Consider the following 113,746-nt stretch of genomic DNA (forward strand, 5'->3'; position numbering starts at 1 on the left):
ATAGAAGCTAACTATATCTTGCACATATAAGATATTGATATTTATATTTTATGTATTTTTGTTGAAAAATTAATTATTTAAATATTACTTCATATTTATTGACTTTGTTCAAATCGACCTCACGATTATGAATTTCTGGATCCCTCATTTATGATCTACTTAGAGAACCAACAAAATGAAGTTTTGTTTTGTTTTGTTTTGTTTTGGTTTTATGTCAAAATAGTTATGTACATCGGTTTACACTTATACATTTGATTTTAAACACGAAATGAAAATTATAATACTCCCCCATCCCAACTAAATTGAGGATTAAACAAAACATCTAGTTATTCTTATTTTATTCCATCACGTAGGTGAAAATTGGAATTAATTAATTTCTAAAACACAAAAAATTGAAGCCTCTACTAGGACTGTATATGATATAGGAGGAAGAAACAAACATATGAAACTTGCATGGAAACATTAAACTCAACTTCAACAGGCATACAATAATATAAAATCAATATTGGGAAGTGGAGGGTCACCAGTAGGCATGAATGTTATACCCAGTCTTCCAGCTATTGAAAGAAATGACTTGCCTAACTGCGAAGAAGGAGACCAGCAAAGCCATGATCATCGACACCCTCTGCCACTTGGCATCCCTCACTCGAACAACCACGTGGCACACGAACGCCAGCAGCAGCCCCACCACCGTGTACAGGAAACCCACGATGAAGCCCTCAGCCCCCAGCTGCGCCCCCGCCCCCCGGTAGAAGAACTTCATCGTCTCCCCACCATCCTTCCTCATGTCCACGGTGAACATCGGCGCCTTCCGGATTATATTGAACATCGTCCCTGATACGCTGCAAAAGTAGACGAAGACCGCCCCCGCCATCCACGTGCTCTTCTCGTGCACCACGCTTTCCCCCGAGGCCAACTTCTTCACCGCATATGGAGACAGGATTACCGCTGTGGCCATCGCTAGTGTCATCTGTGTTTTAGATATCAGAGGGGGGTGGTGGATCGGCCCCACCGAGATGGCGGTTTCGGATAGGATTACCTCGGGTAAAGAATCCAGCAAGGTTGATAAATAGGCGGGGTTGAGTTTGATTGAATCGGAATTGAGATCGGTGGCGGAGGCGGGGATGATGCGGATGTGGGGGATGGCGATGACGTCGAAGAGGGCGAATGTGGCGTGTGATTCGTCCAATTCGACGTGGAAGAATAAGAGTTGAGATCGGGATTTGTTGTTGTTGGTGAGGAAGGAGGAGGAGACGAGGGAGAATTCGGATTTGAGAGAGGGGAGGGCGAGCTCCGATCTCGAATGGAGCTTCTTCGAGTCGAAGAAGACGAGGAAGTGGAAGGGGCGGGGAGTGGGGAGGGAGTGGATGCGGCGGAGGATGGTGTCGTTCATGGATATGACGCCATTCGAGGAGGATGACTGGAGCGCGGAGAGCGCGGCGGTGAATGGATTAGAGGACTGAACGCGCGCTGTGGCTGTGGAGAGATGTACGAGGCATACGAGGAGAAACACGACGTCGTTTGTTGGGGCAGCCATCCGTTTAGTTGTACACTGCTGAATTGCTGTGATTTACTTCTCGACACGAAATTAACATAATTACCACCTTCATCTTTTCTCCCGTGTTTGTTACCTAAGGAATTGCCATATTTTACGTTCAATATCTTGACGTTTTATATTTACTTTAGGATGTTAATGCTTTAGATTGAAATAGAATTCGTAAACTGAAAACAGGATTTCATACTAGTATATAGTTGCAATTGAAATTTAATTGGTGTTTTCAATTACTATGATAGGATTATTTATGTAAATTTAAAGGGTGACTATGACTCATTATCATATGATTATATACTAAATTATGAGAATCGAACAAACAAAATTAGACATGTTGAACACCGCAACTCGAATATGGAAAGACACGAGTCTTATCAGAGCATCTCGTTTGGTTGGTGTGGCCCAATCCAAGTAAGTGAGTAATGGGTGAATGGGCTTTGATAATGAGCCACGAAACATCACAATGCTTGCGAGACTAATTGGGATGGGATGGGATGGAATGGTTTGGGCTCTCCAACTGGAACTCCAGTTTTCACTTGTATTTTAAAATAATTTTAGCCCATTTGGGATTTCGTTATGTTTGTTTACTTTAAATAGAGTACGAAGAAGCCAGACGGGGGAATGAAATTACTCGAATCCCAAAATCTAAACCGCAACACTCAAGTCTGCTGGTGGACTACAGCCGCAATTCTAAATACGAATATACTGTATTGTTTGTTTCGCCTAATAAATAACTGAAAATGTCAATTTATGATTCGGAGCTTAGTTCAAATGAATTACGTAAAGATATACTAATAACTAAATTATCATTACTAGATGGAGTAATATTTTACATATATACTTTATGTGAGTTTATATTTTATTATTAAAACTTGTGTGGTTGTATCGTTCAATAGTAGGACTACTGATTTTGGTGGAAGGAGGGACTACAAAATAAAATGGGTTGTGTGTAGGCATGCAGAAACCGACCCGGCCCGGCGGTTAACCGGCGGTTCGGAACCGCCGGTTCATGAACCGGAACCGGGCCCGGAACCGGCGGGTTGAACCGGCAGAAGGGTCGCAGGGTCGGAAGGGCCGGTTCAGGTTCGGCAATATATTGAACCTGAACCGGCGGTTCAAAACCGGCGGTTCGGCGGTTCGAACCGCCGGTTCAAAGGGTCGAACGGCATAGGGTTCGTAGGGGTTCGTAGGGGTTCAAAGTAGGGATTGGTATGAACCGGCGGTTCGCCGGTTTTGGGCGAAAACCGCCGGTTTTGGACGAAAACCGCCGGTTTGAACCGGCGGTTCCGACAGGTTTCCGCCGGTTCCGGAAGCTTTTCAGGCGTAGGGGCTAGGTGAGGTCAGAAACCGGCGGTTTGTGTCGGAAAACCGTGGACCAACCCGCCGGTTTTGTGGTTGAACCGTCGGTTCAGGCGGTAAACCGGCGGTTCGGCCGAAAATTTGAAAATTTGAAATTTGAATTTTTTTTTTTATTTCTTCCAATTTTACTCCTATAAATACCCCACTTCTCCTTCATATTTCCTTACCCCATTCTTGTATTAACAAGGATTTCATTCTCAATCTCCATTTCTCTATTCTCTCCTCATTCTCTCTAATTGCGCAAGTTTAATTCTACACTTTCTGCTCACTACTATATTTGTTGTGCTCATAATTTACCACTTCTTTTATACTTTATACATATTTCATTCCAAGTCAATATTACTTTTCATTTATCAATATATTCAATATGTCTTCTTCTCGTGGTGGATCGGGACGTGGTGATCGGGGCAAGGGAATAGCCCAAGATCAAAGCACTACGCGTCCCTCAAAATCTCGACGACCTAGTCGTCGAGATGTTATGGAAGAGGTTTCCCGATTGGCAGCCGAACGCATGCAAGTAAGTAATGAAAAATTTGTTTTTCAATTCACATGCACAAAATTTCATTATTTTTTTTTTTTTGCGTTCATACTTTTAACTTCTACGTACATAATATTTGTAGATGGAATAAGATCATAGGACCGCCATGCTATTTGCTGAAATGCAACAAGGTGGGGGTAGGGGAGGTCGTTCCCAACAAGATGAGGAGTTCGACGTTACTATATCGTCGGACTCGGACAACAACGAGGATAGATCGCATTCTCGTATTCCTTCTAGCACCGGCGGAAATGAGGAGATGCCTCCCCCTGCACCCACTAACACGGCAAAAGCTTTGAAATCGGACATTTTTATCAAACACTACAAGAAGGTGGAGGTGGTGATTCCAAGTTCTCACGATCCGAACTCTCAAGAAGAGACTTCGGACTTTCATGTTTACTGCAACTATTGCGATAAAGTGTACAAATGGTCCGCCGGTGGTGGATATGGCACCCTCCGTCGCCATTTAGTGGCAAAGCATCCGGTAGAATGCGGCACTGCCTCTACCCAAAGCCAACTAAACTTCCAACCCGCCGGCTCGGGTTCGTCAGGTGCGCCTCTATTTAAATATGATCTTGGTCCCCTTCAAGCAATCCAATCGGATACCAGTGACGAATTTGGAGTCGACCTCTCAGAAACCTTTCAAATAAACCTCCCGGACCGGTCAGTTGTGCAACAAAACCTCGAGTATAACTTGCGCTCTCTCTACACTGAATATGAAACCAAGTATAACACCACTCACCAAGTCAGAAGACCACCTCCTCCACAACATAACTATGACTTTGCATTTCAAGCCGATTATGATGACCCCGACGCGCAATCCCAACTAGCCGACCTATACAACTACAGCACCGGCGGAAGGTCCTCAGGTATGGTCAGTGAATTAGATTTATATTTTGAATCACTATTTTCCTTTGGTGATGAAGGTCCTACTCCTCCCGCCCAAATCGACGTCCTCGATTGGTGGGGAACCCACGACAAAGATTTTCCCATCCTTGCTTCAATGGCCAAGGAGATTTTTTCTGTTCCGGCTTCCACCGTCGCAGTCGAGTCTGCTTTTAGTGTTGGCTCGCGCGTTTTGGATGAATCACGAAGTAAGCTCTCGGCGAAAAATATGGAAGCCGTGATGTTACTTGATGATTGGGCCAAAGCTGACGTCCGAGAACAAGAAAATGATTGGAATGATCGTCAAGAGGGATCACAAGATGAATTCACCGGGGATGAAGATTAGGCCAACCGTCAACCGCCGCCGGCCAAGCCAAATAGGTAAGTAAGGTAAGAGAACTACGTGGACTTTGATTCCCTAATGGAAATGAGCAATTGGGATACGTAGGCACCTCAACTTAAATTTTTTAATTTAAGTTGAACTCAAGTCCTTTTTCTTTTATTTCTTTTTTTTCCCATTAATTCCTACTTTAAAAATATGCAAATACAATTACATAATTGTATTTGTATATACTCTAGTCGATGAAGTATATTTCTCTATACAGCTAAATGAGGGAAACTTTTGACAATTCTACTATAATTGTTGATTGTTAGACGAAACTCAACATTTAAAGTTGAATTGCTAAAGGTGTCCTTAATTTAGTTATGTAGAAAGATCTTCTTCGCCGGTTAAGAGTATATATATAATACACTTATACGTTTAAGAACTTCAACGTCATTTCTTGTCATTTGTAATTAGTTCTTCAATAGTAGTCTCATTTGTATTTAAATTTTATTTAAGACTTCAAGACCGCCATATGTTTTCAATTTGTAATTGTTGTAACTTGTCACGTGTAATTTGTAAACATGCAATTTCAATAAAATTGCAACTTTAGCCGTATTTTTTTCAATTTTATTTACTCACATTGCATACAAAAACAAACTTGAAAAGTGTAAATTAATTTGATTAAAATTGAAAAGTTGAAAAATGCAAAAAAAAAATAAATAAATAAAAATTCGTCGAACCGCCGAACCGGCCCGGAACCGGCGGTTCAAGCCGAAAACCGGCGGTTTTGAACCGCCGCGTAACCCGCCGGTTTTTTGAACCTGAACCGGAACCGCCGGGAGCTAGGCGGGCCGGTTCAGGTTCGGCATTTTCTCGACCCTTGAACCGCCGGTTCGGGCCCGGAACCGGCGTTTTACGACCCTTGTGCATGCCTAGGTTGTGTGTATTGCAATGGACGTGTGACGTGTCAATATTTTGTCTACTCATACCACACTTGTCAAGCATTCTTGTACTCAAAGAACACTTGTCAACCTAGCATAGATATTTTCATGCAGTTGGCTTAAGTGCATAGCCAAACCTAATTCAATAAATGACTGGATGATGACGATGTATCATTCGGTTTCTAGCAGAATGCATTTAGTACAAGACAACTCATATAAATCCAATTAACTCTTTATTCGAAAAAGTATAGACTTTTGTACTTCAACATCACAGACAGGTCATATAAATACAGTTCATTATTAGTAATACAAAATTTTCACTAGTCTATCAATATGCTGATTTCATCGCCCACTCTCGGAATAAAGCATCTTTCTCTAATTAATAAAAAAGAAAAACCTTTTTTTCTTTGGAATTTCATTGCACGAGCAAAAATGCAGGGGATAAACCAGATTTACATATTTCTTCTGGAAGAACAGAAATACAGTACATTTTCACTCCCATTAGAAATAAAATGTTTTCCTTTTCAATCCATCCCATTAAAAATAAAATATTTTTAAAAATAAAAACAATACTCTCTCTATTTTTTCTCTTCTTTTGCTTTACTCTCTCTTCGTTAACTCACAAAAGCAGCACTATATGCTTTAGTCTCTCTTCATTAACTTACAAAAAACACTATATAAAATTCCGTGCCAAAAAGCAAATGTTGCATATTTAATTGGACGGATAAAATAACTTTGCGGTAGATTGCTTTTGTTTCTTTCTTATGAATTTAATCTCTCAAGTTGTTAAATAATGTAACAGGAGTTTGATTCGTAAAATATAAAATAAAATAATCCAACAGCGGCGAAGAACTGAGGTTGAGTAAAATGAAAGTAGATAACTCGAGAAGAAAGATGATGAACATAGAAACCCAACTCAAAGAAGGCAATTACATTGGATTGCTGTGCCTCAGTTTATTTATGAAAAAACTAGCACAGAATCAAGCATCTACCACATCAGACTCGGCCGAGGCCAGGACCAATTCCGGCTGAGCAGCTACCGCTCCGTCCAAAGCATTGGGCAGCCCCAGCGCCCTCAACGCCAAGTGCGCCGCCTTCTGACCCGATATCATCATCGCACCGAAAGTCGGTCCCTGTATACACAAAACCCCCAAATCAGAACCAACTCAATTGAAATTGAAAAAGAATTAATCAATCCAGTTCGGGTTACTTACCATTCTCGGGGCTCCGTCGATCTCGGCGACTTCCATGCCGGTGATGATCATTCCAGGAACGACCTCCCTGGTGAGCCTGACAATAGCATCCTCCGCGGTGTTCATGTCGAGGGCCTTCATCCCGGGCACGCTGTCGATCATTCCGATGCTCCTCAAGCGCTTGACTCCGGTGGCGCCGAAGGGGCCGTCGTGGCCGCAGGAGCTGACCACGATTTTGGCCTCAATGACATTGGGGTCCATACACGACTGTGTGTCGTGATTCATGGAAACGAGAGCCCAGTTAGTGACGACGCCGGCGACCCTCTGGTTCTTGACGATGAGGTCTTCAGCGGCGACGGCGTTGAAGAGCTTGACGTTGGGGCGGGCTAGGAGCTTGCTCATGATGGTGGAGGTGAAGAGGGCTGCGTGCTTGATCACAACGTAGTCGTCCGTCTCGTCGTACTCGATTTCGAGCTCGTCGAGGAAGTGGTGGGCGGGCTTGCGGACGACCATGGCGGAGAAGAGCTGGCCGCCGAGCCATGCGCCGCCGCCGGGGCTCACGGACTGCTCGATGATGGCGATGTTGATGTTGGGGTTCTTGCTGAGCTCGTACGCGCAGGAGAGGCCGGCTGAGCCGGCGCCGACGATGACGACGTCGGTGTCGGCGTAGGTGATCATGTCGGTCATGTAGCGCCTGGTCATCTCCCGGGAGACGACGGATTCCTTGATAGGCTGGAATTTGAAGCTGTCCAGGTTGTAGGCGGCGGACATGGTCACTGACGCGGATTTCAGGGGCTGGGCGGCGGCGGCGCGTGTTGGCACGGCGGAGCCATGGAAGGAGGACTTGCTGTCGAATAATTGGGTTTTAGAGAGGGAGGAGGTGAGGGTGGTGGCCATGGCTGCCATTGATTATGAGTATCTGAGAAGATTTGATTTGATTTGAGAGAGTGAGAAGGAGTGATTGTTGTTTGAGTGTTGATGATTGATATGAGGGGAGTGTGTGAATATATATGGTGGAAATGAAGGCTGATGATAGAAAATATCGGAGGAGAAAAGATCTCGTGATGTGGGGTTAATTTTAAGTGATAATATTTGAACGATGCAGAATCATCAACTTTTTCTTAAAATATCACAAGTTTTTGAATTATTTTGTTCAAAATTATCTAACGGTACACCAAAATTGGGCAATGGATTTCTGGCTAGCCAGGCTGGTGAACAGTTCCAACCGTATATTCATTTATAAAAATTGGGAATGGATTCCCTGCTGTGCTCCCACCACAGCAGGGGCATGCTGTCTCTCACAACACATTTTTTTATAAATAAAATAAAATATTAAAATATTAATATTATTTTATTTTTTTAATTGGCTGTGAGAAACAGCATGCCCCTGCTGTGGTGGGAGCACAGCAGGGGATCCATTCCCATAAAAATTAGGCTCCAAAATACCAAGTCAGGACTGGAATGTTTACATATCTTATGTCACATTTTCTGTTTCGATTAATGTCAAAATATAAGCTGTAAAAACACGCCCTAAGTCATAATATCTATCATATTTGCATAGATCATATTTATTTGATGCTATTGTTATTCTCTTCAATCATTGAATGAAAATATAAATTTACGCTTCTTTCTGTTTTATTTTAGTTCTTTATTTAAAGCTTGAGTTGTCGACGGGATTCCGCCTCCCGGGACTTTTTGTGTATGTCTCTGGCATCGTGAATACCCTTATCAGTCAATCTGCCGAAACCTATTTTATTTCAGGTCAATCCATTTGATAAGAAATTTATAACTAACGTTTAGCTATTCGAATTTCAGTCTCAGCTGTCAGATCAATCGCCCAGCATGCTTTCAAAACAAATTAACTCTCATACTCCTATTTTTTACTTAATAAATAGAAATATATACACAAAAAGTTAATGATATAAATCACTTATAATCTGGAATTAAAAAATAACTAATCAAAGAATCAGCATTATACCCACAGAAGATAAAAGTAAAATGTTGTACCACATAAAATATATTTGGCCTTACATAAAAAGAGCCTCATAAAATATTAGTATTTCGTAATTATATAGCTCTCATGTCCGGCTATGCAAAAATCCTTTGATTACTCACTTGATGAGTAGATATAACACCCCTTCTTCCTAGCATCCAAGTTAGCATTTAACATCATCTATTGCCATATTGTTTATTGCATAGAATAGATAGATGAAGAATATGTGATAATCCACAGAATTCAAGATGTCCAAAATCTATATTAGTAGTAAGAAGGTTCAGTATTGGAAGAAGATAATGGACTTTACATTTGGGCCACACCAAAAATATTAGTAGTGATATTACAGGCAGACTAACACAAAATTGGTGAATCAGCTGAACCCTAAAAAGTAAAATGGAGAGGCATGGCCATGGGATACATAAAGGTGAAACCATAATCTTGCTGTATGAAGAAGACAGAGTGGTAGCATGTTCTGAGGCTGCAGATTTTGCATGGAGAGCGCAGTAACCTCTCTATACAATAGCAGAGTGGCAATATACAACATCCAGACACACACACACCAGAAGAAGAAGACGAAGAAGAAGAAATAAGTATCAGTTTATGATTAGACAAAGGCTGTTAGTTTAAGCAGACTAAGCAGCAGCAAACATAGGGAGTTCAGTCTCAGTGGTGGCTGCTGCTGCTTCTGCTGCAACTTCTCAAAAACCATGAATCTTGATTTGCTCTTTTTTCACAATGGTTGCCTGAGATAAACATGGACAAACATATATATATCTTCACACATTATGATAAAACTATAGGCCAATTGTTACTTTGAGAAACAAATTAGAAGATACCTGAACAAGGAACGTCGAGACATTCTTCCTCTGATCACCCTGGAGTTGTATAACCTGTAACCCCCCACACACAATGGATGAGGCATTACAGCACAAAAAGCATGAAGAAATGGAATACTCTCACCTGTCCTAGCTCAGGGTCCTGTACCACTGTACCATTGCAGCAAAATTCCTTCTTCAGATCTTTGAGAATTTTGTTATAGCTGAACTCCTTCTTCAAACCCTGGACAGTTGTCAGGCTTTTCCTACCATTCCGCTGCTGGACGCGAATATGCACATATTCTTTTGATCCTGCACCCGAGTTCTCGGCTTTTGCCTCAGCAAAAGGATCTGTATTTACCAGATAAGTGGACGAATCAGGACAGGGTAGAACGAATATGAATGCGTACAATTAATTTGACTTACCAAAGGAGCCAGGGATTTGGACTTCAAAATCAGACATGAAATTTAGTTGTCGGAGAGTTCACAGAGACCAACCAACACTGTAACAATAAAAGATTATAACATTGTTAATGAACAACTCGTTTAGATGAGTCATCAAGCTTATAGAATGTTCAAAATCCATGAATAATCAAGATTGCAAGTCTATAACCACACATTTTCAATAGCTTCAGAAACAATACTCATCTTGAATCAAAACTGCCTATTTCTAAAAGATAATCTTATTCAAGTTTTGCACATATATGTCATAAAGAAAAAGGAGATCATGCATGAGGATAACCGTTATGCTAACATGCACAAGCACCTATTTTACTTGATGCGACATTACCAATCAACAGAAAATGGAAATCCCCTGAATTGAGGTTGGTTCTTCCCAAAACAGCAACAATCCTCATGATTCACTCCAAGAAACAATCATAATATATGCAAACGAATAAACAAAGCATCATAAGAGGCGTTCTTGTTATATCCTAAAGTAGGAAAAGGCGTAAAGATAATACGCATTCATGCATGCTTCAATATAACCAGACGTGGTTGAAACAAGAAATAAAAAAAATCGCAAGAGGTCGATTCTGTAGGAAATATGGCATGCGAATCAACGATTTCAAAACACATACAGAGATGATAGGGGTGGCGACAGAATTACCTTTCAGATAGGGAAATGTTTTGGTATAGAAAATCGGAAGCAAAAAATATCGAGAGAGAGAGAGAGAGAGGGCGAGAGATATACAAGGGGAAATGGCAATCTTTCTCCTCTCTCTTTCTACATATATATGATTATAAGTATTGTCATATAATGATATTTAAAGAGAACGGAACGCACATCTGCCACTCAATCAACTTCGTCCTCAACAATTCTCTCTTTCTTTTTCGGTTTTGTTGGATTACAGTTTTTGTTATTTTATTTACATAAATAATAATAATATGAGCTTTGTGTTCCATATTATCAAATTCAGAGTCACAAACTAAACTAAGCAGTTAATGCCATTGTATCAAACACAAAATCTAGAGTATCATTTAATTCACAAACTAAAGAGGATTGTTTCAGACTCTAGAAATTATAAAAAAAAAACCAAGATACTTGTTTAAATACTTAATTTATTTTTTCAATGCAATATTTTTTTTATTTAAGTTAAATTGTTATTTGAAGTTTAGGTCTTTGGGACCAATATTTAGAAGAAGAAAAAAATTACTTTAGTGATCGGTTGTCCTTTCTTTTAGGAAAAGTTTATTAAGACACCTACTTTTAAAAATGTTAATATTATGGAACGTGAGTTTTTGAGGCAAGCATTTTTAGCAAAACATTTTATGGTGTTGTTTATCTAAATTGAAAATGTAACCATTTTTATGGGGCACGTAGCTTGTTCCTCCTGATATGCATTATTTAATACAACACTTATATATGCATTATTTAATACTCCATAAAAGATGTTATGCTCTGGATTGATTAATTATTTCCAAAGAAATGACATTGTGTAACAAATCAATACAGTTGATTCCTCACCAACTCACCGTCAAAAGGAAGAACAAGTAGCATAGGAATATAGGATCCAGTATTGATTAAAACTGATAGGGATACATCTAAGATATTACTCTCTTCATCCCACTTTAGGAGTCTCGTTTGAATTCATCAACACGAATTTTAAGAAATGTAAAGCAAAGTTGGTGGAAAAAAAATAGTAGAATGTAAATCCTACTTTTATATATTAGTTTTATAATAAAAGATGAGTAGAAAAGGTTAATGAAATGTGTCTATTACCATATGTGGAAAATTTCAACGGAAACTCCTAAAATGAGACACCAAAAAATGATCAACCAGATCTGATAAAGTGGGATGAAGGGAGCGCCATCTATATGGCTAAATATGGCAAGACAATATGACAAGTTATTAGTTTATGAATACATGTACTTAAACATTTTTTTAAAAAAAATTCCCTAATTTTTTTAATCTAAATACATAACTTTGAGATTTATGATTCTTCAGTAAAATATATAGTTTCTATTTTTTTTTATTAGCACTAAAATAAACCTAAATCACTTTTTTTTTAAATAGTAAAAATATAAGGGAATAAATAATCTATATCTATACATATATAAAAAGGGAGTTTTAGAGATATGAACAAGATTACCATTTTAGATTTAAAATAATAACTTCATTAAAACTGATTTTTAATAATCATAATCGGCAGTTTCATTTTATTGTTATTGCTATTAACACATTAACTTTTTATTCACTCTATACTATTAAATTGGGGTGCTATTAACACATTAACTTTATATTCACTCTATACTATTAAATTGGGATCAACTAAAGTGCCGAGGAAAAATAGTACTCCCTCCGTCCCACAAAGATTGTCCCATTTTTTCATTTCTGTCTATCCCACAAAATTTATCTCATTTCACTTTTTACCATTTTTTATAGTGGACTCAATATTCCACTAACTCATTCCTACTCACATTTTATTATAAAACTAATATATAAAAGTATGACTCACATTCCACTAACTTTTTCAACTCACTTTTCATTATATTTCTTAAAACACGTGCCCGGTCAAAGTGAGACAATCTTTGTGGGACGGAGAGAGTAGTAGTCGCTTGTTCCTCTTCTAACTTTTTACTAATATGGTTAATTGGTTTGGAATTCTTTGCAAATCTGGCATGAGAAGATTGATCGATCTCATTATAGAAATTAATATAGAAATAAGAAAGGTGAAGAGTTTTGAATCAAAGAGACTCTTGGTTGAAACAAAATAAAATATAATCTATAAATACTCTTCACAAAACAATTCTTCCAATCAAAATTCCTGAAAAACACATGCGGGTGAAAGTTGAAGGTGATGCAAGGTACACCAAAATTAGTGGTGAATGTTGAAGATGATGATCTCGATTTTGGGGTTGACGTCGTCGAAAACGGGCGTCTCTCTCCGTGGACAAGTTCTTCAACAGCGGCATGAGAGCTTACGAGGGAAAGGACAGTGTTGTGAGATCCGAGAGTGAGGACCGACGCCGACAGCACGCCGGCAACAATACATAAGAAAAGATGCAGATAGATTTTTTAACCTAAATGAATTTAAATTATTTGTTGCATTATCACACCTCAAACATACTCTAACATACATACTTACCAATACTCTTTTTTCATTGAAACGTAAATTTTATTAGTTATTAATATTGTTAGTGATGAATATTCTTAAAACAAATATATAATTTTTAATTTAAATTATTATAATATTAACAAAAACATGTATATATTTTTTTTACAAATTCATTAATCAGTATATTTGTGTGCATTTTTTGCTTTCTCTAAGTTATTTGATTTTATATTTTTTGTAATATATTTTTATTATACATATCTATAAATTTAGATTATGTGTGTTAATATTGTTTATCATTTTAAAATAATATCTCTGGGTTTAATAGAGTGTGAAGAAAATAAAATAGGCCGTGCATAGCACGGGTGTAATACTAGTATTCTATTAAATTTGAGTTTAGTTTAAATAGTTGGAGTAAAATTATTGTTTAACATGTCATCTATACTAAAATGGATTTGGATTTAGTATAAATGGGCTCTAAGAAAACAATTGACATCAGATGATCCCTCTTCCCCCACCAATCCAAATTATACGATGTGGGGCTTGTGGTGGAGTGGTTAAGCTCTTGTTAATTGGAGTGGAGGTCATGACTTCAAGTCCTCCCCCCACCAAATTATACTAATATAGTGATAACCTCTGAGCTACTCTTTTCTGTTGATTTCAATAACTGAGACTACAGTCGACAACAGACGCAAAGAAGATGGTGAAAATTGATTAAAGAATTTGAACATTATACACTAACCAGAGCCTAACAACGTCGACAGACTGTTCTAGCCAACAAAGAAGAGCATATCAGAGAGCTTGAGAGGTATACAGCTCTACCTGTCTGGGCCAAACTTGACCATACACATCCTTATCAGTATACCGGCGGTCCCAGGACCATGGTGTATCTGCAATAGAAAGGCGGTTTAGATATCGCTCTCTCAGTCGAAATGAAATAGCTCTGACTGGCTGTACTAACCTCCAGATGAGTATGGCCTTGGAGGAAGTTCGTAAGGAACAGGCAATCGAATGACTTCACCACATTCTTCATTCTCCTCTCCTTTCCAAACTAAGGAGACTAGTTTTGTTGGCTTCATTTCCAAACTTAGTGAAGATGCCAATTCATCCTGAAAGCCGAAAATGGAGCTTCTTCAGCTACCTAGTTTTAGCAGAGCATGTTACAATATAATAATAATAACCTTAATAAATTATACCTTTGGAAGACGTCCATCATCTGTACAAGAAAAGCTGTATTCATATTTCCTGGCGAAAGGTAAAAACAGCACTCCTAGCTACGATGGCAAACAGAATATCAAGGGTAATTTCGAGCAAGTGAAACAGATAGTAATTGTTCAAAACTGACAGATGCAGACTACAAATACAATTAGCAGCTTTAAGTAAGAGTCAGAATATTTGGGAACCTCATATTTTTACCATTTTAAATAACTTCAAAAATTGTAGTCATCCATAAGATAATTTGATTACCTCATATGAACGGATCATCAGTTGAGAATTGTTTTTTTGAAGAGCGCCCCAAGCAGCTTTGCTGAGGTTTGATGAAGTAAGCAGTAGCCATCTGTTCCAGAAAACAGAATTACATCTTCAATAGCCAAAAGCCAGTTATGCAAGGATAGAGAAAAAGCATGCACTAAGTAGAACAGAGTCTGGTGTGGACTCTTACGCAATGTTTTGCCCACTATAACGCATGAATGTCTTTATATGAGGCATAGCCCGACTGGAACAGTTCAGAATGTGAGTATTTGTACCAATACGATGCACAAACAGAAATTGAATAACAACATCCATCGACTAGCTTTGCACAGGGATACTGATATACAGTTACATATTGATTCATACCAGCGACCTGCGTGGCTTGACTTCCACCTTGCCCAATACTTCTGCAGGAACTGTTTTTCTACGTTCTTTAAAGGGCTTGGAATGGCATTTCCAGCTGCATAACCCTTGAGAATCATGAAATACATAGACACTGTCACTAGTAACATAAGTGAAAAAGCAATGAAGTTTTACTACCAAATGAACTATGAATCTTATTTACACCAGGGATAAGTTACACTACAAGAAAAATCGTTTATCAACTAGATCTAAGAGAATGGGTGGTAGTGCTGTAATTTCTACCAGTTACATGCCAAGGATCCTAGATTCCTAGAAATTCAAAAATAGCAGACCTGAACATTAGGTAAAAGAATTGAAGAACGTCACAACTCACTGATATATTATGCAATACCAAAAATTATTACACTATCTCAGATTGATCTTGAGATAGAGTACGGAAGGAAGACTCATTTTGTTTGATTTTATCCTGTATCTTCATTACCTTTACAAGGAACTTAGTTGCATTCAGGAACTCCCTATAATTAACCATCATTTTGAAATTGCATTGCATAAAGGTTTTACTCAGTTCATTCTTCAAAACTTCTAAACCTGGAAAGTGTATTGCATTGCTCACATTACCTCCAACGAACATCTGACATCTTCAACGGATGGCCATATTATTAAGGGTTTCCCCAGACCCAATGGTTTTTTGTCTTCTTTCATTCCTGCCGACATTGAAAATGCTAGCTCTGTCATCCATTTCTCATCCAACGAACCTAGTGAAGAAAACTACAACAAGCAGGCAATAACATAACAGCATAAAATGTTAGAAGTGGAGCAGATGCATGCACACTTTCTCCATTATTGAATAATAACGTACAAGTCAAATGTATTAGAAGTGTTGGCGATGAGATGGAAGATGATAATTGTTACCTGGTAGATAAGATTAGATTTCTCAAACTGATTCTCAAATGTACACTCCTGGAGAACAGTTCTTAGTTTCATATGTCCCCATTTACTTAAATGGGGGCCAGAGTGATACCCGGGGACAGATGCAATGAGTCTAACCTGGCAGATAAAATTGCTATTAGAATCTCATTGTCTTGCTGTACAGCTTCAAAATGAAAAACGTCAATGTTTGCATAATAGAGCTACAGTCTGGACAGTCCGGAAGATATCTATAATCATGCTTAAAGGAATAATAGTACACGAGTTTCTTATAAAGAAAATAGTAATAATAATAATAATACTCGAACGACTATCAGGTATTAATGATGAACTTTGGGTGATTTGTGTTCATCTTGTCTGTTCATTTAGTATAGACTGAAAATTAATCTCAGAAATTGTGGCCCAAAACAAAAACATAATGATTTCAATAAGTCATTATCAAAGAATATGAAGCACTCTGAAATATACTAGAAAAAAGTGAGCAGTCACCTAAAACAAACACATGCATCACTCTAGAGTCTAGAGATAATAGATATGCAACCAAGAGCATCAATACATCAAAGCAAAAGCATAGTGTGGCATTCCTTCTTATATACTTTCACTCAAACGTATCATATGCATACAAGAATGCAAATACTGAGCATCATGACTGCAAAAGGAAATAAAAGAGATCTAAGCACGAGGCTATCAAAAAGTTGTCAAATAGATTATATCATCAATCAAATAAGATAATCTTCAAAAGACCCAATACACAATCCTCACAACAATCCTCAGACACTGTTGTAACCTGAAATTATTGTAAAGTACAATTACCGCAGCGGAGCTATAATCAAATTTTCTGAAGAAAGAGGGGTTTATACTGAAGTTGCCGGCAGTCGGTAAATTAGCATTGAATTCGGGCCACTGCAGAAACACAAACAATAAAACTGAATTCGCATAGTTAATAGGGTACAAGTTATCGAAAACAAAATTAGGCATGTCCACAGAATCCAAAACTAGAATAGCATGTCGGTCCGAATATTTGAACTTGGTCAAAGGCAGTTAAAGATGATTTATTTCTCCATCATAGGATGGATTCATATGATAAAAGAAAAGGCAGTACTGTATCACTTCCAAATTGGCTTTACAAGTAAATAAAGAGATGGCTTTGTGTTATCTTAAGCACACAGATTCTTGTCCCACATAATTATTTTATCCAATCCCTCAACCAACATAATCCACAACTGTTGGTTAATTATTGTTGAATATATTTTGAAAAGCAACACCAACCTAACAACAGCAGCAACATTTAAAACTTGAAAAATACCTTAATCATGGGAGGCTTAAGCTAGGGGCTTAGAACATGGCAAGCAATAAAATATACAATAGTATAATTCTTTATAGTACAGCTTGTACAGGAACATAGATTACAAAATTAGTTTCCACTTTCCATCACACAAAGTAGTAATTTGAGATGAATGCTCAATGAACAGCTCAAAATGGAAATTCTGAAGGTTTTTGAAGCATTACTATCATCTTGGGAATAGGTGGAAGATCAGAGATTCAGAATCAAATTTTGCACAATCATTATCCAATACTTATTCCATAGCAGGAGCACTGAACACCAAATACAGATAGCAATACCTTTAATGCACTCAGATATTCAACTAGGTCATTTTCAAATCCACATCCCTTACTAGTACTGTTTTGATCTTTCCATGGAAAATCTTGCATCCATAATCCCTGAGTTTTGTTGTTCCAGTCAACATATATCAAGTTTGCAGTATGCACAATAACGCGTACTCCCCGAGGATAGACAAGAAGCATTGCTTTTGAATGGTGTGTTCCATATGAAATGGGCAAAGGAGGCTTGTGGAGAATCCAGTTAGGAAGCTTCTTTCTCTAAGAAGAATGAAAAAAGAAGTTGAATCAAATACAATAACACAACTCCATCAAAAGTTAATAAAATAGATAAGTCAACCTTCATATGTGCAAGCGTGCCATCACCTTCCCCATGGATGACAAGTACATGGTTAACTTTTTTAAGCATCGGACATTCTTCATAAATGTAAATGAGCTAATCAGCACACAATAACCGAAAGCTATAACACAATCTCAATAATGAAAAAGGGCATTGGCAAAAATCCTTAAATAAAATGCGACAACTATCCCATGATCAAACCTAGTGGGTTGTATCCACATCATTTTGCTAGAATAATCTACAACTGAAGTCGATGAACATGATAAATGGCATTAAATCCACCAATCATGAACTGTATTCACTTCAGTCAAAGTCATGTATAAAGGAATCAAGGAATGCAGGATAAACTAACAGACAGAGCAATAAAACCTACAATCTCAAGATACTATTATTAAGCTCATAAACTACATATGGATTTTCTTTTACTTGTTGCAGAATGTCTCTTACCACTAGGTATTACCTAGATAAAATAAATATAGAGATGAGACATTCGTAGAACTTGCATGGGGAAAATGAAGTATCAACAATCAGATAGCAAGGTCATTTCAATAAACACCCACCAGAGAGTAGCCAATCAATGTCAACCATATAATTTGACAAGACAGCCATAAGCACGTTCCCCTTCAAAAAAATGTGAGTATCATTAAGATGTGAAGGAAACAGAATGGTCCCATAAATCAAAGCTTCCTGGATCAATGGTTACCAAATGAACAAAACTATTGCAGGATCATATTCTAAGCTTCTAACAAGAGACATCTAGCCTACTGTGGTCTAAAGCTTGTCGAACTTCACCTGAATCAACATCATTGATGGAACAGCATTAGTGTTTGCCCATTCTGGCAATTGTTGCACTTGCATTAGCCTAAAAGTTAAGGGTAGCTTATTCTTAGAAATTTGAAAATTCCTAATTCCCTCAACCAAAGTGTTGGGCTCTTGATTAGGACGCTGCAGCACATCCTGCAGACCAAGACCAGGATAGTTGAAAATAACTGTTTCAAATGTAGGTAAGCAGACAATATAAACAAAGACAGTACATGTGAATTTTCAGCTAGTGCTTCTTCCTCAGGAACTCTGTGCACCCTTTCCTACTTTGAGCAACCTGTTTGCCCTTACTACTGTCTTCACCTAAAGGCCTTTTCCTCTCTAGTAGTAGTTGGCTTCCTTCCCTCCGTAGTATTATCAGCCGCTACATACTTAAAAAGGTAATGCCCAGGTATAAGCTCTATAACATCACCACTTCGAATTTTCCATTTTGCTCCAGTCAAAAGCTTATTTCTTTGACCTTTGGATTGTATGACAACCGGGTTCGATCCTTCCTACATTATTCAGTAATTAATACTATTCAGAAGAAAATAATTAACAGATCATGCATGTAGCGTGGAGCCTACATAAACCAACTATAAATACAGCAAAGAAACACTTGAAGAAAGGGGGAAATGAGAATGTGCAGAACGTTAAAGCTTCAAGTACCAGGCATCAATTTTTTTTGAATATATTTACAAATAGAGAGAGAGAGAGACGTACGACGAGAATATCAGCAGAGCCATCAGCAGAGATGGTAACCGCAATATGTCTCCGGCTGAGACGCTTATCGGCAACCGGACTGATGTCGCGGCCTATGTAAGTGGTGTCATGTGAAAGTACAATTTTTGAAATTGAACACTTCTCTTCCTTCGAATTGCCATTTAAAGGCACCAAGAAGCCGCCCTTGCCAAACGAAAGTAAAAAAATACTTATAAATTATCAACCGATAATCTCAAAATAAAGCTCGAGAATCGATTAAACACAATCGTGTACCAGTGGAGCAGCGGCCATTGTTGATTCTGTGCTTAAGGTTATTGATCAAGAGCGTGCAGAAGGAGGTTGTGGAATTGGGGAAGAGATTTATGTACTATCAGTAACGCAAAACTATAATTCGAGAAACCAATATTGAAATCATTATGTTTATTAATTAGGCTTTATTGTTTTCATTTTATTAATAATTTAATGAGTAGACTAAGTTTAAGTGTATCAATTATCAACACGATTGGCAATCTAATTATCAGACTGGATTATGATGGTAGTTAAAACAGCTTGGTTCTATAAGTCGGTTGTGTTAGTTCCTCACAAAATTGATCAACTTAGCTACGCCACGATTAAAAAAGCGAATTAAGCCATCAGACATACTACCAAGACAAATGAATAAAATTCTAATTATTGCCATCAGAGGCTTTCCAGTAGATTTTACAACAGTTCAGTAACTATAATAATCATTGCATCCATTCCTGCAATATGTTGTTCGTGTATAGATTAGTTTGTTGGGGCTGGAGGGGATCCTGCCCGGGCCCAGTGTTGTGTATAATAGTGATTAAGGTTGTTGCTACATTGACTATCAAAATTCTCTCGAAAGTAACATACTGTAGATTTGAACCAAGGCAACCAATGCTGCAATTGTATCTTAAGATTCTCCGAGTTATCTCTTATCTTCGACGCTTTGATTCTTTCCTCATCTCAGCGTGGTAGCTATCCAAGTTGGCTTTTACCCACAGACGTCTTTGGACAAGATCGTCCTTTGTTGATTCACCTGATACACCCCCAACTCGAGTTAGCAGAGTATTAGAATAATCGCATCAACTCATTGCTGGTTAAAGCTCGATACGAGTCAATATGTTATATTTGTTTGGTATGCAGAATGCCAAACAGAAACCATAACCATGTCTAGGTTACAAATATATCTCACAAATTTACATCAGATTCAAGATCAAATTTGCAGAAAGGTGGAGCAATATAAAGAACTCAACATAGGCAGATAAACAATATCGACAGACGGTGAAGCTTGTAGTTATAAGTAAAATCATAGCTATGTGCCAGGGAATAAAGCAAGAGGAAGATTATTGGCAGACAAAGTATCATTACCTATGTCTTTCCACGAGTCAAAAGGTACCCCAAGAGATCTTCTAGTAAGATAGGAGGCATCTTCCCAAGAATATGGTTTTGTTTCACTTGGTACCGCCACAACCAATGCCCATACCATAACAACAGCTGTATACAAAATGAATCATATATAATTAGTAGGAGTAATATTTTTCTAGTTGTGATGTAGGTCAAATCTAGTAGAGGACAAATATGATTAAAATAAAGCTAATGTTTCTCAATATAAGGTATATAAGGAAATGCAACAGTAAAAAATAACCTTTCCCATAGTGTAAGGCAGTAAAATGACACGAACAGCAAGAAGCTCCCAAAGAGAAGGCTTTTCAGCTCCTTTTATCTGCAGCTCAAGTTCCTTGCTCAGATCCTCCACCAATTGCCTACAAAGAAAATATATTCACTTCAACTTGGATGGATTCTGGAAAAGTTGTTTTGACAAGATATTTTCCACATTATTAGAAACAAAGGCTATAGATATAGCCACCAGAGGAAATATAGGATAAGCGTTCACTTATGATACAAAGAAAGAAATATCATAGATGATAGGACAGAGAGATCTACTGAAAGCACAACTATCAAAGAACCAACAGTCACAAGAAATATAAGGCAAGTCATACTTGTTCATCTGCTTGTTACCCTTCTTCTTGTGTGTTACTCCCCCAGTGCGTTCAAGTTCCATAGCTTTTAGCTTATTTTTATAAGCTGGAGTCTTCTTCACCATGTCAATGGCCTAAAACAAAATAATTAATCAGCAGAGAGACTGAAGCAATAATTTCAGCAGATAATGCTTTAAGCTTTAAGATAGGCACTACAAAGTGACAGCATTTCTTCCAGTAAACTTTATCCCACTGATTTCGTTTTGCATGACATATAGAAACTTCTGTTACCTGGTTATACCTTGTCCACTGGTTAAGATACTGAAATCCCGAGAGAATCAAAAGAAGACCCACAAGGACAGCACGAGTATCCTAGCAAAAAGAAATAGTTAACATCCAATATGCTCGACAGAAGAATTTAAAAAAATAAGTTCAAAATTCAAATACTAGGATCAATCTGTAACAACGGGACTAAACAAATAGAATACTTCATTAAGAGTAACTTACTGTCTTATGGCCGTAGTAAGCATGGTAGTACCTTGCTGTATTGTAGAATACCTAAACAAGGAGTAAAGTAGCATTATAAATACAAATTCAAATTAAAACAGTATTATGAATGTATAGAAGAGAAACAAGCCAGTTTCTGGCAGAGGATTGCATTAATGACAATAGTTTCATCATCAAGTATGTTGATTATCAATGCACTTTGAGCATTCAAGGAGTATCAAAGAGCAAGGGGAAGAGCAGTAATACCAAATATTGATGCTTCCAACCAAAATTTCTTTTCCCTGGTAATTTTACATGATGACATACATAGGGGCATTCTCTTTAGTTCATTAGCTGTAAATTTATCATAAGGAAAGGAGGGATAAGAAAATTTTATCACATTTTAGCAGTCACCATTTCTTTAATCTCATGCTCTATAATGTGGAAAACATAGGAAAATGGGGGGAAATATCAATATCAGATGATAATATAATCAGGAACTTTAGTGAAGTGAAAGAAAAGGGGTGGCATGAATGTTAATTCCATCTTTCGTTGGGGAAATTATCCACCCTATAGAACATGTGAAAATAGTGGAACTATGGCGAAAATATATGTTTCACCTTTTCCTATAAAAGAGAACGCACCCATAGAAGTCAAAGCTCTGACTATGAAATAGAATCTGGCATATTACTGACAGAAAAAAACCAAATGCGGGGTAGCAGGGGAGTGAGTCACATAAGGTATTGTGAATTACAAGGCAGAAAGAAGTGCATATTAAACCAAGATTTCCAAATCACTGACTGTGTGATCAGGTATTGTAAAAAACATCACTCAAATACGCAGAAAAAGTGAAAAGTTTAAGTTCAGAAATTGAGGATAACTGATACACTACTGTATTCCCGCATGCTGAGGTAATTAATCCATTTTCTGTTGATATATAAAACTCAATTTACATGTCATACAGTGAAATTTTTTACTCTTTTAGCTAATAGTAGATTCAACACATATGACGCTAGATAGTATGGTAATGGACCCACGAATTTTGAAGCTTCTTCTAAAGTTATATACATGCACTAAACAATAACATTGAACCATCAAACCTTTCATAGATTATTACACTAAAATGATGTAACATGTTCAACTCAAAGCACTGATAATGAGACAAGAGTTCACTTTGGACTCAAAACAATAGGTATTGTAAACTATGATCACCTAAAACCTTCTGCATTCATCCCAACCAACACAAGAACATGAAACCACTGTAGATTAGCATGATGAGAGAGCAGCATACAAACCTCTTCTGGATGTGCAATTGCATAGTCATACTGCTCCCTCGTGGCTTCATCTTTCAATATCTGGAAAACTAATGGAAGTGAGTGCAACTGCGAATTAATTTACTATCAACTCAAATAGTACAGCTGCAGGAAAGCATTGTAGGAACAACAATTTTACATCTTGAGAAACCTTATTCTCCCAAATTGATCGGTTAAAATAGCCTCTAATCAATCAATACTACAATCTCAGCCTCAAAACACAAGTATTTGCACGGCATACAAATAGCCAAGTAAGTATAAGATTAAATCATATCTAATCCAGACTTCAGAATTTGAATGTACCTCATAAGCATTTGCAATCTTCACAAAAAACTTCTTCGATTCGGGATCCGGATTTTTATCCGGGTGACTATACGACAATTAAAAAGAAAAAGATAAAGCAGGCAATAAGAATTAACAAATTAACGAGTGAAGCCAGAAAATAAATCATCACTAAAAAACTTACTGTTTTAGAGAGAGCTTGTAGTAAGCTTTCTTGATCTCGGAGGCATTGGCGCTTTGAGTGACCCTTCAATTACAATGTAAACGGGAATTTTATTTTATTTTATTTTTAAATCCATAAAATAAGCGAAAATGGAGAGAGAAGTGAATTGCGTACCCTAAAAGATCGTAGCAATCGTCTTCGTCGCAGTAGATCGAAAGAGAAGGATGAATGAGGAGGAGGAGCAGGAAGATGAATGTGAGAAGGCTCCAGCGGTTAGAAGCTAATGGCTCCATTAGCCGCCGTATTGACTTGGAGAAGGATCCGTGCCCAGAACTGGGAATTTGTTTCTCTGGGGCGCTACAAAGCGTAATAAGTACGATTATATCCTCCTTGGTAAATGGAGTAACTAAGAGCATCTCCAATGGCGGACGTCCGATCGGACGTCCGCGACGGGCGACCGGGACGTCCGCCATTGTAGCGTCGAAGGTCGGATACGGACGTCGGGTGTCCTCGGACGTGCGGGCGACGGGCGGGCGGACGTCCGCCATTGTGGAGTGGGTCGGACGTCCGGGTCGGACTTCCGGTAATTAATTTTTTTTTAAAAAAACTCTATATATACGGCTCGTTGAACTTCATTTCATTCGCACCACTTGTGTTAACAAGTTTCTCTCTTCTTTTACTACAAATTTCATTTCTACTTAATGGAGAACGATAGGAACTCCCCTGCCACGAGCGAGTCGCAGACTCCGGCGTTTCCCATCGACCTGGAGGGAAACGTTAGCGGAAATGCGACAACAGTTCCGACAATGTCGGGGATGGGTGGAATGGCTGAGATGATGTCCCCTTATATGTACAATTGGATGGGTGGGATGGGTGGGATGATGCCCAGGGCTGCGGGGATGGGGGGCATGACCCCAAATATGATGATGCCGGGGATGGGGATGGGGGGCATGACCCCAAATATGATGATGCCGGGGCCGGGGATGGGGATGGGGGGCATGACCCCAAATATGATGGGGATGGGTGGGATGATGCCAGGGATGATGGCGGGGATGATGCCGGGGGAGGGGGTGGCAGGGGCCCACAAGCGGACGATATCTATCGGCCAGTTATCGATATGCTGTCTACTGATACCCCCTTCACTTATGTTCCGGAGACTCAGTTCACCAGCTTGGAAACTTTCTCTTTAGAGGAGTTGGGGCTATCTCCAGTCAGGGAGACTCCAGACAGGGGGAAGGGACGTGGCAAGGGCAAGGGGAAAGCCCCGGGCTCTTCCTCGCGAACGGTGGCAGATGAGGAGGATGAGGATGAGACGGGAAAGAGGACGGTATGGAGCCCGTGGGAAAATGTCGCGCTTGCGAAGGCTTGGGTTTCAGTAGTCGAGGATCCCTATGTCGGTGCCAACCAACATATTGACAGACTGTGGTATCGCATCGCTGAAGCCTACCACACACACAAACCGGCTGGGGCGAAGCGTCGAGTTCCCGAACAGTGCCGGAAACAGTGGGAGCGGTTGAGGCCTAGGCTTAGTCGATTTGCGGGCCTCTACCAAAACAATCTCCGCCAGGCAAGCAGCGGTATGTCCGAGGAGGATGTCCGGAACCGTGCCTTTGCTCAGTACCCCGACAGAGCCTTGAAGTTCAAACAATTCGATCAGTGGGAGGCCTTTCTCGTGGTGAAGGATTCCCCAAAGTTTTGTGGGGGAGTCGAATCGGGCTGGGCGAAGCGGACGAAGATCAACGCTTCTGGTGAATACAGCAGCAGTGCTGGTTCGCACGAGCTCCCAGAAGCCGACGAAGTGTCCCCGCTACCTCAATCAGACTCTCGCCGCCGTCGTCGCCCGGTTGGGCAAAAGGCTGCGCAGCGGAGGGCTAGGGGAAGCAACAGCGGGTCGTTCGAGGTCCAATCGGAGGCCCCTGCTCCCCCAGAAGATATCGACCGACTCGCCCGCGCGCAGTTAACGACTAGCTTGGTCCGGACCATACATAGGTGGCATAGCACGACCGATCCGGTGTACAAGAGGATGTTGAAGGATGTCATCGATGGATGTCGGCGCGATTTGGGGATGCCACCCATTGGAGATGATGGCGCCGAGATTAGCGGCGGGGACGACGGGGCCGGCACGGGCCACGGGGGCGGCACGGGCGACGAGGACAGCGCGGAGTGAGTCGGGGATATTGGACTATGTATTTTTCTTTTTTTGAATGACTATGTATTTTGTTTTTTTTCTAACTATGTTTTTTTTATGTTTTATGACTATGTATTTTTGCCCGTATTTTGCTTTCCCGTATTCCGTGTCAAAATTATAATTCCATTTTTATGTAATTATATAATTGTGATTTTTTTATTGCGGGAAGTCCTAGTGGGAAGTCCTAGTGGGAAGGGCGGATTGTGCAGTGGATGTCCTAGTGACGTGGCGGGATGTGTTTTTGGGATATCCTAGTGGATGTCCGAGTGGGACATCCGCCCACTGGAGATGCTCTAAGCCTTCTCTCTTCAGCATCATTGCAGCAAAAAAGGCGATTCCGTCGCCTTGGCAGCCCCCACACTCCGACCCGACATTATGTGAGAGTGAGAGGGTTCAATCAAGGTCATTGCAGTAAGATCTGCCCCTCCATAGCCAACTGCGCTACGCCCCTGCGGGCCTCTCTTCAGCATCATGTATGCATGTGTTGTACCGTGTTACTCCATCCATCCATCAATACATTTGTATTAATTTTCATCGGACATGATTTTAAGAAATGTAATAAAAGGTGGATAAAAAATATTACTAGAAGGTAAATCTTACTTTAATATATTAATTTTATATTAAAATGTGAGTGAAATAAAAATTAGTGGAATGTGAGGTTCATTACCAAAAATAGTAATAGTAAAAAAAACAAAATGAGATATTTATTTATGGACGGACAAAAATGACAAAATAGGACAATTATTGGTGGACGGAGGAAGGAGTATTCTTATAATACTTCACAAAATATGATAATTTGGGAAGAATGTGAAAACACAACCAATTTTGTTTACAATGAAGCTTTCATATAATTTGGCAATTGCGTGCAACAATCCATCTCAAAGGAGAAAAAATTACCTAGCCTAGACATATCATTTCCATAATGAGTTGGTATGTCCAACAAATAATTATTTGAGAAGTGGAACTCTAAAAAAATTACTATATTCCAACTAATGGATGTAAATCTAAATTTAATTATTACTTTAAATTTTGGAATTTTCCAAATTATTTTGAACTTACGTCATATACATACTCCCAATCTAATGGGAGTAATATATTCGTATAATTATACATGTCTTAGCTAATTTATTTTATTATTTTAAAATTTTCGTAAATTCTTATTATTTTAAAAATTTATTAAAGAAACTAAATATAATTAATAATATATCAACAAAATTTAAATTAATAGCCAAACTTTTTATTTATATTAAATATATATGCTTGTGTATAAAATCACATGTAGTCTACAAAAATAATGAAGTGTGGCTATTAATTTAAATTTTGTTAACATATTACTGTATTAATTATCTTGAATTTCTTATATTTTTTTGCAGCAAACAAATTTAAGAAATTTTAAAATAAAACAATGGCAAAGGCATGTATAATCATACGAATATATTACTCCCATTAGAGTGGGAGTATGTATATGGCGTAAGTTTAAATAATTTGGAAAATTCCATAATTTAAAGTAATAATTGAATTTAGATTTACATCCATTATTTCCATGTATAGTTATGCATAGTTGGAATATAACTTTTTTAGAGTTCCACTTGTCAAATAATTATTTATTGGACATACCAACTCATTATGCCAAATTGTATGTCTAGAGAAGGGAATTTTTTCTCCTCTCAAAGTGCATTTTCTGAATTTTAAGATTTTTAAAATCAAGGCGCTTCTATTTACTAAATGCAACTTCATTGCTAACTCCAAGTATATACTGCTCCCCCGTCCCAATTAAGTTGAGTTGTATACTCGTATTTCTAGCTCTTTGGGATGTCCTAACTAAGTTGAGTCATTTCTTTTTTTAACAAAAAACATAACATCCGATCACTTTTACTTTATTCCTTCATCTACTTTACTCTCTCTTTGTCTTTCCTACTTTATTTATCTCTCATACTTTTCAACACAATTTCTTAATCTTTGTGCTCAAAAGATTTGTCTCAACTTAGTTGGGACAGAGGGAGTATCATCTAAGAAATTTGGGCATGCTACCTCAATGGATGAGGAATTATATTTTTTAACTATATAATTTATAAAATATTTTAATTTAAAATATATCTCTATTAAAAAAATTATGAAATTGGAAACTAATAAAATATATCTTAATTATTAAATTGAAAGTACATATAACTATAAGACCGTAGATTAGATTTGTAGTGTGTGGTTGTTTGCTACAAAAATTTAAATTTCTAAAAAATAACTGATTTTGATCTTAATTCGTATATTTAGAGACTTAATCCTAAAAATAGTTGTTGCCAATTACGTTGCATCCTATTCTTGAAATATAAATAGAATGTAAATTTTAGAACTGTACCTATTACTAGTCTTAGTGCCAATTATTTTATTGGCCCATTAAGATAAGTAGGGAGTACTGGATAGATACTTTTCATGTTGGGCCAATTATTTCAGATAATGTTGTGGATTACATTAAGAGAAGCTTCCCACTGATTACACAGCAGAGATTGGGCCACAAAGAAAAAGTACAAAGATGAGCATGGATTAGACTAGAGATGCCCAAGGTTTTCGGTTCCGGCGGTTAACTGCGGAACCGTAACCCTGGTTCCGGTTTCGAACCGGAACCGGCACTTTTTTCTTGAACGGGAACCGCCATATTTTGAACCACGGGCCGGTTCCGGTTCCAAATTTTACGAACCGAAACCGTGCCGGAACCGTGAAAAAACCGTTGGAAAACCATGAAATCTAGCCGGAACCACGAAAAACCACTGGAAACCGACTGTTCGGAACCGTGAAAAACTGTAAAAAATTGCCGGAAAACCGACGGTTCCGAACCGAAACCGTAACCGTCGGTTTTGGAACCGGAACCGGAACTGTGAAACACCCTCACGGTTCAGTTCCGGTTCGACAATTTCCGAAACCGGAACCGGCGGTTCCGGAACCGTGGGCATCTCTAGATTAGACAGTAGGGTTTGAGCCACAAAGAGAGTACTAGCATGAGCTATGGGTTGTTAGAAGTAAGATCTTGATCAAGCCATCGATGCATGAGAAGGAGATTAGCTTGATCAAGTCATCGATGCATGAGAAGAAGATTGGCTTGATCAACCAAGAAGGAGATGGCTTGATCAAGCCATCGATCAAGCGTGTTGATCACGCCATCGAATCATGGTCCTAATGGCCAAGTTGATCAAGTTGTGGACCAAGGTGTCAAGCCACTGGACCTCACTATACGTTGCATCGATGCGAATGTGACAAAGAAGATTAAAGCACGTGTTGTGCAAGGAGAGCCACGAGCTGAAGCCAAGGACAAGCCAAGCAAGACAGCTAAGATGGAGGACCACACTTGTACATGGAGAGACGTGTTGATACGTGGATTAAAGAAGAAGGAATCATTGCAGAGTTAGTTTTGATTAACATAGTTAGTTTTGATTAACGTTGTTAAAGTATAATTTGCCTTGTACTATGGAGATTAAGAAGAGATTCTATATCATTCCAATATGCAGTATATGTTATGTCCATTTACATTTTTCTTTGGTTTAGATTGAGAAGAGATTCTAGATCATTCCAATATGCAGTATATGTTATGTCCATTTACATTTTTCTTTGGTTTTGCTTAGTTCTTTACATGGGCTATATGCATTTACCAAAATAAATAATGGAAATGACATTGGCCTATTCACTAATAATTCTAAACCGGTAATATGAGTTCGAAAAACGAAAAATAAAACATTTTACGGCAGGATTATGTTTCTTTATTTCATCTCTCTAGCTGTGAATCTGTGATATGGCGTATTTCTATTTCTTATGTTCAAAAATTGATAGTCTATTATTCATGCAATAATTTAACTTTTAAATAAGAGTATTTGATTAAAAGTTTGAAGTTGTAATTCATTTAAAGAGTGACGGGAGCTGCAAGTTCTCGTCTTTAAAAAGAAGATTTGCAATAAGATATCTAGAAGCATCATTGGGAATTGGATTTCTTCAATACATCCCCAGCAAAATACGTACTATAAATTACTGATTAATGAAAATTTATCTGTAATAATATAGTAATACTGTAAAATGGAAATCTATTTGTTATGTGATGCTTATGAAATAAAAAATAACGGCGAAAAAATAAGAAATTGTCTCTTTAATTAATTAGGAAATCGATGGAATGTCTTCGCGCATAAAATTTTACATTTCCTCTATTTATCTCTACCGAAATAATGTTTGACGATTTTGACTATATAAAACAATTGCTTTTTTTTTTTCTTATTATTGATTTATTTCTCTTATAAAATATATGAACTGACTAAATTATTTTATTAAATAATTAAAAACCTACACATATAGACTATATTAAAAAAGAGAAAAAAATAAGAAAAATATTTTATTAAATAATTAAAAATGTAGTAAAAGACATGAGAGACTCCATCTTTTCCAATTATTATTATTTTTTATTTTTAACTATAAGGTATGATTGCTCAATTCAATAATTCATGAAAAAATAAATTAAACAATTGATCGGCGAAAAACATTCGATTCTCATGTTAATAAATTATATAATTAATGTTTTATATATTTTGTGAGGGAAATGATAAGAAAAAAAGAGAAAAATGCAAAATTATCTTATTTGAAAAAATTCGGGTACCTCGATCTAATATTTTGAAAAATGTCAACGAATTTAATCTAATATTTTGAAATTTCTTGAAATTGAGAAGTGGGTTGGTAGGGCATGAAATAATCAATAATGCTCCTCAAATTGGGAACGTGTAAGCCTAAAGTCTACATGTCGCCTACGATGTGAAATACTCTATCTCTCCCAACTCCCAACTAATTTCAATCGTTTCTTTTTTTTTTTATTTAAAAACAAAATATTTAATCACTCTTACTTAATTTATTCTATATATAACATACTTTACTCTCTCTTTATCTTTCATACTTTATTCATCTTTTTTATCTTTCAATATAATTTCTCAATCTCCGTGCTTATAAGTTTTGACTCAATTAGTTGAGACGTAGGGAGTTCTCACAACCATAATTTCAAAAAATAATTTCCTCCAATATAATTAAATTAGGAGTTGGTACGGGAAAAAAGAATTTGAATTCGTTATTTCATTTATGCCCTCATTATTTAGAATATTAGGGCAAAATATATATGAATCTGACACCTGGATGAGTTTACCTAGCCAATGATTCATCAGTTGATAGGTTAGTGGTGAACACATGTTATTTTCACTTGTGTATTACAATTGTGACAGTACGATAATCTGTCAATAATTCTAATGTAATTTTGATGTTATCTAGAATTTACGTTAGGTTAAGTTGAATGAGCTAGATATGATACGTCATGAGTTTGGCCAACATATGAATAATAGAATAACAATTATCAACCAACAAGGTGAGAGTGAGACAGGTACGAATACATTATAAAAAGATGGTAAAATATAATGATGATATTAAGAAAAAGTATTGAAATGGAAAAGGGTGGAGGGGGTCACAACTGACACGTGTAGTTGAAGCACATGAAGTCCCTCGAAGGTCTCGTGCTACACACCTCTTTGAAATTTTGGACGTGGTGCATTACCTCACGTGGGATTTGAGGTTTAAGCATGTGACGAAGACTATTTTCTTACATATGGTCACGTGTCCGTGTCCGTGCCGACATGGATTCAGATACTCCCTCCGTCCCGCACTACTTGCACTTATTTCCTTTCTGGGCGTCCCAAGTTATTTGCACTCTTTCCATTTTTAGTAACAATTTATACCTACAGCCGTAATTGTTGACTTTGTCTATCACTCATTCCTTAATCTCCGTGCCCAAAAGGAAATGTGCGAGTAGTGCGGGACGGAGGGAGTACTATATATGCCGGTTATTACCGTTGGGTCCGACTCTCTTTATGTCCCTTCTCCCAATTAAATGCTGGAATTACACTTTTCTCATTATCCAAATCAAAGAAACTTCAACTGCAGCTTGGATATTTTGCTTCACTCTGCAGTGAAACTCTATTAGCTATAGAGCTTGGGATTGATCAACTGTTGACATGACATATATCAATTAGGGTTATGCTAAAAGTCATTTGAATTAGCTTATATCATGGGAAAGAGGAAATAAATAAGTTTAAACTCTAATTTCTAGTTAAAGTAAAAAGTACTAGTTTGTCTCATAGGAGTGTCTTATGCAATTTACTATTACACCAATCATTATTCTATAGTTTTGTGATTAACTCTAGTTATTTAGTGGAAGAGTCTTGATATAAATGTGAAGAGTTTTAAAGGTTGGTAATAGTGTAATTGAAGAACTGTGTCTGTATTGATATTTTTTGTAGTAGGTTGTGGGTTTTCAAAATTTGGAGGTTTTTACGTTAAATTCTTGTGTTGGTGACTTATGTCATCTTTTTATTATTCCCTTTGTCCCACTATACGCATCTTGTATTTTGTTTGGACGTTCCATCTAAAATGAGCAATAATCTTTTTTGATAAAATATAACGTTCTCTTACTTTATTCTACACACTTACTATCTAAGCATCAGTTTCTTAAATCTCATGGAAAAAAATGCCTCGTATATGGTGGGACGGAGGAAGTATTGTTTTTAATTTTTCCAAGAATGAATGGACAATTGACTTTCCAGCATTAATGAATTAAGAAACACCTACACCCATTGGTTGATCGTAGGTGGTCACTCATTCTTAATTACACCAAATTTTCAGATATTTCTCTATGAAAATGACATCCTATCCTCTAAATATCGTCCGCATATTGACCGTAGATTCCAGTAGTTACGCCAGAAATATATCCTCCCAACAGTAGACCATCATTACTTTTCTTATTCAGCTTATAGATAGATATATTTAAGTCGTTGGTGATGGAAATAAATCCCCATGGCAAGTTGATAAGGGTGAGAGTACATGGAAAGTGGTTGTCAAAATTGACTTTTGTTGTTTTCATGTTTCTCATCATATACATATATTTGGCGCCCTAGAAAATGGAGAGCCAAATTCTAGTGCAAGAGCCCCTGACAAGCCTTCTCAAGGCTACTTGTTCAGCCACTGCGTTGGGGAACCATTATTCGAGCTTTTAACTAAACTGTTGGAACAAATAATATCTAAATCAAGGAATTTCAGGCGGATATGAGAATGAGCGAATCAGCTGATCCACCGTTCGAGATAGCCTACAAGCATCTGCTGGAGAACGTACCCGAAAATAACAGTTTATCGACTGTGGAGGAGTGCGAGCTCCCCTTAATCGATATGCAGCAATTAGGCCTGGGAGAGGCGGAGAGACAGGAATGCAAGAAGCTCATTGCTCGGGCTTCCCAGGAATGGGGTTTCTTCCAGGTCATCAACCACGGAGCTTCTCGCAACGTGCTGGAGAATATGAGAAGCGAGCAAGTGAAGCTGATGAGAAAGCCGTTCCAAGAGAAGAAAGCCTACAAAGATCTGTACTTATCGGATGGAACTTATCGATGGGGCGCGCCTTTGCCTACTTCTCTTAAGCAGCTCTCCTGGTCCGAGGCCTTCCATGTCCAGTTGAGCGATATACTGGACTCCCGCCGCTCCCACAACACCAACCGCCTCAGGTTTTTTCTTTCAACAAACGTGATCAATTGGATAAGGGCAAACCTAATTTTTCTTGGTATATAGGTCAAGCATGGAGGAATTTGTGTTTGCCATTTGTGAAGTGGCGAAAGAGTTGGCGGAGATACTGGCGGAGGAAATGGGACGTGAGACGGATCTTTTCCAAGAAGCGTGCCTCCCGGAGAGCTGCTACCTCCGGTTGAACAGATACCCGCCTTGCCCAAACCACAGTCACTTGATGGGCTTGATGCCACACACCGACACTTCCTTCCTCACTGTACTACACCAAGACAACGTCGGAGGGCTGCAGCTCGTCAAAGACGGAAAATGGATCGCCGTCAAACCCAATCCGGATGCCCTCATCATCAACATCGGCGATCTGTTTCAGGTACTACTATTTAAGCATACATAAAAAAGAGAATTTGGGAATGTTATTGATTTTAATGTGAAATTGGTAAAGTAGAAGAAAGAGAAAAAAAAGAAGAAGTGATTGAAGTATTGTTAGTGGAAAATGAGATCCATACTTGAATTGGAGGTAGACTAATTTTAAGGGACAAACAATGACATAACTGGACTATTTTTTGGGGATATAGAGAGTATATGAGTTATATTTACCTATGTTGGTGAATTTGATTAGGCATGGAGCAACAACTTGTACAAGAGCGTGGAGCATCGCGTAGTAGTAGCGAATCCGGTGAAGGAGAGGTTCTCCACGGCTTATTTCTTATGTCCGCCAACCGAGACCGTCATTGAGAGCGGCGGAGTTGGAGGAGCTGTTTACCGGAGTTTTAGCTTCGGAGAATACAAGAAGCAGATCGAGTTGGATGTTAAGAACGTTGGCCAGAAAATAGGGCTTCCGAGGTTCCTCTTACCCACTCATTAATTACAGATTATGTATATATATATATTAGTAATAAACATATATGCGGCTGATCATTAAATAGTTAATTAGATTAATGAAACAAAATATCGGGTATTTAAGGTTTGTTGAACCTAGATAAATGAGGGTTAGGCCCATTCGTTTTGGATGTAGTGACTGTGATATATCCATTTTAAACCAAGTACAGGTACTTATATATAATTAATGTTGCTCCTTATTAATCATTTTGTGCCCTAATTTAGGTCCCGAAACCGCCAATGTGGCCTCACTGTACTTTCTAACAATGGGCATAAAACATCATTTTCTTTTTCGGAAAAGGAACTAGTAACATTGAGGACCATTCATTTTTAGGACTAAGCTAGATTAACTGTGGCAGATTTAGCATTTGAATTTGGAGGTGTGAACATAACACACGAAGATAAAGACGAGTGGCTATGACTGCAGCCTTCCCTCTCTCTAGCTGTGTCTCACTTGGTATCTTGATTATCTTCCTACTTTATTACTCTTTATTTGCTAAGGTATTTTCTTTGTCATACAAAAGAATGGGTTAGGTAAATGCCCAAAAAAAAGAAGGAACTACAAATGAAAACAATCAAAGAAGAAGGGCTGGACTGGCAGAGGGATACATAAATTCCTAGAATTCATAAATACTAATGCATGATAATAGTAGTAAAAATAAAATAAAATTGAGTACAATTAATTTGTACCCACTCTTTAGTGTGTTAAATGGAAGCATAGAAGATAAAATAAAGTAAATTGAAAAGAGGATAAAGTACGAAAGAGTATCACTTTTTGTCAAAAATAAAAATGACTTAGTTATCTTGAACTTTAAATGAAAAATGAAACAATTAACAAAGAACAACTAGAGTACTACTATTCAGAAGCTTTGAAATTTTAGGATGTTTTATATAAGGTTTCTAATAATTTTTATCATTTGAATTAATCTTGTTCAATTCATGTCTCATTGAAATTATAAGATTTGAGAAATTATAGTAACAGCGAGACGAAATATATAAAACAAAGTAAGTACTTAATAAACAAATGAGGTGTTGACATTTAAATAAACAAAATTATTTTGATTGTAAAATTTAAAAGTTATAAAAATACCCAAAATAGATATCATTGTGGATTTTTACTATTAAAGATTAGTCCAAATTGAATGTAGCGTTAATGGTTATTGTTGTTTTAGTATACAACTAAACGAAGTACTACTACTAAATTTTAACACGACTTTTGTCTTATTGAGGCGATCTCCCCTTGTGAAGCAAAAAGAAACTGACACGTGGTTGTTTTCTTCAACCAATGAGAAATAGAGAGTATTGTTCAATGATATAAATATACTACAATAAATTTGATGGCCACAACTCAAAAAGAAGATGCAGTGTGTCAACATGTTTGAATTAATTGAATGTCCAATTTTCTATATGTAGGCCACCAACTTAAAAGGAGGGTGCAGTGTGTAAATGTGTAGATTCTAAGAACAGATGATGATAAAGCCAGGAAGAGGAAAAAATAATGCAAAATCATGATGTGAAAATTGATAGCCTCGTAGGTTTGTAAGTATTGTTTTATTAATGGATTGTTTGCAAATTGTCGAGCTTATTAATTTGAATGATATGTTTTTAATTAAATACCTACCAATTGGTTAATTTAATAAATTTATTCAGAATGTATACATATAACATATAAAAAGGGCTTTTTGACAAAGAACCAATGAGCAAAAATTTATTCTAGAGAGCCCTATCTGATCGAGTAAGACCATGCATCATGCATGGTCGTTTTGTAAAACAGCCAAAATTTATTCCAGAAAGTCCTACCTGATTAGATAGGTGGATTGGTTGGCGCCCGTTAGCCATGTGGTCGTTTTGTATACTGATGTAACAATTGAGAAAAAATTGGACCGTCTTAAATTTATAGTAGTATTATGATTTAAAAACTTCATGAAATTAACTGGAATTTGATAAAATTTTGCAATTGGAATGACTATTAAAATTGACTATTATTTCTTTTGCTTTATATTCTTTGATTCATTTATTTCTATATTAATATCAAGCTTTGACATAATACTACAACTATTATTATAAAACCAATATAAAAAGTGGGTCGCACATTCCACTAACTTTTTCAACCAACTCTTCTTTGCATTTCTTAAAACTCGTGCCCGGTCAAAGAGTGACAATTAATCGGGGACGGAGAGAGTAATTATTTTCAAAAAATGATATCATTATTATTTTATGAAAAATTCTTTCTCATAAGCAACATAAATTCTTAGTTGATTAATAATCGGACTCGAAATTGAAATATTAAGATGTATGCTGCAAACATGGAGCATATATCATCTAAGATTCTAAGTATTTCATCTAATTTAATTATATCTTTTCAACATCAAAAATTTAACTAGCACATACCTCATTATATTAACAAATACTTCTTCTATATTGCTCAACAATAATTATTTCATCTAATTCAATTATTTGCCTATATTCATATTCATTCAACATTTCCAAATTGATTTCATGAGCTTGAGCTTGAGTCTATCCTAATAATTGGGCTTCCATATTTTTGTGGAATATGAGCTTGAGTCTATCATAATAATTGGGCTGATATTTTGCAAGCAACCAAACCATTAATAGGCAAGCCCAATAAGTAAAAAACACATCAGTAATGGCCCATGCCAGTAACCTATTAGTCAGTCTTGTTATAAGACCTTGCAAGTTGCAAATGCATTTGGTAACTTAAAAATTGACCCAATCTAGGATTTTTAATTTCCATATATGACCTTAAAAAATGAGATTGTTTGTTAGTCAACCCCAGTTTTCCACTTATATTTTACCGCCCCATATGCCATCTCTGGCAATCCAACCCTCCTTAAGACCTTAACCCAAGAGAATGAGGGGGAAAGTGATTAATTGTTCTCCAAAATAATTGCTAGTTTGTTTATATTTCTCTATTTGTTACTAATATGATCGTTTGACGAATGGCCCTTAGAATGCTCACCTTTAATCCAATGTTTTGGTGAATTTGGAATCTTGTCAAGTAGTGAAGCAGGTCAGGTCAGGTCAGGTCTCTCTTGATTTTAGGAATCTGATACTCATACCAGCAACCTAATTTGTGCATCACTCTGTCTAGTGTTTTTTTAGTGAAAACCTTTTATGTTTTAAATTTTTTTCGTACAAACAAATAAATCAGAGGGGAGTTTGAAAGAACATTTGATATTTGTGAGCAAAAGTATAATGAACAGCTACTGTGATTATTTTGTACTACTTGCATAAAGTGTTGTGTCTAACACTCCCTCCACTGGTGGTGTTTCTCTATCGACATAAAATCGCACTAACGAAAGAGGTGGAGAGATGAGAAGAAAGGGGGAAAAGTTACAAAAAAAGGCAATTTTTTTTTGTGCCACTCCACTGCATTTGTTCCAAAATATGCTAAACTCACATAAAAAAAGGATATGTTTTTCTATGCATTCCTCCATCCCTGTCTTAGTGCTCTCTGTTGTTGCCCACACTTAATATATATTTGGTTGGTAACTCTCACAAAAAAGTGATGAAATCCTCTGATTTTGATCCTAGGTCGTCCCTTTCTGCCAAAAGTTTTAATTCTTTCTTTCTTCTTTTTGTTTTGCATCACAACCCACATATTACAGGGTTATACCACTTGCATGACATAATTCTGCAAACGGGGCTACATACTCATCACCTCTATCACTTCGAACACACTTAATTCGACAATTAAGTTGATTTTCGGCTTCATTTTTTAAGTCTTTAAACGCTTCAATTGTCACATCTTTACTTCTTAATAAGTAAAGGTAACAATACCTTGTGCAATCATCTATAAATGTGATGAAATACTTTTTACCACCTCTAGTTTGCATAAATTTTAAATCGCATACGTCTGTATGGATTAACTCTAGAGGTTTTGTGCTCCGTTCTACCGAGTGAAACGGTAGCTTGGTCATTTTTGCTTCAACACAGACTTCACATTTCTTTTGTGAGTTAAACTCGTGAACTTTTAGTAAATCAAAATTCACTAATCTTTTTATAGCATTTAGATTTACATGTCTCAGTCTATTATGCCATAAATCAGAGCTTTCAAGCAAATAAAAGGATGTGTCATCTTCCTTATTGCTTATTCTTTTTCCACGGTGAATGACCGTAACGTTCATCTCAAAAAGCCCATTCACTAGGTGACCTTCACCTATGAACTTTTCATACTTGGTCAATATAACCTTTTCACACTCAAATTCTAGTGAAAATCCATGATTTACTAGAAGTGAGCCTGACACCAAATTATTTCGGATGTCTGGGACATGCAGCACATCCTTAAGGGTAAGAACATTTCCTGATCCTAATTTTAGGAACACATTACCCACACCAACCACCTTAGAAGGGGCTTGGTTTCCCATACGTACTTTTCTACATCCTAACAGATTTGTAAGTAAAAAAATGCTTCTCTTGGAGCACACATGACATGTGGCACCAGTATCAACAAACCATTCATTTGGATTATTACCATGGTCCACGTCGGAGACCATTGCGATCACCTCGTGATCTTTGTTGTTTATAACAACACATTCAAATAATTTGCACAATATTGTTTCCATTAATAAGTACACAATTATATTGAACCATATGTGCATTGGTATATTCAATAACCTATGCATCTCAATTACTACTACCAAGTCTAAATTGGTCTTGCTTGTCAGATGACAAACGATAAACACCATTCTCAAGAGAATAGATCTCAAGGAATTAACCACTCCATAGCGCATCGACATGATTTTAGCAAGAGTACAATATCTCGTCTTGCGATTGTTGAAAATATTGTAGCCTTTTACACATGCAAACTCTTGCTATTACAAAAGAACCAAACTAGAAGGTAAATAAAACTAAGTAAGTACAATAAAAAGAACAAGATGTAAACTATAGTCTTCTTCAAGTCGAGTCGAGGTATCTGACACACTTAGATTTTACATGGTTTTAGAGGGTGGTTTGGTATGAATTTGATCATATTTCGTCTATTATTAGGCGTGTTTATATCTACTTCTCTATTATGTTGGTATGTTGACCATTTTGTTAAGAATGTGTAGAAAAAAGGTGCAAAATAGGTGGATGTGCAGCAGTCTTAGTTTGAGACAATTTTACTGGAGATTTTGAAGTCCAATCAACCCTCAATGCACATCATTCTCTTCGTCTTCGAAATAGCTTCGCGTGGGTATCTTAAACGCCTCAATCGGAGCCCCGTAGAAGAAGTTATGGCCGTTTTACGAACACTGCGCTGTCCAGAAAATCACCCGGCCGGGTGGAATTATTACCCTGTAAATTCACCCGGCCGGGTGTCGCAAATTGAGCAGAAACTGGTCGAAAATCATCACCCGGCCGGGTGAATTTTACCCTTTATAATTCCACCCGGCCGGGTACGTTATTTTGGCGTATTTTTATGCCAAAAACGCGATTTTTGATCGGGATTAAGAGGAGAAGAAGCCTAGGGTTCATTCTATTCCACACCTACCGCCCCTACACACACAAATACCCTCAAGAACACTTTGGAGAGAGAGATTTGAAGATTGAAGAGTCCACATCGAAAGATTGAAGCTTCACTCCATAGATCGATCTTACAGGAGTATTTAGTATCTTTATTTTATGTTTTTGATGGATTACTTTGTGTTGAACATGGCTTCCTTTATGAACATGAGTAGCTAAACTTTTCTTGTAGAATTCTTGGTGATGATGCACTAATTTCATAGTTTTTATCCGATTGATTTTGTTCTTGCCTTGCTCTTGTAGTTATTTGATTGTTCTTGAGTTTATTCCTTTCAATTGCTTGATCACCACTTGATTGTGTAGGATTAATTAGATTAATCGGGAGATGAAATAATTAATCCGGAAATAAGAATAATTCACACCTTAATACAATATAACTCGGGAGAGTCGAGGTTTTGAGTGAGGTCATTGACCTAATCGAGCTTTTGGGAGTTAGGAGTTTAGGATTAGAAGGGGACTTCGATCCTAGCACCTAATCTACAGGTTTTTCACCTCGGGAGGGGGTTTAATCTATAATTGTGGTCGGCTTAGTAACTCTAGAGACACCAAAAGGTAAGGCAAATCGATTGGATAAGAGCTTAGAATTGTGCATCGGATCCTTGAGTTCTGCAATTTTCTCCTTATTATCTTTTCTCACCGTGTCTCCGTGTTTTTAGTTATTATTTGCTTATTATATGCTTTTATTAGTTGTTAGAACAAACCAAACGCTTCTTGATTGTCTAGATAGTAGTTAATCTTTGTTCGTGGTAGTTAAGTTGATACGAAATTGTCTCTGTGGGATACGATACTCTTGCTTACTAATTGCTACACTAGCCTCGTACACTTGCGGGTATCACTTGTGTAAAAATAAGTTGAGTCAAGATTTTGGCGCCGTTGCCGGGGACAATTGTGTGTCATTATAGCTTAATATCGTGATAATAATTGAGATTACTAGTCTAGATTTTACTTGCTTTATTTTTACTTTTTATTTTGAGTGCTCTAATAGATGTGTTTCCTTGTTCAGGTTGTATGCACACGCGTTCTAAAGGTCCACCTTTAGAGCCTATCGATCCCGAGATCGAAGCAACCAACAGAAGGAGGAACGCACAGAGAAGGTTAAACCAAAGGAATTGGGTTTCTTCACCCGCTCATAGGCGACTACCTTCTCCTATTCAGAGAACTCCATCACCCACTCCATCTCCACCTCCATCACCTATCCAGTACGAGCCTCATTCCCCAATTCTAATGGATAACGGGAAGGAGAACAACAATGAGGATCCTGTCATTCGTGCACTCCGTCTGCAGTTGGCTGATATGCAGAGGCAATTGGATGAGCAGAACGTGAGGCCAGTGCCCGTACAGAATCAGTTTGCCTACAGACAGGTCACTAATCCCCCTGTCAACAATGCGGGGATAACGGCCAACAGTTTCGAATTGAGGCCGGGGTTGATAGACAGGGCAGAAGCAAATGCATTTGGTGGGACAGGCTCAGAAGATGCCAACAAGCACCTCACCAAGTTTATACAGATCAGCAATACAGTGAAGGCGAACGGGGTCACAGATGAGCAAGTTCGCCTCAGATTATTCCCATTCTCTTTGAAGGATGATGCAAAGGACTGGTATGACATCATGGGTCCTAACTCTGTGCCCACATGGGATGCAATGGTGGAGCTGTTCTTGGAGAAATACTATCCACCTAGCGAGGCACTCAAACGCCAAGCTGAGGTCATTCAATACAAGATGCACCCTCAGGAGAATATCATGGAGGCGTGGAAAAGGTTCAAGCAGCTGATGAGAAGATGCCCCAATCACGGGCTAACTCCGGGACAACAGATCTTAACCTTCTACATGGGAGGCACGCTGGAAGCAATGCGTGAACTAAACATGAGCGCCGGAGGATCTCTCTTGAAATTGGGGGAAGCAGAAGCACTTGAAGTGATTGAGAGGGTGGCTTCAAATGATGATGGATGGAGAAACGACAGATGCAGATCTTATAGGGTGGCATCCACCTCTGATAATGATAGGATGGATGCAATATCCAAGCAGCTGGAATTCATAACTGACAAGCTTGGGTATATGGGAACGAGTCAGGTTGGGACTGAGATGCAACAAGGAGTCGAAGATGTGAACTACGTTCATCAAGGTGGCAACAACAGAAATTTCAACAATTACCGCCCCAACCAAGGAGGAGGCAATTACAACCACTATGGGAACAAGGTGCATCCCAACTTGTCCTACGGGAACCCGAATAATGCCCTGCAACCACCACCCGGATTCCAGGTATCAGATGGCCAAATCAAAGAACCGAAGAATGATGAGTTAAAAGATGTGTTAATGGCTTTTATGAAACAAACGGGAGAGTGCATGAAAGACTCCAACAAAAGGCTAGTGCAGGTTGAAGCTAATGTGAATGACTTGAATATTCACATGAATAATAAGTAGGTCCCACATTCCACTAACTCACTTCACTCTGATTTTATTATAAAACCAATATTAAAAGTGGGTCGCACATTCCACTAACTTTTTCAACCAACTATTATTTACATTTCTTAAAACTCGTGCCCGGTCAAAGAGTGACAATTAATCGGGGACGGAGAGAGTAATTATTTTCAAAAAATGATATCATTATTATTTTATGAAAAATTCTTTCTCATAAGCAACATAAATTCTTAGTTGATTAATAATCGGACTCGAAATTGAAATATTAAGATGTATGCTGCAAACATGGAGCATATATCATCTAAGATTCTAAGTATTTCATCTAATTTAATTATATCTTTTCAACATCAAAAATTTAACTAGCACATACCTCATTATATTAACAAATACTTCTTCTATATTGCTCAACAATAATTATTTCATCTAATTCAATTATTTGCCTATATTCATATTCATTCAACATTTCCAAATTGATTTCATGAGCTTGAGCTTGAGTCTATCCTAATAATTGGGCTTCCATATTTTTGTGGAATATGAGCTTGAGTCTATCATAATAATTGGGCTGATATTTTGCAAGCAACCAAACCATTAATAGGCAAGCCCAATAAGTAAAAAACACATCAGTAATGGCCCATGCCAGTAACCTATTAGTCAGTCTTGTTATAAGACCTTGCAAGTTGCAAATGCATTTGGTAACTTAAAAATTGACCCAATCTAGGATTTTTAATTTCCATATATGACCTTAAAAAATGAGATTGTTTGTTAGTCAACCCCAGTTTTCCACTTATATTTTACCGCCCCATATGCCATCTCTGGCAATCCAACCCTCCTTAAGACCTTAACCCAAGAGAATGAGGGGGAAAGTGATTAATTGTTCTCCAAAATAATTGCTAGTTTGTTTATATTTCTCTATTTGTTACTAATATGATCGTTTGACGAATGGCCCTTAGAATGCTCACCTTTAATCCAATGTTTTGGTGAATTTGGAATCTTGTCAAGTAGTGAAGCAGGTCAGGTCAGGTCAGGTCTCTCTTGATTTTAGGAATCTGATACTCATACCAGCAACCTAATTTGTGCATCACTCTGTCTAGTGTTTTTTTAGTGAAAACCTTTTATGTTTTAAATTTTTTTCGTACAAACAAATAAATCAGAGGGGAGTTTGAAAGAACATTTGATATTTGTGAGCAAAAGTATAATGAACAGCTACTGTGATTATTTTGTACTACTTGCATAAAGTGTTGTGTCTAACACTCCCTCCACTGGTGGTGTTTCTCTATCGACATAAAATCGCACTAACGAAAGAGGTGGAGAGATGAGAAGAAAGGTGGAAAAGTTACAAAAAAAAAGGCAATTTTTTTTGTGCCACTCCACTGCATTTGTTCCAAAATATGCTAAACTCACATAAAAAAGGATATGTTTTTCTATGCATTCTTCCATCCCTGTCTTAGTGCTCTCTGTTGTTGCCCACACTTAATATATATTTGGTTGGTAACTCTCACAAAAAAGGTGATGAAATCCTCTGATTTTGATCCTAGGTCGTCCCTTTCTGCCAAAAGTTTTAATTCTTTCTTTCTTCTTTTTGTTTTGCATCACAACCCACATAGTACAGGGTTATTTAATTAAGAGGGTTGTCGTTGTTTGCATCGCCGTTGATCTTGCCCATTGATAAGGTGAAATAGATGAGTAGAATGGTTCCCATGCATGATCTGCAACACAATTTAGAGATCAATAAAAACTAAAAGATTAAGAGAAAAAAACGAACTTACATGGTTGCAAAGAAGAAAAGTATTCTTGTAGGATCAATGGTGGATGAACGGCGGAAGCCGAATCTCTTGGTAGGGCCTGCTTTAGTTTGAGCAGAGGCGGTGGTTATGCATCCGTTGGTGATGGAGATCTGATGATGGAGCTGGGGCGTAGCAAGGGAGTGGTCCTGGGGCCCAGCCACCACTAGCGCTTGCTTTTCAAGCGTGAAAGTAGCTGCAGTTTTAGAACCAACCAAGATTATAGAATATGTCTACTCCACAAGCATGACACCTACTAATATGCCCACACCCTCAAGGCATGCGACGCCCCATCATGTATGGATATGCATGCATGCTTAAACCAAGACTGCCGCTTCAGCCTATAACCAACCGCCTTCACCACCCAAATCAGGACTGCTTTATCCGTTCGTTTCGTTTCTAGAAAATCTATGAAAAATTAACTTATAAAAAAAACAGTCAAACTGGCTAAAAATCGTTGATTTTGAACTAGAAACGGAACCAAAATATGTTGACGGCCTACTTACCGTCCCACTTTCCTTGGAAGTGTAACACCGCTCGCCTCTAGCAAAAGTTTAAAAAAATGTGTCCGCCAAAATCTAACATGTTTTGCAATTTCAGACTGTTCGCAATGTAAAGATATATTTACCCTTTTTTTATTGTGCATTAAAACCCGTGCGGTTTCAAAAGTTTCAATTTTTAAAGGACGGAGGTAGTATTATCATTTACTCGTATATAATATCACTGGATTCACTTTTTCTTATGAGCTCAAATCAGTTGCGGAGATCACGGCGATGTAAAATATGTTCCATTTTGTTTACAGCTGGAGCAGAAGACTTCTAGTGATGTAACTCCTTTATCGTAGTAGTATAATATTAAATGGAGTGAATTTCTGCATTTCATATAGTATTAAAATAAGATATGAAGCACATAGATTTAATACTAGCCTTGCTGTAGGTGTAGCCGTGTAGGGAAGGACTGATTCTAGTACTTAAATAAAATTAATTAAGTACTAAAAGCTCATTGCTCAGAGACAAACCAGACCGCGATCGCGACAGCAACGATACAGCTATTTTCCCAGATTGTTAAAGGCCTAATTGATTCAGTAAGTTTATGACATATAAGTGGCCCATAATCTAGCACGATCACGGTTTAGTTAAGCATTAATTAATTTGTGATTAGTATCTATGTTATGCTGCCCCAAGTAATCACCCTTCTACCATGTGTATTGTATACACCGGTAGTTGACTCTAAATTGTGGCCTAATTTTGCTTGTGTTTGGCACTCCAAATATCTCATTCTCAACTAAAATATCTTGTTGGCGAAGTAAAGAAAGTAGACGGAAAAGGGAAAAAATATTAATGATTAAAATTAAGTACCTCTTGGTGAAGTTGCAATCATACTAGCATCTCTCTCGTTGCTACTCACTTTCCTTTCTGCGGGTTTCATCGATCCTTTCCTTGAAAGGTTTCTCTGCAACTTTTTGCACGATAATATTAGAAAAAATTAATTTGATTATTAAATTAAAAATTGCTTGTAAAATGTGGAAAATGAGAGTTTAGGGAAAAGGCAACAACTTGGGGCTGAAAGGGGCTACTTTCGGGTGAGAAAACACGACGATTCTGAGTATAATAAAGCAGGACTTTTTGGAATAAACATCTTATCCAAACTGAATTTTTTTGAGTTTAATTTGTTTTTTTTCCCTGAAAAATCGCGATGAGATGAGACAAAAATATAAAAAAAGGTTGGAACTTTGTTTTTTCAAGTGGCAGAAAGAACTTACAGTGATTCTTGAATGAGTAGAATTGGTAACTTTTTCTTTTTCTATGAGATGAGAAAACCTTTCCATATCGACCACGAAGCTATCAGATTTAGTGGTGGAGTGGTGCACGTGATCAACGACGGAGATTATCTGATTCTCTCCGAATTCTCCGGTGAGGCAGTTTGTAACAAGAAGATCAGAGTCCATATCCTGATACAAACAATTGAATAAAATTTGTCACACAAACAGAATGAAATGAAATTTGGCGGAACTAGCAAGTTGAATGAGACTGTAAATAATGAATATATAATTGTATTAGTATAAGAAAAACCGTTTACCAGCTTTGGAATTTCAGTCAATTTCTATGGCCACCGATTTGGAAAACTTAATCAAAGGACGTTGCGTACTAATCAGGAAATGATTTCCACATCAAAAAACAGAGACACCTCGTGAATGGTGAGAAACAAAAACAGTATTAATTGTTTACTGAAAATAAGAAAGAAACAGAGCAGTTTAACATGTTCACGCCTGAGCAGCTTTTGTTGATTCGTATTCAAGAATGTAACAGTGTTGGTTGTTTTGTTATTTGCTATAGTCGTATGTAATAATGCAGAGGTGATTGCAGAAGAAGAAGAGAAGAAATGGGGGTGATTAATTTAAGAAGGGAGAAAAGGTTAGGCTTTAAGAGTGAACAATTTAAGCTATTTTTCCGTTTTAAAGGCGCGGGCAGTTTAGTCATACACACGCGCGGACGGTGTAGATATCATGCTACCGGCTTGGAATTCTATTGTTAAGTTTGGCACTCATTTTTTAATTACTTTTCCCATATGCCAAACTAATCTTTAATTTTAGAGAATGAATCGTGTCGAGTAAATACGAAATTTTAGGAAAGTGATATTTTTGGAAGTATGGGCCATATATATATATATGTAGGGTTTTTATCCATGCAAAACTAGATTTAAATACATAAACACAGAATAATATCATACTTAGGGCACTTTTAGGTCATAGTTAATTAATTTTTAGGCCATGCTAACAAAGCATGACCTAAAATGATTTTAACATGACATTAAACCCAAATATTATAATATGACATAAAATTGCTTAATTATGACCTTCCGTGTTTTTGGTTAATTATTGACCATTAGATCATCTAATCCTAGGGCCAAGATTTGAACTGCATTTCTGGATCTAAATGCATTTTTATTTTGATAATCTCCCTATAGAGGTATATGACTTGTTTGATAAGAAAGATGATATATGAAAAATATCTAAAATAAGATTAAAAAAAATGCGGGCTTCATGTTAAAGTATGTGTAAGATAAAAAAATTCTGTTGTTGTTTGATATAATTTTTTTTTAATCTAGATTTGTGTATTAGATAACAGTTGCTCAACTTGATAAATTGGTGGGTTACATAAATACGGTTAAAGTTATAATTTTGGCAAGATTAAGGCGGACTCTTGTCTTATGTTGGGCTTTGAGTTAAACTTACATATGATATCAAGAAATGTCCATGATTATAATTCTCTATCTTGGTATTACTATCTTATTAAACATCGACACAAAAAATTTTGTATATTGCATTTAATTGATATGATATGGTTGTTTTTGGTGAAAGAATTAATACGGTATGGCTACGATTTTATAGAAATGGAAACGTAAGATAAATATATATGGAAATCATGTTTCTGCTCATTTTTCCTAGTTTCGAGTTTGGATAATGGAAAATATAATTTGATTTTATTAGGCTGAATATCGTTGGATATACTATATATATGCAAGTATTACAACTGTTTGTAAAATTAAATTGGATGGAGTAATTAAGTTAGAAGTATGATATTTTACCAAAATGTCTCCACGTTAAAAGCCTAAATATCAAGATTCACAAAATAAAAGCATACGTATTACGTATAAATGATGACGTGGATTTAATATAATGGAGCATTGCTCATTTGCTCCATTTATGTTTAATTTTCGTCATTATATTCAGTATTTGTAGTACCAACTACATTACATATTATCCATGTAAATTAAAGAAATGATATGCTATATCTCATTTCTTATTAACAATATATAGTTTAAGATATTTCTCATGAAACCTAGTGTTCATTAAACACTAACTAATTAGATCTAGAAAATGGTGTTGACCTGATATTTTGATTTAAACCTTATTTACGTCACTAAAAATATCCAATTTAATGAGAATGAGCAAGCACAATCTTGTGATCGACATTTTGCGAGTACACTGGTCGCAATTCATTTTTTGCAAGAGAAATTCTACCGAAACATCACACTTTACAGACAAGTTTTCTATTAATTAAATTAGATTAATATATTTTACCAAGGGTTTTCTTTTTCATATCATCTACATTTGAAATAAATTTTAATTGGCATGAATTTACATACGTTATAGTATTTGTCATAAACACCTCTAATACATAAATAGTCAATATCTATTTATGAAAAATTTTCTCATGCTCTTTTAATTTATCAGTTATGAGCTCCATCGTCCATCACACCATTTTAACTATTTTTTTTATTTTATCAATTAAGCATTATGTGCTATTTAGTTGAAAGAGTTATTTATGTCTAGACATATGCTTAAATACTACGACCAAAGATCGTTAACTTCAGGGTACAATCTATAAACTTTTTATTAGTCGTTAGAAATTTTTTTGAGATAATTTTATAAAACTTAATTTTGCGTATATATTTTTGTATTTAAGGATCTTCATCTAGAGCGGTTTCACATAAAAAAATCAATTGTTAAGTCTTTATTCCTCCCACCGGCTCTTAATAATAGACCAATATTAAAATAATATGGATTTTAATATATAATTGGTAAAGTAAAATAGAAATAAAAATAAAATTGAAGTATTGTTAGTAAAATATGACTTATCTAACGATAGAGAAAAAAAGTTATTATTCAGAATTGGTTTAATTTTAAAAGACCATTTAAAATAATAAATGTGGTCTATTTTTAAGAGGTTAGATTGAATATTAATTAACTTCTATTAGCATTTTATTAAGTTAGAAAGCATTAGTTAACATTTTTTTTTCATTTTAAAAAAGGAAAACATATAAGCCGCCCCACAATAAGGGGTAGAAATCGTAGAATTAAGTTTAACTAATGCACTGCTCCACCGAATCACCAAATTTCAACACGTCAGCGCGAATGGTGGAGAATCTAAGATAAGAAGCGTATGAAGAATAAATCAATTTTTGTTGAAAACAAACGTTATTGAAAATCCAAAACCCCTTTTATGCTCAAATTAGACGTCCAGACTTCAGAACATCTATAATTAGCCCATGATGAAAGTTAAAACATTGATTAGTAGAGTAATATACTTCGTTGGTCCCAAAAATGGTCACAGACTCACAGTTTATCATTTTATTCTCTTCATTAAATTTATTTTACTTTTATTTTTGGAATTCTCCATGCATTACACTATAGATTACTTTCATCGTTCACAAAAAATAATATCATTTTGCCATTTTAGGATGTCCACAAAAAATAATCTCATTTAAAAAACTAAAACTTTTTTCACACTTTATCCACTTTTCTCCTTCTCTTTCTTACATTTTCACATTTCCTCTCCTACTTTTTTTCCTTTTTAGCCATTTCTCTTACTTTACCAATATCTTATTAAAACTCGCGCAGTCCACAAGTGAGACTATTTTTGGTGGATGGAGGGAGTACGAGATCCACTATTGATTGTGCTACTTGAATTATTTTTTATTTTTCAATATTAATTTATTAATTTTACATTAAAAAAATTCTCAACATATTTATTTTAGTCTCTAAATATGAAAAGTCAATACAAATGTTTTTTTAATTAATTATTAATTTAAATAAATATTTAGACGACATCTAGATAATTTATCTTAAGCGCCGAACTTGCGTGCAGACGCCGGATGGCACGTCCATCATGATAAATCCTCATCATAAATTTTAATTAAAAAAATTAGGATCACAAATTCTTATGTCCTGCTAATAAATTATAATTAATATAATACAATACAAATCCAATAGCCTCTATTTATAACTAATTATAGTTGATCAATGATTTGCGACGTCCGCACCGCATTCACAAAAAAAGGTCTTTGATTAGCATTACTCAACACTGTGTTGTGTGTATCGTATACGATGTGGTGTCGAGTCTAAAATTTGTGGTTTAGACCGAAATAAACCTAATTAATGAATTGTGTGTTATTTGTAAATATATAGTAGTATATATCTATTTAGGCTAGGTGGATACATCATTTGCTGCTTTGTGTATGGTGGTCCATGGACGACTCGCTCTTTCCACAAATTAGATAGGTTCTTCTTTATTCTAGCCAACTAGTTGCTTTGCTTCTACGACTCTTTAATCTTATAACTGTTCCGTTTCACATGTTCAAAATAATTATTCACTATTTTCCTCAGATGTCATTTGAGTTTATGAAATTACAATGCTTTTCTCATTAATTAATTGATTTGCATGATTTCACAAATTCGCAATATACACGGGCCGGGCGTAATCTATGACCATACTCCATCATTGTCTCAAAATGATTCGAGCCCACGTGGAATTCTTTCCACTAAACTACAGCCACTTGATGCTTCTGAAAGAGCAAAGTAATGCATTAACCTAAATACTTAGCATGTATCTCCCCAGGTCACATGTTAGATGATACACCTCACCAGTTAACATTCAAGGGTGTGTTGGAATATAAATGAGTCGCATGAATTTGCCACTTGCTATTATACTTTTAAAAAATATTTCTGAATTTCAACAGGTAGGGACAATCAAGAAATATGATATTACTAGTAGTAAAATCATCAATTGCAACATTGAATTCATTTTCTCAAAGGAACACGATTTGTGCTTTTTATGAAATTTTGTAGTATATATTTCGGTTTCGTATTACACTCAGATTGAGTGGAAGTCGGGTTAACCGATCCAGGTGTTTACATGAATGAAGGTGACAAATGAATCATTGCTTCTATATAGTAAGGCGCAAACTTGGGTATTTTTGCAAATTAAAAAACGCACAACATTATAATAATTGATTCTACTCCTAAGGCACATATGTAAGTTTAATATAAATATTTATTTTTTAGGGTTAAAAATTCACAAATTGATTGATATTGTCGAATCACTATATTCATATGAATTAAATAGATATAATACGGTACTCCATATCAGTACAACTAAATTCTATGCACACTTTTAAGAGTTAATAAACTAAATGACTAATTAATTGTACATGTGATACATTGCTTTTTATAATCCAGCTAATATTTAATCCCTATAAATTAGGGCATCATGAGCAAAATTATACTATTACTAGTACTTCATAACAACATGGGATTCAGGATTTCAAAAAAAAACAAAGAAAATTGGCGACCAAAATCATTGAGGTGTACGTGTCACAATTGTAGTGGGTAAAAGAGAAGGCTATCATACATGTCGCGATATTGCACATTGATTGGCTGATAGCATATCCAGACTCAGATAAGGCGCTTCCTCATCACACGCTCACAATCACAGCTTACACTCTGTTCCTACATTTCCATTACATTGGCCTCGAATCTCGATTTTAACACACTTGAAAAAACAGTTTGACGAATGGCTCGAGCGATGGCTTCAATGGCTGGCTTACGCGAAGGCAGCCTTCAATCCAACCGCTTCAGCAGTGGCACCACCAGCAGGACCGCCGCCGTGAGAACCGGATTCAGCATCCGCGCTCAGCAAGCCGAAATCGAGACTAGCCGCCGCGCCATGTTGGGCCTTGTTGCGACTGGGATTGTCTCCGGCTCCTTCGTGCAAGCCGTGCTAGCCGAAGCCGCCAAGCCCATCAAGATCGGACCACCTCCACCTCCCTCCGGTGGCCTGCGTAAGTAGCTCACTTATTGTTTCATCGGTTATTTGTTTATAGAGAAAAGGAAACTATGATTTTATAAGTTTTACTTCTTCCTCATGCTGGCTTTTATAGGGGTTCAGATGCTCTATTAAATATTAGCCCAGCCTATTGATAGATTGGTAAATGTCCGAAGCCAAAAGATCTTGGATTCGAGTACACCGTCACATTGTCTTTAAATTTCTATTCGTTTACCTATAAAAGAATTATTAGCTCAGCCTAATGTACATTATTGAGAATTAATTATAGTACTATGAAGTTTAATCAATAATGTTTTTGGGTTTGTGTGCCTAGAAAAAACTGAGTGAATTAAGTGTTGTGGCAGCTGGAACTTTGAACTCGGACCAAGCAAGAGATTTTGATTTGCCATTGAAGAACAGGTTCTTCCTTCAGCCATTGCCACCAGTTGAGGCAGCAACAAGAGCTAAGGAATCTGCCAAGGAAATCGTTGGTGTGAAGTCGCTGATCGACAAGAAGGCTTGGCCATACGTGCAGAACGACCTTCGTTCTAAAGCAGAGTACCTGCGTTATGACCTCAACACCATCATTGCTGCCAAGTCCAAGGAAGAGAAGCAATCTCTCAAGGAGCTCACTGGCAAGCTCTTCCAGGATATCAGCAACGTTAGTTCTAATCCCACCTTGCTTATCTAATAGTATATTCTTTGCCTTTTAACCATTCACACCTGCTAATTAATGATCGTTATGTGTTGTTTATCAGCTGGACCATGCTGCAAAGATTAAGAGCTCCTCCGAGGCCGAGAAGTACTATGCCATCGCTGTATCATCGCTGAATGACGTTCTCGCAAAGCTTGGTTAAATTAAACCATGTTGTAAGCATATGCATGGTTTTAGTCAATGGGATGCTACTTGTATGAATTTTCCATCATTTTGTTTCTATTTCCATCAAATACTTGTCAATTTGAATATATATCTGGTTTCTGACATTCCGTTAATTAAATGTGTAGCTACTTCAACAAATAATTGCATCAAATGAACAATACCAGATATGTTTACTATATCAGAAACGTTTCCTGTGATGCGGAAACGATCCTTGATAATCTTCATCAGTTTGAAAATCTCATTAACAACCAAATTGAAACAGAGTTAGTATCTCCCACTCCAAAATGAATCAACTAAAAAAATTATTAGTTATAACTAATCGAACACAAACTAGCATCGTTTCCTCTGCATCCTTGAAAACTAATCATGATATATATAAAATAGATATGTAATTAGATCAACAAATGGTATTTTCCAGAAGGAAAAGAAAGAATCACAAATTGTATGTGAGCACTTTTAGAAACAAGCGAAAGATTGACAAGTCGAAAATTTAACTAGACTGTTGGTAAACATCAAGGCCGAGCAAGGAATGAGGAAGATGTGAAAATCAGGCAGGAAGTGGTTGCTGTTGCTGTTGCTGATCTGGTTTGTGTTGTTGATGCGGATTCCGTTCATCATGAAGAACAGCAGCTGCAGATACATAATAGGCAACCACAAACAGTCCATGAATAAAGCACAAGATCCCTCCAATCGACAGCTGCCGTTGATGGCTTATCCCACAGTTCTTTCTGGATCTCGAGTTTGATAACGTTCCCGATATGAGCAGGATGAATGCAATTCCCAACATAATCCTGTTTCACGAACGCAATTCACCATTAGTTTTCACAACAAGCGAGCTAAATAATCAGAGAATGAAATACCATGACATGACGAGGGAGGCAGCAGCGAGTTGCTTGTTAGAGGAAGCCCGGTCGAGTTCCTCTTTAGAGCTGATGAAGATGCATCCTGCCAGCAAATTGGCTACAATGTGTGCCAGGCACAGCAAGACCACTGCAGCCAATCCAAGTTTGAAAGCCTCATAGCTTGGATCTCGGCACTCGAATATCCACACCCTAAGGTTTTGTACCTATTTACATCAACTCTTATGTTATTACCAGCTGAAGATAAAAGTGGGAGTGGGAATGAAATGAAAGGCTAACCTTATTCTGAGCAACCTCGGCCTGTATGCCAAGAACTCCGGCTATGATGTCGAGAGCCATGATGAGGAGACACACCAGGAAATCCATGTTCCTCGCCATGGCTGTGTTGTTGAGAATGGAGAAGTAGGAACTGTTGGTTTAGTCTTTGAGTATATATGATCATGAAGCGGAATCAGAATAAAGTAGAAGAGGATTAGCTGGTTTAATTCTTGGAGTAGAAAAGGTTTCTTTTGTTTGCTTTTGTGGTGGAAATGGGATGGATTCGTTTCATGGCGAGCAAGAAAAGCGTTGCATCTCCAGACATGAGATGCAAACACCAAGCTCCTTTATATATTCGCTTGCATGACTCCAGCTTTGTTCACAAATCCAAGATGCTGCTGCATGCACTCCTCTATTCATCTTCAAGTTTGTAACACCAACATATATACTATATGAGTTGTATCAAAAATACAACTTTGATTTTTATAAATTTTATAAAATTAAAAATGTAATCAAATTAAATATACAAAACAAACAATGTTAAATGTATATAAAATAAGAGTGGTACTCGTATAAGAAAGTCAATTAGAATATGTAAGAATATAATCATATTTTATATACTAATGTCTTTAAAGTAAATATATTACTCCCTCCGTCCATAAAATATTGTCCAAGTTTAACTTGGCACGAGTTTTAAGAAATATAAAGAAAAATGTGTTGAAAATGTTAGTAGAATGATGGTCCCATATTTATATGTTAGTTTATAATAGAATGTGAGTGTAAAGAGTTAGTGGAAAGTGAAGACCATTTATCAAAAATAGAAAAAAAAAGAAGCAAAACGGACAACTTTTCACGGACAGATTAAAATAGCAAAATTGGACAATATTTCACGGACTGAGGGAGTATTAAACATTATGCTAAATCCTCTAATTTCTTCTTCTTTCCCGTGTGTAGGGCAGTATATTGCCATGCATGTGGTTCAGAAAAATGTCGTCATATACATAGGGGTCGAAATATGCTTTGTGCATTTGTATCAATATTTTTGTTGGTTTTATGTTTCTTGCTTATGTTTTGTGGCGATAATTCGATCGGAGGAAATTGAAATTAAAATTCCATCTATTATTTTTGTTTATGGAAGATTCTTTGTTATTGATATATTGTTATATACAGTACTTGTCACATGGACCTTTAATTTGACTTTGTAATTAGATAGTCAAACTTTTTTTAGCATTTAATTGAGAGTAATTAGATAATAAAACTATATTAACTTGATTTGATGTTTAATGCATTTCAATAAATCCACATACTTGGTTTGTTCAATTACTCCATCGAAACAAGAAAAAACGCAGGCCACTCCTGGCTTGTAGTTATTTATTTTGTATGCTAAACTATAAATAGAGTTAGAAAGTAGTATTATCACAGCATGACATAGTTACCTAACAAACACCAAGTGTGATAACTTCAGGCCTTAAACATATATTTTTATCCATATTTAACAATTCTATCAAACTACTAATGATCAATTGCATTTAAATTAAAAAGATAAAGGATATTTGTTTTTTTTCCTTTTATATTTGTGTTTTTTAAAATTTAAGAAAATTTCTTAACGTTCATAATTAACTTGATACTTACATGGTTTTTTTAAATACTGTAATAATTTAAGTAAAAATGGAGTCGTGATAGTGATACGATTGAACCATCTCAGGGTTAAGCGATAATTGAAATGTTATTGTGGATACTTTTGAATGCAGTATGAGATTATAAATTGAATAATCATTTGATAAAGTATAGAGATAAAAGTATTTCAAATTTTTTAATTTATTGGGGAAAGTGAATAGACTTTAAATTAAAATGAGGGGAGTGAAAAGGTTTTGGAGTTATACCTATTGAAATTATAAATATAATAAATTGCATGTACATATGGGATTATACATTGAAATTACAATTGATCAGTTTTTTAATTTCTTTTACGTGTCTATACGTATTTATTTGCGTGATAAGAATTTTGTAATATAAAATGTAGTATGTTGAGATGTTTTTAGTTTTGGTTGATTCTAATATTTCTTTAATTTCTTCTAATATTAAATTAATGTTGTAATGGTTAATTGGATTTTTATAGTATAGATGACATGAGTGGATCTATTTTATCGATAAAGAACTTTAATGATGTTCATTTAATTCTACAAGTAATGTAGTGTACAAAATTATTTTTCGAAACTTATGTATGATTCCTCTTTCATTCAATTCTTTATAGTTTGTGATTACTTATTTCATAGTATTTATTAGTATATGGAGTACTACGATATTTTAGTTTATAAATTTGCATATAATGATATTGTTTCTAATTACATTGCAACAAATCTAATTTATAAGGATGCAAATTTGGAGACGCAAATCGTTGCGTTGGAAATTTTTTAAAATTTCTAAAGTTACGCAAAGGAAAAATGTCTTTAAATTAAGGACGCATTATATTAATTGCATCTCAAATTACAAAAGTAAATAGTTCTGCATAAAATTGTGTCTCTAATTAACACTACAACAAACTTCTAGTTTAGGGACACAAATTCAGAAAAGCAAATTCTTGCGTTGCAAAATTTTAGAATATCATAAAAACTAGTAGGATGCAAAAAATTTGCGTAGTTAAATTAGGGACACTTTAATACATTTGTGTCTCTAATTACATCTAATCACTTTATAAATTCAATTGTGGTACACATAATTTGAGGAATTCCCATTCTTTCGGTCAAACCTTTTTCATTAGATTTAGAATATATTTCTTCAAATTGGAGGAGGTTCCCCCAATTTCTACCGCAATTTTCCTCAATTCCTACTGCGCTCTATGATCTCCTTCCACCACGCTCGATTGAGGTTCGATTTCTTAGCTTATTTGTATTCTGCGCTCATGAATTTGTAATTTTAGGTATGATGAAGTGTGGTATTTGAGTTTTATTTGGGGAAATCAAATCAGAGGTGAAACCGATGTTAATACCGTTTTCTGATAACTTGATGTACATTGTGTTTGATTGATATATTGTGTGGTTGTGCGGTTTCAACGATGGAATTTTGTTCCATTTGTTGTTGGATTCAATCTGAAATGAGCGACATTGTTTTACATTATTTCTGGAAATGCTTTTTATTTATTGGATGAAGGCAACTGATTTAGCGTCATAAATGAATTTAAGCTCGAAGGAGGAATATTATTGTGGATTTGTGGTTGGCGCTGAGGTCCACTTTAGTGAAATCATTTTATGTTCTATGATAAATTATCCCTTGTTGCTTATATTTGTTCATCAGAAACCAGAATTTTTAGTCCTCTATCATGAATTGTGTTTTTTAGTTAAATCATGTTATGTTTCAAGATGTGCTATGAGTTGTACGTGTTTAATAGAATATTCTCTATCACTTTGATTACGTTTATTTCAAGCTGTTTCATCTTTTAAAATTCTAGTTAAGTTGATAGTCAAAACAACATTATATTGAGGTATACATTTATTTGTTACACCATCAATTGATCATTGCTTGATACCATCCAGGTTATGATATAGTGGCGAGTTTTATGCTGAGCAAGCCAGCTTCTTTTCTCCAAGTCCAAGATTTTGTCTTGGAGAAATGCACAACGAGTCAGGTTTGGGATAACAGAACTTCACTTTCTCCCCTTCAACCCAACTGACAAGAAGTCGCACACACCTACTTACAGGTTATGCTAAAATGCACCAAGTCAGCAAAGGTGCAATAGAGCAGGTAATCAGTTTAACAAATAAATCCAACTATTTACTTACTATTACTAAGCCAAAAACATCCATGGCATGCAGATTCTTAGCCTCGCATATAACAGATCAGACATAGCAAACAGAGTGACACATCATTGATAAATTTGCTGAGAGAGGTCTCAGATCGCTTGCCTTTGATCGCCATGTGACTTATTTACTTTTCTAAGGATTAGTATAGATAAAAAAAAGGACTACATTATTTACTAACATAAATTCATACTTAGGACTCTTAATTTAATTTGTATGTATTTACAAACAGGACTTTGCTATGACAAGTTGGAAGCTGGTATATTGACATTTGTCATTTCTTCTGTTATACTTGGGCATCTGGTATAGATTACACTTGATCCTTAATATCTCTTCTAAGGTTTTATTTTCTATATGAAGTATCATATGAAGTTTCTCACACCATTTAACAATTTTGGTGTATGTTAATAATGAACGTTTACTTGGTGTACAGACTGGTTTGATGGATGAAATTGGGTGTGTGGATGGAACAAAACTCACTTAGCTGGTGTGTGGATGCCGTTCTTTGTGGTTTTAGCAGGAAGTAAATTCAATCAGCCTATCAAGGTAGCATCAATTTGTATGCTGCTGATGTTACTGTGGCACCACTTGTATTATAATATTACAGTTGCATAAGTAATTCCTGTATTTAAGCATTGTCCGAATGCATGAATATTTGCTTGTCTTGCAGGACGATATAGGAGATAAACCGGTCTTTATTTTCAATGATTAATGCAAACTTAAAATTTATTTCTTGCTTGATAAGTAAATTGAAGGAAATGAACAATAGAGATACTTGATATTTTCATCTCTTGAATACAAAAGTAAGAATTTTGATACAAAAATCTTGGATTCTTGAATGTTTTGTTATTAGAGTAATGCCCTTTTATGTTTTCTGGAATGTTAAGAGTTTTACTTAGGATGACTCAGGTGCTTAAATTGCTCTGCTTTTGGTACTGTAATTTATAACAAAGAGTTTGGTATTATTTAAGTTGTTGTGCTTGCCTGTGAGTTTTCCCACTGGTTGTTGGTTCAATTGTTTTATGGAAGATCAATGTTTTGCAGACAAGAATCAACGAGGCTGAGCAAGTGGTGCATCACAATTCACATGGACAAGTTCTTCGGCGGTGCTCCAGCCGTCTCTTTGAAAAGAACACTACTACACCGGGCGAGTCTCCATTAGGTCCCTCGACGGGTACTCTTCAATCGGGGACTGCCCCTATGACGATGCCCACGTTTGATGGTCCGGATGCTATTTCCTGGCTAGCAAGAGCTGAACAGTATTTTTTGATCAACAACACTCCGGCAGCAGATCAGGTAGGTATGGCGATGGTTGCGTTGGCTGGCCATGCCCTTCCTTGGTTCCAGTTGCTCCGGCGTCTTTAACGTGGGACAGTTTTTCCCAGGAACTGTTGAAACGTTTCGGGTGATAATATGGCTTTGGACGGTTACGAGGCTTTCGCGCAGTGTTGTCAAAATGGCGCTCGGGTCGCCCGGGTCGCCCGGGTCGAGACCGCCACCGCCCCAACATGGGTGGGTTGATCGAGGTACGGGGTCGCCCCGGGTCGCTGGGTCGAGAGGGTCGCTGGGTCGAGAGGGGTCGCCTGGGTCGAGTACAGGTAATTCCTAAAACCTTTATTCTCTAAATCTTTTCCTTTTTTAATGCTGATTTGTTTTTACTAAAATAAACATAAGTATAAAAGTAAAACTTACCTAAAAGTACGCTGATTTTCTCAAATCTTTCACACTTTTGTTCAATATTTACCCCAATTTCATATCCAACTGTTATTTTTAATTGGCTGCTTTCTGTCATTAAGTGACTATTTTATAAAATAATTAAACTCTAAACACTGTGAAGTTTTGCAATAGGAAATATAATCCTCATTCTGTTAAAAAAAAGCACACGTTTTTTCTCAATCTCTATCTATATATATGCATGAACCCAGCGTTGTTAGGGTCGAGGGTCGCACCGGGTCGATAAGGTGAAAAATTCGGGTCGCGGGTCGACGAGTCGACTGGGTCGAGAGACCCACTAATCTAGGCTAATTTTTTTGCCTTTTAATATTAAATCAAATAAATATATTACTCTAATGTTTATAAAATATCAAATAATATAAATGTGACGTAATCATGTGAATAGAGATAAAGTGGAAAATAGAAATTATCAAAATATCAAAACAATTCATAAGTCTTAAGAATAAGACAAAATAAATAATTGAACCATTGTCTGAAAATGTCCTAAAGAAAAGTTATATATCATCTTCACTTAGATGATAGTCATCTTCTCCTTCATCAATTCTGCTCCAACCAAGTTTATATCTTCATTCTCTTCATCTTCATCCACAAGAATACGAGTAGACTTGGAGCTTGAGGCATGATCTCGAGTATTTGTGTTGCCTCTAGTATTGTGAGATGGCTCCAACACACCAGAAGCTCTACCAACACTCTCTCCTCTGAGCGACTCATTTGGAAGACAAAAATCATCACCCCCCGCATCATCATCCTCATCCTCCCCCTCCATCCTACCCATTAACCATTCATTACTATCGTCAATGTCACTTAGGAGTATAGGATCAGTGACGTTTTGTATGTTGAATCTTCGCTCAAGATCTCTGTTGTACTTCACAAACACTAAGTTGTTCAATCGTTCTTGTGCCAAACGATTCCTCCTTTTTGCTATGAATCTGTAAATGAAGAGGTAAAAATAACATATATTAGCTTCTCACAAATATAAGCACAAATTTCAAGTCTTACATGTTGAAAAGTACTCCATTCCTCTCACAGCCAGTAGCACTACAAGTTAGGCTCAAGACTCGAATTGCAAAGTTTTGCAAATTTGGTGCCTTAGACCCATAATGTTTCCACCATTCAGCTGAAGAAAACATGATAGAGAAATATTTAGTATATCATTTATCAATCAAATAAATAGTTTAATGAAAAATATGATAATATTTACCTGGTGCCATTTGATTTTTATGTCGAATAGCTAAAGGATTTCCGAAACAGGAAACAACGTCCCGATACAAAGCCGTTTCCTTTTTCATGATCTGATCTTGCATATTTATGTCGGGAACCAGTTTTAGAATACACTCGTGCAAGCCTTCGATAACCTCTGAACAAGCCAAAATACATTTCACATCTTTATAAAAGACAGTCGGATTCAAGTAATGACCTGCAGCATGCAATGATTTGTGCAATTGATCATTCCATCTAGAGTCAATTATATCAAATGCTCTCTTATACTTTTCTTCGTTTCCTTTGAATGACTTGGAAATGGTCTCTTTACAACGATCCATAGCCTCATAAATATAACCCATCGCGGGCTTGCGCTCAGCATCAACCATTCTCAACACCTCAATAAGAGGAGAACCCAATTGAGTGCATGGACAATATGTCTCCAATAAGCATCATTCAACACAGTAGTAGTTGCCTGTTTTCCGGATGCCTCTTTGTACCACTGACTAGTAGTCCATTCATCACTGGTGAACATTTTTCTGAGATTCTGCCGCTGGTTATGGATGGACCTCAAAGTATTGAAGGAAGTAGCAAATCTAGTGACTGTCGGCCTAAGTAACTCTCTCTTATTCGTATATCTTCTCATCATGTTCAGCACCCCCATCTTACTGTAAATATAACCGGTCAAAGCTATTGACTTTTTGATCACACCATTGATAAGCGGTATTTTACCAATATATTCAAGCATCAAATCGATGCAATGTGCTGCACATGGAGACCAAAACAGTGAGGGTATCCTTACTTGTAGCGTCATTCCAGCTTTCTTGTAATTGGAGGCATTATCCGTCACGATTTGGATCACATTCTTCTCTCCAACATAATCTATCATCTCTTCAAACATTGCTACTAGAGCGTTTGCATCTTTTACAATGTCAGACACATCGACAGACTTGATGAAGATTGAACCTTTAGGCGAATTCACTAAGAAGTTGATAATTTCTTTATGAGAAACAGAATCACGCCACCCATCAGATATAATTGAACATCCATAAGTTGCCCAGTCATCTCTATGCTCTTTTACGAGAGCACTCACACTCTCAACTTCTTTCTTCAGCAAAGGCACTCTCAGTTCATGATAACTTGGTGGCTTCATACCGGGACCATACTGTCCAACAGATTCAATGGCACTCTTAAAGCTTTCGTGCTTAGCAGCATTAAATGGTATTCCGGCTTCATAAAACCATTTAGCCAATTTAGTGCAAGCCCTGTCACGTAATTCTTTTCCATGAACATCATTTATCGTCTGTTGTTTTCCCTTGCTCAATTTTTGTACTTGGACTCCTTTTGCTGGAACGCGGTCGTAATATACATCCAAAGCACCTTTCGTCCTCGGCTTCTTCGATTTAATTGTTGTATTACCAACATCATCCTCTTCGTCATCTCCAAAGGTTAAATCTTCAAAATCCTGCCTACCTTGTGATGCTGACGGAAGATCTTGATCCAGTTTAGCATCCTCTTTTTTCTTCATGAACTCTATAATCTCATCTCTTACATGTGGTGGACATTTAGGGCATGCAGTGACATTTTTAAAACCACCGACCAAGTGTTCCTTGACCCTTCGAACCCCCGATGTTATATTCTTTGAGCAAAAATTACACGTAAATAAATATCTAGTCTTTGGATTTGGAGTTGCGTATTTTCTTGCAGGATCTTGAGCCATCTTATATTGACTGTGATAAAAAAAACAATATACATGTTATGATGTATCGATAAGAAAGCATGCATTTACTACTAAAAAAACATTTGGGAGTGGATGGGACATGATCAATGGGACATGGTCAATGATGTTCAAATAAATTTCGGTTGTTATTAATTATACAATATACATGTATCTACAATTCAATTTAATTATACAATATACATGGATCTACAATTCAATAAAATATTACATGATCTATAGTTCTATACAAAAAGTAGGAAAAATAAAGTTACATAAAAAAATAAAATTAACTCCTCATCTAGACTCAAGTTTCAATACATATAACCTATAGGTAGATAAAGTGGTACAAGTTGCAATCATCTATAGGGTCCGACCTAATTTTAAAATGAACTCCTGCACACAAAATTCAAAAAGAAGATGAAAGTTAGAAAAATACCTTGATTAAACAAAGGAAGGAATAGATGAAGGAATAGATGAACAATACCTTGATCAGACACATCAAGTCTGTCGATGTGTCTGACATTGTAAAAGATGCAAACGCTCTAGTAGCAATGTTCGAAGAGATGATAGATTATGTTGGAGAGAAGAATGTGATCCAAATCGTGACGGATAATGCCTCCAATTACAAGAAAGCTGGAATGACGCTGCAAGTAAGGATACCCTCACTGTTTTGGTCTCCATGTGCAGCACATTGCATCGATTTGATGCTTGAAGATATTGGTAAAATACCGCTTATCAATGGTGTGATCAAAAGTCAATAGCTTTGACCGGTTATATTTACAGTAAGATGGGGGTGCTGAACATGATGAGAAGATATACGAATAAGAGAGAGTTACTTAGGCCGGCAGTCACTAGATTTGCTACTTCCTTCATCACTTTGAGGTCCATCCATAACCAGCGGCAGAATCTCAGAAAAATGTTCACCAGTGATGAATGGACTACTAGTCAGTGGTACAAAGAGGCCATCCCGGAAAACAGGCACTACTACTGTGTTTGAATGATGCTTATTGGAGACATATTTTCCATGCACTCCAAATTGGGTTCTCCTCTATTTGAGGTGTTGAGAATGGTTGATGCTGAGCGCAAGCCCGCGATGGGTTATATTTATGAGGCTATGGATCGTTGTAAAGAGACCATTTCCAAGTCATTCAAAGGAAAACGAAGAAAAGTATAAGAGAGCATTTGATATAATTGACTCTAGATTGGAATGATCAATTGCACAAACCATTGCATGCTGCAGGTCATTACTTGAATCCGACTGTCTTTTATAAAGATGTGAAATGTATTTTGGCTTGTTCAGAGGTTATCGAAGGCTTTGCACGAGTGTATTTCTAAAACTGGTTTCCCGACATAAATATGCAAGATCAGATCATGAAAAAGGAAACGGCTTTGTATCGGGACGCTGTTTCCTGTTTCCGGAAATCCTTTAGCTATTCGACAATAGAAATCAATGGCACCAGGTAAATATTATCATATTTTTCATTAAACTATTTATTTGATTGATAAATGATATACTAAATATTTCTCTATCATGTTTTTCGTCAGCTGAAATGGTGGAAACATTATGGGTCTAAGGCACCAAATTTGCAAAAACTTTGCAATTCGAGTCTTGAGCCTAACTTGTAGTGCTACTGGCTGTGAGAGGAATTGGAGTACTTTTCAACATGTAAGACTTGAATTTGTGCTTATATTTTGTGAGAAGCTAATATATGTTATTTTTAACCTCTTCATTTACAGATTCATAGCAAAAAGAGGAATCGTTTGGCACAAGAACGATTGAACAACTTAGTGTTTGTGAAGTACAACAGAGATCTTGAGCGAAGATTCAACATACAAAACGTCACTGATCCTAATACTCCTAAGTGACATTGACGATAGTAATGAATGGTTTAATGGGTTAGGATGGAGGGGGAGGATGAGGATGATGATGCGGGGGGTGATGATTTTGTCTTCCAAAATGAGTCCGCTCAGATGGAAGAGATGTTGGTAGAGCTTCTGGTGTGTTGGAGCCATCTCACAATACTAGAGGCAATACAAATACTCGAGATCATGCCTCAAGCTCCAAGTCTACTCGTATTCTTGTGGATGAAGATGAAGAGAATGAAGATATAAACTTGGTTGGAGCAGAATTTGATGAAGGAGAAGATGACTATCATCTAAGTGAAGATGATATATAACTTTCTTTAGACATTTTCAGACAATGGTTTCAATTATTTATTTTGTCTTATTCTTAAGACTTATGAATTGTTTTGATAATTTCTATTTTCCACTTTATCTCTATTCACATGAATTACGTCTACATTTATATTATTTGATATTTTATAAACAGTAGAGTAATATATTTATTTGATTTAATATTAAAAGACAAAAAAATTAGCCTAGATTAGTGGGTCTCTCGACCCAGTCGACCCGCGACCCGAATTTTCACCTTATCGACCCGGTGCGACCCTCGACCTTAACAACACTGTTTTCCCGGCAACTCGACATGACGGTTCACTTTCAGATTTTGTGACTGCTTTTGAGGCACGCCTTGCTAAAATCCCGGATCTGACCGACCGTCAGTATCTCGGTTTCTTTCTGGCTGCCCTTCGGCCGGAAAATACGTATCCACATGAAGGCGGCAAACATCACATGTTACTCAGATGCAATGCGGTTGGCGTTGCGCATCGACAACTCGGATACCCCTCAAACCCAGGTACCTCCGTCTCCTACTCCATCGGGCGGTTTCTCCTGCTACCCCACACAACCGGTCGCTAGAGGGAGGAGGGGCCGAGCCGAATCAAGCCAGGCGGGCTCAGGCTCGGGCTCGGGGGCGCCCTCGAACTCCCTAATGTCCATGTACATGACCGCCACAATGGCGGACACTTCCCGCATGACTCCTCCTCAATACCAAGCCTATCTCTTGCCGGAATAAGTTTATGGCAGACATTGGCATTCCGCCTCCAGGTGGCTTCAGTGCACCTCCAACCGCATTCGGGGGATGAATTCGCCGACGGAGGTAGTTTTTTTAATTTTCTATAAAAATTGTATTTTAAATTATGTAATTTTTACTTTGTTTTTAACGGATTTTACTTATGTGTTTTTTTTATTTTTTAAATTTTCCGTTGTCTTTTTATTTTATGATTGTCATTTATTTGATTTAATGATGTGTTTTTTATTGATTTAATTTTGGTTGAACAATCCAAATCAAAAATGAAATTGCAAATGAATAGTAATTTAAGAGACGTTAGGACGGATAAGAGAATGGAGGGTAGCAGGTTCCATCCCTTAGTTAAGAGATGGAGTAAAAAATTACAATGTAGGCCCATCAAATAGTAATTTAAGGGGACGGTTAAATGACGGTTAAGGACCTGATAAGAGATAGCCTTGCAGATTGCCTAACAGTCTGATATAGGAATTTTAGTGTGGTGCATGTTATAGAATCAAGAGATATCAGCAAGAACAAACTAAGATTGCAAATAATCGAAGAACTTGATTTGTGAAATAATATGGAGTAACACACGAGGACTGAGAAAACAATGAAAAACTCTTATTGAAATTTTGAAACTTGATACAATGAATAACCCCCAAGAATTTGGAGAACTGCTCCTTTGGACAGTTTGAAGCTTTGTTACAGAGGAGTAGAGGCTGCCTGTAGCATTTTCCATGTTAAACTTCTTCAAGACTTTCTCATATAATCTGACTGAGATAGCCACAGTAGCTTCTTGCTCCTATCTCTCAAGATATTCATCCCCATAATCCTGCTACTTCACCCAAGTCTTTCATTTCAAAACTGTTCTGCAAATCAGCTTTGATCCTTTGTATTTCATCCAAAGGATGGACCAGCTAGTAGTATATCATCTACGTAGAGCAAGAGGTATGCTACTGGAGTATTTCCCACTCTTCTTAATGTACATGCAATCATCATACTCAGATCTGAGAAAACCATGATGACTATCTGCTCATTGAACTTCTTGGGTTCCTTCCACTGCCTTGGGCTTTGTTTTAAGCCATATAAATTCTTCTTCAACAAGCAGATTTTGTTCTCCTCTCCTTCCTTTATATAACCCTCAAGTTGGCACATAAAATAGTCTCCTAAGATCTCCATTAAGGAATGCAGTCTTGACATCAAGCTGCTGCAATTCCCGTTTCGATATAGGTTTTGCAACAACAAGTAGAATCCTTATCGAAGTGTGCTTTACAACTGGAGCAAAGACTTCATTGAAATCAATACCTTCTTCCTGTGTAAAGCCTCTAGCTACCAACCGAGCCTTAAATTTGATCATGCCTTTTATTCTGTTGTCTCAACTTTTTTCTTGAAGATCCACCTTAACAGCTTATGAGCTTCCTATCCTTAGATTCTTGCTTCAAGCTGCTTTTATCCACAATAGAACCCAAGTATGATTCTTGAGTAAGGAATCCATCTCCTCATTCATAGCCTCTATCCATCTTTCTCTGTCCCTTCATAGCCTCTATCCATCTTTTCTCTGTCCTTGCTCACCATTGCTTTTCTTTGTAGGACAGAGGGATCAGCATACTCCAGATTTTCAGCAGCACATAATGCATAGTATACCACATCTGCTTCAGCATATCGAGCTGGTTTCCTTATATTTTCTCCTCCTTACTCTGTCCCTTGCAAGTTTGGTAATTTCTTAGGCTGTTGTCAGCAGACTGTGGATCTGCTCCACCTTGAGCAGAAGTGGAGTCTCATTGTTGCTCATCATTTCTTCTGAATCACTAGCATCTCCAGATGCAATTTAGACTCAGCTTCCCTAGCTCAACCTCAAACATATCATAGGGAGTTTCCTCTTTCTGTTCTTTTCTTTGCTCAAGTAAGGCATCTGACTTTCGATGAAAACCACATCCCTACTTCAACACACAACCTTTTGATTACCAGGCCTCAACACACCACAACCTGTAACCTTTCACTCCCTTCTGATACCCCAGCATCACCACACTTGATTGCCCGAGGGCTCAAGCTTACTCTTTCTGTCATGAGCATATGCTTGCACAGCCAAAGACCCTGAACTTTGAATAGTCACCATGAGTCTCAATACCACCTATAATTTGGTGTTTCTGACTTTAGACTAGTAGAGGGACATTTGTTGATGAGATATGCAAGCAGTATAGACTGCTTCTCCCCCAGAATTTACTGCTCAAACCAGATGCAAAAGATGAGACACCTAACTCTTTCCAAGTATTGTTCGGTTCATCCTTTTTAATCAACTCTATTTTGTTGGGGATTTGAGGGTCACTGTTCTATGGCCGCGCTTAATTCTTTCTCCTTACAAAACTCATCAAATTCTCTTGAAAGAATTTCATGCCATTGTCTGTTCTCAGACACTTCAACCTTACTGCCTTTCTCAGCTCTACCTCCAATGCACCAATTCTTGAACTTTGAGAATGTATCTGAACTTTTCTTTTAGGATGTAAACCTATAGCTTCCTTGAGATAATCATCAACAATTGTCAGATAGTACTTCCCTCCACCAAGAGTAGTTACTGGAGCTGGCCCCCATAAGTCCACTATGAATATATTCTAAAGGAGATGTAGAGGAATGCATACCAGATGGAAATGGCTTTTCTTTGCTTTGCTCAAGATACACTGCTCACAGGAACCAAGGTTTGCTTGATGTATCTCCAAAAATAAGACCTTTCTTAGCTAGTTCTTTGAGGCTTTCCTTCAGCAGGATGTCCCACCATAGGTGCCATAGCTTTAAATTTCAGCAGCCACAGAGTAATGAGTCACCAATCACAACCTCTCCTAGCAGATAGTACAGACTGTTTCTTCTTTCTACAGTCATGACGATCTGACCATCTTTTCTTGATCATCATTCCTACCTTTAATAGAAGAAAATGAGAACCCCTTTATTTCCAGCAAGCCTAGTGAAATATGAGATTCCTTTTGATCCTCCAAGGGGAATGTACCTCACATCACCTGAGCCAATTTCACAGATCCATCCATCTTCTTGAACTTTATCATTCCAATTCCTCTAACATTGCAGATTTGATTGTTCCCTAAGAGCACAGTTCCAGTAGCAGGACTTAGATCTTGGAACCAATGTTCATGTGGGCACATATGAAAACTACACCCCGAATCCATTATCTAAGATTCATTTACTCCACCATCCATTACATTCATGATTTCTGGAAGCTCTACTCCTTCAACACAATCTGCATTGTTCTGATTTTTCCCCTCAGATGCCTGCTTCTTTTTCCAAGCAAAGCAGTCCTTTTTGAGGTGTCCTGGTTTCTTACACCAGTGACATGATCTTGTCTCCTTTACTTCAGAGCTCGAGACCTTGGCAATCTCAAATTTCTTCTTGGGATTAGGCTTGGGATTAGGCTTCTTGAACTTCTTGATGTGTAAGCTTTCGGCTACACTTTCTTGAGATCTTGAAGCACCTTTCTGCAATTCCTTTGCTCTCAACGCGGCCTTTACTTCAGATAAGGTGATGGTTTTCTCCCTCCCATACACCATAGCATCACGAAGATGATCAAAACTCTTTGGTAAAGTGTTGAGCAGCAAGATGGCTTGGTCTTCATCTCCTATAGTAACATCTATGTTTTCAAGATCATCAATCATTTTTGAAAACTCCTCCATCTGTTCACAAATGCCTTTATCTTCCTGGAATCTATAGGCGTATAACCTCTGCTTCATGCACAACCTATTAGCCAGAGATCGAGTCAAATAAAGACTCTCCAACTTGGCTATAACGCCTGCTGCAGTGGTCTCTTTAGCCACTTCTCGAAGGACTTTATCGCCTAAACACAGGATCACAACACTGTGAGCCTTTGCTTGAATTTCTGCCAACTTAGCTGCAGCCTTCTCATCCAATTCGACCTTCCCTTCTTCACCTTCCTTTTTTCTTTTCAAGAGCAGCAGACAAACCCTGCTGGATCAGCATTGCACGAATCTTCATTCGCCAAAGTCCAAAGTCGTTGGAACCAGTGAATTTTTCGGCCTCTAGTCTTGATGTAGCCATTCTTCAAGCAGATGATGTGCAGCAGCAGAAATAACCTCAAAACAACCAGAAACCAATTGCAATCGCCCAAGCTTTGTTCTTCTTTTCCAACCGGACGACGCCACTTGTTATAGAATCAAGAGATATCAGCAAGAACAAACTAAGATTGCAAATAATCGAAGAACTTGATTTGTGAAATAATATGGAGTAACATACGAGACTGAGAAAACAATGAAAAACTCTTATTGAAATTTTGGAACTTGATACAATGAATAACCCCCAATCTCTTCTCGAAGTAGTAGTGTATATGTAGCTAAGCTAATCTATCACCACTGCTCTCAACTAACTACTTAGCTACACTAGCAGTTAGGCAATCCACAATATTGTTCTTATACCGTTCCTAAACCGTTCCTTAAACTACTATTTGCGGGTCCCACTGTACTTTTTTACTCCATTCCTTAACTAAGGAACGGAACCTGCAACCCTCCGTTTCTTATCCGTTCCTTAACCGTTCCTTAAATTACTATTCATTCAATTTCATTTCTTATTTTTATTTCCAACCCAATTCAATTAAAACAAACACACTTTATTAAATAAAATAAACTTACAACATAAAATTCGTAAAAAAAACATAATTTAATAATTTCCTAAAAAATAAAAGTACACAATTTTAATAATTTCATCCGCCAAAGTTTGCCCAAATGTGCTCAATTAGATCCTGTTGGAGTTGGGTGTGGGCGCTAGAGTCGCGTGTCCTTGCACGAATAGATAACCGTTCTTGTATAGACGGATGCTCTCCACTTCGAGGCGGACTACTTGCGGTTGAGCTTCCGGGAGATTCAGGGTCGAACCAATTTCTCGCCTCGGGTCCTTCGTCTTGGACAATCATGTTGTGCAAGATTACGTACGGGAGCGTCGTTGGGGCAGCGCGACTTCTTCTGCCTCCCGTCGTCGATCTTCTTCAAGTGATTGTTCCAATATTTGACTCATTTGTTCAAAATGATCCATTAGTTTGATTAAATTTGGGAAAAGAAAAACAGAGTTGATTTGAGATGAAAATTGGGGTGGAAATAGAGAGGATTTGAGAGGAATAGATGTGTGTTTGTGAGTTAAATGAGTATGAAATAGGAGTATTTATAGAGTAAATAAATTAAAAATAAATAAATAATAAATAAAAAACGGATAAAAAAACGGTAACAATACCGTTGCAATTTTTTTTTATTAAATTCGAATTTTAAAAAAAATGAATTATTGAGTCACCGTGGCGAAACCCACTCGCGGGGCAGCGAGTGGGCGTCACGCGTCGAATGAGAGCCTGCCACGTCGCCTCGGCGCGTGGCGGAACGTGTCGTGCCGCGGCAACGACACTCGGAACGGCATCGACACGGAATGGCGACGAAACGGCGGCTGCAACGCATGCCGACGCGGAACCGTTCCTCCGGAACGGCATAGGCACCGCAACGGCACAGCGTTGCGGATACTCTTACAACCATCTACAATATAAAAAAGAAACAAAGCTTCCAACGGCTATAATCAGTAACGGCTCTTTCTTAATACATGCAGATGTGATCATATAATCGTTCTTGCAACTCAATTGAGTTCGTGGATTCTATCTTACCGTGTAAAAAATGAGAAAAATAATTGTGGTTTCAAAGCGACAGCCCCTTGCAAAGACTTTGGTTTTGTTTGCAATAACTGCGCCCCAACCTACTTTGGCCCTCTCTATCAGGAACTCAACTGCCATCTAATTCTACTCCATTTAATGCCTTTTTAGTTTTTCCTCTCTCTCTCTACTTAAAATAAATAAATATATCTTCCACCATTTCTAAATCTTCCCCCAAATCATCACACCATGAAATCAGCTGCTCTTATTCTCCTCTTTTCTCTATGGCTCATCGCAGCCATAGCCACCCGACCCAACCCCTCCACTTCCAACCAGGCCGGCGGCTACTTCGGCGACCCAGGTAACGGTTTCGGCATACCCGGCTACGGCAACTACGGCGGCGGCTATGGCGGCGGCTACGGCGGCCCCAGCGGAGGCGGTTCCACGCATGGCGTCGTACGCCCCACCGTTGTCTGCTCTGAAAAGGGACCCTGCTACAAGAAGAAGCTCACCTGCCCGGCCAAGTGTTTCAGCTCCTACGGCGGCTCCGGGAAGGGCTACGGCTACGGCGGCGGCGGCGGCGGCGGCGGCTGCACCGTCGACTGCAAGAAGAAATGCACAGCTTACTGCTGATGGGGACACGTGTCCTCTAAATATATACTAGTAGACTGCCTATGTATTTATAAATGGTTGGCTACAAGATTTACTTGCTGCCAACCTACTCATCATCTATGTATACATTAGTTAGATTGGATTGTGATTCCACTGAATATTTGCTGCTTTGATTTTGTTGCATGTAACAAACTTTTGCAGTGAATTTGGGGCTTCATGGCCTCTATAATATCGGTATCTCATTCTGATCTAGTTTCTTGGCCTTGTTTGATTGCCATGTTATGTCTTGATAGTCCCTTTTATCTATGCTTTTATGCTGTTTGGTTGCCTTGTTATTGCTATCTTTAAGTCCGAAAAAATGGTCAAAGCCCGCTGAGGCCAGGTTGACTAACCATAAATAAGAGATTACACTATACCACCAAAATGGTGTGATAGTGTACTGTTTATCCATAATAGTAATTATTGCCACTTTCACTCTCTCTCCAACTCCTCTTTCTCTCACCCACTTTCACCCTCACTTTCTCTCTCTTCTACAACTCGTCTCTCTCTTCTACAATTCCCTCCTCCATAGTCCCTTCCTCACTCACAATCCGGACGAGGCGCACCTCTTCTTCTTCCCCTTCTGCACCGGCATCTCACGCGCTCCGTGGCTCGTGTTGTCAGAGAGCTCCGCATTGACTCTCCGTACTGGAATCGCCCTAGGTGCCGATCATTTCTTCGTCTAGAGTTTAGTGCGTCCGAAGGTAGTGAGGGACCCTCCCCACGACCTTCGTTGCACCATCTCTGCCGCCAAACCTTCTTCATCGAGGCAGTGATGACCTTTTTTTTTGGCCTATTCTTGCTCCTAGAACTTGTTCAATTTATTTGGTAGGTCTTGAGTTAGTAGTTTGGAACTTGCTTTGGTAACTTGGTCAGATTTCAGACTGAAATGTTCTCTTTTTGAGAGTTCATTTGTTGAATCTTTTATTTAGTCATTAGGATTTTGATTCATGGAAAAGCAATTGCTGCTTGGGGATTGGACGAAGGTGAGGCATGCGAATTGAAATCAAGAGAACATGGTTGTGAAGATGCTGATAATAAGCAAGGAAATTTTACAATGAAGAGCTTTGGTAACAAGGACATTTTTGTCATTTTACATCTTATCTATAAAACACTATCTTGCTAATCAAACAACATGTCTGACAATATTTTACTTTCGGCCCGAAAATACTATCTTAAGATAACTATCTTGCTATTTTCTAACATGGCAATCAAACGAGTTGTATAACATAATTGGGTGAAAGTAAAATAAAAAATAATAGATTTACAGAAGCCTTCAAGTTGTGTCTATGTTTCAAATCCAGTCAATCTATTAGTACATATTACAAGAAAAGGAGGAACACTCCTCCATCCACAGAATAAGTGTATTTCAGCAGATATTACATTGATGCTCGCATGGTTCATCTGGCAGAGTCGCGCCTCATCTCCGCTGCTTGGCCGCTGCCTCGGAAGTACATGTATACTTGCTGCCAAGTTGAGAGGGATTTTCTCAGTCAAAGGTTATATATTAATGAATGTAGGAAATGATGAGTTACCTGTATGACCCAAGGCTCAGAACTGTCTCAAGGCAGAACAATCCAAAACCAATGAAGTAGAAAACCTGAGTGTATGTCAAAATCTTGTGAGTTTGAACTCAAAACAAAGCTCCATCCCAACTATTACTAATGGATTCAGCTTACCCCAACCAGAACATGGTCGCCTATGAGGTCTATGGCTGACAAGATACCTCTGCACAGTACACCGTCTCAGTCAAATTAACACCCCAAATGCGGATTATGTATATATGGTATATTGATAGTTAACTTACGACAGAGATTTTCCTCGGAAAACAATAGGGGGTGCAATCGCGGCAAGGATGCAAAATCCAATGTGAATCTGTTGTGGCATAAGATATCAACACGATCGTATACTTGATTTTAAGGTAGAGCCTGCATCGAGCATTATAAGGAACTTACCAAGTAAAAAAGGAAAAACCATCCAAACTTGAAAGCACTTTCTTTCCTGCATAATGGAGCAGCAGCTAATTAATTCTGTTCCCTTTGGCTTTTAAGAATTTAGTGCACGCTTATAAACATATGGCTATTTTGCAGTAACTAATCTTACATGTCTATTCAATTTCTACATACAAAGTTCTTGGGGTCTTATGTGTTTCCAAAAGAAAACTACATAAAAACAGAAAACAAAAAAGGTGGTTGGCAAGCAAGATAAAGTCACTTACCTGAAAGCTCTGTAGAGTGGGCGATACCATAGTACATAGGCTCCAGGTACCCCAGCAATGAAGTAGATTATTGCAAGAAACCAAATCCTAACACCTAGTGAATGAACTCTAGTCATAAAATCAGTGAAGAAAAAGAAAACTCAGCTTAGCGATACACGAAATGATGATCACAATACCCACTTTCTCCTTTAATCCATGCAGTAGTCACAGCTATAATATTCCAGAGAAGTGCAAAAGAAATTCCTGATTACCAAAGAAAATAACAATCAATAGTAGCATTTGTGAGAGAAGAAGCTGCTTCTTAGCCTCAGCGCAGCACCAAAAAAGGGGATCGGAAAAAATGGAGAAAGAGAGAAATAAGCAAATGAGTGACAAGAATACTGTGTTTCAACACACAAAGATAATGTACTAATTGTGATTGTCATATCCTAACTCTTTACAGACACTCACAGCTACAAACGTACCAGAGTAAAAACAAGCCTATCAATGTATTAACCTCTCCAATCAAGTGAAGCATGATGCAAAGCATTTATTATTAAACTGCAATATGCAAGTGTTTAAAAGACGAGGGAGAAGGACCATCTTCACATCCTAAGAAAGAATTTATATAGAATACTAATACACTGCATAACCAATTCCATGATATGTTTGATTTATTTGCATGTAGCAATCATGAGTTCTAATTGGACTATTAGGAGGGGGGGGGGGGGGAAGCGATTTAAGCATCAAATGCTTGGCAGACTATATCAAGTAGCACAGAGATCATCTTGGAAACATAGAAGTGAAATTTTGATACATTTTTTAAAAAGGTAAACAAACAAGAAGCTTACAAATTCAATCCAAATCCCACCCTCTACAGACATGAGTTACAAGTATGTTTATAATAGTAACTTGACGGCATGTATAAAATTAAACAAGTACATAGGAAATTATTTGCATACCTAAGAAGGTTGTGAACGCAACATATTGAAGCCTTTGAAGATGAATTGGTATTTCATTTGCAATATCATGATGAATAATAGGAAAAATGGAGGCCAATTTTTCTCCTCAATAACAATGCCAGCTGAAAAAGAAAGAAATCAATGACAGTACACCATGCTTTTTTGAAGCAGTCCACTAAAAATAAAAAACAGAAACGAGAGATTTGATTTTTTTTAATTGAGGGTTGTCAAGTAAAAAAAGATCAAGTTGTAATCAGCAGAGCACCTCGGGCAACTGCCTCTTCTCTCCGCCTTATTTCCTGCAGAGCATTATCATCATAAATCAGGCCTACATCTTGGGATACCTACAGTAATGCAGCTTGTACTCTAGTTGCGCAAGATGAGGATCTTATGAGTTGAATACAGAATGTAGGAGCCAAGAAAGTTTTACTGCAATCCACTAACCAACCAATGCTAATACAGATATTCTTTGCAGTATCCGTTAAAGTTCACATAATGTATGCAGAGCATACAAGTGCTCTCACTCATCATAAGGCTTCAAATTATTCGCATTGACCTAATTTTGCTTGCAGAATTAGATTGTTTTGTCAAGGAAATAATGTGCGCAGGGAGTGTTATTTTTAATAACTAACACATATACATAGTGATAGATCCTTTTATTAGCGCATGAATACTGCAATTGCCACTAAATATACTTTAAGAAAGAAATTATCAGTTTTATAGAGCTTCCTACAAACTTTGGGAGAAGAAAACATGTCCCAAATCAATCTTGACAAACACTTAAATGATGTTCCTCCGTAGAGCATCATCAATTGCCAATATTGTAAATAAAAGTACTCACGAGATGATATAATGTAAAATGTATGGTATTTCCCTAAAAATATGGCACCATAATCAAATTTGTACTATGAAATGCCGAGAATTTTGTGGTGACATAGTGATTCCATATACCTGTCCCTCCTTTCAATTCAGCTTCTCTTGCCTGGAGCTCTCTCTCTTTCTGTTTCAAATCCAAATATAAAAATTTCTTGGATCACAACACCAATCAAAGGAATGGATATAGAATATTTGACTGCAAGTTAAACAATCTGAAGCTACCGAAGTTATACATTTATTGCAATAGGAATATCAAGTGCACGACAGGGCTTGTAGGATTTGTCCCCTATAAATCACAGGATTCGCTGGTGTCAGAGGTGAAAGGCCCTGACTTGTTGTAGCGGAAGGAGCACTCCCATAGTCTAGACCACGCACAAATTTTACACATCAAAAGGATTATGGGGGACGGAGGGAGTATAAGCATAAAAAAAAGCAGGAGAGGAGTAAAAATGGCAAAGATTGAGACCGACCTTGGCATGGCATCTCTTAAATTATTAACGATACGAGAGTAGTTAGATTTATGTTTCCGAATTCACCACAACACAATTATATAGAGAAATAAAGGTGGCAGTCTCAACAATCAAAAGGTTAATGATAAAATTAACACAAATAAAAAAAGAAGATAAGACATCTATAACCACCTACTTTTAGGTTTCGGTGGTATCAAAGTAGCGTGACTGTTGTTCGAATATAAAATAAAATCAATCAAATGATGATTAGCCAAAGTTTTTGGCTTTCGGAAGTGTGCCTATTTTCTAACATATGAAAACAAGTCCAGCTAATTTTGCTTGGTATCCCTACATAACTACAAAACCAATTAAATTGCAAATCACTTTTTTTTTCACTTTCATCAATATTTCTTTCCATTTTCATATGATCAGCTGCAGGTATAGACCCAATCTTGACTGGATAAAAGAAAAGGAACCAAAAAGTAAACATTATAGGTTTGATCCGCTAACTTACTAAAATTGCAGATATCAATTTTAGGCTATTTAAACTTTGGCACGTCTGTAATAGCCCCAATATCTGCGTCTTTGGATTGAGGAAAACGGGTCAACCCAGTTTCTGTCTTCCCTAACAGCTCGGTCCCATCGTTCCTTGAATTTTTGAAGCTCCATCGAAGATTGCTTCCGTATCTGAAACACCATATTTCCAAGATCAATGGAGAGGCAGTTTCAAATGAAATACTAGTTCGAATATGGGAGCTCACCTCTAATCTAACATCAACACCATGCTTCTGCGAGATGGAAAGATCGAAAGAAAAGCAGGGAGAGAAGTTGCCATTAGTTTTTAAACTGGTAACAAATAGATGCTGTAGGAGAAGAGGATAGGCACGATGAAATTAAACAGCAGAGGTGTACCTTTGTAGTCACTTCAGAATTCACAGCCTACATAGTAGATAAAGAATATCATTGTATTATTTGCATTGAAAATATGCTATTTAGATGTTATCATATCGGCATACTTTCTTATACTGTAGTACTAGAAGACGTGCAGAGGAAATCAACACAGATAAGTAAAAAAGAAATCTAGCATATACTGAAGTTGTGATCCAAGAGAATAGTAAATCACCTTTCTAGCAGATGCACCACCCAATGTTTGTATGCTCTGATGAACTACATATTCACTGTCAACAACTCCTATCTTTTTTGTGCGATCCCCCTTGAAAGGTGTAGATGTATACAAGAAGACAAACCATAAATACGCAAGCAAAAGCGTTGTACCAATTTTTATACAATTTTTTATTTTCTTGTTATCTAAATTGGGGTCCAAACATCACTGCAGAGTGCAAAACATAAAACTCCGATAGCAGCATCAACAAAAATGTAGACAAACAAATTCTAGGCATCTAGCAGCTTAGCAGATAAGACCATAGACTAACCAACTCTCAGAATGGACTCTAGTATATTGGAGTAGCTTCTTTTTTATCTTTTTTGACAAAATAGAAATAGAACTAGTGTTACCTGTGCACAATAGCCAAGTTTAATGTCCATTCCCCATCCATGAACAAGATCATTCTGAAATGAAAAAAAAGTGTAGCATGATCCACGTCAATGAGATAGCAATAGCAAACTTTTTCCAGATTTAGTGCAGTCACAAAGTGAGGAACTAAGGATCAATATACTGACAACTTCAAACCATGTGTACAGTGTGCTACATATATTTGCTAGTTTAATACACTTACATCTTCATGATTCAGAAAATATTTGACTTTATAAATTTCAAATTTAGTACTAAGTGGTAACTCAAGGAAATGAAATTTTAAGAAAAACACATACTTTTAGGTACCTGAATCAAGTGCCAGGCACAATGCCATGCTGATCTCGAAAACACAGGAGCCATGCCTTCTACAAAGCTGCTTATGCAAAAGTGATTAATATGTTATAAATAGATTGTAAAATTGTACCAAAGTTCTTGGTGGGTGGCAAGTTCATCAAGACTAAAAGAAAACTAAGGATGTGGACAGACAACAGGAGGAACAAGCTGCTTGAGAAACCGACTGTGTATCAAAATAAAAGATAAAACAATGAATTAGAGAGTGACAAAATTTACCCACTGCATGGAGGCCCTTCACTATCATCTGAGCACTTAATACTACCTCTGGCGTCATAGACCCTTCTGCTTAAATTATAATGCATTAGCACCATACAGGGAATACAGAGTCAAATTACATAGACTTTTCACATAACTATACCTATGAAATGTACTCATTCGGTTTCTTATAGTGATCCGATGATGTATGCCAGTAGAATTTGGGTCCAAAGCTGGCTGAGATATTTCAAGTCCTTCTGATTTTACAATGTCCAGATACCTGTTCAGAGGAGAATGACTTATACAAGGTATTTTGAGAACCAAGAATGATAATTATTTGAACTTTCTGGCATGCGTGTCTTCTTCCAGAGGTGAGTTCAGGCTTCAAATCCTATCACTTAACGATGTTCAAAGTATTGGGCAACTTCCACGATCTTTTGCAACAACAACAAAAAATGTTTTTTTTCCGGGTCATCAACATGACTAGCACATACATCCCTCCCAAATTTCAGTAATGCGTCAAGAAATATAAGGGAATATCCATAATTCCACATATACATACATTTATTGGTTAAACAAATATCTTAGGATATAATGACATCAACAGAAAAAAAAACTATCTAAGCAATACAGCTTTTTAGTATTGAAACGGTACCTTCCAGGGTGAAAATTCTTCACCCCCAAATCTTCATCCCACAGGAATATGTAATCATAGATGGACACAATAGCTGGATGTAAAAAACGTTTGGCAAACCACCTGAATGTGAAAGGAAATAAGTAAGCTATAGAGTATAGAGTAGTTGAACATCTCATATTGCAAACCAAACTGGGATAGTCATAGTCCTAACTAGCATAAGGTGAGTCCCATTGCATTACCCTTTTTCCTTTCACGTCCATCAAACTAAAGGTAAAAGAAATAGAAAGGAATCCACCATGTCAAACATTCAGCACCTGATTTATACAAGTCAATATTTCAACTCATTTACAATCTAGATTGAGGAGCAAATAACTTATTATATTTATTTTTGCAACACTGAATGAGACATCTGTCATAGCTTTTTACTACAGCTAGAGTAACCCGATATCATGCTTGAACAATGAACCAAACTAATTAGTTTCTCTGCTGATATTTGTTGTCTCCAAATTTCGGTAGTCGTTTGCTGATAGATGGTTGAATATTCGCATAGCCTATTTTTGTGAAATTTTTAAATTCGGCACTTGGGCAAGAAAGGACGGACAGAAGGCTTACCATTTTGTTTGGTTGAGAGCAACTATATGTGTAGCTTGCTTGCTCCAACGCAAGTCCCACCATCCATCCAAGTTTCCATCATAGTGAAACAACACAATTGTGAAGTTTTCTGAAAGAAACTGAAGACAAGAGAGTTCATCAGTGAATATGAGTACTTACTAAGATAGATCGTCAAATGTTGTTGATATCAACAGAAGTTGTACCTTTCGCACAACAGTATCAACATTTTTCTTCTGCTTGATTCCAACAGGCATTGCTAGCAAATTTGCAGAGCGCTGAGCACGGTCCTGAAAATTCAGTGGAATACGTAGGAATTAGTGTTTATGTTTTTTGATACAGTCATCATAATCCATTCGAAGCAGTGGGTATAAGTGAATTTTTACAGTAATGTACAAACAAAAACCATAAATCACTAATAATAAGCTAACTCTGATGAAGATGAAAAATCGCCACATGGACTGTCTCTAATAAATGTTAAAAATGACCTTTGAATTGGCACTGCTGCTTGTCCATAGAGGCTTTAACTCCAGGTCTGATCCTGCTTCAATTATACCACGAGGCAATTTCTCCATGGTACCCACACCTGAGTCCTAGACCAAACCATTAATTTCACCTTAAGCAAATAGAAATACCTATTAAATGGCTATACTATGTGGAGAAGTAATTGACAAACAAGCTTCTTTACTAGAAGGATACCTTCAATGTATAAAAAGAATCCAGTTTTTGATCCATCTGAAGCACATGAAGCAAAAAAAGTGGAAAATTTTGTCATGGACAAGGACTTCAAGAGAAATTAGTAATCAATCATCATGGCAGTAAAAAAAAAGGCATATCCAAAATCTCCTTGAAATCCAATATATCAAGGTTAGTAAAGTATGAATGCAATCAAACTCTTCAGCATCTCTCTTAACATACCTCTGCTTGTTGATACTGAAAAATTGTTGTCCTGTATATAATAAACAACATCACTGTACAGACAACTCCCATGAATGGAAGTTGTTTCATCTTAACTCCAAGTACTCTCTGCAGTTATACCTGAAAGTCAAGCCTTTTTAGCTTTAAAAATGCTATTGTTCTAACTCCGAGTTGGAGAGCAATTAAATATGCTAAAGAAATAAAATAAAACTGTAAATTCCATGCGGATGCTTTGGTTCAAAAGTTAGAGAACATGACTAATACCGGGTCAACTAAGAAATTTTATGTCTTCATCAGCCACCTCCATGACTTGGGTGCCTTCATAGACAACTATGGATTTTCATTGTCCTCCTAGAACTGCATCAATTCATATCAAACAAAAGCTTACAAAGTTACAACAGTGGCCATCTAGTAACTAACATAGCATTGAATTGTAACTTAATGATTTACTTTATTTCGTCAATCATATGCGTGATATGGTTTGAATGTTACTCCTATTAATTATCACCTATCTCTGGAGGTATAAATCTGGAAAAAAAATTGGGACAGCAAGTAGTTACAAACTAACACATTGTTCAATTGAAATAACCTTTTTAGTCACTCCTTGGGTCAAATTCCTCATAATACTTGAAAAGAACACAAAGTGACTAAGAATGGAGGCCAACTAACCCTTCCACTTAAAAGATATTAACTGATAAAAGTGGCTGGCCAAAAACTCATATACACCACTAGCACAGCATGGCGTTCTGAGAACATACCTATACGAGGCACTATTCTCTTACTGACTGAATGGTAAAAAACCAGAAACTATGTTAACTTCCCAAAATCATTACTGCCCCCATCCACATTTTTTCAACTGCAGCTCAATGCATAAGAAAAAAATAGTGGAAACGTAGATCATATGAGATGTGCACTTCCATCTCGTTCACACAAGTCCTTGCATGTGTAGAGATGAAAAACTTGTGTATTAGATATCACAAAGATAAAATTATCCGGAAGAATCAAGAAATTACATTTCTAGATTTTCCAACACAACGTCACAAGTATAGCAAGCTTATGTTGCACGGCTGTGAAACTTATTGATGAAGCGGCGAATTTTTGATGGTGATGAATGCTCGTAAAAATAAAGGAAGATCAACACACAGAGATTTACGTGGTTCGATTTACTGAGGTAAATCTACGTCCACGGGAAGAAAAGAGGGCAGAGTTGTATTGCTTGATCTGTTTTCTACAGCTAACAATACAGACTTGCTATTTGCTATTTTCTCTCTAGCGAGCTTAACAGAAGTTAACAGAAGACCTTTATCTATCTGACCTAGGTTCTATTTATACATTGAACCAAGATCGTGGCATGCAGCATTTATTAGGTAGTGGATGTCGTGGAGGTCGTGGCGACCTTGCATGGGTCCACTATCCTGCATGAGTTAATGACTGCTTGACACCACTAAATAGATCGTCGGTGTAGCGGAGGTGGAAATCTTGCATGAGTCCACTATTTCCTAGTTCGGTCGAATACTGAGACCGGACTGCTGAATTATTGCCGAGCAGCTTTTGCCGATCTGAGAGTAGAGCTTGATGCCGACCAGAGAGCAGAGTTTGATTGGTTGGCTTTTACCGAGCTGTAGGCTGGAGCCGAACTCTGTGGTTGTGCCGAACTGAACTCTTGAGTCATGCCGGACTGATACTCTTTAGCCATGCCGAACTGATACTCTTTCTTGGGCTTTACTGCTGTTGGGCTTGTTTAGTATTTGTTTAGTACGTACTCCATCACTACCCCCCCCGAAAAGTGAAGTGAATCACTTCGGCATTCTGGATAAAGGTACGGGGTAAGTTGATGTTTGTCCTCGGTCTGATGAAGTGAACTCTTCTTTGACCGGACTTGGTTTGTGTCCTAATTTGGCGAGTTTTATCGCTCGGATCGAACTTTCCGTTGTCCTAATTTGGGGATCGGACTTTCCCTTGTCCTAATTCGGCGAGTTTTATCGCGTGGATCGGACTTTCCCTAGTCCTAATTCAGGCAAGTTTTATCGCGAGAATCAGACTTTTGTTGCAGTTCGTTTCAGACGAAGTGCTTGATTCTTAAGCTGAATTGTGGTCTTGTATCCTCTTTAGAAGCTTGGACTTCACAATCGTTTGCTTATTGCAGCTCGTTTCAGACGAACTGCTTGTTTAAGCTGAATTGTGGTCTTGTATCTTCTGTAGAAGCTTTGACTCACAATCGTTGGCTTGTTGCAGCTCGTTTCAGACGAACTGCTTGTTTAAGCTGAATTGTGGTCTTGTATCTTCTGTAGAAGCTTTGACTCACAATCGTGTGCTTGTATATGTTCTAAGAAGGGGATCAGCCTTCGAAGAACAAGATACCTCAGTAACATTTGTAAGAGACGACACACACAGAGACAGACAAAACTCACAGACAAAACGCACAGAGACAAATAAAAAGCACATAGAGAAACAAAGATCAAGCAAACCAAATAAAGCACATTGACCGGACAGGACTCAAGACTGACTGACCGGACTGTCTCTTACAAATGAAACTTCTTGAGGTTGGAAATGTGCCATGTTCGGGGTACCTGTTCTCCTGACATGTGAGCCAATTTGTAAGACCCTTTGCCGAGGACTTCTGATACCCGATACGGACCTTCCCATGTGGGTTCGAGCTTGCCCAGCTTTTCTGCTCGGCTTACTTCGTTGTTTCTCAGGACGAGATCTCCCACTTGAAATTGCAGCTTCTTCACCCTTTGGTTGTAATACCGGGCTACTTGCTCCTTGTACTTGGCTGCTTTTATGCATGCCAATTCTCTTCTTTCTTCGGCAAGATCTAGCTCAGCTCTCAGTCCGTCGTCATTCATTTCTGAGGAGAAATTTAGAGTTCGGGGACTGGGTACGCCGATCTCCACCGGAATTACGGCTTCAGTGCCGTACACAAGGCTGTACGGAGTTTCACCGTTGGAGGTTGTGGGTGTAGTTCGGTAGGACCATAGGACTTGAGGGAGATTTTCTACCCATTGTCCTTTGGCTTGTTCTAACCGAGCTTTTAACCCTTTCACCAGGATACGATTTGTTACCTCCGTTTGTCCGTTTGCTTGTGGATGAGAGACCGAAGTGAACCGCTGTTGAATATTCAGCTCTTGGCACCAATTCTTGAACGTCTTGTCGGTGAACTGAGTCCCGTTATCCGAGATGAGGATGTGGGGTATGCCAAATCGGCACACTATGTTCTTCCAGACGAAATCCAATGCCTTCGAGCTCGTTATCGTAGCTAATGGTTCAGCTTCCACCCACTTCGTAAAGTAGTCCACGGCAACGATTAGGAATTTCATTTGCCGAGGAGCTTGAGGAAGTGGTCCCACTATGTCTATGCCCCATTGCATGAAAGGCCAAGGGCTCTGCATAGTGGATAGATCGGTTTGCGGCATCCTTGGGATATTTGCATGGATTTGGCACTTCGGGCAGGTCTTGACGAGCTGCATTGCTTCTTGTACCAAGGTTGGCCAATAATATCCCCATCTTAGAACTTTTTTAGCTAAAGCTCTAGCTCCGATGTGGCTGCCGCACGATCCTTCATGAACTTCTCTGAGGATGTAGTCTGTCTCTTCTGGCCCTACGCACCGCAATAACGGCTGGAGGTAAGACTTTCTAAAGAGGACTCCTTCATGAAGTTCGTACCGAAGTGCTCGGCACGTGATCTTCCGAGCTTCTCTCTTATCCTCGGGCAATTGTCCTTGATCCAGATACTGCAAGATCGGCGTCATCCAGTTCGGCGAGCTGGATACTGAATGTACCTCGGCTTCATCAATGCTTCGATGCATTAATTCTTCCGCCTTTGAGCTCGGATCTGAGGCCAACTTACTTAAGGTATCTGCTCGGCTATTTTCTGCTCTGGGAATGCGGATTATCCGAAAATAGGAGAAACTTCGGCTGATGCTTTGCGCTTTGTCCAAATACTTCTTCATTCTCTCGTCACGAGCTTCACTTGTACCCAACATGTGATTTACTATGACTTGTGAATCACAATGGACTTTGAGAGATTTGACGAGCAGACTTTGCGCTAACTGGAGTCCGACCAGGAGGGCTTCGTACTCGGCTTCATTATTAGTAGTGGGGAATAGGAACCGAAGTGAGTAGGTTACCTCGTGTCCGTCGGGAGCGACGAGTAAAATACCAGCTCCACTTCCCATCTTGTTTGAAGCTCCATCTGTGAATCCGCTCCAGCAGTCTGGCGGCTCTACTTCGGATTCCAAGGGCTGTGCTAGTTCGGCATTGGCAGACTTTTTCTGTTCGGCAATGACAGGGATTGCTTGATCGAACTTGGCTTCTGTAAGAAAATCTGCCAAGGCTTGTCCCTTGATGGCTTTCCGAGGTAGGTACTCGATTGAGTGTTCTCCCAGCTCTATGGCCCATTTGGCGATTCTGCCTGATGCTTCTGGCTTGGTCAAAACTTGCCGAAGAGGCAGATCGGTTAAGACGCATACCTTGTGAGCATAGAAGTATGGCCGCAGTCTCCTTGCTGCATTTACTAACGCCAGAGCAATTTTTTCCAGAGGTTGATACCTTGTTTCTGGACCTCTTAATGCTCGGCTTGTAAAGTAGATGGGAAACTGCTTTAGGCCTTCTTCTCGTACAAGCACCGCGCTGATGGTTTGATCTGATGCCGCTAAGTATAAGAATATTACTTCGGCTTCGGTTGGAGCAGAGAGAATAGGAAGCTCGGCTAGATAACTTTTGAGCTCGTCAAAGGCCTTTTTCTGCTCGGCTCCCCACTCGAACTTTGGTGCCTTTTTCAACACCTTGAAGAACGGCAGTTGCTTTTCGGTTGCTTGGGAAAGGAATCGATTCAGTGCGGCTAGACATCCGGTTAGCCTTTGCACGTCATGTATGGACTTCGGCATTGCCATGTTCTGAACGACTTGAACTTTTGAGGGGTTTGCCTTGAGTCCGTCCTTTGAAACCCAACAACCCAGAAACTTTCCCGAATCTACCAAAAAGGTACACTTTTGGGGATTAAGTTTGAGGTTGGCTTTCTTGAGCACGTTGAGAGTGGACTTGAGGTTGAGCTCGTACTCCGAAGTGCTTTTGCTTTTGACGACTATATCGTCAACATACACTTCAACCTGCTTTCCGATTAGGTGCCGAAAAAGCTTGTCTACCATCCTTTGATAAGTTGCTCCGGCATTCTTTAAACCGAATGGCATCTTTTTATAAGCGAAAATGCCGAAATCGGTAATGAAAGCTGTTTTCGGAGCGTCGCTCTCATCCATCAATACTTGGTGATATCCTTTATATAAATCAAGAAAACAGAAAATTTCGAAGCCGATCAAAGCTTCTACTTTTTTATCTATATTCGGAAGGGGATAGCAATCTTTAGGACAGTGCTTGTTTAAATCGGTGAAATCTATGCACATCCGCCATCCTCCTTCCTTTTTCTTGATCATGACAGGATTGGCCACCCACGAAGGATACTTCACTTCGAATAACACATCCGCCTTCAATAATTGACGGACTTCGTCATGGATGACTTGACTTCGTTCTGCCGCAAAGAGTCTTTGCTTCTGTTTTATCGGCCGGACCGAAGGATCAATATTTAACCGATGAGTGATTACCTCGGGGGGCACTCCGGTCATGTCCAACGGAGACCATGCAAAGACGTCTTTATACTCCTTGAGGAGCTGGATGGTTTTTTCCCGAAGTAGAGGTGTTCCCGCGAAGCCGATCTTAACCGTTCTGGATGGATCGTCTTCGTACAGCTGAACTGTCATCGAGTTCGGCTTCGGTATGGCTTCGGTCATCACCTCTGACTCCGGCTGCTGTGATTGCTATGCTTGGTGGTGCCGATCTGACTGCTCGGCACTTCTAAGCGCAATTTGTAGACATTCCTTTGCTCTCTTTTGGTCACCTCGGATGACCGCTATCCCTCCTTTAGTAGGGATCTTGATGGTGAGGTGATAAGTAGAGCAAACGGCCCGAACTGTGTTGAGCCAGTCTCTCCCCAGGATGATGTTGTACGGGGACCGAGCTTTCACCACAAAGAACTCGATTATCGTATTGGAGCTTGTAGGCGCTTTTCCCACCGTAATCGGAAGGCTGATAATACCTTCAGGGCGGGTGTCCTCCTGGGCGAAACTTTTCAGAGGAAGCGGAGCCGGACTGAGTCGAGCTGGATCCACTTCCATTTTATCGAAACATTCTTTAAAAAGAATGCTGACTGACGCTCCTGTATCCACAAATACTCTGTGGATCAGTTTGTTTGCCACTCCGGCTTGAATGACAATTGCGTCTTGGTGAGGAGAGATGGCTGGGACGGGATCGGCATCTGAAAATGTAATCACTTCGTCTTTCTTCAGCCTTTTATGTGTTGGCTCCTCTTGATTGGAACCTCTGCGTTCTGCTTTTAGGGACGACTTAGTCTTCCCGGCAGGGAGAGCATCAATAGTCAGGATTACTCCATCATATTGCGGCTCGTCGTCGTCTTCGGGATCCTCATGCCTTTTCGGATCCTGAGGATTGCAGTTCGCACCTCTCTGTCTTTTGTTCTTTTTCAGCTGCTTGCTTTGGTATTTTTTTAATGTTCCTGTTTTCACAAGAACATCAATATCTGCAGCCAAATCTCGGCACTCCTCGGTATCGTGTCCGTGGGCCTGATGGAAGGAGCAATATTGATCCTGAGGTCGCCGCACGGCTGATTTCGTCATCCGCTTTGGTCTCTCGAACATATCGGAATGTAGTTCGAAAATTTCCGCTCTTGACTTGTTCAGCGGTACGAACTGAGCGGGCGGCTTCTCGGGGTTGAGACGTGGTCCCAATCTGCCTTGTACCGGTGCCCTTTGAATTCTTTCAAAAGGAGTTCGGCGAGGAAGCCTCTGATCGCTATGATCGGGCTTCTTTTCGTCTCCTCGGGATGAGCTGTCTAAAGACCGTTTTCGACGGTCTGCCTCATCCGCACGGGAAAACTGGTCCGCAATGTCCCACATTTCTTGAGCTGTTTGCGGACCGCACTCCACGAGCTTTCTGTAGAGAGCTCCGGGCAGGATTCCATTTTGGAATGCCGAAATGACAAGTAGATCATTGAGATTATCTACTTGTAGGCATTCTTTATGGAATCTCGTCAGGAAGTCGCTGATCTTTTCGTCGCGACCTTGACGTATAGAAAGCAGCTGAGCCGAAGTGATCCGGGCTTCTGCTTTCTGAAAGAACCTCCTGTGGAAAGCATCCATTAGATCTCGGTAGGATCTAATGCTGCCTTGAGGAAGGCTGTCGAACCACCTTCTGGCGTTCCCGATGAGCAGCTCGGGGAACAGTTTGCACATATGGACCTCATTGAGACCCTGGTTCGCCATATTATATTGATAGCGTCCCAAGAAGTCATGAGGATCCTCTAGCCCGTCATAAGTCATTGACGGTGTCCGGTAGTTCCGCGGCAAAGGAGTTCGGGTGATGTCGTCCGAGAACGGAGTCTTTAATGCTCCGTACATGGCGAACCCGACATCTCTTCGGTACGGAGGAGATGGAGTTCTCCTGTGGTTCCGGTACCGAGGAGGAACTGGAACATGTCGGGGTTGAGGATTCTTTCTCCTGGAAGACACGTCACTACTGCGGTAGTGACTTTCATGTCTGGATGAGGAGGGAGAATCCGCCGTTGTCTTCTCCGGCTGTTGGCTCTTCTGCAGGAAGGTTAAGAACTCCTCCTGCTTCTCGGCCAAGAACAGCTTGACAGCTTCATTTAAATCGGGCTGCTGGGAAGACTCGGTGCGATGACTCCTGGAGTGGCTTGTTCCTCCTTCGTGAGAACCGGAGGTAGATGTCTCCCGAGGCCGTTTTTCAGACCTGCGAGCTGGACTAGCTTCCTCACGGTTATCGCGAACGGTATTACGGGTGGTATGTGATCTGGTATGCATTTTTTTTTTTTTGGGGTGGAAAAAGGGTCAAAAATTCGCTTTATCACAAATTTGGTTCTCTGTTTCCCACAGACGGCGCCAGTGATGAAGCGGCGAATTTTTGATGGTGATGAATGCTCGTAAAAATAAAGGAAGATCAACACACAGAGATTTACGTGGTTCGATTTACTGAGGTAAATCTACGTCCACGGGAAGAAAAGAGGGCAGAGTTGTATTGCTTGATCTGTTTTCTACAGCTAACAATACAGACTTGCTATTTGCTATTTTCTCTCTAGCGAGCTTAACAGAAGTTAACAGAAGACCTTTATCTATCTGACCTAGGTTCTATTTATACATTGAACCAAGATCGTGGCATGCAGCATTTATTAGGTAGTGGATGTCGTGGAGGTCGTGGCGACCTTGCATGGGTCCACTATCCTGCATGAGTTAATGACTGCTTGACACCACTAAATAGATCGTCGGTGTAGCGGAGGTGGAAATCTTGCATGAGTCCACTATTTCCTAGTTCGGTCGAATACTGAGACCGGACTGCTGAATTATTGCCGAGCAGCTTTTGCCGATCTGAGAGTAGAGCTTGATGCCGACCAGAGAGCAGAGTTTGATTGGTTGGCTTTTACCGAGCTGTAGGCTGGAGCCGAACTCTGTGGTTGTGCCGAACTGAACTCTTGAGTCATGCCGGACTGATACTCTTTAGCCATGCCGAACTGATACTCTTTCTTGGGCTTTACTGCTGTTGGGCTTGTTTAGTATTTGTTTAGTACGTACTCCATCACTTATCTATCTCTTGCTTGCACTCCCCCATTCTGCATGACCATTGATTGAACATTAACATATTCCACTTTCCTTTAATCACTAATATTAGGAAATACCATAACATTTAATTGGGCAAAAACATATTAAAATAAAAACCAGTGCAGCTTGTTCAGATGAACATAATCATATTAGTGTAGTTGCTAACTTCCAAGAGACGCAAACAACAACAACAACAATTCAAACTACACGTATTCCCAAACGAAATTCCAAAGACTGGATCAAGTGTATAATGTTCGATTGTCTCTTCTACCCCATGTCTATATTGCGCAACAATCTAAAACCATACCAAAACCCCTCGTCACTCGAAAAGAAGAAAATTAACAAGAACAAAACTCAAACCTATCTCGCTCACGATTCTTCCAATCCGAGAAAACTTGTTACGCACGGGATTCAGTTCCAAGCTGAAATCAAGCTAACTTCAAATCCTGCGCTCGTATCAATGTGTACATCTAAGAAGTAAAATGGAGTAATAGAATAATCCAAGCTCCTGCGTGAGTGAGAAGTGGAGTTTAGAAAACAAATTCTGAGCTTTGGATTTTGCAGAAGTACGAATCCACGAACTGAACTTGAATAGTCGATCGCCACGCTTTTATTAGAGCTACCCACCAAATAGGACTATAATTTGATGCTTAATTATAATTTATGCTCACTACTAAGAGCATCCACTACGCGTTCCGTCAAAGGGAGGACGGAACCGTGGCGGGACGCGTTGCAGCAGAGTGTTCCGTCCCCAGCCCGTCCCCGTACCGTCCCTTAGCCCGTCACTCAGCGACGCGGGACGCGACGTCTCGCCACACGCGGAGGCGACGTGGCGAGCTCCCAGGCCATGCGTGACGCCCACTCGCTGGCCCGCGAGTGGGTTTCGTCACGCTGACGCAATAATTCAATTTTTTTAAAAAAAATTGCATTTAAATATAAAAAAATTCAAACGGTAATGTTACCTTTTTTTTAGCCGTTTTTAATTTTTTTTATTTTTTTTAATTGCTTTACTCTATAAATACTCCTATTTCATACTCATTTCTCACACACACACATCTATTCCTCTCTATATCCACTCCAATTTCCATCTCAAATCAACTCAAACTAATGGATCCTTTTGAGCAAATGCGTCAAATAATGGAACAATCACTTGAAGAAGATCGACGCCGGGAGGCGGAGGAAGCCGCGCCGCCCCAACGACGCTCCCGGACGTACATCAATCGTAGCCGGGAGGAAGCCGCCGCAAGGTTAGTACGCGACTACTTCTGCGATAACCCGGTTTGGGGAGATACATACTTCCGTCGCCGTTTCCGCATGGGGAAACCGTTATTTCTCCACATCGCGAATACTTTGGCGGCCCGGGAAGAGTTCTTCCGAGAAGGGTTCGACGCGGTCGACCGTCCTAGCCACACGACGCTGCAGAAATGTACTGCAGCAATCCGTCAGCTTGCGACTGGACAAACGGCCGACATGTTCGACGAATACCTCCACATCGGAGACACCACTGGGCGCACGTGCTTGCTCAAATTCTGCAAAGGCGTCCGGGCAACCTTCACCGACGAATTTCTCCAGATGCCAAGCACGACCGATTGCCAGTTCCTCCTCAACCTGCACGAACAAGTGCACGGATTCCCCGGGATGCTTGGCAGTGTCGATTGCATGCAATGGCAATGGAAGAATTGCCCGGTGGCATGGAGGGGGGTCCTACACGAGCGGTCACAAAGGCACCCACCCAACCGTTGTACTCGAGGCCGTTGCCGACTACCGGCTTTGGATCTGGCACGCGTACTTCGGGGTCCCCGGATCGAACAACCACGTAAACGTGCTCCACCAGTCCGACCTCTTTACCGAAGTTTTGGATGGTAAAGCGCCGGCCATCAACTTTGTCACCAACAACCGACTGTATAAAATGGGGTACTATCTCGCCGACGACATCTACCCGAAGTGGCCGACCTTCGTGAAGACGTGCAGCTGGCCTGCGAACCCAAAGCAGGCTCTTTTTGCGCAGAAGCAGAAGGCTGCTCGCAAGGATGTGGAGAGGGCATTCGGGGTTCTCCAAGCGAGCTTCAACATCATCAAAGCTCCGGCTCGTTCGTGGTTCATGGAGAGCATGGTCGACATCATGTATACGTGCATAATCTTGCACAACATGATTGTCCAAGACGAAGGACCCGAGGCGGGAAATTGGTTTGACCCCGAATCCCCGGAAGCTCAACCGCACGTAGTCCGCCTCGAAGTGGAGCGCATCCGTCTATACAAGACCGGTTATCTATTCGTGCAAGGACACGCGACTCTAGCGTCCACACCCAACTCTAAGAGGATCTAATTGAGCACATTTGAGCAAACTTTAGCGGAGGAAATTATTAAATTATGTATTTTTATGTTTTAGGAAATTATTAATTTATGTTTTTTTATGAATTTTATGTTGTAATGTTATTTTATTTTTAATGAAGTGTATTTTTTTAATTGAATTTGTTGAAAAAAAAAATAAAAAAAATGAAATTGAATGAATAGTAATTTAAGGGACGGTTAAGGGATGAAGTAAAAAAGGACTGTGGGCCCCTCAAACAATAGTTTAAGGGACGGTTAAGGGATGGTATAGTGACAACGGATGCCTAACTACCGATCTCTAAAATCACAACTTTTTCTGATTGAAGGTTTGATTCTGCCAAAATAAGATGAACCAGAATTATTTGTGTAGCAGATTTCTTGACTAAAATGGATGAAAAGTAACTAGATTTGGCAAATCTTTCAAGCATAGCTTATTAGTTCGATTAACTTAATTGCATTGCTTATATTTGGGATTAAATCTTGTTTTAGCATTTTGTAACATACAAATTTCCCAAAATTAAGTTGTTATTTATAAATTTATATTCATGAATTGTGTATAAAAAAAGAAAATGAATTGCTTACTTATAATTCACTATATGGCATATATGTTTTATATATTAGTAATTGATTCCATGTAATGGTATTATTTTTTATTTAAGCTCTCTGCATATTAGAAAACACACTATTAGCTTTGCATGTTTTTGTTATTGAAATCGTAACTCAGGCTATTTGAATAGGGTATTCACAAATGTACATATGTTTGCATCCGTGTTATTAATAAAAAAATGTTTATATCTATAATATATTTTTAAAAAATTATGGTAAATGTTTAGTGATCTTTAGATCGACAAGCCTACATTAAAATATATAGAAAATCTGAAATTCAGCGATTTAGGCGGCCATTCTTAATACCAGCAATTAAATAAAGGTAAGATTAGATACGATACTAACCCAAAAGCAAGCCATAGGTTACTCAACAATGTTTACATGAATCTAATAATCAACGTTGAATAATTGAATTTAATTGCCAATTAGGTAGCTGTACAAGGTTAGATTACGTCACCAAAATGCAATAGGATACTAGTACCAGTACTATTATTTTAAAATTATAGTCGTAGTATATTATATCAACATATGACCTAGCAATATAAATTGTAGCGGCAAACATGTGGATCGTTTTAGTGTATATTTTAATTTAATGTTATGTTGAAAATACTTTAATAAATTAGTGTAGTGCTTAATGTTTCTTTGAATTTATAGCAATTAAAATTAGGGCTGGCAATTTTTGACACGACACGAACCGGCACGAAAATAATGGGTTTGGGTCAGAGCTTATTGGGTTCGTGTCCTTATCGGGTCGACCCGTTAAGGACACGAAAATTTCGTGTCGTGTTCGTGTCGGGTTCGTGTTATCCGTTAACAATACGTGTTCGTGTCGTGTTCGTGTCGTGTTCGTGTTATCCGTTAACAAATAATATTTTAATATTATTAATTCTTATTATTTTCATTTTTAATAGGTTTAACCGTTATCAGGTCGTGTTGTTATCGAGTCGTTATCGTGTCATCTCGTGTACGTGTTGTTATCGTGTCGTGTTGACCCGAATTGGTTCGTGTCGTTAATGGGTTCGTGTCGTGTTCATGTCGTGTTCGTGTCTGAGGGTTTCATGTCGTGTTCGTGTTTGAGGTTTTCTTAACGGGTCGTGTTCGTGTTTGTTGTTATCGTGTTCGTGTCGTTATCGTGTCGACACGATAACGACCCGACACGCACGATTTGCCACCTCTATTAAAATAGTGGTACAAACGTGCAAACAGCTGTTGTTAGCTGCTAGCGGCACTAAAGTGAAAGGTTTCCACAAGTATCGAACTAAATTACATCTCACAATCTCGATGTTCCCTCTTAAAGGCACGTGGTATGGATAAACTTAAAGCAACTTCAATTATTTATCATACTATAATGTTTGATTAAAGGTCTTTATTTTAGTACTAGTAACTATGATAATATAATTATTTTGAGTGGAATGTGGTTTCACTATCATACGCGGATTAGAAGTAAAAAAAAACCATAAAAATGTTCAAAGTTCAAACTATATTTGTGGTCCCATAAATTAAATATTTTGAAGTACAAATGAGCAAACTATTAAGATTGTTAACAAACATGGCGTGAGTTACGTTTCAATCGCATAACAAGGACATGTAATTAATCGTTTTGTCGGTTACGACACTAATGCATTACAACCACCAAAAGTAAGTCCCTAAAAAGTAAAAATAATGGTGTTGAACAACCTCAAATATAATGGATTTATTGTTTATTGCAGCAAAAAAGGCGATTCCGTCGCCTTAGCGGCCCCCACACTCCGGCCCGACATCATGTGAGGGGGTTCAATCAGGGTACGCAGTAGTCTGTTAAGGGGGAGGCCCTAACCCACTGGCTGCCAGAAGCCCATCTCCCAAGGCCTCACACTTGTGCCTGAGAGATGGAAGCAACTATACGATAGCAGTGGGATTCGAACCCAGATCTGCCCCTCCGTTGCTAACTGCGCTACGCCCCTGCGGGCTGGATTTATTGTTTATTCTTACTATCAAACGATGGATCACTACCAAAATTTTGAAAACTAATCACCCAATAAAATCAGCCACCTACAATAAAAATATCCGACAATGAGATAAGTACTAATCAAACTGACTTCTCTGCTCTTATTAGTTATTACTATTAAAAAATGAATATGATTTGTATTTACAATATTTCCAAGTTTTTCATAAAATCGACAATTCTTGTAATTGTTTAAATTACATTGCTATACAATTTGCACAAAATTGACAAATTTGTAAATTCTTGCGACGGTGTAATTTACATTATTGTAAGAATTTACAATTTAATACGTATGATTCATGTAAATTATGTGAGGATATTTTAAAACCAAAAATGGTAGTATTTCTATACTATCATACTCATAATTCATAAATACCTTTCTTTCTTTTTATATTTTGATATGACTAAAATAGGGTATTGTGTCAAACTTAAGGGGGACGCATTAATTATTTTAACATGTCATTCATAAAATAAAGGAACATTGAGAGAGCTCTTTGATTGGATTCAAACCTCCTCCCAATATAATTATGATGTCTTTGCCTAGTGTTTTTTTTTATCAAAAACACAAGACTAAAAAACATAGCTCAAGATTTGAATAGAAACGAAATGCTGAGTGTTAAATACTGATAATGCCACTTTATAGGTCTTCTTTACCTGTTAATCAAGCATGATCTATTTGCATCACCAGCACACAACCCTTAAAACTTGAGACTTCTATGATGGTGTCCAGATATGATTAAAAAAAACAATTACTTACTAAACTTCTGTTGTGTGTATATGTACAATATAATAAAATATCAATTTTTTCAAAAATAAATAAGAACTCAACCCCACTAATATTTTATCATCCTTATAATCAGAAATAGTTGGGAGTTACAATATGTCCAAAACTGAATAATCATTGAATTCTGACTAGCAAGCTATAGATTCTGATCTCATTTACCATCTATAGCTTACAGCTCATATATTTGATATATACCACTGCACATAATTACAGAGGAGCTCGACAAAGTGAAGTAAAAGCACTAAATCTGCCACAGCTCACTGCAAAAAGGCCCCATGTATATCCAAGAATTCTTGTGAATGGACAAACGACCTAACTACAATTATTCTGTTCCTTCTTCCAACTGAATATACACTATGTTTGTTGAAGAACCAGGTTCAGTTGTTGTGCATATCTTGCTAGGACACCCCCTCTCCTACACCAAAGAGATAGACAACCAGTTATGCTAAATCAACGACACAAACTATAACAAACTGTAGAGACCACAAGTTCAAGACTGGGATACTCACTTCACAAGTTCTGGAAGCATGTTCTGTACATTCTGCAGATGCGATGAGCACTGTCTGCAACATTCAAGTCTGCAAGCAGAGACATCAATAGCTAAGCAATCCAGTACAACTTAATCCAATTTGATTAATAATGGGATGAGTGTGATAATATGAGGAGAATCTAAGAAAAAATAAAATAGGCTACGCTACCTCTCCTCTGCTTGAAGATCAACGCCGACCGAACGACGTGCTGAAACTGTGGTACGAACTACTGTGCCAAAGACTGCTACAAGCTTTAAAAGCATTTCCAACGAGAGACTAGCATGCCTACAAATGAACATGGTTATGGGTTTTCTACCAAAAGAGAAATTTCACTGCAGAAGATGACCTTCTAACTAAGTCAACATTCGCTGCTCCATATATGATAAATTTGGTTATAGAAACTCCAGCAGGGTCGGGTCTTTCATTCTCCTTGCCAGTAGAGAAAAATATTGACCAATGTTGCATATAAAAGTTACCTTTCTGCTTTGCTTTCCAATAATCCTAAAAGCACAGGAAGCAAGCTTGAAAATAGTTCCAATGTAATAACCTCCATTCTCTCAATCAGAACACCAACTACATCTGCCTGGACCTGCACGAGTAATATAATTTTCAGAAAAAAAAAGCACAAACAACACTGAAATTAGTTTGCACTGCAGCAACAAATATCCTCATAATTCCTCTAAATGAAAATAAAGAACTGACCGAATGGTCAGGCAGTCTCTTCAAAGCATTTATAGCACCCTTAACATCATTCCTTTCCCAAAAATGTCGAACCACCTGCAGCAGGGAAATTACAGTACTCAATGAGAAAGCTCAGCCCAGGAAAACATGTACTGAAGGGGCTTAAATAGAAAAATACAAAGAGGATAGTGATAATATCATGCAAAAAGAAGAACAAGAAGAAACATAGTATAACCACTGAAACATTGGCAACCCCTAGGATAAGCTGCTTACTAAGAGAACTCGCGATCCCAACAAATAATAAACAGCAAGCAACAAAATAGTGAATTTGAGTGGAGTTATACATTAAGGATTATTTTCAGAACTACCTGCAGCTTTGTCAGCCTTGACCGAAATGTGCTCAATAGTACATCATGACTCTGCATAAGATTCTCGAGGACAATATTATCATCCAAAGTAGGTTGCACTCTCACGTCAATTTTCGGGTCAGTAATCTGCAACATAGGGAAATCATTAGTCTAATATAAATTTTTAAACAGCATTATCAAGGACAAGATAAAATCCCCTAGTTTATGCTTGAGTCTGCCATATCAGGGAGCAAACACAAGTAAAAGCAAAAAAGCTTGGAACTAAAAATTTACTGTCAAAGTAAAGAACACTAAGAATTTTGAGGTTATAAGTTGCTCAGTTAAAGATTTTAATACAAGAAGAGTATACTGAATCAGTGGTTAAAACTTTATGAAGAATTATGACGTGGTAAATTTCTGTTGCTCATTCATTATAAACTGATACTGCGCGTCTCTAACCACTGTCAGTGTATTACAGGACTTTAAATGTAGAACTTGCTCTAAATATCCAGAACACGCCACATCTTTCAGAGATAAAAGTAAAAATCGCCTAAAATTTACCATTCGGGTTACATAAGATCCACAGAAAGGAGACAATTTTACCTGGGGGGAGGGAGTTTCCGCAGGCTCGATAGCAGCACCACCACAAGTCCTATCAGGGGTGCAAATGTCATCCACATCAATTTTTTCCTTTCCCTCAAACCTCTCAACCAAACTTCGTGTCCTTCCATGCACAACTGCCACTGTCAGTGGATAGTACAAATATAAGTAAAAGATTATGCTATTATCTTTTCCGAGAAGTAGTAATTTAAATAGCAACCTCCATTGATAACTTTAATGGAACTCGCCCCTTTGCAGGAATCGAGAGCCTGATCACCTAAATAAATCAAAACAAATTTGAGCTGAGGATTACAAATCGCCAAAGTCCGAATAGAAGTACTTCACTACACAATAATTAGTTGCTGGAGATTGAAAAACTATAAGCATGACAGGAAACCAACATCCTAACTTAGTCGATGTGCTAAAATAGGGCTGACAATGTTACCGTAAGCAGATAACTATGTTAAGAAAGATGCAGCAGATATCAGAGCTCTGATTTATCACACACACTATCTGAGAATAAGTTTTAAATTATGATTGTTTCTAACTGGAACCAAAATCTATAAATACAGCTGTACAAATGGCATAGAAGTGGAAACTTGTAGCATGTGTTACTTTTGTAATCTTTGTACTCCCCTTGAAGCAAGCGGACTGATTAAAATTAAGTTCTCTTCTTTGACTTTACCAGCATATGGAGAGACACGGGTCAAGTTTCCCCATAACACCAGATGCACATATTGCAATACAAATAGATTTATGGGCTGTAATAATAGAATGATAACAGTCTTAAGGAGGCATGGATGAGAGCATATAAAGAAATAGAATGAAGAACTCTACATACTTGATGTGGTGGCTGGCAGCGAAGTTCTGTCAGGCTTTTCGACAACAGTATCATTATTTGATTCTTTCCCCTCAGAAAAGTCCTTCGAATTTGCATCAGGGAACAGCCTATTACGAATATTTAGATCCTTTCTACTAACAACAGGTTTTCTCACATTATCAGAGGGCAGAGATTCAATGGCCACTGACATTCTTTCCATATCTAACCTACTGCTTGACTGCCTCCGTGCGTGAGATGATCTAGAATTCATGCCACTGCTGGCCTTAGCCAACCCAATGGATTCCCTTCTAGACCCAATTGAATCTTTTCCAGTGTTATCTCGGGGTATTATGCTTGGCATGATAATAGATCTATTAACGGACGGCACATTAACTTTTGCTGACAAGCTAGCTGCAGGACCACGCTTCTGGGTTCCAATAGTGCTGATTTTCTTGGGTTCAGATGGAGGCAAAGTTTCTGGTGGACTGTGCTTCTGAATCTTAACGTTGCTGATTTCCATGGAATCTGATGGAGGCGAACTTGCTCTAGGATTCGGCTTCTGCACTCCAATTTTGCTGATTTGACTGGAATCAGATGTCTGTACAACCTTAGGAACTTCAACTGTTTCAGCTGTCTTGGAACTGATGGAATTCACACCTGCAGCTTAAAAGGGTCAACCATTGACTTTATTGCCAATAAGTTAAGAGAGTTCCTGATGGATGGAGAGAGTACACAAACACATAATAAAACTTACGGTCAACATAAATAGTTTTGATGTCCTTAGACTCGCTATCTGGCACTGTAGACTTAAGATTGGACTTTGACTTTACACGGCTTTCTTCCTTCTCCAAAGGACTTACCTCACTCTCATGTTTCAGCTCAGAGTGGTCATACTGCTCTTGAGCAAATCTTGTACCATAAGGCTCCACAAGCTGATGCACAAGTGGCATTTCATTATTGTTATGGAATGAAATATTGGGGTTCTAAATATACAAACAGGAGATTAAAGACAACTAAATAATAGAAATAACTGGCAAATACCGAAACATCTGCTATCCAAACTGCAACCGTATTTTCATGATATGCACCGCCTAAAAGTTTCCCATCATCGATGCAAAGATCGCCAAGTGTTGACCATCCCATATCAACTGAATCATGGCAAACTACAGGCTCCCACGAGTAAACCTGCAGTTGAAGAGAAATACCATCTTAACGATTGTTTTTCTAAAAGAACAAGTCAATAATGAATGAGCCAAAACCATACCTTTAAGCTATCATCAAGTCCACAAAAAAGTGTTCTACCATCAGGGTGAAATGCAATAGATCTCACTCCTGCAGCCTGAGGGAAGATGAAACAAATTGACCATGCATGATATAACTAACATTTTTCAGAACTATGTTCAGATAGAAATGATCACATAAGTAACTTGTAGTATATCAGAAAACAAACTTGGTTTCAACTTCTTTTTATTTTTCTTCCAAATTCTGGACACTAGATACAGAATAGTAAAACAGAAACATGACAAGAGAAGATTAATACCCCCCCCCCCGTCCCTCGCTAAGTGAGGCGCTTCTTTTCGCGCATGTTTTGGGAAAGTATAAGTAGTTGAAGTGGAGAAAAAGTAAAGTAAGAGAGTCCACTTTAACTATTTATTAGTCCCTCCGTCCCACGTTATTTGATCCATTTTTTTTGCACTCGTTTTGGAAAAATGATAATAAATAGTTAAAGTGGAGAGAGAATAACAACTACTGTACTATTTTTTTTGTATATCCCAATATCTATGGCGTTCTGGTATCTGGGCCAGATAGCAGTACAGCAAGGCGCAAGCTCGTGGTTATTATAAATTCATTTTATTCATCTTTCTTGTTTCTACTTTATTGTGATGGGAAGAGAACATTGCTAACAGGCAGATTTAAACATTCTTTGCTGTGAACAAAATAATGAGGACAAGTTTAACTACCTCACGCCTGGCAGATCCAATCATCTCAAATGTTTCCAGATCCCAGAATTTCACTGTTTTGTCTGCTGAACCTGGATTTATAATTATTATGTTACTCCACTACTTAAAATAAAGAAGTATGAAACAGAACATTGGCAGCTAAAGAAAATCATAGGTATATCTGTACCTGTTGCTAAAAGAAACTCAAGCGGATGGAATTCTATTGTACGAATATGTCCTTCATGAAACTTGAAATCATGCAAAAGCTTTCCAGCAGTCAGGTCCCACACCTTTACAGTAGAAATTGGTTTTAGAACCAAACAACACAAATTAGAATTATTCTCTAAATTTCACTTTCCAAAAATCCTCAAAGCAATACCTTTACAACATTATCGAATCCACCAGACACTACCCAGCGGCCATCGGGAGTGAATCTTATTGTACTAATCCCTCGAGTATGCCCCTTATATGTGTGGATGCACCCTTTCTTTCTAATATCCCATATCTTCAGATTAGTATCCATGGAACCAGATGCAAAAAACTCACCAAATGGGTGAAACTCAACGGCAGTACAATAGGATCTGTGCCCGGTAAGAGTGCGAACCACTACATTTTAAGATCACAAACCACATCAAGAGTGATACCACACTGGATTAATTCATAAGCATGGGGCAGACCAAACACAGACAGTTTACATACATCAAACAGTGAAATAAAATGTCCAATTTAACATACAGCAGCACTCAACTCTATAAGCAACAAATACTAAATCCCACTTAATGACATACAAATGTATAGTCAGTACTCAGTCATCAAATTCCATATTGAAAAGTCTGGCTATGAAACTAACTTAAAAATTAGAACTGTTTCAGTTTCAAATCCAAATTGCATAGGACATCACAAAAAGTGTACACTAACTTTTAGTTTCTTCCAGATCCCACAATTTTATGGCCCCCGAAGACGATCCAGCTACCACTAAAACTTCCGCTGAATCAAAGGCTGCAGACTCAACCGGACTAGTGTGACCACACAGGCTCTGCATCATCAACAGGTAGGCATAATGAGTTAAACTAAAAAGAGTATGAGAGTTTAAGCAGTATATTCCCAAGAAGAAGAAAAACTAGTTTTAGGAGATGCAGCAGTTTGCCTTTTTAAGGATATCATAATTGTCAATTGAATCTATAGCAAGATATACAGAGAACATATTACATCTGCCACTCAAATACCATCATAACAGAAATTATAACATCATAAAAAAAACAATGCAACTAATTAAAATAGCAGGCAAGAGTGATTCTGGAGCTAGAAACAAGCATGCTGCTCTGTCAATGCAAACTTATGTTTATGGCACTCCCAAGTACTGCTGCAAAAGTGGCTGCCAAAATTACATACCCGCAGGTAAACTGGGAATAAGCTACCTGTGTCATTTATCGAGGAATCTCAGTTTCCTCTAATCATCAAACTAGTGCATTTACTTGAATACATACAGAGAAGTATAAAGCTGGCATATATTAGGAAAATAACTCAGTCTCAATTGGGAAAAAACGGAGTCGCAGCGTTCATTAGGCGAATTTTCATGAAACACGTGTCTAGAATATCGCCAAATCAGTTAGTGCCATATGTTAACTAACCATTAGAGATGTCGGTTTGCCAACAGACCAAAGATTCACTTTCTGATCATCTCCACCTGTAATAAATACGCGGCAATTCTTTTTCCCAAAGCTCAAACAATTTACATTCCCAGCGTGTGCAACAAATTCCTCTAGATTATATACAGTCAAGAAAGGACAATATACCACATGAAAATTATAGATGCAACTCATCACTTAAACACCTCAAAAGCAAGTTGAAAGAATTATTATACTTCATAGTTGGTTCATACCGGATCCACCAAAATAAAATCCAGAAAATATAGGTTACTCAAGTCATATCCAATGAATTCTCAATCTAGCTATCCCTCCCAAATCACATCCAAATTAATATTGAAATTACAAAATTCAGAATTTTGATTCAATTCCAGAAAATAAGCGAAAACGAAAATAATATTATAGCAGGAGAGATTATAATTAATTATAATAATGAAGACCACAGTAACAACTGAGTAAGCTTTCAACTCCTTGGTCATGTTCTCGACTAGTCTCTCTTAACTTAATCGCCTTGAACCAAAAAAAAAAAACAATGCCGAATCAACTCAGATCACTAAATCGCTAATTGAAACCCTAACCTAAGATTCCATAACCTCGCATTCAGCTCCACCGACATGCGCATCCAAATCCGCATACAAACAAATGTAGACCAAGAAAAATGAAGATTCAAAAGGATACGCAGCTTATATCCGCGTTTCTCCATTTTCTACTCCAACTCCAAAGTCCGGTGCTCAGAATTTCGCCTCCAGCGCCGGCTCCCCGCCGATAAACCGATCAAGTTGCAGAGACAGAGAAAAAGAGCTTACAGCTTACAACTATACAGATGCTAATAGTTGTGCGTATAGACGACAAAATCTAGAGACAAAGATAAGGATAGATTTATAGAACGGTAACCGGAAAAGGGGGAAGCAGAAAAAGAAAATTTTCAGAGCAGAGGAGAGGAGGAGAGATTTCAATAGTGGAGACCAAGCAGAATCAATTATTATTATTTTAATAATTTATTTAAAACAATAGAAGTAATTTATACGGTCGTATAAATATAGCAATTTACGATTTCTTTATTTTCACCGACATGTTCGGTAAATACTGTAAATTCTTTTTACTGTGTCCTTCTACTGCTGTAAGAATCGAGTGAGCTTTTTTTACCGCGACAGGTATGATTACCAAATCTTTGTACTGAGAAACATGTCTTCGTTTCATATTTATTTATTTTATGGGACGAGAATTTTTGTTGATTTGTGTAGACATGCTAACCACTAAAATGAAAGGCAAACAATAGTGGCCAGGATATATTTGTACTTTCTTTATATTTAAATGACATTTAACTATGATACACACGTCTCCTTATTCCAAACATATATCGCCTCATTGCCACACACACATACATCATTACATGAATGGAAGCGCTCTACTTATTATTTCTAGTATAATTCGTCAAAATTACCTAACTAATACATATTTTTATTTATTGTTTGATAAGATTATAATAATAGATCCAACTAATACATCGCTACAATAGTTTTACTCCAACTATTTATACCAAATTCAATTTTATACCATTTTTTGGTATAAGTCTCACAAAATTTTTGTAATAGCATTATATTTGGTGTTGTTCCATAAAAAATCAAAAGTAGATTTGGGTTTGATATATGATTGGGGGAGTTTTCTTTATCAAAAATAAGTTTGAATGTATGTTGGAGATGGCCTTTGTCCGATAAAAATGTAACCAAATTGATAACTGAAAATTGTATAATTATGAATCTTACGATGATAGTATTATTTTGTGAATGTGATTGTATATATTTATTTGTATAATGATATTGTTGATAATATATAATGATATTATTTTATCATCAAATTGATATCCAAATGCATCATTATGTGTATCCTTATTATAGATGGTTAAAACACATCAAGAGACTCTTGTATTTAATAGTATGTTTTGTTTGATTAGGTCTTCTATAAATTTTAGGTTCTTATACCAATACATTTTGTTTCATTAGATTCTTTTATACTCCTACTTTTTTTTTGGTTTCAACAGGTCCTATACTAATACATTTTGATTTAAAGAGGTTTTTATACTTTTAATTTCAAATTTATGACACATGAAATTCTTTTCTAATTTTGAAATTTGAAATTTATTTCAAACACATGATAAGTGATACTCCTCCCGTTCCAATTTATTTCATTTACATTTTATTATAAAACTAATATATATATATATATAGGAGTGCATTATAATGATAACCTCAATTTCCGTAATAACCCTATAACTAAATCTGGACCACACATTTTTAAAATCACGTGGTCTAGATTCAAACTAAGATTTACTTCATAAAAAAAAGCGCGGGGGTAAATATGTCATTTCGCTCATGATAAAATTTACGTATCCAAATTTTGCTCATTTAATTTCTGAATTTCGCTCATTTTATCATTTTATCAGTCAGTCAAAAGTATCATTTTATCAACTCAGAGTATCATTCTATCCGGCAAAACTATCATTCTATGCAATAAACCTAACATATATCATTTTGTCATTTTATCATTTTATCAGTCAGTCAAAAGTATCATTTTATCAACTCAGAGTATCATTCTATCCGACAAAACTATCATTCTATGCAATAAACCTAACATATACTCCCTCCGTCCCGCTTTGGCAGTCCCGGTTGAGTCGGGCACATGTTTTAAGGGGTATTTAAGTGTGCAATAAATAAATGATGTAGTGGAGGTTGGGTCCCACTTTTAAACAATTTTTTTACTTTTTTGCTTTTAAGTGTGTAATAAATAAATGGTGTAGTGGAGGTTGGGTCCCACTTTTAAATGATGTAATAAATAAATTGATGTAGTGGACATCAATTTTTATGCACCGAGTTCAACCGGGACTCCTAAAGTGGGACACCCGAAATTGATCAACCGGGACTGCTAAAGCGGGACGGAGGGAGTATCATTTTGTCATTTTATCAGTCAGTCAAAAGTATCATTTTATCAACTCAGAGTATCATTCTATCCGTCAAAACTATCATTCTATGCAATAAACCTAACATATATCATTTTATCAGTCAGTCAAAAGTATCATTTTATCAACTCAGAGTATCATTCTATCCGGCAAAACTATCATTCTATGCAATAAACCTATCATTTTATCAACTCAGAGTATCATTCTATCCGGCAAAACTATCATTCTATGCAATAAACCTAACATATATCATTTTATCAGTCAGTCAAAAGTATCATTTTATCAACTCAGAGTATCATTCTATCCGGTAAAACTATCATTCTATGCAATAAACCTAATATAATCGGCACAATACATAATATACAAACCTACAAAGCAGTAAACGTATCATTTTATCAACTCAGAGTATCATTTTTATAAGGTTACTGTCATTTTATCGGCTTAGATTATCATTTTATCAGGTAAAAGTATCATTTTATTAAACAAAAATGTCATTTTATACACCAAAAATACCTATCATTCTATCGGTTGAAAGTATCATTCTACCCGGCAAAACTATCATTCTATCGGCTGAAAGTATCATTCTATCCGATAAAACTATCATTTTATGTAGTAAACCTAACATTTATAAGCTAAAAGTATCATTTTATCAACTCAGGGTATCATTCTATCCGGAAAAACTATCATTCTACGCAATAAACCTAACATATATCATTTTATCATTTTATCAGTGAGTCAAAAGTATCATTTTATCAACTCAGAGTATCATTCTATCCTGCAAAACTATCATTCTATGCAATAAACCTATCATTTTATCAGTCAGTCAAAAGTATCATTTTATCAACTCAGAGTATCATTCTATCCGGCAAAACTATCATTCTATGCAATAAACCTATCATTTTATCAGTCAGTCAAAAGTATCATTTTATCAACTCAGAGTATCATTCTATCCGGCAAAACTATCATTCTATGCAATAAACATATCATTTTATCATTTTACGTGATATTTGGCGAAATTCAGAAATTAAATGAGGGAAATGACAGTTTTACTATCGCGCTTTTTTTTATGAAGTAAATCTAAGTTTGAATCTCAAAACTATCATTCTATGCAATAAACCTATCATTTTATCATTTTACGTGATATTTGGCGAAATTCAGAAATTAAATGAGGGAAATGACAGTTTTACCCCGCGCTTTTTTTATTAAGTAAATCTAAGTTTTAATCTCAACCGCATGATTAGAAATATGTGTGGTCCAGATTTGGTTATAGGGTTATTACGATATTTAGGGGTTATCATATGATCACGACTCTATATATATATCATATATATATATATATATAGGGGTGCGTTAAAATGATAACCATATTTATGGTGATAACCTAATAACCTATCATTTTACTAAAAATGATATTTATACACTATAAAATGATATTTTTCAGCATGCATAGAATGCTATTTTTAATCCATAAAATGATATTCTATTTTATAAAATGATATATTTCGTCCATAGAATGATAGGTTATTAGGTTATCACCATAAATATGGGTTATCATAAATATGGATTATCACTATAAATATTAGGTTATCATATATATATATATATATATATATATATATATATATATAGGGATGTATTCATTTCCTTTTCCTATATTTCCTCATTTTTCCTTCTTAATATCAACCATTAGATTAGAGAAATGGACGATCAAGATCAACATTGGGTAATTAATCCCGTGTTGCATTATTTGTCCTATTTTGTGCATTATGAGGGTACAATAGTAATCTAATAATGGCTGGAAACCGCTACGAATAATGCACCACATGGTCACGAGTAATGCATATAATTGACTATATAATGCACAATATGTTAACTGCAATGAATACGAATAAGATGTACCATGTTATGATGTTTGGACACACGTTTCTTGTTTCCCCTAAGGGTTTAATAAGCTTAGGGGCTAGGGTATAGTACGTAGACACGTATGTAATCTTCACATGGTAACGAGTAATGGATATAATTGACTATATAATGCACAATTTGTGAACTGCAATGCATACGAACAAGATGTGCTGTGTTATGATGTTTGACACACGTTTCTTGTTTCCCCTAAGGGTTTAATAAGCTTAGGGGCTAGGGTATAGTACGTACGCATTAATAACAAATTATAAAACGATACGAATAATTCACCAAATTGTCACGAGTAATGGATGTTATTAACTATATAATGCACAATATGTGAACTGCAATGCATACGAATAAGATGTACCATGTTATGATATTTGACACACGTTTCTTGTTTCCCCTAAGGGTTTAATAAGCTTAGGGGCTAGGGTATAGTACGTAGACATTACTAAATGCACGTATGTAATCTTCAATCCGTTGATTAACCCATATACACAATACCTCTAATAATGCATAATATACTGAGATAATGACAATTAACAGCTACATAATGCACTACCTAAACCAAATAATGCACATACGTATATTCCAATAATAACAATTTGTTAGTAATGTCTACGTACTATACCCTAGCCCCTAAGCCAACCCACAAACTCTCCACGCTGCTACGCAGTGAAGGCAGTGCAGCATCAGTCGGTACGTATCAGTCGGCGTCGCAATATCATATCAGTTGCACCAGGCGCTGCTCGACGAGGTAATTTTGGGTGATTAAGGCATTATTCCGTATTTTAGGACGTTTTCATCAGATCTAGATAAGGCGTTCGTTGTAGTTGTGGAGAGTAGATCTTCCGTGGGTAATTTGTGACAGTGCGAGAAATAGATTCAATTTATGTTTGGGAGACCTTCGTTCTTCAATTTTTTTGCTAAACTGACTAATTTACTTGCGTAGTGTCATGTATTTTTTTATACGATTGCTTGCAGTTGGTAATTGTAGGGAAAAAATTGTAATTGTCGTGTGTTTTTTGTTTGGGTTTCATCAAATAGTTAAATCCATGTGTATAGTTAGCACTCCAAATAATGAAGTTGTCTCTGCTTTACATATGTCTTTTGTTAATCAAGATTATTGTTTGGTTTCGATTTGTTATTGGTGCAGTCAGTCCTTTACCATCTACTTGCACTTGATATTTTGGTGATGGCCCCTCCATTTCCTTTATCAAAAGCTGTTTACATCCTGATAGAAGATGTAGTGCATCTCCTACATATGCAATCAATCTTACTACTGCATTTAGCTATGAAAAGAAGAACACGAAACCGCCGGCGTGCGAGGCAGCGTGAGATTAGGTATTCACTTATAAATAGGATGTCTCCTCAGGTGAAACATATGAATAGACTTGTAGAAGTTAGTGACATAGACTGCTTCAATAACCTCCGTATGGATAGGAATGCATTTGGTCGTTTGTGTATTCTTTTGCGAGACGTGGGTGGGTTGCGAAATGGTAGGTATGTGATGTTGGAGGAACAAGTGGCTATTTTTCTCAGCATTTTAGCCCATCATAAGAAAGTTTGAATTACTGGCTTTGATTTTAAGCGGTCTGGCGAAACCATTTCGCATTATGTTCATCTTGTACTACGAGCGGTCCTTAGGCTTCATGATATTCTCTTGCCACATCCAGAACCAGTAACCAACACGTGTGTCGATTCTCGGTGGAAACATTTTAAGGTAATTTTGGTTGTGTGATTAGTGAATATGTAGTTTCCCATTTTGTGGTAAGAGTTGGTTTCCTTTTTTTATGTTTTTTGTTGATTCAACATAGGGCTGTATTGGCACATTGGACGGGACATACATAAATGTCCTTGTTAGTAACGCGGACAAGCCACGCTATCGCACCCGGAAAGGGCAAATCTCCACAAACACACTAGCTGCATGCGATCGAAACATGCGATTCTTATATTTTTTACCCGGGTGGGAGGGTTCTGCTGCAGACTCTCGCGTGCTTAGAGATGCAGTCAGTAGAGATGGGGGCTTGAGGGTGCCAAAAGGTTTAGCTACACCATCATCTGTGCCTCGGGAACTCCTTGTGCAGCCATTCTTCCACCTTAGTCAGGTAACCTCCACGGAACCCATTATCTGATTTCCAGCCGAGGGTAACCAAATCCTTCAAAGCAGCCATGAGTACTGCTTCTTCACGGTCAGACCAAGAACGACGACCCTTGTCAGATCTCTGAAAGCTTGACCTTCGGACTTGGGTACTCCCTAGTAAACATACAGTAACACAGGCACGTCAGGTTATAAAATATGTACCAATTCCAAAATTATATCTACATAAACGGAGTTGAATGGTGTGCATAACAAAATTAACCTTGGTTGCCTTGGATACAGTCTCCAGAATGTGCAACTCTTGCCAAGTCCTCCATGGCGTTGACGAACTGAAGGGCATTATTCACGAATACACGTCATTAACAAATTACAAATACAACCGCAAGCAGAAGATAGGGGAGCAAAGTAGACAACCCATCACTTTCCTAAACCCGAAATTAAGCAAAATAGGACCACTTTCGACGAAGACTCAGAAGTTGAAATCTTATTAACACTCATTCAATCCCAAGACATACACATTAAGTATCGAAAATCAACTCATAATGTTCGCATCTTCATGATTAAAACACAGATCAAGTTCCGGACTACTGAAAACGAAAACTCATATCCAACAAAATTGATACTCAACATTGAAAAAACTTAAAAAATTTGTGTGCCATCTATGAATTCTTGGAATGCTATCATCTGCCACACAAGCGGTAAATCTAACCTACGAAGGAGTAAGTTCTTAACCTACCACGGAATTATGCAGTCGCCGCCTTGGCTGGGTTCAATTGCTCGAACGAGAAATCTGAAAATGGAGAAGGGATGCGTGCTATTTACCCGATGTATTCCCCAAATAATTGAAAAACCCTAGGGGCAAAATGGTCAGGACAAGACAACTAACTCCATGCCTAAAAGTAACCAAACACCATGATGGGATTATTATAAATGAACGTTTGAGTGAACCAAACAAATGGATTAACAAATGTCAAGACAAATGCTGATTATAAACATAATTTGGGCCCGAACCACTCAAAACCCATCTTGATAACCAAACGGCTTCTTAGGGGAAACAAGAAACGTGTGTCAAACATCATAACACAACACATCTTGTTCGTATGCATTGCAGTTCACAAATTGTGCATTATATAGTCAATTATATCCATTACTCGTTACCATGTGAAGATTACATACGTGTCTACGTACTATACCCTAGCCCCTAAGCTTATTAAACCCTTAGGGGAAACAAGAAACATGTGTCCAAACATCATAACATGGTACATCTTATCTGTATGCATTGCAGTTCACATATTGTGCATTATATAGTCAATTATATGCATTACTCGTGACCATGTGGTGCATTATTCGCAGATACCAAAATGTGGCAGTTACTTTTCCGTCAAATGTCAATAATAACCATGTAATGCATACAACCACCTTCTATAATGCAACACGGAACCAGTTTTATAGAATCAATCTGATCCGTTGATGCCTTAGATATATATAGAGAGAGAGGGTTGTATTATATACCAAACTAGTTTTAAACACTAAACGCCAAACACATCATTATATAATAATGCGGAGTTCATTACAACTTTATTTGTAGTTCATTATAGGGATTCTGAGATTTAAAAACAATGACATCATCATGCATAATTTAGAAATCTGAAGTTCATTATATGTTTGTTATTAGTTCATTATAATGAACTCCATGTTATCATGTAATGATGTTGTTCGGCGTTTAAGGTTTAAGAGTGGTTCGGTATTGATCACAATCCTATATATATATATATATATATATATATATAGGGGAGCGTTATTCTCCTTTTCACATCTTAGATCCTTTTTCCTTCTTAATATTACGCGTTAGATCTAAGGCATCAACAGATCAGATTGATTCTATAAAACTGGTTCCGTGTTGCATTATAGAAGGTGGTTGTATGCATTACAGGGTTATTATTGACATTTGGCGGAAAAGTAACTGCCACATTTTGGTATCTGCGAATAATGCACCACATGGTCACGAGTAATGCATATAATTGACTATATAATGCACAATATGTGAACTGCAATGCATACGAATAAGATGTACCATGTTATGATGTTTGGACACACGTTTCTTGTTTCCCCTAAGGGTTTAATAAGCTTAGGGGCTAGGGTATAGTACGTAGACACGTATGTAATCTTCACATGGTAACGAGTAATGGATATAATTGACTATATAATGCACAATTTGTGAACTGCAATGCATACGAACAAGATGTGCTGTGTTTTGATGTTTGACACACGTTTCTTGTTTCCCCTAAGGGTTTAATAAGCTTAGGTGCTAAGGTATAGTACGTACGCATTAATAACAAATTATAAAACGATATGAATAATTCACCAAATTGTCACGAGTAATGGATGTTATTAACTATATAATGCACAATATGTGAACTGCAATGCATACGAATAAGATGTACCATGTTATGATGTTTGACACACGTTTCTTGTTTCCCTAAGTGTTTAATAAGCTTAGGGGCTAGGGTATAGTACGTAGACATTACTAACAAATTGTTGTTATTGGAATATACGTATGTGCATTATTTGGTTTAGGTAGTGCATTATGTAGCTGTTAATTGTCATTATCTCAGTATATTATGCATTATTAGAGGTATTGTGTATATGGGTTAATCAACGGATTGAAGATGACATACGTGTATTTAGTAATGTCTACGTACTATACCCTAGCCCCTAAGCTTATTAAACCCTTAGGGGAAACAAGAAACGTGTGTCAAACATCATAACATGGTACATCTTATTCGTATGCATTTCAGTTCACATATTGTGCATTATATAGTTAATAACATCCATTACTCGTGACAATTTGGTGAATTATTCGTATCGTTTTATAATTTGTTATTAATGCGTACGTACTATACCCTAGCCCCTAAGCTTATTAAACCCTTAGGGGAAACAAGAAACGTGTGTCAAACATAATAACACAGCACATGTTGTTCGTATGCATTGCAGTTCACAAATTGTACATTATATAGTCAATTATATGCATTACTCTGATGCACTATTTATTAGCACTAAAAATACCTGCAAGCATACAGGGTAGATCTAGTATAGCTAAAGGTCAGTACCGGATATCGAACACAGGGAATAAGATTGCAACTGGCTATCATATACTAAGCGTCATATACTATTTAGAGACACGGAGAATTTTGTTTTTGATTTTATAAACTTGACATAAATATGAACAAATATAAAAATAAAATAAAATAGACAAAGCAGGCTAAAGAATGTAGAGTTTTAGGATACGACTACTACGACCTAGTGATGATTGATCTCACAGAACCTTTACCTATAAGTGTCTCCAGGATTATTAGGAAAGTCGTGATTCTAGGATAAGCCCTCTCTCGAGTGCACTTATCCAGTAGATTAGACTCTAACTATCAAAGTCTCCTTCCAATAGATTAGATTCTAACTCCTTATGGTTCCTAAGACTCAAGCCCTCACAAAGGGTCCCCTCTCTCGAGTGCAGATAAACCTATGTGTTGTACTCGTTCCTTTTACCACGTAAAACTAGCTATCTCTCGATTAATCTAGTTAACGAACATAGTTCTAAAGTTGGCCAGACAAAAGAACAATAAAAGCACAAGAACAAGCAAAATAATCACAAGAGCTAGGAAAAGGTTCAATTCAATCAATCAAAACATATTCATAATAATTTTCACCAAACAAATCTACAAATGATGTTTAACTACTCATAGACAAGTAGTAAAACAAGAATAATAGCACTAGATATGAAAGAAATCGATAGAACCCAAGGTTGAATCTTCAATCTTCAATCGTTTCTTGCCTGGATCTGCAGAGCTCCGCTCCAATGGAAGATGGATGAGTTATGTGTGAGAGATGGAGTGGAAGAATGTGTAGAGGGAGGAGGATTGGGGCTCTGAGATGTGGGAGACGAAAACCCTCGGTCTCTTTTATACCCGGGGCGGAAATACAGACGTAAAGCCTCGCAGAACACATCGCCCGGTCGGGCGATTTTAAGTCGCCAAAATGCCCGGTCGGGCAAATTTTCTGGAGTTCGCGACTAAAACGCCCGGTCGGGCGTTTTCCCCATAAAAATCGCCCGGTCGGGCGTTTCCTCTGAAATCCTCCAAAAGCATTGTCTTCGTCTTCGAAAGGGCTTCGCGTGAGTATCTTGCACGCCCCCATCGGAGTCCGGATGAGAGAGTTATGGCTATTATACGAAAGTCGCGCATTGAAGCGCGGATGACTTGAATAATATAGTGGGCGATTCTTCCTTCAAGCTCGTTTTCAAGTCATTTTCACCTGTTTTAGCTCCAAACACTCGACAAACTCGTCAAAACACTAATTAGTGTATGTGTGGATAAAAACCTAAATTAAACACCTTAAATCATCAAAATCACCATCTCATTACCCACAACACCATCCTAAATTATGAGTTTGTCATACTCGTTACCATGTGAAGATTACATACATGTCTACGTACTATACCCTAGCCCCTAAGCTTATTAAATCCTTAGGGGAAACAAAAAACGTGTGTCAAACATCATAACACAGCACATCTTGTTCGTATGCATTGCAGTTCACATATTGTGCATTATATAGGCAATTATATGCATTACTCGTGACCATGTGGTGCATTATTCGTAGCGGTTTCTAGCCTAGATTAGATTACTATTGTACCCTCACAATTCACAAAATAGGACAAATAATGCAACACGGGATTAATTACTCAATGTTGATCTTGACCGTCCATTTCTCTAATCTAATGGCTGATATTAAGAAGGAAAAAGGAGGAAATATAGGAAAAGGAAATGAATACATCCCTATATATATATATATATATATATATACACATAGGGATGTATTCATATCCTTTTTCCACATTTTCTCAAATCTCCTTCTTCATCTCAGCCGTTTATTTCCAAGATCCTAGGGCCTAAATTATTGGCTTTTACAATTAAATTAAATACACTAAAAAACCGAAAAGGATAAAAGAGGGAATCACTAAATTGTTTGTTATGGTAACTTCCATGATTTTCTCCTTTGAAGATCTTGGCGGTTATCTTCTAAAATCACACCCACCAAACGTGTTTCTCTCCCTACTGTCGCTGAACTCTTTCTCTCTCCCTATTCCACGTTGCAATGAAACCGTATTATTGGCTTAAATTATTTAGTGCACCATAGAGGAAGCCGATACACATAATCCACCAAATTGTACTACGTAATGCATGTTATGGGTTATATAATGCACGATGTGTGAACTTTAATGTATAAGTGTTCTGAGCCGTTTTATTTGTTTATGTTATACAATTTCACGAATAGTTTAAGATTGGCATTGTTTGCTTGTTTAGGGCACGTTTCACTCATTCCCCAAGGGTTTAGCAATCCTTGGGGCTAGGGTGTAGTATGGTTCAAGCAACGCAACCGTAACTAAAGTACACGAGTATCAGTCCTTCTTCTATGGTTTAGTTATCAGCGTCGCTAGGGTAGTAGTTTAAGCCGATACACATAATGCACCAAATTGTACTAGGTAATGCATGTTATGGATGATATAATGCACGATGTGTGAACTGTAATGTATAAGTGTTATGAGCCGTTTTATTTGTTTATGTTATACAATTTCATGAATAGTTTAAGATTGACATTGTTTGCTTGTTTGGGACACGTTTCAATCATTCACCAAGGGTTTAGAAATCTTTGGGGCTAAGGTGTAGTATGGTTTAAGCAACGCAACCGTAACTAAAGTACACGAGTATCAGTCATTCTTCTATGGTTTAGTTATCAGCGTCGCTAAGGTAGTAGTTTAAGCCGATACACATAATGCACCAAATTGTACTAGGTAATGCATGTTA

At 37.7% G+C, this 113,746-nt stretch overlaps 10 protein-coding genes, 1 long non-coding RNA gene and 4 pseudogenes across 18 annotated transcripts; 4 read left to right on the forward strand and 11 right to left on the reverse strand.

Annotated features, from left to right (window-relative positions):
* Window positions 1-499: 499 nt before the first annotated feature.
* Window positions 500-1,537, reverse strand: LOC121810715 (annotated as a pseudogene).
* Window positions 1,538-6,455: 4,918 nt separating this feature from the next.
* Window positions 6,456-7,776, reverse strand: LOC121742722 (thiamine thiazole synthase 2, chloroplastic-like). Its single transcript, XM_042135959.1, has 2 exons — window positions 6,812-7,776; window positions 6,456-6,730 (listed from the first exon to the last, which is right to left on the reverse strand). The coding sequence occupies exons 1-2, from the start codon at window positions 7,694-7,696 to the stop codon at window positions 6,578-6,580; spliced, it is 1,038 nt and encodes a 345-aa protein (XP_041991893.1). The 5' UTR covers window positions 7,697-7,776; the 3' UTR covers window positions 6,456-6,577.
* A 1,271-nt stretch (window positions 7,777-9,047) lies between these two features.
* On the reverse strand, window positions 9,048-10,820 carry LOC121811693 (protein translation factor SUI1 homolog 2-like). Its single transcript, XM_042212596.1, has 5 exons — window positions 10,710-10,820; window positions 10,028-10,104; window positions 9,747-9,952; window positions 9,623-9,676; window positions 9,048-9,529 (listed from the first exon to the last, which is right to left on the reverse strand). The coding sequence occupies exons 2-5, from the start codon at window positions 10,062-10,064 to the stop codon at window positions 9,485-9,487; spliced, it is 342 nt and encodes a 113-aa protein (XP_042068530.1). The 5' UTR covers window positions 10,065-10,104; window positions 10,710-10,820; the 3' UTR covers window positions 9,048-9,484.
* Window positions 10,821-13,843: 3,023 nt separating this feature from the next.
* Window positions 13,844-19,947, reverse strand: LOC121741856 (annotated as a pseudogene).
* A 94-nt stretch (window positions 19,948-20,041) lies between these two features.
* Window positions 20,042-23,976, reverse strand: LOC121741855 (annotated as a pseudogene).
* Window positions 23,977-32,877: 8,901 nt separating this feature from the next.
* Window positions 32,878-34,253, forward strand: LOC121741052 (gibberellin 2-beta-dioxygenase 8-like). Its single transcript, XM_042133745.1, has 3 exons — window positions 32,878-33,372; window positions 33,437-33,758; window positions 34,008-34,253. Exons 1-3 carry the CDS (start codon window positions 32,924-32,926, stop codon window positions 34,251-34,253), a joined length of 1,017 nt encoding a protein of 338 aa, XP_041989679.1. The 5' UTR covers window positions 32,878-32,923.
* Window positions 34,254-43,404: 9,151 nt separating this feature from the next.
* On the reverse strand, window positions 43,405-46,472 carry LOC121741332. 2 transcript variants are annotated; one of them, XM_042134049.1, is made up of 5 exons: window positions 46,072-46,472; window positions 45,755-45,943; window positions 45,351-45,444; window positions 43,978-44,188; window positions 43,405-43,917 (listed from the first exon to the last, which is right to left on the reverse strand). In XM_042134049.1, the coding sequence occupies exons 2-5, from the start codon at window positions 45,938-45,940 to the stop codon at window positions 43,827-43,829; spliced, it is 582 nt and encodes a 193-aa protein (XP_041989983.1). In that variant the 5' UTR covers window positions 45,941-45,943; window positions 46,072-46,472; the 3' UTR covers window positions 43,405-43,826. The 2 variants fall into 2 exon arrangements, with proteins under 2 accessions (XP_041989983.1, XP_041989982.1); XM_042134048.1 differs by having other exon boundaries at window positions 45,351-45,450; window positions 46,072-46,471.
* A 4,778-nt stretch (window positions 46,473-51,250) lies between these two features.
* Window positions 51,251-52,592, forward strand: LOC121742724 (oxygen-evolving enhancer protein 3, chloroplastic-like). Its single transcript, XM_042135961.1, has 3 exons — window positions 51,251-51,615; window positions 51,965-52,260; window positions 52,358-52,592. The coding sequence occupies exons 1-3, from the start codon at window positions 51,348-51,350 to the stop codon at window positions 52,454-52,456; spliced, it is 663 nt and encodes a 220-aa protein (XP_041991895.1). The 5' UTR covers window positions 51,251-51,347; the 3' UTR covers window positions 52,457-52,592.
* Window positions 52,593-52,795: 203 nt separating this feature from the next.
* LOC121740999 lies at window positions 52,796-53,768 on the reverse strand. Its single transcript, XM_042133677.1, has 3 exons — window positions 53,619-53,768; window positions 53,340-53,545; window positions 52,796-53,270 (listed from the first exon to the last, which is right to left on the reverse strand). The coding sequence occupies exons 1-3, from the start codon at window positions 53,715-53,717 to the stop codon at window positions 53,027-53,029; spliced, it is 549 nt and encodes a 182-aa protein (XP_041989611.1). The 5' UTR covers window positions 53,718-53,768; the 3' UTR covers window positions 52,796-53,026.
* Window positions 53,769-57,216: 3,448 nt separating this feature from the next.
* On the forward strand, window positions 57,217-59,168 carry LOC121811477. 2 transcript variants are annotated; one of them, XR_006052545.1, is made up of 6 exons: window positions 57,217-57,338; window positions 57,410-57,483; window positions 57,627-57,697; window positions 57,828-57,940; window positions 58,439-58,694; window positions 58,770-59,168. It is a non-coding gene; the product is annotated as an uncharacterized LOC121811477 (long non-coding RNA). The 2 variants fall into 2 exon arrangements; XR_006052544.1 differs by having other exon boundaries at window positions 58,439-58,690; window positions 58,780-59,168.
* Window positions 59,169-59,639: 471 nt separating this feature from the next.
* LOC121810716 lies at window positions 59,640-61,856 on the reverse strand. Its single transcript, XM_042211466.1, has 4 exons — window positions 60,819-61,856; window positions 60,330-60,768; window positions 60,128-60,245; window positions 59,640-60,057 (listed from the first exon to the last, which is right to left on the reverse strand). Exons 1-4 carry the CDS (start codon window positions 61,854-61,856, stop codon window positions 59,640-59,642), a joined length of 2,013 nt encoding a protein of 670 aa, XP_042067400.1.
* An 8,789-nt stretch (window positions 61,857-70,645) lies between these two features.
* LOC121811476 (cold shock domain-containing protein 4-like) lies at window positions 70,646-71,458 on the forward strand. The gene has a single exon (XM_042212345.1). The coding sequence runs from the start codon at window positions 70,844-70,846 to the stop codon at window positions 71,225-71,227; it is 384 nt and encodes a 127-aa protein (XP_042068279.1). The 5' UTR covers window positions 70,646-70,843; the 3' UTR covers window positions 71,228-71,458.
* A 1,050-nt stretch (window positions 71,459-72,508) lies between these two features.
* LOC121810717 lies at window positions 72,509-74,932 on the reverse strand (annotated as a pseudogene).
* A 1,165-nt stretch (window positions 74,933-76,097) lies between these two features.
* On the reverse strand, window positions 76,098-80,668 carry LOC121811474. 5 transcript variants are annotated; one of them, XM_042212342.1, is made up of 16 exons: window positions 80,566-80,668; window positions 80,241-80,333; window positions 79,977-80,096; window positions 79,758-79,793; window positions 79,547-79,651; window positions 79,265-79,348; window positions 79,062-79,180; window positions 78,468-78,569; window positions 77,976-78,092; window positions 77,834-77,899; window positions 77,570-77,636; window positions 77,245-77,298; window positions 76,853-76,942; window positions 76,642-76,668; window positions 76,491-76,517; window positions 76,098-76,416 (listed from the first exon to the last, which is right to left on the reverse strand). In XM_042212342.1, exons 3-16 carry the CDS (start codon window positions 80,064-80,066, stop codon window positions 76,273-76,275), a joined length of 1,128 nt encoding a protein of 375 aa, XP_042068276.1. In that variant the 5' UTR covers window positions 80,067-80,096; window positions 80,241-80,333; window positions 80,566-80,668; the 3' UTR covers window positions 76,098-76,272. The 5 variants fall into 5 exon arrangements, with proteins under 5 accessions (XP_042068276.1, XP_042068274.1, XP_042068275.1 ...); XM_042212340.1 differs by lacking the exon at window positions 80,566-80,668 and adding an exon at window positions 80,427-80,484; XM_042212341.1 differs by lacking the exon at window positions 80,566-80,668 and having other exon boundaries at window positions 80,241-80,404.
* A 13,703-nt stretch (window positions 80,669-94,371) lies between these two features.
* On the reverse strand, window positions 94,372-101,898 carry LOC121742018 (katanin p80 WD40 repeat-containing subunit B1 homolog KTN80.2-like). Of its 2 annotated transcripts, XM_042135028.1 has the most exons (18): window positions 101,608-101,898; window positions 100,915-101,045; window positions 100,202-100,319; window positions 99,663-99,889; window positions 99,471-99,573; window positions 99,305-99,375; window positions 98,608-98,682; window positions 98,385-98,528; window positions 98,098-98,275; window positions 97,365-98,000; window positions 96,744-96,800; window positions 96,527-96,666; window positions 95,945-96,070; window positions 95,598-95,672; window positions 95,372-95,484; window positions 95,064-95,180; window positions 94,875-94,943; window positions 94,372-94,780 (listed from the first exon to the last, which is right to left on the reverse strand). In XM_042135028.1, the coding sequence occupies exons 1-18, from the start codon at window positions 101,630-101,632 to the stop codon at window positions 94,720-94,722; spliced, it is 2,466 nt and encodes an 821-aa protein (XP_041990962.1). In that variant the 5' UTR covers window positions 101,633-101,898; the 3' UTR covers window positions 94,372-94,719. The 2 variants fall into 2 exon arrangements, with proteins under 2 accessions (XP_041990962.1, XP_041990963.1); XM_042135029.1 differs by lacking the exon at window positions 96,744-96,800.
* Window positions 101,899-113,746: the final 11,848 nt, after the last annotated feature.

The sequence above is a fragment of the Salvia splendens genome, chromosome 7 (assembly GCF_004379255.2).
Source record: "Salvia splendens isolate huo1 chromosome 7, SspV2, whole genome shotgun sequence".
Taxonomy (NCBI): Eukaryota; Viridiplantae; Streptophyta; class Magnoliopsida; order Lamiales; family Lamiaceae; genus Salvia; species Salvia splendens.

What these genes read in the sequence shown, in the direction of transcription:
- LOC121742722 (XM_042135959.1), bottom strand. Translation starts at nt 7,696, where the DNA reads ATGGCAGCCATGGCCACCACCCTCACCTCCTCCCTCTCTAAAACCCAA. An exon ending in TCGACGGAGCCCCGAGAATG is followed by an intron (nt 6,731 to 6,811) that starts GTAAGTAACCCG and finishes TTGTGTATACAG; the next exon opens with GGACCGACTTTCGGTGCGAT.
- LOC121811693 (XM_042212596.1), bottom strand. Translation starts at nt 10,064, where the DNA reads ATGTCTGATTTTGAAGTCCAAATCCCTGGCTCCTTTG. An exon ending in CCAAATCCCTGGCTCCTTTG is followed by an intron (nt 9,953 to 10,027) that starts GTAAGTCAAATT and finishes TGGTAAATACAG; the next exon opens with ATCCTTTTGCTGAGGCAAAA. An exon ending in AGGACCCTGAGCTAGGACAG is followed by an intron (nt 9,677 to 9,746) that starts GTGAGAGTATTC and finishes GGGGGGTTACAG; the next exon opens with GTTATACAACTCCAGGGTGA.
- LOC121741052 (XM_042133745.1), top strand. Translation starts at nt 32,924, where the DNA reads ATGAGAATGAGCGAATCAGCTGATCCACCGTTCGAGATAGCCTACAAG. An exon ending in CACAACACCAACCGCCTCAG is followed by an intron (nt 33,373 to 33,436) that starts GTTTTTTCTTTC and finishes CTTGGTATATAG; the next exon opens with GTCAAGCATGGAGGAATTTG. An exon ending in ACATCGGCGATCTGTTTCAG is followed by an intron (nt 33,759 to 34,007) that starts GTACTACTATTT and finishes GAATTTGATTAG; the next exon opens with GCATGGAGCAACAACTTGTA.
- LOC121741332 (XM_042134048.1), bottom strand. Translation starts at nt 45,940, where the DNA reads ATGGACTCTGATCTTCTTGTTACAAACTGCCTCACCGGAGAATTCGGA. An exon ending in GATTGCAACTTCACCAAGAG is followed by an intron (nt 44,189 to 45,350) that starts GTACTTAATTTT and finishes CTAAAACTGCAG; the next exon opens with CTACTTTCACGCTTGAAAAG. An exon ending in CTTTTCTTCTTTGCAACCAT is followed by an intron (nt 43,918 to 43,977) that starts GTAAGTTCGTTT and finishes ATTGTGTTGCAG; the next exon opens with ATCATGCATGGGAACCATTC.
- LOC121742724 (XM_042135961.1), top strand. Translation starts at nt 51,348, where the DNA reads ATGGCTCGAGCGATGGCTTCAATGGCTGGCTTACGCGAAGGCAGCCTT. An exon ending in ACCTCCCTCCGGTGGCCTGC is followed by an intron (nt 51,616 to 51,964) that starts GTAAGTAGCTCA and finishes GTGTTGTGGCAG; the next exon opens with CTGGAACTTTGAACTCGGAC. An exon ending in TCTTCCAGGATATCAGCAAC is followed by an intron (nt 52,261 to 52,357) that starts GTTAGTTCTAAT and finishes GTTGTTTATCAG; the next exon opens with CTGGACCATGCTGCAAAGAT.
- LOC121740999 (XM_042133677.1), bottom strand. Translation starts at nt 53,717, where the DNA reads ATGGCGAGGAACATGGATTTCCTGGTGTGTCTCCTCATCATGGCTCTC. An exon ending in CCGAGGTTGCTCAGAATAAG is followed by an intron (nt 53,546 to 53,618) that starts GTTAGCCTTTCA and finishes TGATGTAAATAG; the next exon opens with GTACAAAACCTTAGGGTGTG. An exon ending in GCCTCCCTCGTCATGTCATG is followed by an intron (nt 53,271 to 53,339) that starts GTATTTCATTCT and finishes TTCGTGAAACAG; the next exon opens with GATTATGTTGGGAATTGCAT.
- LOC121810716 (XM_042211466.1), bottom strand. Translation starts at nt 61,856, where the DNA reads ATGAAGAAAAAAGAGGATGCTAAACTGGATCAAGATCTTCCGTCAGCA. An exon ending in TAAAAATCAAATGGCACCAG is followed by an intron (nt 60,246 to 60,329) that starts GTAAATATTATC and finishes TGTTTTCTTCAG; the next exon opens with CTGAATGGTGGAAACATTAT. An exon ending in AATGGAGTACTTTTCAACAT is followed by an intron (nt 60,058 to 60,127) that starts GTAAGACTTGAA and finishes CTTCATTTACAG; the next exon opens with ATTCATAGCAAAAAGGAGGA.
- LOC121811476 (XM_042212345.1), top strand. Translation starts at nt 70,844, where the DNA reads ATGAAATCAGCTGCTCTTATTCTCCTCTTTTCTCTATGGCTCATCGCA.
- LOC121811474 (XM_042212342.1), bottom strand. Translation starts at nt 80,066, where the DNA reads ATGAAACAACTTCCATTCATGGGAGTTGTCTGTACAGTGATGTTGTTT. An exon ending in TTGATACTGTTGTGCGAAAG is followed by an intron (nt 79,181 to 79,264) that starts GTACAACTTCTG and finishes TCTTGTCTTCAG; the next exon opens with TTTCTTTCAGAAAACTTCAC. An exon ending in GTGTTGATGTTAGATTAGAG is followed by an intron (nt 76,417 to 76,490) that starts GTGAGCTCCCAT and finishes ATGGTGTTTCAG; the next exon opens with ATACGGAAGCAATCTTCGAT.
- LOC121742018 (XM_042135028.1), bottom strand. Translation starts at nt 101,632, where the DNA reads ATGGAGAAACGCGGATATAAGCTGC. An exon ending in GAAACGCGGATATAAGCTGC is followed by an intron (nt 101,046 to 101,607) that starts GTATCCTTTTGA and finishes TATATAATCTAG; the next exon opens with AGGAATTTGTTGCACACGCT. An exon ending in GGATCTGGAAGAAACTAAAA is followed by an intron (nt 99,890 to 100,201) that starts GTTAGTGTACAC and finishes CTTAAAATGTAG; the next exon opens with TGGTTCGCACTCTTACCGGG.